Consider the following 139,375-nt stretch of genomic DNA (forward strand, 5'->3'; position numbering starts at 1 on the left):
TTTTATAAAATGTGCGACCACACTCATTGCTCGTCACGTGCAGTTCAGGCCCCACCCTCATCTTTTCCTTCTTATTTGTGGCAAGGGAGACCCGCTGTGCGACTTGCAGCTCTGTCTCTCTTTCTCTCTCTTTCCACCACTTTTCATCTTCTCCAACAAATCCCACATTGTAAGTGTATTGAAATATTAACAGCACTTGTCGTCTATAACCTTTGGCTTTCTATCTTTCCATAGCTTCTGCATCGTTTATTCCTCACATATTGTCTTCTTCCTGGGGGCAGGCATCTCGTTTTTCCTGAGAGGCGTTCTGGTTTTCTTCTCCAAAATGGATCGTCTCATTTTTGGGCATTCTTTTGCCGAGGTCGTGGCCTTGATCCTTCTCCCTGGGATCGCGTTCTATTTTCTCAATAAGAAGAAATCTAGCGTGCGTGGAGATGCGGAAGATTTTAATACTGACACATCTGCTTCGTCGACTACCCCGATGGGAACTAATTCCGGTGGATCTAGTTCAACTCCGACAGAAACTGATGATGGTGCATCTAGTTCGTTGACCCCATCGTCTGGAGACTCCTACGAGGTGTTCTTGAGCTTTAGCGGTCGAGATACTCGATATGGCTTCACCGATCACCTATATCATGGGCTTGTCGATGCTAGGATCCATACTTTCAGAGACAATGAGGAGCTCCGCCGAGGCAAGAAGATCGGCGATGATCTTTTTACGGCCATCAAGAACAGTAAGATCCTGATCCCTATTCTCTCCATGAATTATGGTACGAGCAGTTGGTGCTTGAATGAATTAGTTCAAATAATGGAGTGCAAGAAAAATAACGAGGAGACTATAGTGTTGCCTATATTCTACAAAGTGGAACCATCTGACGTGGGACATCTACTTGGGAGTTTTGGAGATGAATTTCGTAAGCGTGAGAAGCGTTTGTGTAAAAGGAAGGGATTCGACTCAACGATATTGACGAAATGGAAGGAAGCACTCGAAGAAGTCAGCTCCTTGAAAGGACACAACGCCGCGGGGTAAAAATTTCTTCTGGTTTGGGTGGATGTTTACTAGTAGTATTCCTGCCTGCTTCATTTTCCTTTTTTTAAGGGTTTTTTTAATAAAGAAAAATCTGTAAAAGATCTTGTTAGCAGTAAAATCATGTGATGCATGAGTTATCTTTTTCAAGAATTACTTTATTGATATTGACCAATCTAATTTTAGATTTTATTGTAAGGACCCAATTCGCTCCAGTAGTATAAAATTTTTCAGATGAATTTTTATTGTTATATCCAAATATTTTGTAACATTGTGCCCCTTTTCTTTTTGTATTGTTTAAAGTATAAACTACGTTTCGACCCAAGAAAAAAGTACAAACAATGTTAATCTTCAAGGCAAACTTTTCTAATTTCAGATTTATTTGAGATCAATAGTGCAACTTATTGGTGGTTCCAATTTGGAGCTCGTAACGTCATATACAAAAGAAATATCTGATTGGTTATATATGATTATTGTAAATATAAAAAAGGAAAAAAATATTAACTTTATTATTTGTTTGTAACTTTTCAATGCATTTTCCTATCTTCAAGATCAACACATAATTTGTATCCCATACATCTACATAAATTGAAGCGTTGTTGTCATTTTGGGGAAAAATTACTCTTCTACTAATTTCCAATAAAATCAATATCAGATTGACTAAAATCATAGAACATAAACAGTCATATGGAAAATAACGTACACATGTTATCTAGAAAAACGCCTAGAATCTTTCAAGCGTGTACAGTTGCGCAAATAAGGAGAAAACCTCTCAATTGAATCCCTCTTGTGTAAAAAATTATGACTTGTTTATTGACTGATGGCTGAACTCTCGTAAGACTCTGGCTTATTGGATTTTTGCTTAGTCAACCGCTCTAGAAAGTTCTCAAAGTCACACCCTCGTCATACGAATATCTTTGGAAGCAACAAGTGTAAAACACAATATCAATCCATGACATGTACAATATTCAGAATTCGTTAGCGATACCTCAAGTTTCTTCCTGTTCAATACATAATGTTGGCCTAATAATGGTATGAGGCATTCCTAGTTTAGTCTTAGCATATAAGAAAATATATCATTCTTAAGAGTTTTTCAATTTATGCCTAGATTTATGTACTTCTTTATTCTCATTAAATTAGCAATATAGAATTCTTGTTGCAATGTACTTGAACTCTTGTGACATCCGACGTGCCCGAAGGAGAGTTGGTGAAATCGGTTGTTCGAGAAGTGTTGAGCGAGCTGATTAGAAAGTTTGAGTTGGATATTCCCGAGAATTTGGTCGGAATTGGTAGTCAAGTGGAGGAGGTTATGAAATCCGTGCGTAATAATTCTCATGCCACCCTGTTTGTTGGTATCCATGGAATGGGAGGCATTGGTAAGACAACTCTTGCTAAAACCATCTATAACCAGCTCTTGAATCAATTTGAGTATCATAGCTTCATTGCTGATATTAGGGAGAAATATAAGAATGGCGTTGAGTGCTTGCATAATCAGTTGATCCATGATATACTGAAGGAAGAAAATCTAGTTCGTAATAGGGATGAAGGGATTAAGCTCGTCTCATCCCGCTTTAAAGATAAGAAAGTGCTGATTCTCCTCGATGACGTGGATGCTGATTCTCACTTGGAGGATTTGGCCGGAAATCGTGATTGGTTTTCTTCGGGAAGTGTGATCCTTATTACCACAAGAGACAAGAGTATTCTTGACAATGCTGAGGTGGATTGTGACTATGAACTTGAGGAGATGGATATGGATACATCTTTGATCCCGTTTAGTAGACATGCGTTCGGAAAGGATGCTCCTCCTAGTGAATTTGAGGTCCTCACTCGTGATGTTGTATCCTCCACCGGAGGGCTTCCCTTATCTCTGGAGGTTTTGGGTTCATTTTTGCGCAATAAAGAACCCGAAGTATGGGAAGATACGATAAAACAGTTAAGAAATGTCCCGGATAAGGAAGTGCAAAAAACGCTAAGGATAACGTATGATGCATTGGAGGATGAACAACAGCAGATATTTTTGGATATCGCTTGTTTTTTTATTGGCACCGATTTGAGAATGGCATCCTACATGTGGGACGCTTGTGGCTTTTACCCAAAGAAGGGGATTGTAGTATTGAGATTAATGTCGTTAATCAAAGTTGGAGAGAATCATGAGCTCGGAATGCATGATCAATTACGAGATCTTGGTCGGGAAATCGTCCGCCAGGAAGACAAGAAGAAGCCTGGGAATCGCAGCCGGTTATGGGACTCCAAGGAAGTCATGGAAGGGCTAGAGGAAGATGAGGTACCCGTTTCCTTTCTTTTGCTCTCTTAGTCCATGTTCTACTGTCAAAGTGACGTTGGTCCTCAACTAAGTGTTTGCTCTAGTGACCAGAGAACGTTCTAATGTTATTGTCCTCGTGCCTTTTTATTGAAGTGATTAGAAAGTAGGAGGTCGCTCTTTCTTAATAAGTATTGCAGCTTATTTGAGACTTTTCTTACACAAGTGTACAATATGAAGTTTTTTCCAAGAACGAGGTACTTTAAGATTTATTAGATTCTTGATAGGGTATTTTACATTGCGAAAATTTGACTTTATATAATTCATCTTTGACACGTGCAACAAATTACTTGACTATGCCACTGTAAACAATAACCGCCTTGGATACATAAATCATAGAATTCTAACCTCCAGGTGTTAGAATTAACACAATTGGAATGTTTGTGGACACATTTTTCATGAAATTTCAATCATTATACCATAATTGAGAATGGAAGGGTAGTTTATTTTATGTTATATTTATTTCATGCAATGACCATTAAAGAGAGAAATGTCTTTACTTTTTTCCACATAAAAAGTCCCAGAGATTAGAATTCTAAAATTCTAGTTTGTAATATATGTGATTGTATTGTATTTGTGAAATTAACCATAGTCCGTATAAAAAGTTATCTTCACGTGTTATCTAAAAGTACAATTAGCTTTTATAATAAAAAAAATGTCGCCTAGACTGGATCGATTATTTTTTACTTGTTCTTATTTCTTAAATGTAAACATAGCAATTCACTGGTTATTTTTTTATTTCTTATATGTAAACCTAATTTCTAATTAATATATTAAAACTAAAGTTCATGTTTCTCACCCCTATTAATAATTCACCTTTGGACCACACGAAAACCGAACCGAAACGGTCGGTCCTATCCCAGAGCCAATCACCCCTAATTACTTTTGCACCCAGTACAAAAGGTCGGGCTTGTTTTTGAGATTTGGCCATGAGTATTCCGAAACTCTGTCGGTCGACCGAATACGGAAGATTAAGAAATTACACATTTGAAGACAAAGAATCTTAATGGCAGATAGGATTTCTTTATATTTTAAGAGAGAAGTTTATCAGGGAAATGACTAATTTGAGCATGATTACTTCTCTTGGAAGTTGCTTCCTTTTGTTATAGCTCCTCTTCTCTTGGATTCCTTTCCGGTGTTGAGATCTAATTCCTTCTCCACTAATCATGTCATTCTCCATGAAATCTTGCACAACATTGTGGATTACAATAAACAGATTACTAGTTCCGAGAAATCGACATGGATTTAGAAATCCGTGAAATTTCATGTACTACTTCTTAATTTCCCATGCATGAGTGATTTTGCTTGGTGAAAGCTTTCTACACATTTGGATTAAAAATATTTCTAATCTATTCTGATCAAGAAATTATTCGTTCCATAGATTTAAAAATGGATGAGAAATAGCTGTTCTCCCAAAATCAGGAACAGGGCCCAAGGAACTCATAGCTATTCCATGAAGCCTAGACTAGCTTCAAATTTCATAATCCTAAATAACTTTGCATGTTTCATAATAAATTATTTTAAATTAAAGCAAAGTTATTCAATAACGATTGTTTATCATACTTGAAAATTTAAATTAACTTTTGATGCTAAAAATGGTAGAGAGCATAAACATAATTTATATTTCAAGTTACTATTAATAAAATCAAAATCACATCGAAAATATAAATATAACTTCTATGACAATTGCTCATATTTAGTTATGAATCCAATGGCAAGACAAAAACGAGTACATATTATCTTAACTGTAAGCAGCAAAGTCAAGTACTATACTCGAAAAGTATACATAAGAAAAAGGGAAAAGAAACTGACTTTATAATTGTTTTTCGCAATTGTCATAATTGTTACAATAACCATGTCTTTTATGCATTTATAGTTCATTTGGATATCTAATGTGAAAATTATAGAGAGAGAAAATATATTTCTATTAGAATTGATCAAATCAACTTTCGATTTTGCAGTGTAATTTACTTAAATCCTGTGTATTGCTAACAAGTATAGTAATGAAACTACATTACAAGAAAGAAGAGCGTTAACAAGTTGGTAAGTTTTACATATGAGCCATTGGACCAAAGTGTAAAAATATGTTTATGATATGCATAAGAAACTATAAACTATTATTCAGAACAAAATAAAACACGAAATAAGAGAACATCATAATTTTCTTTAAGATCCTAGTACTTATGGCCAATTTCAAAATCTATGTAGACATCCTTCACTTTGTTAGCCTATACAGATTATTGGTCAAGGGAAGGAATCGTATATTCCCTTTGCTAGTCTCTAAAGACACCGATGGATGTTAATAGAGATATGAACAATGACATCAGATTTTCTTCAATTGTATATAAATAGTGTTGATGAATGTTGATTCTTACTTATAGGGAACAAGAAAGATTGAGGCCATTTCTTGCTCAAAATCCCGTTCTTGTCGAGATGGAGATGACGATATCGGGATCGGGCAACATTTTGACAATATCCTCAAAGGCGAGCAATTCAAGAAATTAAAGAACCTGAGGTTCCTTGATGCGAGGGGGGCACATCTTACTGGACATTTTAAGAACCCAACTAAGAATTTAAAATGGCTTCAATGGCATGGTTCTCCCTCAACTTTTGAAGCAAACAATTTTGATGCAAAGGAATTAGTTGTACTCCATTTGTCCTCTAGAAAGTTATCAGATACATGGCCAAGATGGAGTTCCATCAAGGTAAGGTAGAAGAACAAGTCTATTTTTCCGTTTCCTTTTCCTTTCGGTTGAATCATATTCACTCTAGGCTAAACTCTTCACGATTATAATATTTCTTACCAGGTGGCAAAGAAGCTGAAATATCTTAACCTTATAGGCTGTGAATCTTTAGAAAAAACTTCCTTCCTCTCATATTTTGAGAATTTAGAGGTTCCGATTCTCAGATATTGTCGGAAGCTAAAGCAAATTGACTCTTCGATTGGAAAAATGAAGAGTATGGTACGCTTGGACTTGACGGTATGCGTGGAGCTCAAGAGGCTTCCAAGAGAAGTGAGTAAATTAGAAGCACTGGAGCAACTCCTTCTACGGGAATCTGGAATAGAAGAATTACCAGAGAGCATAGGGGATCTGCAGAATCTAGAAATTCTGGATATTGCTCACACTGGGATAAAAGAATTACCCGATGGCATTGGAAGGCTGAGAAAGCTCCGAAATTTAAATGCTTCATGTTGCGGTCAGCCGGGAGGGGTAATTCCAAAAGGCATCTGTAATATTTCTTCCTTGCAACGCCTTGATTTTTGGCTTTGCTGGAACCTCCAATCGCTGCCGGCGCTTCCTTCCAGCCTAACATATTTGGTTGTCACCCGTCAAAGTCGCACATTGCCTTCACTTTCCAACCCGACCCATCTCAAGGAGGTACGACTTGATAGTTGCGAATTTCTAGAGTGCATCCGGGAGCAACCATCAACAGTACTAGAAAGATGCCCACACGCTCCCTTTGAATTGGAAATCTTGGCAATTTCCAGATGTCTATCGATGAAAACACTGGATGTTTTACAATTTAACCATCCGAGGACATTAAGTGTCGAGTGTTGCAAAAGTATACTTGAAATTCGAGGTCTTGACGAATTGGTTTATTTGGAAAGCTTGGAAATCGACTATTGTCCTTCAATTAAAAGGCTTGACCTTCCAAAATCCAAGAGTCTAAAGAAATTAATGGTTGGCGAATGCGAAAACTTGGTTGAAATTCAAGGCCTCGATGCGTTGGAATCCTTGGAAGAGATAAAAATCTCTGGGTGCCCTTCAATTGAGAGGCTGAACTTTCCAAAATCCAAGGGTCCGAAGATATTCAAACCTATGAGATGCAAAAGCTTGGTTGAAATTTAAGGCCTCAATACGTTGGAGTCCTTGGAAGAGATAAATATCTGGGAGTGCGCTTCAATTAAGAGGCTGAACCTTCCAAAATCCAAGGGTCTGAAGATATTCCACACTACATACTGCAAAAGCTTGGTTGAAATTCAAGGCCTCGATACGTTGGAGTCCTTGGAAAAGATAGATATCTCTTGGTGCGCTTCAATTGAGAGGCTGAACCTTTCAAAATCCAAGGGTCTGAAAATATTCAAAGCTACAAACTGCGAAAGGTTGGTTGAAATTCAAGGCCTCGATACGTCGAAGTCCTTGAAAGAGATAGATATCTTTGGATGCGCTTCAATTGAGAGGCTGAACCTTCCAAAATCCAAGGTTTTGAAGTTGTATGCTGGATCTTGCAAAAAATTATTCGAAATTCAAGGTCTCGACGGGTTGAAGTTCTTGAAAGTGCTAAATCTGTCCGGGTGCACTTCCTTTGGAAGGTTACCAAATATATGTTGCTTTGATACCTTGCAGAAGTTGGCAATCAACAGTTGCGACAACCTTCATGATATTCAGGGCCTAGTGAGATTCCCATCCTGCACAAGTTTATGGATTGAGGATTGCAATTCCTTAGCAAACTTCCCAAACTTGTCAAATTTTCCTAATTTGTGGAAATTGTACCTATCAAATTGCCATGGATTTCGGGAGATCCCGTGGCTTGTGGAGTCAACGTCTCTATTTTATATTGCCATCTCAGGATTTTCCTCGGTCGAGATCTTACCTGATTTGTCATCATGTACCAACTTGTTCTTTCTGGATGTGCGAAATTGTGAGAAACTAACTGAGCTTCAGGGGCTTGAGAAATTGGAGCACCTAAGGAAGTTGAACATTTATGGCTGCAAGTCACTCAAGATAATACCAGAGTTACCTGGAATTCAGGTTTGTCGAAAGTATGAAGAAAATACATCTGACTCATATCAATTGAGGAGAGAATTTGGAGAAGACCGACAGTGTTGAGTCAGAATGTTCAGATGATCCACATATGCTTAGCAGGTAAGTTACCTTTTCTCTTTCGAGATCTATTGTCCAATTTTCCGATATATTTCCTGTTTGCTGTTTCTATTAGCAATGATGACCTTGTTATTAGTACTTCCTGGTTGAAAGCGTTAGTGTTCTTAATTGAATTCAGGGAATCCGAAGGAGATGTTCATGGAAGTTAATGTGTGTACTTTGGCAAAATGTTTCTGCTCATCATGCCAGTAAATGATATTGATCAAAAGGCCTTCTAAGTGCATCGTTTGTCATTAGTCTTCAGGTAAGATTCTTCATCCTATGCAGAAAAAAAAATGATTCTCCGCATTTGATTGATTCTGGAATGCCAGAATCGTTGAATAAAAACTGATGCATACAGGAATATGATAGCATGCCAAAGGTAATCGCATAAGTCGAGAATTGCTAAATGAAGGACACTATGTGGAGCCCTTCTGATGCGAGGTTTTAGTTTGCTCTGTGCACACCTCGCAGTTCATGGCTGCATGTTTAAGGTACGCCTAAGAATGAATTAATGGGGTTGAGAAAAGGATAACAGAAGAAGGAGAATCTGAAAATGGATTCGAAGCGTCGAGACAAGGCACAGAAATTACAAGCCAATTTGTGCCTCAAGCAAGTGCACAACTCAAAAATTGTCCATTGAAACAAAAGAAAACGGTAAGTTTCTTTTCATTCTGTGTTTCTAGTCTCTGTTTGTGTCATTATTTTCTTAGTTTACTTTCTTAAGTGGACATGATTAACAGATAGTCAGACAAAGGGAAACCAATCCACTTGTCACAGAGAGGCATCCTAATAATGCCACCACTCAAAAGGTACTTTTAACCTTACTTTTTAGTAACTGACTATCCATTTGAACGATTATAAGAGCCATTTTAACCTGGGCATTGTTTGGTTATTAATGGCATGGATGGGAAGGCAGTCGAGTCATTCCTCTACTAAAAAATACCGACAATGTTGTGGTCAATGCTAAGAAGGTAGAAAGGGCATCTCGCATATTTATCGCTACAGTGGGATTGGAGGTACAACTTTTCGGCAGTAAACAAATTTGTTATGTAACGATTCGAGATTTGAATTGAACCCATGCATCTCTTTCGTTCAGCAGCAAAAGGAAGACAGTATGAACAAGGAGCCAGAGAAATGGAAACGAGCAGTGGAGCATTTGAAGGACACTAGAAGTGTTGGATCAATAAGATCTCCAAGAAAGAGGAAAATCGATAATTCCTTTTGTTGTAGTACCTTTTGTTTGTAAGATCAAGAGACGGAGTGTGTTGTTTACATTTTCTGCCAGTGTTTTAAGATGTGGGAATGATGCTGTTAAGACCACAAGCATTCTGTGCAACAGTTTTTTTGAGTTTGGGAGTACGTCTGATAGTTGGAAAGTAAGTGCAGTTGGCCTCATTTTTGCCTAATCAGTTGGTGTTAGAAGCTGGACATTAATTTTCTTACCTGACAATTTCTACAAATTTTCATTCTGAAAAACAGCAATTTTCTTGACAGAATGAAAGAATCTAACACTTCCATTCTAAAAGTTTAATTTTTTTTTTTTTTGAAAAATTTCCAACCATTGAGCATACCAATTCCTTTACAACAATTACGAGCTTCGTGAAACAAGCGAGCTCGTCACCTCACCTCCAATTTGGTCGAGAAGTCTTCACCTACACGGGCATTCTTTAGGTGGCGTGCCCTTTGAGACCCCAAGATCCGCATCATCGCCGGCTAGACCTCGACCCATCAAACCATCTTAGCCCGTGAGGCTCAAGGTAGTTCGCATGAGAAGTTCGAAGTGTGACTTGGTGTCGAGGAAGAGGTTTATTTGAAGCCCAAATATTTTCTAACTAGAGAATAAGAATAGATGGATCAAATAACGCACACGTGTTGACTCACTATATTTAAAAAAAAAATCCGACTTAAAATAGGAGATTTCAGCTCCATTTGTTTCGTGAAAAATGAAGGTGCTGAAAAATATTTTCCTAAAAACAGTCGCTTGCATTCCTTGGGAAAATGAATGAATGAAAAATATTTCCATCCTCCATGAAAATCTTCATACATAAGTTTCTGGCAATAATGAAAAAAAAAATTCATTAACTAATCATTTCAAGAGATGCAAATGATCATTTTTAGAGAAATGGATTTATCATCCATTTTCTCAGGTTTAGTGATTAGCTACATAGAGTGCATTATTCCATAATATCCACATGGTTTATCGAAATTGCATGCCCGGTCCCCAATCGATGGGATGCTCTTCGTTGCTCTTCGATGCGCCCAACAATTTAAATGAGAAACAAAAGGCAAAAAGACTTTCTAAGAAGGTTAGAGATGTAATTACATGTACATAGCCCATGCTCGCAAAAGCAAAGATGTAGGGCCAGCAAAATAGTACAAGGTTACTAGGTAAGATGATTGGGTGAGCGTAGCTTTCACAAAGAAAGCAATACCTCTTTGTATTATGTGTTTCGGACCAAAAATAATAGTTCTTCGATTGCTCATTCTTGGTAAAAGGGACGCATGAGCCAAAACTTCAATAATGGTCTGCCTGCTAAGTTTCTAGTCGTTTAGCAATCAAATATCAGAAAAAAAAAAATCGCACGCACTGGATGGATTTCAGTCTAAAATTGTCCACTAATACATCGGTGAAAGCCGAGTTATTCAGCTCATACAGAGAGAGAGAGAGAGAGAGAGAGAGAGAGGCTATCCCTGAAGTATCAGACCTGTAGTAAAAGTCATGATCCAGGGAGGCCAACTTACTCGTGTCCTTGTCTGGCTCTTCATTCAAATAGATAGGTAGGATAGGACTTCCATTCCACTCCAGTATGCTTGTAAGACGAGGCTGTTTTGTGAAAAAGAACTTGAAAATCACAATTGAGGCTGTATTGACTTGAGGACCATCTTACAGTCTGAACCGCCCCGCCGATGATACCGGAGCTTTGTCAAGTTCCACGTTTCATCGCTTCGCACGCGTTATATGCAGTCTAAAAGGGAATAACTCGGTTCTCTACTTGCGCTCGAAGATGATGAACGGCATAAGCTTGAATGCATAACCCAAAAGCTACAGATCGGATGCAGAAATTGCTCAAGGGGTTAAAAAGAGGGCATAAGCTTCAGAGACGCATTGCCTATGAAAAAGCCAGAAGATAAAAGCTATCACATGATGATTGCTCGTTCTGCTGTTCAAAACCGCAGATGATGACAAGGATATCTGAGGAGAACAGAAACTAGGGCATCAACCAGATTCCTACCAAAGCCAATTTAGTTTGGTCAATCTCTCTTCATTTCCTTTTTCCTTTCTTATTTGATAGAGGGGGGTGGGGTGACTGTACAGAGAATGGAAGCAAAAGATTCTATACAATGCTCTTGCAAAATAAACACGACGAGCAGCACTAATGAGGCATACACTTGCTGCTGGTGTAAAGACTACTGGAATCACTAAGGTATTGCAAGGATGGACTAGAAAACTGCCAAAATATCGACACTTAAATGTGACAACCAAATATTTCTCTATTAATTCCCTCTCCGCAAACTTTTCCTTCAAAAACTCTGCCTGGTGAAAGGCACACCAGCATCAACAAATCTCGGACCAGCTCCCGCTTCAGAGAAACATTTTCATGCCATCTGCACATTCTTCAGGGTCAAATTGAGAACTATACCAATTCTGTTCGCTGATAATCACTGATAATCTTCATAAAACCTACCCATCATCCCTATCCTCCGAAGGCGCTTTCATCGCTTCGGCAGTCATGAGAGCAACCACAGCTCTGTGAACTGCTACATCTGCTTTGCAAAGAAGTCTCTGCGCCCTCTCTCTCTTAAGCTTAGCTAAATTAGATGCATACCGCGCTGCACCAGATGCATCCAACAATTTATATTCCTCCATATCCACCTGGTCCCACTGCTCACCAGATGGTCTATGAGAGCCTTCAGATGAAAAATGTTGATGAGAATTCCAGTGAAGGGTATCCTTTTTACTGCCTGTGGTTCCCCTACCGTAGGCAGTGACCATCTGTAAAGGTCGAGGAGATGCAACGGCACCAGATTTCTTTGACTTATATCTGTGTTGTCTCGGAGGATAATTTCGATTGAATCCATCATTGCCGACTGGGAAATATCCCTGCCCAGGGACATCTCGTGGTGAATATCCCAATGGAGATGTTTGTGCCAATTGAGAATTGTCCACATGCCCATAGTTATGTCCCAAATAGAGGGCCCTATCATCTCCAAAACTAGGTCCGTTCAATCTTCTCCCTGACAGGAACACAAACAAAATGACATCAAAATTCTGGATCCAAGTAAAAATAGCCCAAAAAGGTTTTACACTTGGTGAAATTCACACGACATTACCAAAAGCATGGAAACTGTCATGATCTCCATGATAACCATTGCTTTGCCCTGTGACTGAGAATCGTTTTTGAGACCTTTGCTTTGAGCCTTTATTAGGAACTTCTAAACCCCTAGGTTTCATACAGAAAGCAAACATGGGAGGTCTTTCAGCAGCTGAGGTCTTCTGACACCCATCAGAAGGAGCAGAGTTCCCTTTATTCAAAGCTAGCTCCCACTCTCTCAACTGCTGCTGGTACTTTTCCCATGATGGTGGCTGCAAAGCATGAGCATGAATTAAATAGAGATACCATGACATAGAATCACAAGATCGAAAAAGCGCACGCTTAAGCAATGTTCACAAAAAGGTAACACACAGGATTAATGAAGACAGGAAGATCTAATTAACATAAAAAGCAAGCAGTCCATGAGAGTTAATTTCAAAGGCTATTTGTTTCTTTATCTGTGGCCCCACAGCCAGTGGTTGGATCAGGTAAAAATCTAATGAATCCATGTGATTCATGGAATCATCAACGTCAGTTTTCTCCAGTTTTCCTTGATTGGACATAAACTCAAAACATAAGCACGTAATCTACTGCAATGTGTTGTTAATGCTCTATGCTGTGGACCAAATCCCTCCCTCTCTACTACACCAATTACGCAAGAATGAAAAAGAACGATCACAAAACCAGATATTTCCAAACAGACGAAATTCCATAGCACAATTCTGAAACAGGCATGGAAGAGAGGAACAAAGCAATCGCATACCAACAGGTCCCCCAACAATCCTTGCAATTCCAAACCCCAAATTAAAACAAAAACTAGCATCTCAACATGGAAACGTTTATCTGGAAAAACCGAGTGACAGAAATCGTTCCTGATGGTGGATTAACAGAAATTGCAGAAAGCCATATTAAGTGCAGCACCTCACATAAATGTGTATCTACACAAAATCAATGAACGACAAGAAAAAGGATTTTAAAAGGCACCTGAAGATGTCGAATCAATGGCATTCCTTTCTTTTGCCTCTTCTGCTGCCAATGTTCATAAATAGCTCTCACCACTGGTCCTGCGCCTAACTTCAAGTCGTCTATTTCTTCGGATGTGAAATGGTCACGCTGTAGAGCATGAGCTTTCTTCTCGAACATGTCCATTGTCCACTCAAATATCTCCACAGATATGTGCCCGGAGCCACTCTCATGAACATTTGTAGAACCCTGACAAGATGAAATCCACTGCTCATCATCACTGTCCATGTCATAAAGGACACGAGATGGATTCAAGGCCATTTCAATATCTGTTTCAACTTGCTGGAAGTAGATAGCAGGACTGCGAAACGATAGCTCCATTCCATTATCATCGTAATCTTCTACCACCCGGACGCCAGGAATTGGAATGTTTTTTACTGATGCAGCACGGAAGTTCCGGTTGTAACACTCTTCATGCATCTCCTTGAAAAGAGCCCATTGGCTTCTGTCTGAAAATTCGAGTGTCCACTCTTTCCCTCCTCGCCACATCATAGCATGTGTATACCTGTTAGTGGACCCAGGCTGCAGAAACTGATGTGCTTTATGAGAATATTTTGTGGTCCCTGAAACTTTTACAGCAAGGTTCCACTCATTCTCCACAAGTTCAAGTACCACCTCTGCCCCACTCTCTCTCCACCCCCTGTCCCCCACTGTAATTAACAAGTTCGCATGACAAGATAACAACTCCCAGTTTCTTTGAGAAACTCGGGCGACATCTGAGGCCCTCTTTTCATTGGGTCTCCTGATTCTTTTGTGAGGAATTGTTCTCTGCTGCGGCTTTGAACTCGAACCTGAAACCCCAGAAGGATACGAGTAAGTAACATGTGTTCGCGGCTTCTTTGGTCCATTGCCAAAACTATTTAGGGAACCATCAGATTTAGCATCTGACCAACCACGTGAGAAGTGTCCATAAAATGAACTACTTCTACTCCGATGCCATACACTTCTTGGTGCGGTGGGATTTGGACTCGGGACGAGGATCCCATTCATATCGCAAGGCATATCAGTAGGCAGCAAACTGCGCAGGGATCCATCATCAACAGGCTTTTCCCTCTCATTATAATGTGGAATATCTATCTTAATACCATTCAAAGAAGGACAAGCACCATTTGTGATCCTCTGCAAAGGACTTGACTTTTTTTCTGATGCTGCGTAATTTCCTTGCCCTTCCTGCATCTGCCCAACCTCATCACCATCTACAGCAGTAGCAATGCGAATCCTGCCAGTGTGAAGATTACCACTTTGGTTATCCTGAGGGGTCCTCATATCTGCACCCTTGCAAACAACCATCTCAACAGCCTGATCATCTTTAGCACAACGCAAGTAGTGACTCTCTCTTGATGGAGCTTCTTGGCTAGTGTGGAATCCCATATCATTCTTTGAGCAGTTATCTATGGCGGTGTTAGGTTGAGCCAAAATGCTTGCATTTTCTGCACTTTTCTCCTGATTAAGCTCGACGAAACTAATTTTGGACACACTATGATTCATAAGAAGCTTCAGGTGCAAGCTCAGAAAGAAAGTAGGAGCAGCGGTAAAGGGGAGAGCAAACGGAGGAAGCTTCATGTACTCTGCATCAGAACCTGAAGAATTTTCCCCATTATCATCACCATTACCTCTAGATTCACCTGAGGGCCAAATTGCTTCACTGGTCATCTTCTGTAGACCCTGATCAGTTAACCCTAGGACAATTAATATTGGTTTTGCACAAGTAACAACCACAATACTGAGAAACAAACTGTGTGTGTGTCTTGACAGAGAAAAGAAGAGGGGGAGGAAGAGATTGGGTCACAGGAAAACTGTAAATATCGTGATACCAAAAACAACAGAAGATCATGCACGTATTGCTTCACAACCCTGATTCATGAACAGAGAAATTGCCCATTCTGAGAAGAAAATGGTAAAGAGAACAATACCTCTAATGAAGAGTCCAAAGCAGCTGATGCCAGTAACGGGATGTCTCCATTTTGAAGCGCGTTGTAAGTGCATTCAGAAGGAGAAAGTTTCTCAACTAGCAAACAATTCTCCCTCAGTATCGATTCTAAACACAACCTCTTAGAACGTTTTAATCTCAAAAAGTTGTAATATCCAAACACAAGTTGGTTTTCACAACCCTGAACACAAGAGAATTTAAATCTAACAGAAGTTATTGGAGATCGCAAGCTTACAAATTTCACCTCTCCATTAGACTCACTCAGTAGATTTAAAATTGAAATTGCGAAAGCTACAGCCTTCCCCAAGCATCCTTCAAACAAGAGAAGCCTCAAACCAACCATGCTGTCGACAAAAAGCATCTCCAACTTCACCACAGGCCACACGGTCATCAGTCTTCCATAATAAAGCAGAACGAGATCATAGACTAACTGGGACTCCTCTACTCTAAAAGGGCGGAGAAGAGAACTGACCATGATATCGTTTGATTCTCTTCTCACTAGATATATTAACTTCAAGCAGCCCGTCTCTTGAATGGTCAACAAAGACCCCCGAGAATCTGATTTTCCCAATGAGAGGGAATCATCCTCTGTTCTCTGGTACAAGGCTCCACCTGCCCGGCGAAACCGCTTCCTGTAGTAAACAACAGGAGCTTTGCCACCTTTCATAGATCTGGAGCTCTTTGCAACTTTCTCAACCTTTCCAGCACGAAAAGGTCCACCTGTTGTGGCACAATCTCCATGAAACGCCATGTGACTTCCTTTCGGGAAAGAACCAGCAGTAGTGGCCCCACATGTATCCACAGCACCAACAGCAGATGATGAAGGCTTCATTTTCAGAGATGGACCAAGAATTCGTTTCTTCACAGAACGGGAAGAAGAAGATTTGACCCCACGACTTGATCGAGCCAACCATGAAATGATTGGTTCAGTGTCCATGTAATTGCTGATACAGCCATCATTGGCTGAAGTTAAAGGTCTCTCTTCCTCTTCATTGGTACGCTCCACACTTCTCTTCTTGCCGCCAACTGCAAACTTAGTCTGAGCTTCACCGGGAAGTAGCAAGAGTTTAATACGTTCCTTTTGAAGGTCGATCCATTCTTCATCGCGGTCATCATACTTGACGTGATGGAGCTTTGTTTCTCCATCGTAGTCATTTACGAGGCCATGATACCAGCACTGATCTAGTGGCCAGAAGACCTTGATTCTTTTATTCATAACCCAATATGCATCCACCTGATCCGAAGGAATTTCATAGAAATGCCTCCTTTTCCGGGAACGTAGTTTTTCTCCATGCTGATTTCTTGGCCTTAAGGCTCTATTAGCTGCTTTAACAGATGGGGAGTTTGGTGAAGCACGAGATGCAGATCCCTGATCTAAAAATTTTCCATTAGAAGATAATAGAAAATACAAGCTGTTTGATGATGGTGATGGTGATGGTGATGGCAATGGCGATGCTCTACTCCTTGAAGAAAACCCAGTACAGCTTGGGTCAAACCGTGAGGATAGCATCCTAGCAGCATTTTCCTCCAGATTCTCCTCGTCATCTTCCTGCCGATCATCACAGTTTTTAATAAGTATAGTAAAAAGCACCAAGGGGTTGCCTCCCATTTACAACCAAGAAGCTATAAAATATCAAAGAGAAAACAACCTGATCATCACATCTCTTGGCAGAGACATCGACTGCAGAACCTGCCTCCACCACAGCAGTTTGAACCCCTCCCGGCTTCACCTCTCTCTGCTTTCGACGATTCTTGACTGACTTTTTCGATTTGCCATTGTTTGTTGTTGAACTCCTTACAAGGTAATCCTGCTCCTGCAAAGGTCCGCCAACACTGTGCCCGTTCTCCTTCAGATCATCAAAAGCATCCTCTCTTTTAATGTTTTCATCGCCGCTTCCTCTTTCAGGATCACCATCTGTGAGCTTCCCAGACGGATCAGCAAAATCCAATCTGCTGATGGAGGGCTCAGCTGGATTCGACTCTTGAGTATGCTCAAGCCTTTTCCGTCCCGAAGTTCCTCGTTTACGCTTTGGAATTTTAACGACATTGTCATCTAGACTAAGTCCAATGCCATTCAGATTTCCATTCGAGCTTGGCCTCTCATCCACCTCGGGCTTCGACTCTGACGAGTCATGAGAACCAAAATGAGCGCCGGCATTAGTTACATCACTTAGTCTCTTCTCCTTTCTCTTCTTCAAGCTACTCAGAGATACTTCTTTTCTACTCTTCCTCTTCTTATTTTCATCCCCACCATCATCAGAGCTGATTTTCCTCTTCAAGTTCTTACTTTGCAACCTCTTGGGATCCTCCTTCGATGACCCAGATTTATACAAGCTCTTAACCGCCAGACATCTGGCTTTCTTAGGAGCTTGAGTTCCATTTGAGCTCTCGACTTTATGCTCCATCAACCAAACTTCAATCCCAACAACCCCACGCGACTATCACATTCCATCACAGAATCCCGCCCTCATATTTCAGATCTGAAAATAGCGAAAATGCCAAAAATCACACAAAAAGCACAAAAATGAATCCTAAAACCAGGGGATTTCCTGGGATCAGCCAACAATTCCCAAACAATCAAATCATGCGACGCGAAAACCAACAGCCACAGATCAACAGCAGATAATGACACTCACCTCAGGCCACGAAGCTCGAGACATCGGCTTTTCCCGGGGCATATGGTGAAGATCACGAGCGAGAAGCACGAGCAGGACCTGAATCTGGCGCTTCGGGGTCGAAACCCCAAAAAATCTGGCGAATTCGGAGAGAAATTCCCCCACAATTTCTCTGCAATTTTCACCGCGAGAGAGACGGACCAATTTAGGGTTTCGTTCAGTTAAACGACAGAGCGAGGGTTTAGATCAGAAATCAGAAAATAACTCCGCAAAAACAAAAGGTAAAATGGAAAATTTTCTGCAATGTGGAGGGCTCGGATGTACCTACGTGGCGCGCTGTGAACCCCTTGATCGGAAGCTTGAGGACGAGATTTTTCAGGGGATTCCTCCTTTTTTTCTTCTTGGGCTCTTTGTATTTTCGAATTTCGATATGGAATTTTTCGGAGAATACGAGGAAGATGATGAATTGTGGAAAATATAGAGCTTGCTCTTGGTGGGGCAAATGACAAGGAGAACCTTTGGATCATGACCCCAATTTATAGAGGCGAGGAGGGGAAGATGATAGGAGCAAACAAAATATCTTACCATAACGATCGTCCCGAGCTTTGATCCGGCCTCGCCGATCGCTGATCGTCAATGGCGTATGCGTAATTTAGGCATGAAGGATCGAGACGCATAATGCTGCCTAAAAACTCCCCCAAAAGAAAATACGACATGGTAAGTTTCAGAGAGAAATTTCGGCGAACATTTAACGACAATCGGGCCGGAATCGGACGGGGATATGAAGGGGAGGCGGCTGGCCACCACCAACCCCTCGAATCCGTCGATCATTGTCGCACGGCTCGTTTATTTATATCACCTTTCGGATTGCCGCAATGTGGTAATTATGCTTTTAAGGAAGTTTAATCTCCTTCGGAATGCAATTATCAAAATGTTCATACTAACAGGTTCTTATGATGGATAAAAAAAATTTTCGATGTTCATGATGAAATCCTTTCGCCATAGTGAAAAAAAAAAAAAAAAAAAATTGGGTTGATATGTTGGACCTAGGGTTTTACACTTTGGGCAACCCTATACCGCCTCCTTTTTCGATTTAATTTGATTAGGCATTTTATGCATTTATGGCAAGTTTATCCTAATTCTCTAAATGGAAAAATCATTTGGGCATGTTAATAACGAAATTGCCTTCATGCTAGAAGAGAATTCAAATTTGAATTAGTCTTTTAGACATATAGCTTTTTTTGCAACAAGCAATTCCATTTGCTGCCTTGTTTGTTTAATTCGAAATAAAAGTAGGAAAAAAAATGAGCTTTTTAAGTAACGTTAAAGATGGCAAGAGTTAGTCCAAAACGAGGCAGAATGGCCCAATCGCTTTAGTGAGGAATTAAATGGTTTTGGACAAAATAGGTTAAACCATCCAATTAGAGCCAATAAATCACCCCCTCCCTACTCCTTCACCATTTAGTCCTCTTCTTTTTATGATAAGAAATCTCATCTTAATTCCGTCAAAAATTTGAAAATACGACTGTTTGAGTATGTGAAATCTAAATATCGTGAAAAATATGCGGTAAGTACATAAAGCTAGCCTCAGTCGGAAATCTATTTTGTCACTTTTTTGAATTTGCTTAAAAATTAAGGAACCAATTTTGTCATTTTTTTTTAATTTACTTAAAACTTGATGGTCATTTTGGGTTTTGAAGTAAATCGTGTCCCTTTTATTCCTCTTTTGCTTATGATAAGAAATCTTATCTGAATCTATCAAAAATTGAAAATACCACTATTTGAGTATGTGAAATCCAGATATTGTGAAAATTTTATGGTAAGTACGTAAAGTTTTCCTTAGTTGTTAAGAAACCTATTTTGTCATACTTTGTAATTTGCTTAAAACTAGAAGGCCGCCGTAGGTTCCAAAGTAAATCATGTCCATTTATTTCTCATGTTTTTATTATAAGAAATATCATCTGGATCTATTAAAAATTTAAAATTTGAGGATTTTGAGTATGTAAGATCCAAATATTGTGAAAAATTTGTGGTAAGTGTGTATAGTAATCCTTAGCTGTTAAGGAACCTATTTTTTTTCATTTTTTTTTAATTTGCTTAAAACTCAAGGGTCATTTCGGGTTTTGAAGTAAACCGCGTCCTTTTAATCCTCTTTTGTTTATGATAAGAAATCTCATCTGAATCTATCAAAAATTGAAAATACCACTATTTGAGTATGTAAAATCCACATATTGTGAAAATGTTGTGGTAAGTACGTAAAGTTATCCTTAGTTGTTAAGAAATCTATTTTGTCATATTTTGTAATTTGGTTAAAACCATGGGGTCGCGGGTTCCAAAATAAATTGTGTCCATTTATTTCTCATATTTTTATTATAAGAAATATCATATAAATCTATCAAAAATTGAAAATATGACCATTTTGAGCATGTAAAATCCAGATTTTGTTAAAAAATTGTCGTAAGTGTGTATAGTTATCCTTAGGTGTTAACAAACATATTTAGTCAAATTATTTTTAATTTGTTTAAAACTGGAGAGTTATTTCGGGTTTTGAAGTAAATTGTGTCCGTTTTATTCCTCTTTTTTTTTTATGATAAGTAATCCCATCCGAATCTATCAAAAATTGAAAATACCCCTATTTGAGTATGCAAAATTCAGATTTTGTGAAAAATTTGTGGTAAGTACGTAAAGTTATTTTTAATTGTTAAGAAACCTATTTTGTCATTTTTTGTAATTTGCTTAAAACTAGAAGGTCGTCGTTGTCAATTTTTTTAATTTGCTTAAAACTTGAGGGTCATTTCGGGTTTTGAAGTAAACTGTGTCCTTTTATTCCTCTTTTTGTTTGTGATAAGAAGTCTCATTTGAATCTATGAATTGGAAATACCACTATTTGAGCATGTAAAATCTAATTATTGTCAAAATTTTCTGGTAATTATGTGAGTTGTTAAGAAACCTATTTCGGTCATACTTTGTAATTTGCTTAAAACTAGAAGGTCGTCACGGGTTCGGAAGTAAATCGTGTCCATTTGTTTCTCTTCTTTTATGATACGTAATCTCATCTTAATCTATCAAAAATTGAAAATATGACTATTCGAGTATGTAAAAAATCAAACATGGTAAAAACAACTATGCTAAGTATGTATAGTTATCCTTAGCTGTTTTTTTTTGTTTTTGGTCGGAAGTTATCCTTGGCTGCTAACCAACCTATTTTGTCATTTTTTAATTTGCTTAGAACTTGAGAGTCATCATGGGTTCCGAAGTAAATCGTGTCCATTTATTCGTCTTCTTTTTATGATAAGAATTCTCATCTCAATCTGTAAAAAATTAGAAATATTGCCATTTGAGTATGTACAGTCCAAATATTGTGAAAAGCATGGGGTAAGTACGTGTAAAGTTATCATTAGCTGTTAAGGAGCCCATATTTGCAATTTTTAAACTTTTTTAAACTTAATGGAATAAGAACATCACAAGTGTCATAATTTTTGTACCATACTTACTTACTTAAGTGTCGTAACTTTTTTTCAACAACTTGAGTGCTATAACTTATATATATAAAACGTTAACTCGAGTGCTATAACTCTCAATTGATTGGCCATAACATTTTCAAAAAGTTCCCCTAAGTATCGAAAATCTAACGTTACATAACACATGCGGCGAATGTTTATAAAAAGCTGGGGCACATAAGTGATTGTTTCAAAAGTTATATAGTACTCTATTGATCGCAAAAATAGTTTTGGCACTCAAGTGAGTTCTATACATGAAATATGGCACTCAAGTAATTGAATAAAAGTTATGGAATTCAAATGAGTGGCTCTTGTGGTCTACTTTATACAAACTCGAGGGTTACCACAAGTTCCGAAGGCAATCATATATATAAAGATAAAAAAAAAATGGATAGTATAAGTGCCATAACTTTCTTGCAACACTCACTTAAGTGTTGTAAATTATTTTTTTGGTCACTCGAGTATTATAACTTATGTATAGCCTTTATTAAAGTGTCATAACTTTCTTTTGTGGCCACTTGACTATCATACAACTTTTGAATGATCACTTGAGTATCACAACTATTTAAAGTTCACCACAAATGTCATGCCACTTTGGATTTTCGACACTTGTTTGAACATTTTATGAAAAATTATGGCACTTAGGTTATCAATTCAAAGTTATAGCACTCAAATGAATCATTTTTTAGAAGTTATGGCATTTCGGTGGTCGAAAAAAAAAGTTATGCTACTTAATTGAGTACAAAAGTTATATCATTTTTGGTGTATTTATCCCTAGATAAACGAAATTTTTGTTGATCATATACAAAAAATGACAAGTAAATCCAACATGAGAACGGCAATCTATGGGCTTGTTTAGCTACAATTCTGATCCAAAAAAGAAATTTTGATTAGAATCATATTTTATGATTCCGTTCCCTAGACGATTTTTAGAGAATTATAACGCGTTTGATAACCGTACAAAATTTATGTTCTTGGAATAGAAACGCATTTAGTAACTCCATAAAATTTCTGTTCCCGATAACAATCATGTTGCAAGAATATTTTTTTAAAAAATTTCAACTTTTTTTTAAAAAATTAAAATGTTTTTTTAAATTTTCTAATTTTTTTTAAATTTCCTCTAATTTGTTATTTTTTTTTCAATTTTTAAAAAAAATTTAACCCCCCTTTTTAAAATTTTTCTTGTTAAATTTTAAAGCTTATTTTTCAATTGAATTTTAAAAGGATGTATTTAAAAAAATTAGCTATTAGTAAATTTACAAATCTAATTTTAATTTTTTTTTAAAGTTCAGAAGTCCATGTGGAAGCCCATGTGGATTTAATCTTTTTAAAAGAACTGAGGCTTTGTTCTTTTTTATGATTTTCAGAAGTAATTTGTTTTTCCAAAATCAACTTTCTTTTTATTTTTGTTTTTGCTCCAAAATTGTTCTCAAAAAAGAATCATAATCATAATCATTTACGTTATTAAACATGTTTCTCATCCTTTTTTATTCTGGAAAACAGAATAAGAGAATTAAAATCATTGCCAAACGTTGCCTATTAATTTGCGGTAAATGAACACACCAATAATACAAAAGATAACCAATGAGGTGTCGGACAAGTTGGAGAGACGCCTAGGCCTTAGACAATTAAACCGATGAGGTCTCGGGTTTGACTCACGTCTTGGGGGACTTACCTAGTGATAATAGCAAAAACTTCCATCATCCCGAGGAATAATTCATTGCATGTGGGAAACCCCAAATAATAGTTCATTACACGTGGGAAACTTCGGTTACAAAAAAAAAAACACACACACACACACACAAAAGATAATGAAATAGGATTCGTAGGACTCTCGCAGCAGTTCGTCAAATCCTTGTCGCACGATGGTCCTTCCATCTGGAAACGAGTGGCGCCACTTATTGTCTACTGTCCATTTTATCACGAAACAACTTTTTTCTTTTATTTCCCGATATCATCTAAAAATGTTTATTTAAATCTAAAGCAACTATACGAAAAAAGTTACTTTAATATGCGTATCAACATATGTATATTTCTAAAGTTTCTAGGTGTTTCACGTCAAATGGACGTCAAAGTGCACGAGCCAGAGTCAGTCAAAAGTTACTTTAGAGTATTATTTTATAAAGTATGCCCAAGAACTATACTTAAATGTCGTGCACAGAGCATCAATCAATAGAAAACTACCAACCGCTTTTTAATTTAAAAGAATACTCACTGCCCAAAAAAAAAAAAAAAACCTTTCAAATTCATTTACGAAACACGTGCGGCGCACGTTGGTTCTAGTATTTATACAGAGCAAAAACCGGGTTCGGAATCGAACGGAATCACCGTATTCGGTTCGAACCGGTCTCGATAGTTCTCAAAATCAGAGCGGTTAGTTCGGTCCCGCATTCAAACCGGAACGAGGCTCCAGCGGTCTACGGAGATCGTTATCCGTGTCCCGGGATAGCGTATCCCGATCCCCAAACGGAACCTTTAACAGCTCTTCGTTCAAGTAAACCGTCGAAGTGACACTTCCTATTTCATTTTCTACTCTCTCTCTCGCTCTCTCTCTCTCTCTCTCTCTCTCTTTTCAATCATTTCTCTGCTCCGTTTCTTCACTTTTGCAGAGCTATCCAAGAAATTAGGGTTTTCAATCCTGCTCCCACTGACGTTGAAGATCGCTTTCCGAGGTAAAGTTGACTTTTTAGATCCACATACCCATGCGGGTGTGTGGAGGTTTTGTGCGCGAGGATCGAAATGGCGTCAACCGAATCGATCGCGACCGCGGTCGCGATCGTCCCAGTTCTTGATTTCCTCTTCTTTGCGATTTTCTGGGTTGTTGTTTTCCCAGGACTGTTGATTGTGTTGGCTCTTTAGCTTCGTTGTTAACTTCCTGTTGGATCGGCGATGGCAGTTTTAATCATGCAGAATCGCGAATTTGATGCGCGGATCAGAATGGGGTGCTTGATTGCTTCGAGTAAAGGATCAGGCTAAAGTGGTAAAAAAGATGGATTGAAATGTATCGACATGCTTGGGATATGATTGTCTTGTGATTTGATTTTTTCCGTGTATCATGTGGAGCAAGGACTGTTTGTACTCTCTGCCGCAGTATCAAATTCTGAAATCTATGGATTTTTTGTTTAAAGTTTGTGCTTTTCAGGTATTTCCAGTGAGACTTGGCTGGATCTCAATTTTTTTTTTTTTTTCTCTTTCTTCTTTCGTTTTGGTTTTCAATCTTTCTGATAAAATACTTTCAGCTTATGGTTTGCTGAGGCATGGAGCACTATTACTGGAGGTAGCCATACAGCTCTTAGTTTGTCCATTAGTGATTCGAAGTTGCATATGTATTGAGATAATAGTTCTCTAAAGGGTGGACGTTGAACATATCATCTTCTTAATTATCAGCCACAAAATTCATTAATTTCACGAAACTATGTGTTTACATTGAGTTTTTAGTGAGTCATAAACCTTGTTTAGAACTAAATTTCATAGAGGAGAATGTTGTTCAGGATATTTTCTTCGGTGGGTCTATTTCCACATTTTTTTTTTTAGCTAAAGCACACAATTTTTTATGTTAAATGATCCTAAACGTAAGATTCGTGCCAACATTTATTAATCTCTCTCTCTCTCTCTCTTCTTCAACTCCACTTCTTGTCCGTCTTCACCTTACTACAGCCAAACTTAAAAAAAAAAAAGCATAAAAGGAAAACCTTTGGGCTGTCAATGATGTCATCTTATTCATTTTTTAATCAATTCATTTTCTGTAACTCTTCTGTGATTTCCACATCTCTCAAGGCGTTGCTTAAAATTTACATTTCTCCTATGTTTGCAAAAGAATTGCTCAGCGTGCCTCCTGTGTCCTTTTGAATCATGTTAATGGTTGAAAATAAGTAGTTTCTATTCATGAATTCAAGTTGCGATTCACTATTATTGAAATGTTCAGGTGAGAAGATTCGAGCAAAACCATGTTTCAAAGGAGATTCTGAATGGGGTCGTTGTTGGTGTAATATTGTGGGTTTGTTGTTAGAAAACCGCTCTTTGGATTAAGATTTATAGTATTTTATGAAGGCTTAAACCAGAGTTACGACTTCTTCACAGTCAAACTATATTTCCCTTGTAAAGAAAAAAATTGAGTTTATGGTTTGCTTGATGGACCTTTATGTGCTTGTTGTTAGATATGGGACAATCAGCATCATTTAATTACTTTCTCCGTGTTAGAAAATCAAAAAATTTAGTTCTGGTCTTTCCCTTTTAGTTCTTTTTGTTTTGTCTTTATTTAGTCTTTATATTGTTAAGATTGGAAGGAACAACCAAATCAGATCATGAAATGAGTTCATAGCTAAAAACGCTTTTTGCCCTCTTCAGTGAAGGAATAAATGCTCTGTCTGTGCTTAGTGGGAGAAAGGATACAGAAGGAAAACCTTTAAAATAAACTGTGATAGGAAATTGGCCACCTATAGATCAGAAATTGCCTGAAAATGGAACTATTCATATGAATACATGCTTGACAGAATCTAGGGTTTGGAGGGTAGTTAGGTCAGTTAATTGAACAGGGCATGTTTTAGGCCAAAAAATGAGACTACATTGATTGAAGATCCCTATGACAGTTTTGCTCATGGTATTTTCTGGCTAGTTTTATTGTCTCATTTCACTTTTGTGCTCTCTTGGCCTCCTTAGAGTAGAACTTTTTGGTTCACCGTCTTTTCTACCTCTGTGCTGATAATGAACTGAGCAAAGGAGGACAGAGTGACCATCCATTATTTTGCTTCTGTGCTACTGCTCTTTATATTGATTTTTGGTCAATTTCAATTTCATCTCATTTGTTGGAGTAAATGGTTTGTTACTTCAGATTTTTTGTGGGGGTATTAATTTCAAGTGCTTTGTCAATTACCAAGCAGCAAATTAAGCTAATGAAGTCGGGATCTTCCTCTTTAAATCCGTATGCGGCATCATATGTACCACTTTCTAAAAGAGTAGCGGATCATAGAGGCGGTGCTTTTGAAGGAACGTTGGGAGACTTTAAGACCCCCAATGTGACTGTCTTCTCTGAACCTCTTGTGCAATTTGATCAAGGTCAGGACAGAGGGAGAGCAGCTATCCACCCAAATTTCCATGAGACTACAAATCTTCCAGCCGTAGAGTCTTTCTCTTCAAAGAGCCACTCTGCGCATGGTTCAACTTCAAGGCAACCAATTAATTTTCCAGACAAGCAGGTGCCTGATGAGGAATTGGAAATGGACCTAGAGTATCTTCAGATGCAATTTCCTGGACTATCTGATCAATCCATTGCTGACGTCTATCTGGCAAATAAGGGAGATCTAGATGCAACTATTGACATGCTGAGCCAGCTTGAGGTGACTTTTGTCAGCTCTTTCTAGCATACTTATGAGGAAGATTCCAATTTCTTTTTTGGAGTTGAACATGATTATATGTCTGCTATGCCTTTTGTGAGGAATAGGGGTGGCGTGTTTGGCCTGTCCAGCTACCTGTTTGACTCTGAAATGAGATGAGTAAATATTATTGACTAGCACGAATGGACTATCTGAAGATGATTTTTAATGTGCTTGCATTAGAATCTTTTAGTTGAATTATTCATAGTACACAATTTTTTTGTGGCAAGAGTTCTTGTATGTGTAAATCTCTACATAACCTTCTCTATATTATGATTCCATCTGGATAATCAAGGAAAATGCTTTCGTCCTTACGGTGCAATGTCATTCTGATAACAGTTTTAAAGATATGCCATTCCGACAATTATTCCAAATAAGATGACGTCTACTAGTTGTAAATAGTATATTGATATTGCAGTCCTACTTGACCTGGTCAAATGTTGCATTTCTGTGTGGATTTAATCAAAATATGGATTTCTAAATGTTGTTCATAATCCTCAGAGCTGGATCATTTCTTTATGCAGTTCAACCCTGATGACTTTCCTGAAAATCTACCAGAAACTCTTGACATTGGTGATGTCGCAGTACCTAGTTCTGTTGCGGAGTCTGGATATGTGAAATTGAAGAGTGTGAAGAGTGAGGCAACTGCTTCATCATCTGGCTGATCTGAACCAACCTACTACTCTACATGATTGAGTCGGAAAAATTAACTGTGCTTTCTCCCCTTCTACATATTTGTTGTTCTAGAAGGGGTCAACCCTAAAGCAGGGTAAGGTGCAGCATTGTATAGTTGTCGACGGTCTGTTCATAGGCAATGTTCTCCATGCTCACCGCATTTGTTTGTTTCGAGTTTCAAGAGCCATCGTTGCTCGGATCTGCAAAATCTTTAGCTCTTTAAAACCGAATTGGTGTTTGCAATGACGATTATGAGTTTGTGATCAGATTCTGAAAGTGACGCGCAAGTCGTCTAGAGAGAGCTGCTGGTTTTTGTACATGATGTCGCTGGCGTGCCCAGGAGTTAAGATCAGCGTGTGGCCGAATTCTCATGGAGGAAATGTTCAAATTTCCCGTCTCGGTGGGACTCTGTGATCGTCCTGTTGTGCCTTTTCTTGATTTCGCTGAAACAGTGTACATTGAGTGCTGTTTCCACTGAGACTCAGTTTTCCCGGTACTATGTAACTAACCAAGCCAAAAATGAGAAGAGAGAAGCTGTCTGTTGAAAAAGCTTCTCCTGTTTAACGCTGCCACATTTCGACCAAAAAAAAACTGCCACAGATAATGCCCACTAAACGGGCAATGGCTCTCATTGTTTTCTGAGAACGACCAACCTAATCTCACGCTTTCGTTCTATGCATAAATCCGTCAACTGTACACGCATGCACGTAGCGCGTGCCTGTATCTTACTGAAGGAAATATATTTACGGAACCAAATTTAGTTCTTGAACAGAAAGGCGGTCCATTACCCGTCGATACGATCTTAAATGTAGCGCGAAAGAGGAGTAAAGGGGTAATGACCCACATTTGTGCGTGGACAAACTTGATTTTGAGACTTACTAGTGATCTGTACGACATGGAGGAGGAAAAACGATGAGAAAAAACGACGGCTTGATGCTGAAAAGTCATTGCATCTCTATAGATTATGTTGACAAATATCTTCTCAACTATCAATTGTATGGGTCCTTTCGTGGAGCTCACAGAAGCAATGAATCAAATGGACTTGGTCCGGAGCTTGGAGGCACAATGGGCAAATCGGATCAGGTAAAATGTTGCGCTTGTACAGATTTTCTTTCGTGAGTAGTGCATTTCGACACGCACTGCACGTAAAGAAACGGACTTTAGGATAAATATCTAGTTGCCAGGTAATAGTCCATAGCGCACGGGGAGGCTGGTAGGACGACGATGCTTAGTTTGTGCTTGAAACTCTGGTCGCTGGTCGAAGGGAGTTGTGCCCAAACAAGCTTATCCTTAGTTGAAATTAGAACAAAGGGGATGGTGAATTGATGCTTTCAATTCCTGGACATTCCATTCCCCTGCTTCGTTATCGATTAAGTCCGCAACCTGTTTCGGGGTCTTCTCGGTTTGCTCGGCCACCTACCAAACCAGCCGACAGCCGGTCTATCCTCGCGAATATTGATGCTTTTCCACAACGTGTTGTGTAGTCGTTGTACTAATTAAATGAACACCCACAATATTCGCACATTGATTTTGAACCTTTGGCTCTTACAATTGGTGTTCGACTACTGCAATTGTCTTCTTCTTGGGTCAAGAATTTTCTGCCGTTATAATCTTGAACATGCAAACAACGTAAATTAAAAGTTTTAAAGCCAGTTCTTCATAAATTCTTCAGCCGGCGAGACACTAGTGCGAATTTTTTTTCGTATTCCAATGCAACTCCCTACATTTTTTTTCCAAAGAAATTAAGCAGAGGGCAGGAAAAATAAAGGTAGGTGGTCTTTGCAATACATTTAAAATAATGGGAAAAAAAACGTTAAAAAAAAAAAAAAACTCCATACTATGCCCATTATGACATATTTACCCTAAACTTTTTATGTGACACTAGAAATCCTGAACTATACACTCTGTAATATATTTACCCAAAACTTCTTCTTGCAACATGAAAAACCTCAAACTTACACATATGTAACACATTTACCCTCCTCTGTCAAGGATCCATAAGAGGATTTTTCGGTTAAAACAACGTTATTTTTATTTTACTTAAACCACATGCACGCCATGTCAATACCGTTTGCTTCTCGGCGTCCATGTAAGCAGAGTTTTAATGGTTTTCATTTATGGAACTTTGACAGAGGTAAATTTATCACACGGGTATAAGCTTGGAATTTTTGGTGTCACGAAAAAAAAATTAGGATAAATGTGTCACAATATGCATAATTCAGGGTTCTGACATGAAAAATAAAATTCACGCCGAACCTATAGAAGAAAAAAAAAGGTTTAAAAAATAAAGTAGGTTAAAAAATGTTTTAGTTTGTTTGGGTTTACGTGACTGCATGACTTTGATTGCATGGACAACCTCAGACTCTCTAGAGAGAGAGAGAGAGAGAGAGAGAGATATATATATATATACGACTCCACGTGGATGCTTTCGGAGCTCCCATGAATTTCTGCCTGTTAGAAGTCTTTGATCGTCAGAGGATGCAAGTTAGTTAGAGAGAGAGAGAGAGAGAGAGAGAGAGAGGAGAGAGAGTTTAGCCCAAACACCAAAGGCTGTTGTGTTTCTTGTTTTGATCATTTTAGATGCAGAAGCAGAGCAAAACGAGCCAGGCGGAGGAGACGTACGATTCCCATATTCTTGGACCATCTCCGATCAGTCAGTTTGATTCTTTGTAGGATCTAAACTTCGTCGGCCGATCGAATTTGCGATTTTCTCTTCTGGGTTCGGCTCAGAATCCCAAGAAATCTTAGAGAGAGAGAGAAAAGCCATGGGGGTAGATTATTACGAGGTATTGAAGGTGGACAAGAACGCGACCGACGATGATCTGAAGAAGGCGTACAGGAAATTGGCAATGAAGTGGCATCCTGACAAGAACCCCAACAACAAAAAGGAAGCCGAGGCCCAATTCAAGCAGATCTCTGAAGCCTATGAGGCAACTCTCGATTCACTCTCGTTTTTCCTCTGTAATTTCATGTTCTCTCTTTGAAATCTCGGAAACGTGACTCTTCGGGTCCGCCGAGCGGTCGAGGATGCATCAGGTTTCGTGTCAGTCTCGCACTAATCTTAAAGGCCGCGCTCACACCGGACCGGACCGAACGAGTGCATTGTCGAAATTAGTTGAGTCAAAGATATACAAAAGAAGAGGTTCTTGGAAAATGTAGGCCGATGAGAGAAAGATCAACTGCTCATTGCTTTGTATAGAACGGGTCCCAATTCCATTATTCTGAATTTGTCTTTGGTAGCATCTGTGTTGCTGCATGAAAATCTGTTGAATGAAGCATCTGCTGCTGCCGGTTTATCGCGACATTGAATGCGCTTCCACGCTTTGATGCAGGTTCTGAATGACCCTCAGAAACGGGTGATCTACGATCAATACGGCGAGGAAGGCTTGAAGGACATGCCGCCCCCAGGTAGCAGCGGCAACTCGAGCGGTTTCAACCCCAGAAACGCGGAGGACATATTTGCGGAGTTTTTCGGCAGCAGCCCTTTCGGGTTCGGGTCGTCCGGACCCGGTAGGTCGATGAGATTCCAGTCGGACGGGGGCGGAGGAGTGTTCGGGGGATTCGGCGGAGGCGAGAACATTTTCAGAACGTACAGCGAGGGGAACGGCGCCATGCCCCAGAAGCCGCCGCCAATTGAGAGCAAACTGCCTTGCAGTCTCAAGGAGCTATACTCGGGATCGACAAGGAAGATGAAGATATCAAGAACAGTGATGGATGCCAATGGGTATGCACTCCTATTATCCTTGTGTAAGCTTCCATTTTTGTCCTGCAAACTTAGTAAATATGGCAAGAAATTGGAGCAAACTCACAACTTTGTGACTCTCTTAAGAACATGGTCATATCTGTTAATGTAGCAATCTGTTAAGCTTGCCATAGCTTAGTTTCGAGTCAGATACGATCCGTAAAGCTAAAGCCGAACGCGAATTCGGAACTAGCGATCCACTGCCATATCCCTGAATTGGTGAATTTGTTCAATGGCCATCTCCAACTCTGGTTGCATTCTGTTTTTCAATCTTGTCTGAGAATGTGTTTGGACTCACGTAATGTTCATCAAATTCAGCATGCCATGAGCTCTTTGGTAATCCTAGGCGACGCTATGCCAATCCTAGAAAAGATCATTACAACATTTTCCCGCTTCTTTTTGCTAACCGTAAGATCTAATGGGCGCAGCCGGCAAACCGTGGAGACGGAGATACTGACGATCGAGGTGAAACCCGGGTGGAAGAAAGGAACGAAGATCACTTTCCCCGACAAAGGGAACGAGCAGCCGAACCAACTCCCCGCCGACCTCGTGTTCGTGATAGACGAGAAGGCCCACGACTTCTACAAAAGGGACGGCAACGACCTCATTGTGAACCACAGGGTGACGCTGGCGGAGGCGATCGGCGGCACGACCGTGAGCCTCACCATGCTGGATGGCCGGGATCTGTCGATCCCAGTGGCGGACATCGTGAGCCCCGGCTACGAGCTGATAGTTGCGAGGGAAGGGATGCCCATAGTGAAGGAGCCTGGGAACAGGGGAGATCTCAGGATCAAGTTCGAGGTGAAGTTCCCGACCAAATTGACGGAGGAGCAACGGGAGGGGCTCAAGCGCGCCCTCGGGGGTTGAGACAAACGTTACGTACATACATGTATACATACACACAGCTACATAGAGGAAAGCATGAATTCGCTTCGGCCACCGGATGCCGTCCGAACTGAACACTGATCATAGATGCTTTACATGAGACGTTTCCCATTTGCTGTGTTTTCCCCATGTTTTCTTGTATCCAGTCCGATCGTACACGCACATCCTGAGGAACCACTCTCTCGGAAAACACATTAATCAACATTGCAAGAAGAAAGCATGATGAATAGATTGGATCGAACGAATCACACCCACTTCCTAAAACTTACATCCCTCCTAGGAGGAAGCACAAACAGATCTGTAACTTTATGAACCTGCAAACTCAATTCTTGAATCAACTGGAAAACGAAACTGAGAAGAAGATCTACGTCGATTTTTCGTTTTTCTTTTAAATGAAAAGAAACGAGGATGAATCTTTTAATCAGCTTCAGGAAAAGTAGTAGACGTATTTCCTGATTACTGTGGGTTTATCTTGCGAGACACGAATGAAATAAATAAAGAATGCTAAAGTAATGTCACGGCAATCATCAGGACCAATTAATAAAAACGAAGCTCAAAAGGTGACAATAATCTACGGAATACGACCTTACAGAACTGCCCAAATCTCCAAAAAGAAAGCAAAGAAAGGTGATTACAGCGAAATTTACATCCAACCAAAAGAAAAAGATCAAAACCCTCTATCCCTACGAGCATCTTGCCGCCGCCCCGGCGGCCTAGCTTGGGGCGCGACATAGACATGGCCTCCATGTAGCCCTGAAGCTGGCCGTTGTGCATTCCTAGCTAACGGTTCCCGCGTTAAATAGGCACTGGGGCTTTGTGATTGCTGGGCAGATGCCAGGCGTACATCTGGCCTACCCCGCGACGTCTGTTGTAAGTTATATAAGCCCTGCGGATTCCACTCCGGAATGTCATCATCGTCGTCGTTCCACGGCTGAACCGGAACACCATAGTTTTCTGAAGGAACACCCACTCCTGTATGTCCATACTTATGTATGAGTTCTCTTATGTGGTCTACCGGCGGCGCTCGGGAATGCCCATAAGAAGGAGCCAGTCCCAAACCCGCAGACACGTTCTGGGTTGGGTTCAATCCCATAGACCTCGACCCGCCAGAAAAATTAAACTCTGGCAGGTCATCTTCGTCCCGGGCAGCTCTCCCCACGCCAGGGCCAAACCCAGGGGGAACATCATCGTCGTCATCCCTATCGACACTGGGTTGTGGTTGCATGCTACTAGGATGGGCGAGATGCCCTTGATGCAAATTCGAATTAAAGTTTACATCCTTTTCTTGATGCCTCCTAGAGGAGAAATGCTGCTTTTTGCCAGTAAATTTAGCAGTGTGGGATGGGATTGCGGAAGTTAAATGACTTCTTCTCCATACAACAACACCAATTAGGCCGTTTTCTACATCGCTAAGCACGTTAAGCTGGTCTTCCGGTAGGATCTTGCTGAGCATTTCGCGGATTTTGGCATGAGGTGGGCAAAGGTAGAGTTCCACTCCTTGGGAAGGCTCAGCAAAACCCACTCTCTCATCTAAGACATACGAATCTGCGACCTGGAGAGAGGTAACATATTAGAAGAGGACGGGAATATGACGCACAATGAGAATAAATTGATGAAGTATTGTTACCTCACAAAGGCTTGCACGCTCGCTCTCAGATGATTCTTCCTTACAAATGAAATGCACCACCTGCAAAAGTTGAACCAATGAATGGGTCAGTAGTTTTCATCGACACCCCTTAATTTTCTTGGATACTGAACCATTGTGTTTCTACTTCTCACAGAGAATCATATAAGGCGGCTATGAGCCATCAAATTTATTCACGTCCGACTGGCAAAGAGTCCCTTCAAATAATCAGTGAACAGTGATTTCCAACTCTCACTTTGCATTTGCACTCTAATTTATGAATTTCGACAATATTTGAAGTGATTAATACAAGTTCCACCTGGTTCTTCACAGTTTTCCAATACATCTACTTTTTTTTCTCAGTCGAATTCCATACATCTACTTGAAATGAAAATTTCATTCCCTCTCTTTGCTAAAATATATATTATCAAGCTAAAGAGCTCCTCAAAGTTAACAAGAGCAACAACAGGAACCTTGAAATGTGAACTTCTAGCAGTTCAGATCAGGCATGCACAGTAAAAAGGAAAATCCTTCAAGTATGCTTGGGTTTAATTTCAAACCTCACTCAGTATCTCTCCGATCTCTAACCATACAACCACATGTCTAATAAATTTACCTAGCACGCATCACAAAGAACTGATATCATCAGACTATATTGAAGAAGATTAAGAAATATATCAAAAGATGTATTAGCACCATTTCCCCTTCAAATTAATTAGTACCCAACAGAAATTCCGAGTACATAAAGGTTTCAACGGAAAAGAAAGATCTTGACATACCATGATTGCACGACTACGGGACATGCGAAGATCTTGAAGGAACTTCTCAAATGCATCAAGCCTGACCCTCCCCTTGATTTCTAAAGAGCTGCTCCAATCCTTCGAGGGCGTCTTCTCACCGCTGGTAGAAAATCGATACCCAAAAGGACATCATAGTAGAAAAAGAGATCACTAACCAAAAAGACATCACTAAGATACCCAGAACACAACATCATGTAGGTTTCAGTAGGTAGTAATGATGCCAAATGTTTCCATTCAACCTACCTCTTCTGCCGTGAGGCAAATAGCACAAATGTCAATATATAGATGATTCCGTTAACAAGTGCCCCAACACCTAAATAAAGAAAGCTTTCCATTGCCAATGCACGTCTCTCTCAAGTTAATATGAAATTAGTGCCTTCGAAATGATAATGTTTCTTCATTAAATATCGGCAATGAGTGCCCTAGGGACACTCGTTAACAAGATCAATTTATATATATATATATATGCACCTCATTACATGGAAAAAGGAGACTAAAAAGAACAAGACATCAAATGCCAGTTTACATCTCATTAAACGAATGCGCGTTAACTTCACAATCTAAGTTAAAAGCCTAATTGATAAAGCAACCTCATCAATGAGGTCTTGCAAATAGCAGCCTTCTGAGCCCACAGATCTGGACATATAACAACTGAGAACATCCTTATTAACAACTACGCAGAATGCCTATTTCCAACAACATACTAGCAGCCAACAGGAGGCGCAGGTCTACCTTATTTTACTAGGTATAGCAAATCTTCTAACCAAGATCACTGGTCTGTATGTCCAAACTTTTCTTTACTTACTTTTCACTTTCCATTTGGAAATTGGAAAAATACTATCATCTTTTAAATATTATGAAAAAATATCTAATGACTTTAGAAATCAATATATGCAGGAAAAGCTTTCAGGTGTTCTCTATGAACTAAAAGTCAAATTCAAATGTTATACGTAAATGGAAAGGTAAAAAACCATCAAGTAAAAATTCCCTCCAAGCAGACCTCACTTGAATAGAAAAAGAGAACCAAAACCACAAAATTAATTACCTCTTGAAAAATCCAATAACTGAGATCATGGTCGTTATAAGTAGAAGGGAGCCTTCCCAAATTGGCTCCCCCTTCGATGCTACTGTAGGATCTTTGCTATCATATTTTCCATGGTGATCACTAGATCCAATGTCAACGTCAGCTGGGGACAATGTTTCATCAACTTTACTAGACTTCTCTTCAGTCATATCAGTGGTGTTATTCAGACTTCTCTCAGGAGATTTAGCCTTCAAATCCTTTTCAGAGGCAGGCTGGAATATTTCAACAGACTTCTTTTCAGCCATATCAGCTGAGTCATTGAGACTTTCCTCAGGCGATCTAATCTTCAAATCCTTTTCAGATGCAGGCTCAGACTTTCCAGCACCCTCGTGTAAATCTTTAAATGGAGGCTCCGATTCCAGGCATTCCATAAATTCATCTAGGGACACAATTGGAGGGAGATCCTTTGTCACATTTTCTTCCATAATATCTACATCTGAGGCATCGTCTTCAGTTGGAATTGTAAGAGTGTATGCAGCACCCTGGACCGCTAAATCACTCTTTCTATCTCCAGCCTTCATGTTCTCATCCCTTTCTCCAGGTTTCTTCACAGGGAATTCCTGATCATCAGCTTTTTTCCGATCACGAGTACCAGAACTTACCCCACTTGAAACCTCCACTGAGACATCATACTGCTCCACTTCCACTTGAAACTCCCCCTTATGTGTTTTCTTCACCAGACGCTTCATATCAACCTCAGAGTCCGGTAAAACTACCATTTGAGCAAGCTCTTCAGCCTTTGCCATTCGCCACTCGGAAAGCTCCTTCGAAGCAAGTTCTTCAGCAGTCATAGAGCAAAGTCTTTCTGGAGGAATTTCTCCAGAAACAACTCTTTCTCTCAGTTCAGGGTTACTACGATCCTTCAAATTGAACAACAAAGACCTACCCTTCTCTTTATATTTCTTATTAACACCTCCAAATAATTTGAAAAGCTCAGCTTCAATACTGGATGCTAAAACTTCCGGGGACTGGAATGCCATTGCACTTCGTCCATTCAATTCATCATGCACTTTCTCTTTCATTTCGCCATCTTGATTACCCCTTCTTTCCCCCACATTTGTGTCTGAATCCAGTACCCAAGATAGTCCATTCCCTTGCAAAAGCTCATCTTTCACAAAGAAGTTGTCACCAAAAGGAAGATCCTCTTGAATCAGAACGCTACCAGATTGCAAGTCCTGGACGTTAGATATTGAGTGCATGTTGGAATCACCGCTATGTTTGGTAGCAAAAGCCTCCTGCGACACAATAGGGCTATTGTGGTGGATACCAAATCCATCGCAAGAAGTGCGTTTCCTCTCCTGAACTTCATGTACATTATCAACAGCATCACCAGGAATGGGTGCAGGCTGAGCGTCCACTCTTGAACTTGGTGCACTTAAATCCCTGTTTTCAGAATCTTTTCCAGTTGGAGATCTACCTTCCTCATGACTGACCAAAGCTAATGCTGCAGCTAGCGATTCCCTCATCTTGGATCTCACTGACCCAAATGAATCAGATTGAACCTTTGGAGATGGTTGCACATTAGACATCTGATTCTTTGGAACTGATAGGCGCTGTGGCACTGATCTTGGAGAAATGGATTCCACTGGTCCCAGCTTCTTGTTTGCAGCCGGCAAGTGTTTTACTCCTGATGTTGGAATGGACTGGCCAGGCATACCTTTTCTATTTGGTGCTGATTGTTGCAACCACGGCCTATGATCTACTTGGGCTGCCCGCTTATTAGGCGCCATGATTGATCGAGGCGAAGGGCTGCTAGGCATAGGTGCCATCGGAGCCTTCCTCTTGTTCAGCATCGGAAGCTGCTGCACTGCCTGATTGCTGAGCTTGCTACCCATATCTTCCATTGGCATTGAACTTCGTTGTGGCACCAAAAAATTTTCCCTGCCCTCTAGATATCCAGTATCATTCTCAAACAGTGACATAGCGCCAGCGTTTCTGCTTTGTTGTCTTAATAGTGAAGGCTGTGAGGCAGATTCATCAGGAACAATTCCAGGGAAACCCATTTGGACATCTCGCATTGATGATTCCACCCTATTTGGAATGGCTTCCAATGTAGCCATTTGCGTACTTGGTATTGACAAAGGCTGTGATACCAGGTTGTTTGACATGCTACACAAAAAGTAAATAGAGAGAAACACCACCTGGTTAACAAATAGATTCCTTGGATGGGTTACAATCAGGTCACATCCATCAAGAGTCCAGCACTACATTCACAACAAATAAATCAAATTAAGCATTTCCAAGCGAACTTGAGATGTTGCATGTGATGCAAAATACATGAACTGCCTAAATAGTTAGTAACAAAGGCAACCGGATTAGTCCATTCATCGACACAAACAATTTCACACAAAATAAGAAACTGAGAGGACTATTTCAGCACTCTAGTAGAATCAAAACCTCTAAAAATATGGGACAGAAAGTTCTAGATACAACAAGTCAAGGATTTTAGAACACAAGACTGGAGCTGATGCAAGAATTCTACACATGGCAACCTAAATATGAAAAACAAGCGAGAATTTTCCCAAATCTTACATCAAAATGAAGTACACAGATTTCTCTAATAGTTAGGCTCATGTCTTTTTAGGTCTCCCTCTTCTCTTCACCCTTTCTACTCGGCCCACCCCCCAACAAACAAATCAATAAAAACAAAACACAATGGCAAGTCGCACTTTCCCTGCTGGATCATTTGCAGACCATCATTATACACATGAAAGCCATCTCATACCCATTTATCTAATCTTCTCTTTTAGCACTCCAACTTTTTCTCAAACGCATCCATCCTTAATTTTGTCAAATCAACCATTGTCATTATCATCTACACAATACTTGCCCCATGATACTTTACCAAATGAAGTAAACTAACTGAAAATCCGACAAGACTATTGCAATCAAAATAGCTTGCTGCTTGATAACAGTGGCTTCTGATCAACTATGAAATACCAGCTCTCATAAAAAGAATATACACAGGCAGAGATACCCTTTATAGCAAAAAGAGGACTGGAAAAATAAACTTCATAAAGCAAACAAAGCAGCTCATATAGAAAGCCTTCACATTTTAAAGCCACTCAAATTATACCCGGTGAGTGCTCATGCCAACATGCATCCCTTGGCACCAAAAAACCCAGTCCTTACACTCGAAAACAGAACAAGGACCATGACCATGCATCCACCATAACTCTTGGTGAATGAAACCAGTTCCAACCAACAGGAGAAAGAATATTAAAACTATGCAACCCAAAAAGACCTTCTGTAACTAATGCAACATCAAAGATTTGAACGGTCGAACAATAACTTTTTGGTTAATAACCAAACTGGATTGAATACAGTTTTGTAATAGTGCTTCTAGACTGCGAAACCTGCATTCAATAGATGAAAGACAGTAACTTTGACAAACTTGCAATTTCAAGGATTACATATATGCCCCTCCATGTCATTTACCCACATAAAATGAGGAGAACCGTATCAACACCAAACGAAAACAAGACAAAAATTCCACTTTAATCAAATAGCATCGTAACCCTTCAAAAACTCAGCGACTGCCTATCCGTCTACTGTCAAAAGCTCCGAAATGCAAAGTCTTTCGCAGCTAGCGCAACACGAATACAGCAGAACTGATCCAAACTCGATCGACATACACTAAATGTAAACATCACAAAAAGAATCCATATCACCGAATTGCACACGAAACAAAGCCGATTCGACATGCCGCAGGCTGAAAATTCCGGCGGAGATGTTCATTCGGCGACGTACCTGAGTGAAGATACAGTCGAGAAACGTCGAGAGGGAACCTCGAGCAGAGAGAGACAGAGAGGGGAGGAGAGCGAGAATGTAAACCCTAGAAAGGTTTGGGCTGATCCGATTCTGAGCTCAATTTGTGCGTCGTGTCAAAGATGTTCGCGGATAGATAGAGGTACAAATCGACACGTGGCAATAAGGGGACCGTCGATCGTGTTTCCCTTGGCGGTCGGCCGCCGTCGATTTTCGTTTTTCCATTTTGCCTTTCGTGTCTTGTTTCGCCGTAGTGAAGTTACGGCACCGAGATATCTTCCGAATCTTCAAAAAACTAAAAACCAACGAAATAGAATACTTTGACCAGAAAAAAAAAAACGAAATAGAATACGCAAATAGAAAAAAAAAAGAGTAGAAAATTACCTAAGAGAAAATAAGATGACGCTTGGCATCATTTATTTCGATTTTCGTCTTAAAGGCATATTTGATAAGGTTTCTAATTCTCTATTTTTCCATTCTTTTGCTCCTTGAAACAGAAAAAGAACAGAAATATCTTTGCTAATATCGGTTAATTTTTCTGTTCTCTAGTACATAAACTGTTCCCGAAATTAGATTTGGAACATAAACACGAAGTAAAAAAATAATAATTTCTTAAAGGGAAATAATGTCATTGTAAAAAAAAAAAATCAATGTAACGTAATGCTGATATTTACAATCATGAGTCCACCGCCATTATCACTAGTCACTACCAGTCACCTGTCCCCACAACCTCCACCGACATTTTTATACTTAAATAAAAAAAATTGTGTAATTACAAACATATTCTTCTACTCAGAAACTATTCCTAGGAATATAATATCAAAAAAATAATTTCTGCCCAAAAATTATTCGCGAGAACAAAATTGTTATCAAATAGGCCCTAAACTTATTTTATTTTAGATTTATTTAAAGATTTCTCAATAAAAAATGATTTTGGGTGGTCTAAATAATAAATGCTTATTTCGCATCATTTCCACTAACCAACAATTGACATATAATACACTTGTTATACTTTTGGTTTATTAGCAGATAGGATCTAACAAAAGTAACACATTTTTCATGACGACACTCAAAAAATGTTCCATTCCTTAATTGAAGACTACATTGATTCCTAGTTATTGTATGTAATAATATGACTGCACATGTGATACGGATGTGAAATATGATCATTCTTTCATGGTTAATTCAATTTTTTCTTAGTCATTAATAAACACGATATGCATTCTTCTTCGACATTGAATATTTACTTTGTATATACGTGTTAAGAAGTTTGCCATCTTTTTTTAATTGCTGATCAATAAATATTTTTGAGATAATTACAACAGAAGTTGTAAAACTTGTCACGATAATGCGCTCGAGTCGCGAAACTCTTATTTTAATCTCATTATATGTAATTGAAGCCAAAACTAAGGGAATATTCGCTACCATACTCCTTCACTTTGCCGCTGGTATTACCACGTGAGGCTTGCAATCTCGGCAGACCTGCCCTCCTCTTGATTGTGTTATATAGAAGAAAACGTGGGCAAATACCTTTGGTAGGCTGGAATGCCCATCATTTTCCACATCCATTTTCATGTTGCCAATTGAAGTGTGTATCTCTTCATCTTCTTCACTCTGCTTTTCATTTTCCCCCCTCACGAGGCAATCGCCTGACCTAAGAAAGAATAATTGAAGTGCCATTTTACGTCGATAATGAACTTTTTTTTGTCCATATTGTATTCTGTTGTATCTAGCAATACCACATAGAGGGAAGTGAATAAGTGATTCTGAACAATTTTGAAATTAAATGTGGAATTTAAGCAAGTTAAAGCAAGATCTGAATAGATTCAATATCAAATTAGGAACAAAGATGTGCAATGGTCTAAACAACTAAATCCTCGGTTTTCATAAGCATAGTTATTCAAATATGAAGCTTTCTTGTCTCATGAAAGGTAATTTCCAATCGAGGATATTCTACCAATCTGTTTGTAAAATAATCTTGTTAATCAAAAATTACAAACTTTCATAAATAACACAGCAAAATCAAAAACCCGCCAAACACGAGTCTTCAGAATACGGACAGAAATTATTGTAGAATCCGAATATAATTCAGAAGCAATCTTCAAAAGTAGAAGAATCTCTTTGAATCTAATCGGACTAGAATCGTGACTATGAGTTTACATAGAGTCATTGCTGATGTTTCACATAAGTCTTCTCCAATAATAAAGATTGAATCTTCAGAAGGGATATCTCACTCCATCCGAATAATAAGATTCAACTCATTCACAAGCAAAAATGTGACGACTTCGTCTCGAGTCTAAACAACGGGTTTAGAATAATATAAGCTTTTTCATTCACGTGTTATATTTGCAATAAAGTGTTTGAAAGCATTAACTAGATTCTTTTTTAAGAATGATAATTTTGCCGTAATCAAAATATTCGGATGAAGGTTTTCTCAACATATTCTGCCATTTCACGTGGAAATTGACTTTTTTTCTACTTTTAAATCGAGATACCTATTTTTTTTAAGCTTTCTAAGGTAATATATGAATTTTACAATTTATTTCTCAGTCCATTCCTCAATTTATATACTCGAATCAAACTAAACAACGTGAATTCCTTCAAATTCCATGATTGCAACCCAATAAAAGATTGGAATGCTCACTCCTTTACTTACTTAGTCCCATCTCATTCCATACAGTACTCCTTTCCACTATGTAAGCTCCCTTCTTCATGTTTTCAGATCATGTTTCAAATGATTTTATATACTTATATTGGACACTCCATTTCATTCTCATCATCGAAAGGTCTTTTTTTTTTTTTTGCATAGATTAATGAAATATTTCTCTAAATGTGGTAAAGTGAGTAATGACAAGTCTTAGACTTAAACTAATTACTTGGTTTGTGCCTCGCTCGAGCATATCTTTATTCACACGTTTCAATTATCAATGATATCTTTCACGTATGATGGAATGAATGGAAAGGAATAAAAAGATATTCTACTGTATCGAGATCATATATTTGTTACACAATAACTATATCTGAATTTTTATAATTTATGAGATATATATATTTATATATATATATATATATATATATATATAAACCGTAGGTAATAAAAATATTCATATATGTCATAAATGATTCTGTACTTTTAAATATGAGTTCCTCTTTATATAACATTTATAGAAAGAAGCGGAGGACAATTATAATATATTGTTAGCTTAATAAAAGAATTACTTAGGTTAACATTAAAAAAAATCATCTGCATATTTGATATCACAATTAATTCAATAAGTTACTAATCTACTAATTTAGAATACTAATGAACTTAAACAACGTCCATTATTTAATCATAAAATACCATTAAACCACACCCAATATAATACAACACATCTTATGTAATAATAAACAAGACATTATAAACTAGATCGTAATGTTAGATCTTGAAAAATGCTATTCCACGATACGGCTTTGCAGTAAATACTGTTATGCACGTCATTAGTTGAGAGAGAGAGAGAGAGAGAGAGAGAGAGAGAGAGAGACGCCTAATACCCAAAAAAACTCTAATTTTAGTATTTGTGACAATTATATCCAATTTTTTTATCTTATAAAAAAACCTCCCAATTTTTACTTTTGTCTCAATTCTACTGGTCTAATACCCAAAAGAATCCTCAACTTCAACATCTGTCCTACGTATATCCGAAACTTTTTTTGTCTCATGAAAAATTCTCAACTTTTACTTTTATCCAAATTCTAACATTGTCGGTCTTCCGTCTATTATCACTATTAGTTAAGCTCGAATTTTCTCGCTGAACTTACCAACGACTCTTCGAAATTTAAAAACAGTAGATTTCAAAGACAACGAGATTTTAGATTGTTCGTTCAAATATTTCCATATCTAACCGTCTTTGGGTTGCGGAATGCCGAAGAAAATACGAAACATGCAATCTTAAGTGACTTTGTATCTCCCAACAATATGTAAGGGAAGCAAACAGTAGAAGTTCGGAGGGATTTTTTCAAGTCGGCTTTGCTAAAGCATAGTTTATTAATGATGTGAAAATGTCACGTATGATTAACTAATGGTGATTATGGACGAAAAGTTAACGATGGTAAAATTGAAACAAAAATAAAAATTGAAGTTTTTTTATAAAACAAAAAAAATTGGATATAATTAAAATATATGCTTAAGTGTGCTGATTTTTTTGGTACTAGACCAGTAATATTGGGACCAAAGTAAAAGTTAGACAAAAAAAAATTTGAATATAATTGTGACAAATGCTATAGGCCGAAAGAGAGAGAGAGAGAGAGTATTGTTGAGATCCTTCCATTGCGTGATTTACAGGTCTTGGTCTAGCAACCCATGTCTGCAACAATCGATATTCATCCAAGTGATGGTCACTAACAAGTACCAAATCTCATAAGAGGCACAATACAGTGTGTCTAAAATCATCCCACTGTCTATCTATATCACATAAGCAACACAGCCGCGGCTGCATCTAACAAAGCTTACAGCCACCAACTCTTCCCAGTCGCCCAGTGACCAGGAAACCAAGAAAGAGGTAGATTTCGAACCATTACAATCATCGATCATCATGGAAGATCCTGTGGTTCACAGCTACAGCCATAGTTATGCCCCAAAAAGCAGCGTGCCCTGGGGCGCGTCATCTTCGGTGAAGCCCTTTGCTAGGCGGCACCAGCACCAGATTCTGACACCGTCGTGATTATTCCCACCTCACTCTTGCACAGAGGACACAACGCGTTGATCTTGAGCCACTTATCCACGCACTCCTTGTGGAAGAAATGGCTACATGGAAGCTCCCTCAGCTCGTCATTGTTCGCATATTTTGCCAAGCATATGCAACAGACCTGCATATAAATTACAGCAACAGAATAATCAGGAAGCTTCCAGACCAATCCAGACCAACTAAATATTGAGGGAGGAAAAAGCCTGAATCCTATTAAAGCGTCCATGCTTAAGAAAACCATCAAAAAGAGCTAGAGCCATGGTCTTCTCCAGCTTAAATAACAGGCACAAAAATACCAGTAAAGACTGTGATAGTCAACCAAAGGTGTATCAAGAATATCGACCACAAGCCTTCGTCACACTGATAACTAGTTCATAATCATGGGAATGAGTTTGTAGTGATGTGTCTAGTAGAACAAGACCCACCTCATACGGTATTAGAATTTAACTTTGAAGATCTACTGCTTTAATAAGCAGGGTTCATAAATTTGATGCAATCTCTGGCTCCGGTTCTACACTATGCTTAAACTTCGCCTCTTAAATCTCATTATCAGGAAACTACAACTACATCTCAGGCACAATCATTCTTGATCTCCTCCTGAAAAGGGAATATAAATATGAAGGTCTTTCCATGATGTTTATTACCCCAAGTTCATTGAAGAAGCTGCATTTAACAGAGTTACGATACAAAAACTGTCTTGTCTCATCAACAGGACTAACTGCATGGATTTTGATTTGGTTGGTTTACCATTTACTCAGAATTCGAATGTAGAATGGATAGAAGATTTGTGAAGCATGCAACCAAAAACATATCGGGCTATATTTGACTAGTAAGAGATGATCACTATCCGAGACCTCCAATTCTGTTACTAAGAAGCTACTAAATAGGAAAATGAGGGAACACTTACAGCATCGTCCCCAGAAATCGTACGCTCCCTCTCTGTTCCAGCAGCTATTACTCCTTCGCCAGAAGCTGAGTTTTCTGTATCACTGCCACTTCTGGTCTTCTTTAACTTAAACTTGTAGGTTGGCAGTGCATGAATTGCTTCATCTGTGGCTCCTCTTGTCCTCGACAAATCTTCTCTAAATCCAAGGATTGAGATAATACAGGGTAGGCAGCAGCAAATTGTTGCACATAGAATAAAGGGCATTGCATATCCGATGCAACTGAAGGTAAGAAACACTATACATAGTCTGCACGTAGAAAGCACATGGAGATAAGTGAACAGTAATAACAAGAATAAAGGACATGCTAAACATAATTACCGGGATTCTTTTCAATGAACTTTCATTTCTGAAAAAGGAAAAAGAAAGATTATATGCATTACCTATACATATTGGGAGCCTCGCTAGCAGATGAGTGGCCTCCAAAGATCCACACATTCCCCACCACAAACCAAACTGCAAAGAAGCAGTCCAAACCCATTTTGAAATATTCCATCAGCGCCTTCAGTCTGCCTCATATCAACAAAACATGACTGTCAAATGCCACCTAAGCAACCCTATTGGAAATATGCAGCACTCTGTTTATGCCAAAGTACAGAAGAAAAGGTCCTCTAGACGAGAAACATAATAAATAGTTGGTAGGAATCATCTGCTGGTTGTCCACATGAACAAATGTCGCGTTATTAGGATTTGGAGAGTCAACGCAATTGGCCAGGGGAAAGCCATTCCCTGCCGTGATTATTTAGACAGTAGAATCCTCCTGACCACATTCTCCACCCGCCCCCGCCTTTTTCCCTCCACACTCAAAAAAAAAAAAAAAAAAAAAACTATGAAAAGGAGGAGAAAAGGCCAGAAAAGAAGAGAACTAAGATAAATTTGGAATAACAGTTATGGTATTCGCTAACCAAGGGACAAGCAAAACTAAAAAAATGATGCTCAAAATGTCTTTACAATGAGCAGTGGCCACTTATGAATCGAACTTTGACAATACCAGTCCAGACTCCTTACTTCTAAACCAGCATAGACACCAGGTCTCAACCACAAGGCTTTTTTAATTGGAGGATATCACAAGACATATACGACCTATTTTTTACCTGGGGAAAAGGCCACAGAAATGGAAACGTGGTATCTTGAAGAAATTTCATTTTAGCAAAGTATAGGGTCACGAGATTAATCAAAACCAACTCTGAAGTAGCTAGGCCTTCGAGCTCAATCAAAAAAAGAGAGTTAAAAGAAGCATGAACTCCACATACAAATAAGCGCAGGCTCAGATTTCAGGAAAGCAGGGATATTAGCAGATCCACTCTATCACTTCATCGGCTGATATGTGTGAGTTATTACCTATTCCACCAATGGGGTCATATGACTTCAACAACAGATTGATACTCTTCACAAGAGCAGCCAATGTGTTTGTGCATGTCAATCTATAGTGCTTTTGGATAATTACAGTTACATGGGTTAAAAGGTAGTACAGATTCAAAAATTTAAACGGGAAATTTATACGGGAAGCTTTACACAGGCAAAACGTAAGCAACCCAACATTACACCAGGATGAATCTTTTTAGTGAGTAAGGCACAACATTTCATTTTTTTTCCCCTAAAGACACATGAGACTACGCAACGAGTCGCTTATAAGAAAATCAGAGGGCGTGAGGAAAGCTAGATTAGAAGTGCTGAACAGAGAATACTCATGCATAAAAGCTAAATGGAGTTTCTCAAAACCAACTTCATCTTTCCAATTTCTCATTTGGGAACCTTATGTCTGTCGTGGCCAGAATAACATTAAATACGCAACCAAGCTTCTTTCTGTCTATTAAAGGGAAATGAATGGAACTTCATCAGGTTGACAAATATGTTCTTGTAGGAAACAAACTTTGCCTGATGACAAAAAATTACCCGAACTGAAAGCTATTACTAAGGTTTAAATCACACATATAAAGAAAAACATATCCCCACTGGAAAACCATAAAGCAATAAGCTGTACAAATTAACGACTTCTGCAACATCCACAAATAAAGCAAACTGAATACCTCGCATTCAGTACTCCTGCTCTTTGACTGCTCCTAGGGGATGGAATCGTAGTATGGCGGTCATCCGCATCTGAAGTTCTTGTTACTGAAAGAGAAAATGGCCCTGCAGGCACGCTTATCTGGGCCGAACCTTGGCGGGGTTGAGTTGACTCTTGCTCTGAGACCTGATTACGATTGCGATAACGCCAATACAGAAGAGGCAACGTAGCCACACATCCAGCTGCATAACCCACAATCCACAAGAACAACGGAGCACGTGGATGCTCATTTTTGGACACAGACAAAACAACAATAGATGCAACAATCTGGCTCACTGTGAGACCTAGTTCAATAGATATCCACATCCCTGAATTCAGTGGACTCCGGCGACGACGGGCATCACCTCTTCTTCCAAACGAGGAACTTCTAGCGTTTGAATTATTGCTAGAAGGGATTGATGTATGAGAAGTTGGTGCTCTTGGCGTAGTCCCATGTCTGTCTTGATTTTGCAATGTATCCAAGCCATTAGAAGACCTATCGTGATGCAAACTAGATGAAGAAGCATCACTGCTCCTTATGTTAATGACATGCTCATTTCTGTTACCGTTCTCTGCCCTCTCCATCAACAATGGGTAATTGTCCGGCAGGCTATCAGAATATAGTTCCACAGAGGGAACATCCATCTAAGTGCAACGACCAAATAGAAAATAACGTCAGCATAGAACTGCTACACAAGAACACGGCCCTTATGTCCTGACTCCTCAACACTAGTAGAAATTAAACCCGTTCAGAGCAGCCCAATCAGCCTGCAAAGATTCAAGGCCCATGTCAGATTCATAAAGACTTTAATTGAAGCACTGCATAAGATCACAAGCTTGAACGAGCTTGAACTTAAACAGCTACTATATTATCTCAACTTCAAATTTAAAGATCGTGAGCGGACAATTTTTATGCGGTAGAGAAGAAAATCTCAATACAACAACCTGAAATGCATCCTCAACAACCAACCACTCGCTTTCTTTCACTAATTCTGACCATTTTTCTGACCATCTAAAAGAATCTAACACAAGAAAGAACAAGATGCGATGCAAGAGGCTACATCATTCAACCAAAGAAAACCAAGTGCTGATAAATATTCTTCAATAGCTCTCACAATAGAAGAAGATTTCAGGCCACGCGAGCAAAATGATGGCTCATTGCCAGAAACTTGAACCGTCCCAATGCTCTCATAGCCAAAAATTCAAAACCATTCAACAAGTAAACTGTACAACTTAAGCAGATAAAGGAAATGCTCCCAATCACATCTTAACTATGAAAATAGAAAAGGGAAACAGTCCTTTTGCCAGCAAAATAATTCAAGATCAGTCCTGCTACTGGGAAAAACACTTCAATTGTCTAATTCTTTCGACAAGCAACGAATCTCTCAACTCCTCTCCATGTAAAATCGCAAAAACAGCTGAACCTAAGCTAGCAGCGAAAGCGCGATCAGCATTTACTCCAGCATTTACCCCGATCATAAAAATTCAGCTCTGAATGCGCACAAGACGATCACAAAACCTTCCCGGAATTCACCCAGTTGACTAAACCCCCATCGTCCAAGAAAAATCCCTCAAGAACGCTCCAAGAAAGCACAATCCATTCCCCCCAAAACCCCGAAACCTAGCAAGAAGCTCGACCCGATGAGACACCGACCTTGACCCCCTCGAAAACCTCGCACAACACGAGCGCCCGAACCCAATTTGGCACGATCGGCATCAATTTAAAAGCCTCGAGCGAGGAAGCGAGGGAGAGAGAAGGAAAGAATCGGCACCTGTGACAGGGTTGCGAGGGGGAAAGAGCAGAGAAGACGCGGGGAGAGGGAGAGAGAGGGGCCGATTCGAGAGCTCGAGGTAAGGAACGACGTCGTGTCGGGGTTGGGATTTCGCGGATGGTCGCTTTCGCTTTCCCGGGAGCTCGTTTTCTATCGGTGGGAGAGACGAAACGTCGGGGTAGGGGTCTCCATTGATTCGGTGCTTCGTCACCGAATATAAGTGTATGGGAGAAGGTGCGACGATGATGACGCCTAGATAACTATTTTATTTTTGAAATTAATTTTCATTTAAAAATATTTTTTTTAAATTTCTAATTCCTAAATGAGTTTTTGAGGAAAAAAACGCATTTTATAACAATATAAAATTTATATTACTGAAATAGAAGTTCATTTGACAACGGTTGGAAATTTATACTTCTGAAATATTATTGACACAAAATCTTCTATAAAAAATTTCTACTTCAATTTTTTATTTTTATTTTAATTTCCATAAAAATTAATTTTTATTATTAGTAAATATTATTTAACATTTAAAAATAAAGAATTATTATTGATTTTTTACTCCTGCGGTGGTAGGCGGCGACCGGTGGGGGGTGGCGATGGGTGGCAAAGGTTGGCACTGGTCGGCGGTGGGTGGGAGCGATAGGCAATGGGTGGTGGCGCCCGAGGGGCGATGGGCGGCGAAGGCGGCCAGCGGCGGGCAGTGGGCGGCGATAGCTAGCGAAGGTCGGTGGTGGGCAACGCCAAGGTTGGTGGTGGCCGGCATTGGTCACGGCGATGGGCGGCGGCAACCAACGATGGTGGCGACGGTGATGGCTACGGCAGTGACCGGTGGTGGTTGCTATGATGGTCGATAATGGGGGTCGGCGAAGACCGGCGATGGGCAAGGATGGTTGGCGAAGGTCGGCAGCGGTGAGTAGCGACCAGCAAAGGAAGGCAACATAAAAAGTGCAAGGAGGACTTGAGAAAAAATAAAGGGCTTTAATAAGTTATTTCTCATTTTTATTCGTAAAATAGAGAAGCTAAATTTTTAGCTTCTCATTTCTCTTTTAAATCTATTTCTAAAACAAAAATTTGTTTCAGAAACAAAAAAAATAAAATTATATTACCAAACAAATTTATGTTTCAAACTTGTTCCGTAAACAGGTTTGGAACAAAAATAGAGAAATATAATGGTTATCATGCATAAAGCTCCGGTGTTAAAAAAAAATCATTTTTTTTTCCATAACAAGATAAAAAAGAAGAAGAAAAAAAATTAATTGTTTATTATCGGGCTGGTAAAAAAGCCAAAATGAAATTGGAATAAGCAACACCACCAACAAGTTGAAAGAGTACGTAAAACGCATCGTAGATTCCGGATCTATTTCTAGATCGGAATATAATAGCATCCAAATCTAAATTTAGATCGGTAGAGAAAACCCGCAAAAGAGATACCGATTAATTACAAAATTACTTTTAGATAAGCCGACTACCGAAATGAGCCACGGTCGACCATATGGAGCAAGCGCTGAAGCCGAAACGAGCAAGCGAATCTGGAATGGCCGATTCTTCCAAGACGCTCAGGCTTCGTACTTCTAAGCTCACTGGACAAAATTCTTCATGAGAAAGAAGTCGATGGGATCGTCCGAAATCAATGAAAAAATCTTCAAAAAGAAGTTGCGGCCTCGAAAAATTTTTAAAAAATAAATAAAAGGGAAAAGAAGAGGATGAGGGGTGAGGGAGAGAGAGAATGATCCCTTCCTCTCCCTCGGAAATTTGCCGCATGAGAGGCTTGGCCGTGGGTCTTATTTAGTCCATTGGCTTATAGAACTTTCATAATCATGTTGCCAATCACACGGGATTGTAAACACAACACAAAAGTGCCATGCAGCGTAAATCGTAAACAAATTCTGGGGCTTAAATGAAATGTACAAATGAAACTGAATTTTAGCATTTGCACTTGCATTATCCTATTTCTGATAATTGATAGAGCTTGTCTGGTTCGGAAATCGCATCGAAACTATCTTCTATGGCCACCCATGGTCTATAACGTGCCTTAAAAACATTCAAGTATGAATGGAATCGGACTTTTGAGCAAAAGCCGAGCACGCCATGAGCGTTTCAGCGTAAGATACATTGTCCAATTCCGTCCATCCGCCGTTCCGGATCCCCGGCGAGCCGACACACGTCGGTGGGGGCGGTGGCTTTACTTTGTTCCGCTCTCACCTTCTTGGCACCTTCTTTTTCTCCTCTCCCCCTTCACCCTTTTTTCCTGTTTGATTGCAAACATGAGGAAAAGATGATTCAGCACTTTCGCAAAAGGAAGTGCCGCGTATGACTACGACACCGTTTTGGCATCTCTCCGAAAGAGAAATCAGCACTTTCCCAGAAGGGGGAGCCGCGTGGGACCACACGACGGCGTTTCGGCTTCAGTGAAAGAGCAAGCGCGTTTCGGCATTTCTTGCATTTACAACCAAAATTTAGGACCCGTAATTAAAAAGAAAAAATTACCATTAAATTACGCCAATGTAACCACGAGTAAAAAATTATTTTCAGAGCGAGGCTATTATTACCACAGCCTAAAATGACTCGGGTCACGACATGTTGGTTTTTAGCAATTTTTTCAGTAAGGGCAGTTGGTCCCATAAATTTTCGAAAAAAGCCGGTGAATTCAATTTATTTTGGCCAACTGATTTTCTTTTTGTTCAGGGCTTTTACCAACTAATTTGACCAGCCAATTTTATGATTAGAGAAAAGAAATTGGAGACAAATAAATTTCAGTAAAATGAGTAAGATATTATAGCCTTTTGAGGCCCGCAAAAAGAAAAATGACATAAACCATCCCTAAATTTCGGTCTAATATGTAATATTGTCTCCAGACTTTTTAATCTGTTCAATGCGTTCCCTAAATTCCGGTCCAATGTGTAACGTCGGCTCTCAACTTTTAATTTGTTCAATTTGATCCTTGAATTTTAATTTTAACAATTAATATGATCCATGAACTATTGAACATTTTCCGTACAAATCTAAGGACTATATTAAATATTTTTCAATAATTTAGGAACTATCTTGAACAAATTAATAGTTTTTGAATTTCATTATACGTTGAGCCAAAATTTAAAAATCATGTTGTATAAATTAAAAGTTTAGGTACGATATTGCATACCGAATAAAAAATTAAAAATCTTTTGTACTATTATTCTCTGCGAAGCTCCTCGATATTTGCATTTTTCACGACCACGAGGCAAATATCTGACAGAGGATAGAAGTAAACACGGTGGGTCACCCGGCAAGGGTGTTTTAGTCATTATGCATAAAGAGGTGGCGTGGCTGTTTATCATGGATGCTTCACTTTTAAGTTAGAATGTGTTTGATTCATAGAAAATTTCGTGATAAAAATATATTTTTTAAAAAAATTATTTTTATAGAAAAACACTTTACCCTTTTCAAGTGAGGAAATTCATTTTTCTAATTTTAAGTATGCATATTTTCTTTAATCATGAATGATTTTTCGGTAGCCGATCATTTCGATAAATCAAACGAGTAAAAGTCTAGAAAATTAATTCGTGAAATATTTTTTTCGCGTAAACAAACACACCCCTTAGTCTGTGAACCAATCCCATCTATCGACCGTTCCAAAAAAAAAAAGAAGAAGAAGAAGAAGAAGAAGAAGCTAGTCTCACTTATTTTGTGGGTATCTTTTTTTTTTTGGTGATTGGCGAGGTGACCTTAATTCGTAATCTTGATCTACTTTTTTTCTTACTTTAGCCATTGGGCTTCGCCACTTGTTTCTTGTGGTGCGTTAGTCAATCAATCATGTCTACAGAAGTATATAATAACAAGCCATTTCTTAAGGATAGCCTCTAAGAGAGACGCATCGGACACTAAATTGTAAGATAATCATTGTCCATATCTTGAATGCTTTTCTTACATTCTCCACTCATTTTGTTTTTAGTTAGAATTCGTGCTCGCCTCGTTTAATAACACGAGTTCCATTCAATAAAAAAAAATAATGCTAATTCTAATGAGTTTTGAAGCTACAAATTAGGAATTACCGAAATTTTTGACATTATGGTAACTCTTCCAATCAAGTATTTCCATGGAAATTGTTTCATCATTTATCTTTCGATATTACGATGATGCAAGTGATTACATATAAAATGTCGCTATATCCTATAACTACGACGATCGTCAATTTTTTAATTGTTATCGAGTCCCTATATTTTTCATTGATATGTAATTTGAATTAACAATTCCACCTTTACTTGTTCAAAAGGGGAACATTAATATGAAATGAGATACAATTTAACGAATAACTTTTAAGATGGATATTCCAATTTCAACCCAAAAATTATGAAAATGGCGCACAAAAAAGATCTGTCTGAATTTAAAATGAATTGTATGCACACATAATGATGGATGTGCAGAATCATAAACTATATCATTGTCAAATATTTGATAAAGTAATTTAAATTTTGTTTCCAAAACGGTCCCTTAGTACTTTTTTTTTTAATCATCATTTGCTGACTTAATTTCTTTTCTAGACACGATATCAACATGTGCGCTATCTTCAGCCAAAAAGGACGTGTATGCCATTTTTTAGTAAATAATAAAGGAAAAGAAATGCTAATGTTGAGCTTGGTACGGTAGAATGGAAAGAATTGAAGTGGAATAGAACGTGGAAAATTATCTTAATCAATCTTAAATCATGTTGTGCGGATTTCGGTTCTGTTTTACAAATTTCAATTTTATCAATTTAGTCATAAATCTTTGCGCGAGATTTAAATATAGGAAATCACCGATGTGGTGATCTACTCATCGTTAGCCGTTGCTAGCCGTCCTATGTGGCATACTGCCACATCATTAATTTCCGACGAAAGTTGACTAGAGAGGAATACATTGGAATTTCGCGCAAAAGTATGAAAATTTTAGGATGGAATTAATATTATTACGAAAGGTCTAGTACTTATGGCATAACTTCCACAATTGATTGGTTCAATTGAATTTGAAACTAAATTCGTGAAGGGATTTCGGTTAAACATTCCTAGCCAAGTCACACCCTTGACCAACCATGGGCGTGACCACAGTAGCCCAATCCCCGGGTCTTCAACATTTCAAACAACCCCTTCGCTTTGCTCTCGTTGCTGCAATCGCCGCTCCTCACAATCTCGCCGCCGTAGTCGCACGATCCCCTCTTCCCGACATTGCCGCTCCGCCTTGTCCTCATCTCTCTCAATTCATTTATGTCGGGAAAGTTGCCAATCCGAACACCGTCCAGTAACACCGACACTCCCCTCTCCGGATCGTCGGCGATCGGGCCCTCCTGCTCGTGCTCTTTTCGGCTTCAGCGGCCAGTCTGGAGCGGTGATCTCTTGTTCTCCGGAGTAGCAGGGGAAGGAGGATTTGGAGGCGATTCTCGATAAGGGATGAGCTTCCAGCAGAAGATGATGCGGCGATCGTCAAAACGGAGGTCAGAGTAGGGAAGTGAGGTTGTTTTCTGGTTGGAGAGAGAGAGAGAGAGTGAGAGTGAAGGGATTTTGGAGAGAGAGTGGAAGGAGCTAGAGAAGGTGGGAGAGGGATTTCGGTGTCGAGGAAGAGGATAGGAGGACGCGTGAGATAGGAAAATGGTTCTAAGGAACGGAAATCATTTTTCTCAATTTTAAACGGATATTTCCCATTGATCGGAAAATATTTTCTTTGACCACTCATTTTTCATGCCCCAAACGTAGGAAATTGAGAAAAATGTTTTCCCGGAAGATTTTGTTCGTAAAACAAACAGAGCTATAATAACTAGTGATTTGTCCGGGATAACCTTTTAAGAGACGACGCGTAGGACTCTAAATTGCAAGACATAAACATTCTTCATATCATGAATGCTTTTCTTACATTTTCCACTAATTGTGTTTTTAGTTAGAATTCGTGCTCGCCTCGTCTAATAGAAAAATAATGCTAATTCTAACGAGTTTGGATATTCCAAATTAGGAATTATCGAAAATTTTGACATTATGGTAACTCTTCCTATCGAGTACTTTCGTGGAAGTTTTTTCATTATTTATCTCTCATTATTATGATGATATAAGTGATTACATATAAAATGCCGATATATCCTAAAACTACGACAATCTTCAATTTTTTAATTGTTATCGAGTCCCAAGATTTTGCATCGATATGTAATTTGAATTAAGAATGGCACCTTTACTTGTTCAAAAGAACAACATTAATATGAAATGAGATACAGTTTTAACGAATAATTTTTAAGATGCATATTCCAATTTCAATCTAAAAGATTAAAAAAAAAAACCTGTCTGAATTTAAAATAAATTATATGCACACATGATTATGGATGTGCGTAATCATAATTCATATCGGTCAAGATTATTGGCACATATCTGTGGGTTTCTCGCATTCCAGCTCTAAATTCAACATCATTGTCACTAGGGGTGTGCAACCGGACCGGGTTTACCCGGAACCTAGATCGGCCCACCCGAAAAATAGGGTCGGGAATCGGTTCTTGCTCAAACCGGTCCGGGTTTTGGTTCCAATTTTTGGGAGCCGCTTGAAACCGGTCCGGTTCCCGGTTCTAGGTGAAGACCCACCCGGTCCGATTTTAGAACCGGTTTTTAGTTACTTTAAAAAAAAAAAACCCTAATGTAGTGTCCAAATAACTATGATTTTGGTTTTATGCTCGTGGTGTTTGAGTTTTTATGGTGCTGGTTCATGCATGCTTAATGTGGTGTCTTTTAGTATGTTATTTGGATCCTACAATTTCAGTTTTTTTTTTAATGGGTACAACGAAAATTAAAGTGTGATAGAAAGACTTGCACTATGTTAATTCAACGTTACGGAGGATCATTGTTGCTTTTAGTGGATTGTAACTTTTATTTTTTATACAGGCCAAACACCGGGCGAAGCCCAATGGGGCCGGTTGATCCCGCATTATAAAAAAAAACTTTTATTTTTTATATCGGGGTTTGTTGCTTTTGGTGGATCATACTATTATTTATTATTATTTTTTGGATTGTTGCTTTCGGTGTATTATAATTTTTTTTACTTATTTCATCGATGCTCATATTATTTTGATGAAAAAAAAAAGGAAAATAGGTTCTCGGGTAGACCCCGAAACCGGATCGAAAAACATAGTCGATTCCAAAACAGGTTCCAAGACAAACAAGGTCGGTTCTCGATTCCAAAAATTGGAAACTGGTTATAACATGGTCGGTTTTAAGGTCTAGGTCCGGACCCGGCCCACTCGGCCCATGCTCACCCCTAATTGTCACATACTTGATAAAGCAATTGAGATTTATATTTCCAAAATGGTCCCTTAGTACTTCTTATTATTATTATTATTATTATTATTATTATTTGTTAACTTAATTTCTTTTCTACGCACGATATCAACATGTGCGCTCTTTCCAGCCAAAAAGGACGTGTTGACCTTGGTACGGTGGAATGGAATGGGACAGAATTGAGGTGGAATAAAACTATAGTCTTAAACATTTTGTACGGATTTCAATTCAGTTTTAAAATTTTCAATTTTACTAATTTAGTTCTAAAATCTTAATTTTATCAATATAGTTATTCTGGTCAATTTTCGTTGAAAATCGCTGACATGGTGTTTAGGACTAATTTGATAAAATTGAAGATTTTAGGACTGAATTGACATTCTTACGAAAGGTTGAGGACTGATGGGATAATTTCTTTATTTGATTGGTTCAATTGAAATTGAAATCACCATAGATGTTGTGTAAGGTGGCTGAATTTGGGGTGCTCCGGCACCGATGTCCTACTTTTCAGCATTTGAAATTTTGGCCCCATTTTCTGTGTTTGGTCAGGAAGTAAACTTTATTCTTTCTTTTTTTTCTTTAAATATAATATATGTTAATCTCACAAATCAGGTTAGGCCTAAGCTTAAACTTGAATTTGGAGACTTTAAAATGAGATTGCTTGCACATGATGGTGAGTCGGACCAAATAAGTACAGTAAATTCACACACATAAATTTATTCGCTAATCATAAAGTTAATACCATATTATGACTTTCCTTTACTTTGCTGGCAAGAAGAACATGGGTGCGCATGAAAACATTTCTCCACGAGAAATCAATTTCTAATCAGAAGTTGATTTCTCTACTTCTCCTCAAAAGTAGAAGTTGATTTTTCTACTTCGCTCCCGGATTGACTTCTAATTAGAAAAATTCGTTTGACAACGGTTGAAAATTTCTACTTTTGAAACATTATTAATAAAATCTTCGGCGGCGATGGTTGACGGTGGCCGTGAACGGCGGTGGTTGGCGGCGGTCGCTGCGATCGGCGGCGGCGGCGGCCGTGGTCGGCGGCCGGCGGTCACAACAACGGTGGTTGGCGGAGGCGAGTGTGGTCCAAGAAGTGATTTTGGAGCCAAGAAGTTACAATTTTTTACTTCTCAAAATTGGCCAAAAATCCTATCAGAAGTGAAAAATCTTACCAGAAGTGAAAAATCCTACCATAAGTCAATTCTTTTACCAAACGGATTTCTACTTTGATCGGGTTTTTATCAAACACATTTCTCTACCAGATGGGCTTCCGGCAAAGAAATACAATTTCTGATATAAAACCATCCAAACTTTGAGTTTGTGGATGGAATCACCCTAGAAGGGTTAGAATGGCAGTTCTTGATCCTTGGGAGGTACCGCCATGCATAAAAAACCAACAATTAAGATAAGCACATCGATGTAATGGAAGTGAGGGTCCTAAGACAATGACAGAACGACTTGGAAAAATATGTGGCCATGAAATAGGGATTAAGTGGAACAGAATAGTTTTTCACCACGGCGCACATTTCTTGTCATTGCTCGTCGCCCTGCTTCTATTTGTCTAGATGTGATCCTTGGAATAAAGGGGATTGATATTGGTGTGATCTGACACATTATCTGAATTTGAGATCCATCTTAGAAGATTTTACAAAACCTTTATCACGTAGTTTTTGACTAAAACCCAATTGGTAACATATTTATGATTCAAAATTTTGTTCCAAAAATAGAAAAATAAAATTATGTTACCAAAATAATTTCTATTCCAAATATGTTTCCCGGAACAGAAAAATAAAAAACAGGAAAGTATAACCATTATCATGAGCGCCCTCAGTCTCACATTTATCCGAAATGTCGCCGATAACAAAAATTGTTGCGAATCAATTTCAATAGCTCGCATGAATTAGGGTCGGTTCCGATTAATTTTCGTTGGAAATCGCCGATGTGGCTATCTACTCATCTTCTACCGTCCTACATGGCACAACTCTACATTAGCGATTTCTGACGAAATGAGCCGGAATGACTAATTGGAATTTCGTGCAAAAATTGAGGACTAAATTGGTAAAATTAAAATATATGTGACTAAATTAGCATCCTTACAATATGTTCACGACTCATTGGAAAATTTCTTTGAATAGAATGACTAATTGAATGCATATTCCAATTTCAATCTAAAAGATTAAAAGAAAAAGAAACCCGTCCGAAATTAAAATAATTATATGCACACATAATTATGGATGTGCGTAATCATAATTCATATCAGTCAAGATTATTGGCACATATATGTGGGTTTCTCGCATTCCAGCTCTAAATTCAACATCATTGTCACATACTTGATAAAGCAATTTAGATTTAGATTTCCAAATCGATCCCTTAGTACTTTTTTTTTGTTATTATTATCATTTGTTAACTTAATTTCTTTTCTACGCACGATATCAACAGTTGCGCTCTTTTCAGCCAAAAAGGACGTGTTGACCATGGTACGGTGGAATGGAATGGGACAGAATTGAGGTGGAATAAAACGATAGTCTTAAATATTTTGCACGGATTTCAATTCAGTTTTAAAATTTTTAATTTTACTAATTTAGTTCTAAAATTTCAATTTTATCAATATAGTTATTCTGATCAATTTTCGTTGAAAATCGCTGACATGGTGTTTAGGACTAATTTGATAAAATTAAAAATTTTATGACTGAATTGACATTCTTATGAAAGGTTGAGGACTGATGGGATAATTTCCTTATTTGATTGGTTCAATTGAAATTGAAATCATCATAGATGTTGTGTAAGGGGGCTGAATTTGGGCACAATGCGCGAGCACCAGCACCGGTGTTCTACTTATGAGCATGGCCCCATTTTCTGTGTGTGGTTCGGAATTAACGTTTATTCTTTCTCTTTTTCTTTAAATATATGTTAATCTCACAAATCAGGTTAGGCGTAAGCTTAAACTTGAATTTGGAGACTTTGAGATTGCTTGCACATGATGGTGAGTCGAACCAAATAAGTACCGTAAATTCACACACATAAATTTATTCGCTAATCATGAAGTTAATACCATATTATGACTTTCCCTTACTTTGCTAGCAAGAAGAACATTCGCAACGAAACTAAGTGATCTCTCATAGTGGAATACAATTAGGTAAATGTATGATAATTAGTCGTAATTTCTCGTGACAAGTTGATGTCAAAAGGTCGAGAGGGAGTAGGTTTAACTGGACCAATCCTGTCTTCTTCCTTTTTTTTTTTTTTTTTAAGTAAGTTTTAAAGTTGGTTCATTCTTGATGACATGAGGCCACCATTATTAGCCTGTGTCCTTGTTACATATGGAGAAATGTAGTTGGTTAATGCAAGGCCTATGATTTTGCCATATGGCCACATTTCTTGATCCACCTTTGCACAGGCTTGGCTATAAATATGTCAGTTTTATTCAACTATGATCTTGTAAGTATGTCAGTTTAGATCATGCCATAAGATCATCGGCTATCGAATCACCCTTGCTTTCTTTCGAAAGAGATGATGTTGATATAACATTCAATTGGTTTGACTCATTTTTGTTGATTTTGATTTCTGGTCCTTATCCAAAATGACATTTTTGCCCCTATGGGCAATTTGTCCCAAACTTTCCAAAATCACCCCCGAATTTTAATTGCATATTCTCTAAGTCTTTAGGGTACCAGTTGAATGTGGTCATTTTGATAAAGAAAATTTTAGAGTCTAAGAGTTCATGCTAGGTGACTCCTATTTTGTTATGCCAATGTTCCCATCGAAGTCAAACAGCTCCGCCTCTCCTCCGCCGCCCTACGAGTGTGCCCTCCGGGGATTCCGCGCCATTGACCTCCCAGTGGAGGTGGTCTTCAGAGTTGATCCTTGGCCGGTGCTGCCCCTTCCGCCGATGGCCCTGTACAAGATGCTCACGAGGATCAGCGAAACTAGAGACGACGCCCGTGGCTTTGCTTTCTCCGGAGCCAATCCTCCGTCGGTACCGCCCCTTCCGCCGGTGCCCCCCTTCCGCCGACATCTCCGTATGTGAGGAGGCTCATAAGGATCAGCGAAACCGGAGACAACGCCATGGCTTTGCTTTCTCCGAAGCCGATCCTCTGGAGAAAGCAAAATCTCTCTCCAAAATGTCATTTTGTATAAGGATTGGGAACCAAAATCTCTATCTAGCTAAGCCACGGTGGGGCCATTTCACCTTTACCCTCTCCCTTCCGTTACTAATTTCCCTTTGTTGGGTTATGATCTTAATTGGGTTCGCATGGAAGGATAGAAGCAGTTGATTTCCTTACAAGTTAGGATGTTTTATTTAGTGAATAAGTTTTTGGTATTATTACTTGTTCTTACCTTAATTTAGCAAGGTGACTATTAAAAATGGATAGTATCAAATATCCGATTGACATTGAGTAAAAGTGTAAATATGCACTTCTTTGATCAAAAAGTTGGTACACTCACCATAGTAAATGGGCAACGGCTTCCCAAGCAAAGCTCTTTGTATCGCAATGCCTAACACATAATTCCACGTGTCCCATGCTACTCAGGTTAGAGTTAGTTCAATTTCTTGATGGGAACAGGGAAGGGATATGACATCTCTTATGTCATTGACACTAAACGATATGCCTCCTTTCATAGAAAACCTCAAAGTGACTCTATTTCATTATATTCCATCCAATGCTACTAACCACAATGAATCAAACAACAACGCTTAGTTTCCTCATTTTCTTTTTTCTCCTTTTCATCGTGAGTAGTCGCTGCAGAAATTATAGGACATATAACACAAAGAGAAAAACGCAACCATGAGAAACACGTTCTATCACTGTAAAATTGCTAAACTCGGTACTTAAATGATGTCAGAACTTAGTCTTAATTTTGAATCAACATTATTATGCTTCAATGCAGGCAATAAATTTGAATAAGTATGGCATTTTCTTTATTTTGGGCTGTCCTCAAAGCTTAAGAAGAAATATGGCGAATGAACTACGTGCTCCTGAAATTGAGAAGTCAGGATAATATCTGAGTATTCCTTCGGATAGGTGTGTACAAAAAAAAAAAAAAAAACTGATGTTTCACTGGAGTTTAGCAAGAGTAAACATGAAGTTAGAGAGGTGGAAAGAAAACTTGATGTCAAAGGCGGGAAAAGAAATTCTGATTAAAACAGTGGTCTATGTTAGAATGCACGTGTGAGTTGTATTAGAGAAATCCTATATTAGATAATTAATATGGTGTGAAGCAGTTAATATATCCGTATCAAAGTTGATGGTTAATTCTTTAATGTGAGACTTCTTTAACACAATTCATATATACATCCTGACAAATATTAACATTCGTGAAGATAGGTGGCCTAGGAGAGCCCCTAGGGACCAACAAAAGTCGTTGATTTGATCACAAAAGATTAGGATGCATGGGATACACAGACTTTGAGTAGACTTTTTGACAAGCAAATAGTAAATAAGATGCAGTTGCACAGACTTTGAACAGACCTTTTTGTCGAGCAAATAGTAAGGGAGGTTCTTATTGTCCCTCTGTCGACTAGAACCGCACGAGATGACTGGTCTGGGTAAGTTCTAAATCATGACGTTTTTCAGTGAAAAGTGCCTGTAATATGGTGCGTGCCAAAGAGGAACAATATCAACTCAATCAAGCATCATCATCTTTCCAGCCGCCCCGAGATCTGGCGCATGTATACCCCCAAAAATCAAGATTTTCTAACGGAGTGTGTGTGCCAGAATGCGATTTCAACCAAAGAAAACCTGTTTAAATGGAAAATTTTTAAAAAGCCAAGCTGTCCGTCAAAATTTTGCAAAACCCCTGGACACACCGTTCGAGTCAAATCCTGATCTCACGCAATGGTCTCTGACGAATTGAGGTGTGGCTGCAAAACTTAAAAGGAAAATACAACAAAGCTCACCTTCCTTCGACTTGGTAGCAGGAGCTCTCTGGGCAATTTGGAAAGCACGGAACAACTTTTTATTCAGACGACTTCAAACCCCCGACCATTCGAACCAAAAAAAAAAAAAACGCCGACCCAGTTGCCTTGGTGCATGAAGCCCACGTAACACTTGGGAGTAAGAGCAAAATGAAAAGAAAAAGACTCAAAGACGCGAATGACATCCATTCTCTTTCTGAGCTCTATTTATAATCAGAAATAATTTTTTTTATTTATATTCATTGGACGTGTTTCTACGCAAAAACACATATTTGATAACGACAAGAAATTTCTATTCCCGGAACAGAAGTTCGTTTGATAACATCATAAAATTTCTACGGTTGGGCGGCTGGTGGCTGGCGGCTGGCGGCCAGCGATGGGCGGAGATCAGCCGAAGATTGGTGAACGGCAATTGGCAACTAGCGAAAGGTGGCTGCCGAATAGCAAATGGCGGGGATGCGAGAAAGGCGATCGACGGCCGGAGATGGGCAGAGGGTGGCCGGCCGAGGGCGATAGCGGAGGACAGCTGGCGACTAACGGACGATTAGGAGATTGAAGGAAGGCGATGGGTGGAGGGCGTACTGTGACGGGCCACCGGCGGACGGCGACAAGCGAATGAAGACCTACGGCCTGTAAACGACGGATGACAAACGGCGATTGGCGATTGCTGGCTTCAAATGGCGATGCCACGGATGGCAAATGACTACAAGGACTAGAGAGGCGACCGACAGACGATGATAAGTGGCCGACGGTAGGGACATGAGAGAGGAAAACCGCACCCGAGAGAGAGGAAGTGAGCAATGAGAATAGTTTTTATTTTTGTTTTTGTTCTAGAAATAGAAAAATAGAGATTTTCTACTTCTCATTTCTATTCCAAATCTATTTTTGAGCTTTTTTTTCCAATGCAATAAAGTTATATAGTGTTTATTTCATTGATAGAGGGGTGCCATTTATCGAATCGTTGCAATTGATGTTCGATCTGGCGGAAAAGGAAGGGATCTTCATTGATTACTAGCAATTCCGGCTTCATGCGGGCGAGTTGCGACCTGCAATCACTCTGTTTGACCAAATTGGTTATTGGGCAATCAAAATTTATAACAGGTGTACAGGAAGCTATTCTTGTAATAGGATCTTAGTTCGGGAGGAAGAACAGGTAATAGACATAAAACCATCCTAACTTTGAGTTTGTGGATGGAATCACCCTAGAAGGGTTAGAATGACAGTTTCTGATCCTTGGGAGGTACCGCCATGCATAAACTAAATCAACAATTAGGATAAGCATATTGATGTAATGGAAGTGAGGGTCCTACGACAATGACACAACGACCCGGAAAAATATGTGGCCATGAAATAGGGATTAAGTGGAACAAAATAGTTTTCCACCACGGCGCACATTTCTTGTCATTGCTTGTCGCCCTGCTTCTATTTGTCTAGATGTTATCCTTGGAATAAAAAGGATTGCTATTGATGTGATCTGATATATTATCCGAATCTGAGATCCATCTTAGAAGATTTCACAAAACCTTTATCATGTAGTTTTTGAGTAAAACACAATTGGTAACATATTTATGATTCAAAAATTTGTTCCAAAAATAGAAAAATGAAATTATGTTACCAAAAGGATTTCTGTTCCAAATATGTTCCTCGGAACAGAAAAATAGAAAACAGGAAAGTATAACCATTATCATGGGCACTCTCAATCTCACATTGATATGTCGCCTATAAGAAAAGTGCTGCGAATCAATTTCGATAACTCGTATGAACCAGGGTCGGTTCCTATTAATTTTATTTGGAAATCGCTAATGTGGCTGTCTAGTCATCTTCGACCGTCCTACATGGCACAACTCTATATTAGCCATTTCTGACGAAATGAGCCAGAAGGACTAATTAGAATTTCGTGTAAAAGTTTAGGACTAAATTGACAAAATTAAAAAATATATGACTAAATTAGCATCCTTACAATATGTTCACGATTGATTGGAAAATTTCTTTGAATGGAATGAGAAATTTGAATATCTTCATTTGATAAACTATAAGGATAATATGAAATGGAAATGTGTTTCGTTGTGACAAAAGATGTTATGAAAGTGGAATTGAATGATAATTTGCAGTACTTAGTTCCATTAATGATAACTCAGCTACATCAACGTATGTACTATAAGGATAATATTACTTATAAGCAAAATCAAATAATACTTTTTTGTCATTTAAAAATAGTAATTGATATATTCAAATATAACTTGGAAGTATTGATTATTCAACATTAATTTTATTATTCATCAATTGTAATTCACTAACTACGATTATTGAAATATTGTTTAAAACAGATTATTAGCTATAACGGATAATAATTTAATAATACATAACTATATAATCTGTTTAAAAAAATAATTTTTTTAATTGAAATTTTAATAGTACAGTGTAATAATTTTCTTAGCCAGTGCAACATCATTAATTATCTAATATAATCAGGAATAATATACAATATTTAATTATTTATACATAAATCGAATTCCTTAAATTTTATATTTTTAAATTAGTTAAATAATTATATATGTTTTTTATTTAGAAATATGGAAAGGAATCTAGCGGAGGAATGAAGGTTCAATTCCCATTCCAACTCTTGAAGACCGACCAAACATGAGTCAAAGAGATTCAATTCCGTCCAAACTAAACGTGCAATAAACTCCTTTGGACACCTTGTTTTCAATATCACAGGATTAATCAGCCAAAATATCCAATTCGAAAGCAAATGACAGCGTAGAGTAGAGACGCCTTGGATCAAACGTTTCACTTGGGTCAATTTAGACTTGTTTCGGTTCTATTGATCTTAAAATGAGATTTTGAAAAAGCCATACCGATAAATATCAATTCAGTCTATCGGGTTAATTTTAGTTGGAAATCGCTGAAGTGGATGCGGGCAATCATCGATGGCGCTGATGTGTATATATATATTTTAATATTTTTAGAAAAATAAATTTTTATTTTTTTTAAAAAACCTATTTTAAATTGTTATTTTTCTTTTTCTTTCTTTTCAGTTTCGAAATTGGAATCATCCCACTGAAGGACGACCGGCTCGGGATCCTGCTCTCGCTTGAGCTTTGCCCTTCAAGAACCAGTCGCATGCCCTCCCAGCATTGAGCTCCTCGATCGAGCACCCTTCTTGCTCTGCTACCCACTCTCAGCAGATTCAACGACGATATCTACGTTTTGAAAATCGCCACTTCCACAACGAGTTCTCGAGCAACCCATGAAGTAAATTTCTCAAAACCAAGCTGTCTTCATATGGTGATGAAAGGGAGAAAATTTGGCGAAATGTTACGCACCGTCAAGCGACAGGGAAAGCGCTCGTGAGTGCTCAAACCAGAGACTTCGACGAGGCTGCTTCCTCGAGCGTCAAGAAGCTCGCCTCTTGGCCGCCGTCGTCTTCGTCAACCTCTCGGCCTTGCCCTCTCCTGGGTCATTGCCGCTGCAACCTCCCACCACGAGCCTCCTCGTTCCGCAGACTGACCAGCGTGGACCAAAATGGGTCCTCAGCGACTGACGGTGGAGCTGGAGATGAGCGGCAAGCGATGACAACGGGTCTTGCAGGATAGTACAGTCGAGATCAAGATCATGCTGGTGTAATCTTGGGAACGCGAAGGAAGGAGGAGAGGCGAAAGCAAGAGCAAGTTCACAAAGAAAAGAAAAAGAATGAAAAATTGATTAAAAATATTTTTTTTAAAAAATTAAAAAAGAATTCTAAAAATATATTTAAAAATATACACGTCATTATCAACCGCGCCACGTAGGACGACCGATATCTACATCAGCGATTTTCGGCTAAAATTAGCTAGATGGACTGAATTGATATCAATGCAAAAAGGTTCAAAACTAAATTGGTTCAACTGAAATATTTATGACCGAATTGGTACCAATGCAATAGGTTTGTGACTTTTTTTATCCTTTTTCCCAAGTTTTTATGTGCATCTAATTTGGTTCGTGACATCATTTTAATACGTTATGAGTCTAGGATTTATCTACTTCGAGCGAGCTTTCTTTATATTTCAAGGGGCTCAATATTTTAAGCCTTTGACTTTGTTTATCTCACGAAAAATCAACCATCAAGAATATTTTTTTCATTTTCCAAGTCAAATGAGCGAATTTTTTTTTCATGATTAATAGATTGTACTTGAAATTTGCAAGATATATGTCTCACAAAAATCGAAATTAAGTTACCATAATTCAATTGGGAAAATTACCAAAAAAAAGTCCTAAACATGTTATATTTGTGTCAATTCAGATCTGAACTTTTGAATCTGGCAAATTTAGTCGTAAGTCTTTCGACAATTTGTTAATTTTTGCTGGAAATTGCTAACTTGAACGACAATCGTCCTAACTTGAACGACAATCGTCCTAAGTGAATAGAAGAATTTTGGATAGAAGCAAAGCGTTGTGGAAGCGCCTCTACCAACGGAAGTGAAGAAGCCCTGACGAAGCGCGGGAAAGTAGGGCTCGGACGACGACATAAGCCAAGGTGATGGGGGCCGGAGGGAAGGAAGTTGCAGTTCCCTCTTCCAAATCTTGGCAAAGTGGCCTCGCTTGCGGTAGCGATAGTCCGGGCTAGGCAGCCTTCGCCGGCAACCGTGATGCCCTCGCTAGCTACAATGAAAGGAAAAAAAATTATTCTCATCAACGCCGACGTGCCACATAGGATGGCTGGTGTCAACATCAGTAATTTCTAATCAAAATTGGCCGGAAGGACTACATTAGCAAATTATCAAAAGGTTCAAGACTAAATTAACCAAATTGAAAGGTTTAGGACTGAATTAGTATAAATGCAATATATTTATGTTTTTTTTTTGTAATTATTCCAATGCAACTTCACCTCAACCATTGCCGTGATGAGGATGACCATCTTGTTACCATCGCCATGGTTGAATTTTTTTTTTTTTTTTTTTGTGTAATTTGGAAACATTTAGACGTGACCTCCTTCCTATGAAGGCGATGGACAATAGTAGCTTTGCCCATTATAAATGGGGCAATAAATATTACTGATGATCATCTCGTGCCCGTATGAGTAGGTTTTTTTTAATTTTTTTTTTTTTTTTTTTTTTCACTTAAAACAAATCTTGGAGGGGATGCACTTCGACTTTTCATACTTCGTAACACATAAGTTCCCGCATAGTTCTATCATTAGTTTTTGTAATTTTGGATAATACTTTAAACTGTTCGAGATATTTTTGCTTTCGTCGAAATATAAACAAGCATGACCCCAGAACTGTCGATTTGCATGATCATCTAAGAGTTTCACAAAAGTTGCTGGTTTAATTACGTGCACGAGTTATTTCATTCCTTTTGCAAGGTTATAACGAATCAATAATAAAACTAGTCACTTTAATTGGATGGCAAAATAAAATACTTGACATTACTTTCTTTTTGTCATTTCTAAACGATTTTTCTTTTCTAGACAACAGACACCTTGAAAAAAAAACATTCCACTATTCTTATAAATAGTTTATTTGGAATTTAGCAAAAGAAAATGAGAGAACACGAGGTTAGTATCAATTAAAATAGTAGTTAACTTCTTTTTAAACTTTACCATTTTATCATTTCTGTTTAGCCAATTTTACATTTTTTTTATGCTAAATCGTATTGCAATATAAAAGTAAAATGCAGATGATAGTAAAACTTAAAAGTGAGGTGTTTTTGCTTATAATATAATTGATCTCGAGCGCTTGTGCATAGTTGCTTTTGCGCTTTTTAAAATTCGATGCATATTGACGTCCATAAAAATTGAGCAATACAAGATTCATAAAACCTTTTTACATAGTAAATGTTAATTCCAAGTTCACAAAAAAAAGGGAGCGCATCAAATTCAAAATTCAAAATGTTTGCTACATAATAAGTAGGCGTAATACCCTAAGAAACCTCTACTTTTAGTTCTTGTCTCAATTATACCCTCTATCCCATAAAAAACCTTAAACTTTAGGTTACATCCCAAATTCTATCATAAACTTTTTTTTGGTCCTATAAAAAACGGTCAACTTTAGCTCATGTACTGCTTTCATATTAAACATTCTTTTGTCCTATGAAAAACTCCCAACTTTAGATCTTATTCCAATTTTACTTTCCATTCCCAATTTTATTTTTTGTCTCATAAAAAAATCATAAACTCTTACTTGAGTCACAAATTTGCCCCCATTAATCCATGCAAAAATTCTCATTAACAACCGAAAAATGAAAAACTCCCAAGTAATAGCTATTTGAGCATTTCGAGCGCGAGCTCTCTAACCATGAGAGATGAAACATTCCCAAACACTAGATATTGAGGATTGAGTGCAAAATCACTAATGTCAATTGTGATGGAGGGTTAACAGAGACAGATTTGGGATTCAAGTAATGTTGGTGATATTTTAATTGCAATTGCAATTTAAAGTGATAGGCCCTACACTAAAAAGAAAAAAAGGCCCTCAATCATGCAATTGCAATTTAAAGCGAAAGACCCTTACTCTTTGCTGTTTCTTTTTGTCTTTTTCTATCTAGGATAGTCACCATAATTTTAAGCATTTTACATGCTTTGTTTTTTGGTATATGAAAGAAAAATACATTCTCAGATATTCTATAATGATTTACATGCTCCATATAAAATTATCTTGTTGATATTGAGGAAAAAAGACATTCTTTGATATAGTATAAAACTGAAAAGTCTCTTCTTCATCATTAATCTTCCAACAACTTCTCTATTTTTTGTTCCTCTTATTTCAAAAGCTTACTTTCTTAGGGAACTTTTATTTTTTAATTTACTAGTCTACAATATATATCGAGTCTCTTTATTTACCATATCAAAGAACTTATCTTTACTATATCAAAGAATTTATATTTTCTCCATATTATATTGACGAGATATTTTTATATAGAGCAGGTAAGACGTTAGAGAAATATCTATTAATACACTAAATATATTATGTACAATGAGGTACACTGTTATTTCTTCATAAACAGTTGATAGGTGATATTAATTTTTATCAACGAAAAGTAGTGACATTTCACTGGCATTTAAAAAAAAAATCTTACTATATGCAATGTTTTAATTTTATTAAGTTTTATCTACTTAGCAATTTACCCATAAATTCGAGGGATAACGCAGAAAAGAACTAGATTTCTTGAAAATTTCCCTTTCCAACAAAATAAATTTTTATGAAAGTACCATATAACAATAAAATAACATACTGCTTTTAATATACATGAAAATTCTACAAAAAATAAAACTAAAAATAAGAAATTCTCAATTATGGTAAGTAGATCTTATATGGATATAGAAAAAAAAAAAGGAAAGTAAATAAATTTGTGACTTCCAATTTAAATTTCAATTGACTAATATAGGGCAATTTTATCTTTTTCGTGAAAATTGGGTGGATTTAGCTATATAGGAGGTGGAAATAGCAACCTCCTTTATCATTTGTGTTTAGTCAATTTTACATTTTTTTAAGCTAAATTGTATTGCAATATAAAAGTAAAATGCAGATGATGGTAAAACTTAAAAGTGAGGTTTTTTTGCTCATAATATAATCGATCTCGAGTACTTGTGCATGGTTGCTTTTGTGCTTTTTAAAATTCGATGCATATTGACGTCCATAAAAATTGAGCAATAGAAGATTCATAAAACCTTTTTAAATAGTAAATTGTTGATTCCAAATTCACAAAAAAACAAAGGGCGAGCATCAAATTCAAAATTCAAAATGTTTGCTGCATAATAAGTAGGCCTAATACCCTAAAAAACCTCCAATTTTAGCTCTTATCTCAATTCTACCATTTGTCCCATAAAAAAACCCCAAATGTTAGGTCAAATGCTAATTCTATCATCATTTTTTTTGTCCCATAAAAAACCGTTAACTAGCTCATGTACCGCTTTCATCTTAAACTTTTTTTTGTCTTATGAAAAACTCCCAACTTTGGATCTTATTCCAATTTGACCTTGTAGTCCTAAATTTATTTTTTATCTCATAAAAAACCACAAACTCTTACTTAAGTCACAAATTTGCCCCCATCAACGCTCCATCCGAAAATTCTCTTTGACAATCAAAAAATGAAAAATTTACGAGCATGGGCTATTCAAGCATCTCAAGGGCGAGCTCTCCGACCATGAGAGTTGAAACATTCCCAAACACTAGATATTGAGGATTGAGTGCAAAATCACTAAGGACGATTTTGATGAAGGGTTAATAGAGATAGATTTAGGATTTAAGTAAAAGTTGATGATATTTTACGAGGTAAAAAAAAATTGAGTATAATTGAAACTGAACCTAAAGCTGGGTTTTTTTATGAAATAAAAAAAAGTTTTTGAGAGAATTAAATCTTGGATTTAAAGTTGAGTGTTTTTTATGATGAAAATAAGTTTAGGATAAAATTGAAACTGAAACTAAAGTTGGGGTTTTTTTATTGGACAAAAAAAAGTTTATGGCAGAATTGTAACTGCACCTCAAATTGAAGGTTTTTTCAGACTAAAGATAGAACTAGGACAAGATTTTTTTTTTGGTTGAAGAATTGAGACAAGAGTTAAAAGTTGCATGTTTTTTCAGGGTATCATGCATAATTTAATAAGCATATATCTGTATATATGTAATAAAACCTTGAGAATAAAATGATAAAATCAAACCGCGAAAATGAAGAGAAAACAAACCGAGATGAAAGAACAGAACAAAGCAAACCGCATTGCATGTCTTCATTAATTTTAGCAATTTCTTTGTGTTCTGTCTGACAAAACCTGCAATTTTTCTTCAGGAGGCAAGACATTAACCTTTTTCTCTCCAATCCTGCGCTCTTTCTTGCTTTTCCTGTTCCATACCATTCGGATCTCGAAGAACTACAGTAGAACGAGCGTGTAAGATTCAAATCGAAGATCTCCCATATGAACTAGAAATTCATAGTTTTTTCGAGTGACCCAAATCTCGTGATAGCATCCTTGTCATTTCGGACAACGATTCTTCGTTCTCTTTCGCAGTTCGCGAGCTTATGTCTCTCTCTCTCTCTCTCTCTCTTGCCGGAATGATGATGAGATCCTGATTCAACCATGCACGAGGATGAGGCTTTCATCGCCTGAATAGCCTCTGTTTTGTTCATCTCTCTCTCACCAAATATAGGTACCCGCTTTTTCTTTCGGTCAGTTTGATGCCCTAGTGAGATTTTTTAGCTGCCAATTTCTTCTCTTTCGAAGAAGGAAAGTGCTTGATTTTGATCCACCACAATCCCACTCTCACCTGTTTCAGACATTGGAAACTTCCCACGATTCCCCAATGCCGCTCCCAACGGATCCTCGTTGGAGTAGATAGGGTTTTGTGCCGCTTCTTTTAGGCGTCAGTGCTCTTTATTTAACTTAAAGGAACGATCTTTAAGGCTTTTGATTCGAACCCTCTTTCTCCATTGATCTCCACTTTGTACTTTTTGAGTTGCCCTCCACAATGCTCAAGCAATTTCTGAGTAAAATCTCCAGGAGAACGCCCAGGTTGGACCCGGGCGGGTTGATTCAGTCCGCTTCAGGCTCTCCCGATGGAGCTCAGAAATCAGGTGGTGGCAATTCGTCTTCTGCTCGATCCAGCGCACCGAGGCGCGCCTCCTCTGTGGTGTTCCCCGCCAGCGTGATAGCCGGGATCGAGCCCTTGGTGCCCTTCAAAGATGTCCCGGCGTCGGAAAAGATGAATCTCTTGGTGAGTAAACTGAGCCTTTGCTGTGTAACATTCGATTTCACGGACCCAGCGAAGAATACCATGGAGAAAGATGTTAAGAGGCAAATCCTGATCGAGATTTTGGAATTCGTAGAATCTGGATCTGTCAGGTTTGCCGAACCCGCAGTTCTAGCGATGTGCAGGATGTGTGCTATTAATTTGTTCCGGGTGTTTCCACCTAGTTATCAGTCCAATTCGACTGGTAGTGGCAGCGAGAACGACAACGATGATCCGCAGTTCGATCCTGCTTGGTCACATTTGCAGGTGGTGTACGACATACTGCTTAAGTTCGTTACCTCGTCTTGTCTGGATATAAAAGTCGCTAAGAAGTATATCGACCATGCTTTCATTTTGAGATTGCTCGATTTATTTGATTCTGAGGATCCTAGAGAAAGGGAGTTTTTGAAGACTGTGTTGCATAGAATTTATGGGAAATTTATGGTTCATAGGCCTTTCATAAGGAAGTCCATAAGCAGTATATTCTACCGGTTTGTGTTTGAGACTGAGAAGCATAATGGGATTGCTGAATTATTGGAGATTTTCGGAAGTGTGATCAGCGGGTTTGCGTTGCCTCTAAAAGAGGAACACAAGATCTTCTTTTCGAGGGTTGTAATTCCTCTGCACAAGCCTAAGTCTTTGGCCGTGTACTTTCAACAGCTATCGTATTGTATAATGCAATTTATAGAGAAGGAGCCTAGGTTAGCCAGTATTGTTATAAAGGGGTTATTGAAGTATTGGCCAATAACAAACAGCCAGAAGGAAGTGATGTTCTTGGGTGAGATAGAAGAGATCCTGGAAACGATTAACACGGTAGACTTTGAAAAGGTCATGGTCCCACTTTTCTTGCGGATCAGTTATTGCATCAACAGCTTCCACTTCCAGGTAATCGATTTGGCCTTTCGAATTTCCTTCCTTTTTTTTTTCTTCTATGTTAGCTTATGTGAAGTGCAGAGTTTGAAACAGAGAAATAGGGGTGGAGGACAGGTAGACATTCATAACTTCCGTTAATATTTGCTCATGTAGTAGCGTTCAGAATCTTCTGCTGTGAAGGCTCTTTAAATTAAATGGTTTGATGAAGTATCACATTTGGCTATCGTTTCGACAAGGGGATTTGTGAGGTCAGGAACAGAAGTTAAACGATAATTAGATGATCAGCTGCACAGCAGAGATGTGAGTGAGAGAAGTGTTTGTGAGTGGAATTGCATATGTTGCTCTGTCCTAATAGCTCTGTCTTCACAACTCTTGCTTGAAATGATGCGGCGAGATGCCTCATGCCTTGTGCCTAGCGAATACAAAGAATTTGTCGATATTTAATATATATCATCTAATGAAACATCAAGATGTTTCAAAGAAATTATTCATGGTTTGTCATGATCCTCAAGTTAGTGGAAGCCATTGGAATGAGAGCAGAGGAACAAAATAAGGACAGGATTAGTAGCTGAAAACAGAAACCAGAAAAATAGAGAAGAATTTGTGGAAGGATTTGCTTCCACCAATAGTTTGATTGTATCCTTTCTCCAGTGAGCATATAAACTCTTAAATTAGGCTAAAATTGGTTAAACTCATGAAATTTGCCTACAAACTCATGTAATGCCATAAAGCAGAGATTGCATATTGTTGCTAGCTTCTATCGCAGCCAAGTTCATGAGCCAGCTTCATTTGTCTGGCTAGTCAGCATATATATCATCTTTTACCTGCAAGTTCACTCACGAGCAGCACAAGGCTCTATTTGGTGATAGATTTGTGTTACTATGCGTTGTGCTATCTATTGAGATAAGTGTTCCAATTTCCAAGATGGGGGTTGCCATGTTAGCATGGGACTTTCTTAAAATCCTTTGCAGTTCACTTCCTCTTCTCTAATAGTTGCGTAGTGTTTTTTTTTTTCTTTTCCTTCCTTTGAGCAGCATTCAATCTAGGAAGCCTTAGTGTGCTGGTATTTACCATTAAGTCTGTTTTTTGTTTCGTGTGTCATCACATTACCGAAAACTTTTGGCTGTGGCAATTCATCGCGGAATTGATGAAACAGAAGGACCTTATGGACTTGGCTCGCTAGCTCTATAGAGGAATTGAAGTGTTTAACACTCTCGACTGGCAGATGATTGGTTATTTTCCCTTTTATTTTTACTTTTGTGGAGGAAGGGTCGGTGAATGGTGTGCAGTGGTTACATTTGTCCCCATTCTGTCCCAGGGTATGCTCAATAGCTCTTGGATATTTGTTTATTTGTCGTATATAAAAGTAGGACTTCCATTGACTTGTCGATTAATTCGGGGATGACACTTCGGTCACAACTGCTGCTTTCTGAATCACTCGCTTAAAACATAGGTGAGCTGCTTTCCTTCCTGCAGTTCATCACACATTAAAAGGCCAAGTGATTTCTTCTTTTTGTGGGTGTGATCCTTTGTTCTTGGGATAGCTCGCCTAATTGATGTAAAGCAATGTAATCAATGTGGCGCCTTTTTTTTTTTTTTTTTTGGGGGGGGAATATTCACATGGTTATAAGTGGTTAGTTCAAGTCTCGGCATGTAAAAGCTTCGTTACTTTTGCAATTTGTGCTTCTTGTAACTATCCACGTGGTATCCTATCTCGTTGTAAATTTTCCTCTCAATTCAGATTGTGGATACACATCGTTTAAACTTAAAGATGAGGTCAAGAATTGCTTCAGCTTGTGGATTATGATTAAGGCTTCGTTTTCTTCTTTGTGGTTGCGAATTTCTTTTTCAGGTGGCTGAGAGGGCCCTTTTCTTATGGAACAATGAGCAAATTGTCGGGTTGATAGCGCACAACAGGCAGGTGATCATGCCCATCGTGTTCCCGGCCCTAGAGAAGAATGCTCGGGGCCACTGGAATCACGCGGTGCTCAATCTGACCCTCAGCGTGAAGAGGATGTTCGCGGAGATGGACGAGGAAATGTTCTTGTCCTGCCTAGCTCAGTCTCAGGAAGACGAGGAAAGGCTAAGGCTAGCGGTGGAGAAGCGGAATGCGGCATGGGAGAGATTAGAAACCGCGGCCAGTCTCCAGCCAGTAGGTCGAAATAGCGCCATCCTCGTTTCTCCCTTAGCAACCTCAATTGCTTGCTAAACTGCGTCTCCAGACCTTTTCCATTTTTGTCGCTCCCTGGTTTCTATGTACCCAGTGTATCGAAAAGGGGAGGTTTTAACTGGGAAAAGGCTGTTCTTTCTTGTGCTCCTGCTTTTCTCCTTTTTTCTCGGGTAGGATCTTCCGACAGGCGACGCGGTAATCTGTCCCGTGTAAGGCATTCCGAGTGCCCGGCTGTTCGTTTCTCCTAAGAATCGAATATGGACGCATGGTGCTGCTGCGGCTTGTTCCTCTGTATGCTGATGGCTTCACAGCTCATTTGCTTGTGGTGGGCAGATGTGCGCGAGCAGCCACTGGGATAGGTTCTTGAGTTTTTATCTATGGAGAGAGCCCGGCTCACGGTTGGTCGGTTTTCATGATGGATTCGCGTCGGCTCGAGTCGAACTTCGTTTGATCTTAACAGTTTGAAGGTAGCCGCATGTTTCCGAAATTGCATGGTGAAGCCTGATTTCGGCTAGGGTCGTGATGTCGGATGCACCGTCGTATGAACTCAGGCGCATACGGATAGTGCACGAGCGCTTCCATCGTCTTTAAGGTTCAAAAAGTTGCATCCGATATCAGGTTTGGAAACGCCGCGATCCTTAGTGATAAGCGATCTTGACGTGTATGTCGGCGCTACTCTTGACGACGAACTCGAAGGAAAGCCACGGCCCGCGGAAAGCGAAACGACGACGGAATTACCGTCGCAAAGTTATCAACTTGCGTCGGAGAAAACTAATTTTATTTAATTAAAGATTACTTGAGCATAAGTGCCAACATTCTGCTGCTTGGTTGCCATTTTAGTATTAAAATCAGATCAATCAAGTCTCATACATTTTTTTATGATTTATTTCGAGATTGAATATTCGACTCTGAATTATGAATTCTTACCCGACTTTGCATTAAAGTTTGAGTTTAAATTCTCAAATATATTATCACAGCGAATGTCGTTTTCGATCGTTTTCTTATTCAATAATGATTCAGATTTGATCGAAATTTCGGCAATGTCGCAAAAAATGAGGTAGGATTTAGTTGCACGGATTGGTATATGGTTTAATACTTGATTTTACTTTATATTTAAAGATTAATGTCTGATTAGGGATTTTATTTCGAATTTATGGATATTCGGTGATATAAAAATGTATTTTTCTTTTGTAAATCTTATGATATAAGCAGTACCGGAAGAGGGACCATGGCGCAATCCCCAGGGAGCAGCGACGCCGCGAGAAATGGCCGCCCTCCGCTACTCCGCCGCTCGACACTCTCTTCGCTCCCGAGCTTGCCTCTTCTCCGCCGCCGGAAACACCCGCGGAATGCATTCCCGATCGCGCTCCTCCTCCTCCTCCGGCGGCGAATCACGGCCGGACCCCTCCATCGAACGGCCCGCGCCGCCGCACCTAATCCCTCTTCCACCTCCGCCTGCTAGCCCTGACCCTGACCGGGCTCGCTACTTCGACTTCTCGCAGGACGCCTTCAACGCCATCTCCGACCTGTTCGCGAACCCCAGCCTCGCCGCCGGTCCTGCTCTCGACTCCGCGCTCGATGAAGCCGGTATCCAACCTCGGAGCGAGCTCATGGAGGCGATATTCGCTCGTTTCGATTCGTCTCCGAAGTTGCTGTTCGGTCTGTTTCGCAGGGCGGAGAAGAAGCCGGAGTTTCGGCCGTCCGCCGCGCTGTTCAACTCGATGATCAACGCGCTAGGAAAGGCGAGGGACTTCGATTCCGCCTGGGAGCTGATCAACGGTCGTCTCCAGGGCAATGGGCAGTCTATGCTGGTTTCGGTGGATACTTTCGCGATAATGATCAGACGATATACTCGAGCAGGTACGGAGTCCCTGTCTGAGATGGAGGTGTCACCTTGCTGTATTTTGCTATAGATGAATTTCAGATGAGAAGCACTCCGCATCTTCAATTATAAGTTCCCGAAAATGTAAACTTGCGTATAGTTTTGAAATTTGGGTAGTTTTAGAAGTTAGGCAATGTGACAATGAGTGCTTTTGCATGTAGAAGATTTGTGATTTTTTTCCTCTCTTCCCAGTTTGCGGAGTTTACTTCGACACTTTATTGGAGTCTGACTTTGTGCTAAACACGCGTGTGAAAGAAGGAGAATTTAGTTCTTGTTGTGAACTTTGACCTAACATTTCATCATCTCAACTGTTGTATTCTTATCAAGGGTACTGTTTTGCAGGTAGGACTCAACCTGCTATTCGAACGTTTGAATTTGCCAGTGGGTTGGATTTCATTCAAAATGCTGATTCAGAAATGAAATTGCTTGAGATTCTGTTGGACTCCCTTTGTAAAGAAGGGCATGTTGGGGTAGGTTCAGAATACTTTTCCTATACAAGAGGATTGAAATCCAATTGGATTCCGTCAGTTCGTGTTTATAATATATTGATGAATGGATGGCTTAGATCTAAGAATCTGGAGTGTGCAGAAGCACTTTGGGCAGAGATGAAGAAGGAGAATGTGAAGCCTACTGTTGTAACTTATGGTACCCTTGTGGAAGGATATTGCAGGATGCAGCAGGTTGAGAGGGCAATGGAGTTGATTGACGAGATGAAGGGAGAAGGGATCGAGTCAAATGCGGTTGCGTTTAATCCGATAATTGATGCGTTGGCCGAAGCAGGTAGATTTGAGGAGGCTTTAGGGATGCTGGAACGGTTTTTGGTCGGTGAATGTGGGCCCACTATCTCCACTTATAATTCCTTGATAAAAGGGTTTTGCAAGGCAGGAGATCTTGTTGGTGCGAGTAGGATCATCAAAATGATGATAAGCAGGGGTATTGTCCCAACCCCTACAACTTATAACTACTTCTTCTGGTACTTCTCCAAATCTGGTAAAATTGAGGAGGGCATGAACCTCTATACCAAGATGATAGAATCTGGCTACACCCCAGATCGTCTCACTTACCATCTTCTGCTAAAATTGTTGTGTGAGGAGGAGAGACTTGAATTGGCAGTGCAGGTTAGCAAGGAAATGAAATCGAGAGGCCTTGACATGGATCTAGCGACTAGCACGATGTTAATTCATCTGCTTTGTAGAATGTACAAATTTGAGGAGGCTGTTCTAGAGTTTGAGGACATGATAAGGAGGGGTGTAGTTCCGCAGTACCTTACCTTTCAGAGATTAAAGGATGAGTTGCACAAGCGCAGCATGACTGAACTGGCGTGCAAAATACGGGATTTGATGTCCTCTGTGCCTCATTCTACAAATCTGCCGAGCAAATACAGCAGGCAAGGGGGTTTGCCACGTGCCAGGAAAATGTCGATCATGCAAAAAGCTGAAGCTATGTCAGATATCCTAAAGGATTGTAACAATCCAAGAAAACTTGTTAAGCGCAGAAGTTCTTTACGCAGTGTGTCAAATCAAACAAATTGAGAGCTAGAGGATAAGTGCTAAAATGAGTTTACAGTTGCAAAATAAATGGGTGCTGCGGTGAAGTGATCTTGTTCTTGACTTTGTTTACAGTCCAGTGACTGAAGATGTCTTCATCAACCTTTTTCTACGAAGTCATTCTCAAGCAGTTCTGATAATGAGCCTGTCTCTCCTACTTTTGTAGCTTATAAGTTAGTGGCACAGTTTCTCAAAATTTGATAGTGCGTATAAAGGCACGTCGGTCGCACATAAGTCTGTATGTTGTTGAAAGTGGGAGTGAAGAGTCAAAGTGGCAGGTGGAGGTTAAGCGAGAATGATGGTGAGCTTTTGGCAGAACTTGTGAGCTTTTGAGCTGTCAGAATTCCATCAGAGTTTTATGCTTGCGCAAAAGCAAAGAACTTGTGGCAGCTGTATTATTCCTCTTAATTAGTAAAGCATGGACAGGCGGCATTTTGACATGGTTAATAAACTGGGATTACCTTATTACTATGTAAGTTGTTTTCTCCTGCTGCTTGAATTATATGTGTGTGGTTGCACATTATGATTTTTCTGAGGTTGCCATTTTCTCTCCTCTCCCCACCCCCCTTCATTTCATTCCTTATATATCTGTCGACTAGGATATTGAGTCATTGTGTCAGTGAGTTATAATTTTGTAATATGTTATATAGCATTAGAATTTCCTCGTCTGTTGAGTGTATTCCTGAGATTATTCGTTTACATTTTTCAGTTGGATATCTTCATGTTGACGATTGGTGCTGTATCATTGTGTTCCCTCGGTAGATGGTGTCAAATGTGTCATTGATTTTCTCAACATATGGCCCAATGTTGATAAAATACACCCAGATTTGTTCAATAAATAATTAAAACTTTGGGAGTATGAGTTGACAATGTTAGTGGTTATGTTATTGGATGGTCAAATGTGGTGTGTGCTCCTAGGTTCTTCGGTCCATCTCAACAAATATTCTTGCCTTCTCGTATTCAAGTTGTATTTTCATGATGCCTCTGAAACTACTAGCTCTATGAAGTTTCATCTACTGGGTATTCAGAATTTGGTGTGAGAGCTGTCTTGTTTGTTGAAATCTCATATTTTTTTCTAAGAATTTCTCTTCTGTTTTGGAGTAGGAACTGATGCATGAATTTTCATCGTGTTTTCTTTCTTAATGGTCCTGATATGGTTCTTGTTCCTTTCATTTTCTTCTTTATTTTTGCTAGATTGGTGTGGCAAGTGTACCTCCATCTTCCCCATCCAATTTTCATTATGAAATATTTATATGCAGGACTTTCCAAAATTATGTCCAAAGTAGGTAGTCCTGGAATTATGTCCAGAGTGGGGTTAGATAATTTGTCAAAAGGTTAGATTCCTTGATGTACCAATTGGAAAAATCTTAAACTCACATTGTCTTTGTTGAGCTGATACTATTTCTGCTGAATTTTCTCGACAGGTGGAATAGCTACAATTTTTCCTGTAGTTTTCCTTTTTGGCTGAAAGATTTCCCTTTATGCTCCCTCTGTGTACACTTTCTTGTTCCTTCAATAAAGTTTTTCGGCTATAGAAAAAATACATCAGTGGGCATGTTGCTGGTAGGCCATGCATCATTGCTCAGCCTTGAGCCGAGCCCGAATCAAGCATCTAGTTCTAGGTGATATCTGCACCGTATAGTATTTGTAGTGGTCCAAGTGGGGAACTTTTTATCTCTCCAGGTTTGGTGCTATTTGTCTCCTTTGAGGTAGCTACTGGCACTGATTTTTTTTTTTTCCTTTTCTTTGGGCTCTCAAACTCATACCAGGAGCACCCACCGGTTGGACCAGGACAAATTGCATCGCAGTCACGCACATCTTCCACTCCACTCAACTTTCAAGATTTTCTCTCTTGGTAGCTCAAGCTTGGTGGGTTGCTGCGTGATTTGCGATGGAGATGTCCAAAGGCGGAGGTACTCTCAGCAGTACACGTGCACGGGGACTCCAAAAAACGATCGAAGCAGGTTACGGAAAAATTTCGTTTATGTGCACTCCCAGTCCAGGACAACTATCCTGAAGGTTTCAGATACCTAATAGCCTTGTGATGAACCGAACTGCTGCATCTCTTAATCGGTTGAGTGTGCAGTCACTGTCATATATCATCTTGAATGACTTGGGTCGTTTTGTCCTTGTGTTTGATGTTTGCTTTCGGATATACTTAAATCGCATCCCATTTTTGAACCGTCAACTCGGGTCTCCTTACGCCCCGAGCCTCCTTTTTGATAAAGCGAAATCTCGTCGTTCCTTCTCCAATATAGTATTCACCACGATCCATGTCAAGTTGCTAGTGAAGCATCACGCGTCTGATGTTAACACGAGAACCGGATGGTGAATCTGATCCCACACGACTTGTTTCCACGACACGGGTTTGAGATGGTCCACACAGGAATTGGAATTAGTTTGTGGACGCGTAAGGAATCCAGTTGTTGCTTAGACGCTTCTGAATCTTGTTCTCTCCCTTTCAATGGCGTTGGCGGCTCTAATTACTGGCGGGACCTACTTTGTTTATCCTTGATAATCATCTCGCTCGCGACCCTTATTCTATTGGAACCCGACATCAGCGAAAGGGATGCTCGATGTCGCTCGGCGCCCGCGACATAAGCCAACGAGATTGGCGGGTCGAGATGTGCGATCGCGGACGTTATGTTATTGCGGAAATTTCTTGATATGGTCCTTGTCGAATGGGATCATGGGGGTGTGGAATCCGATTGTAACTCCTGCTAAGGTTTTTTACGCAGTGGAAGCTGGGGATGCTGACATTGACTTGCGTTGTTGGTGTTGATCTTGGAGCAGAGATAATCAATTTTTTATATCTCGAGTGACGCTGGTGCTGGTGACAGGATTGTCGATTTGTTGACAAAAGAATTCCGGGGTTATCTCTCGTGCTTCTGTGCATAATTGGTGTCGCAAAGTGGGCTTGCTTTTCCTCATTGTTTCTAGAAGTCGGGGACTAATTTTTCTGGAGTCTTTAAGACAATCATATGCTCTTCCTTAATCGGGGTTCCGCAATGTCAAAAGTCTTAAAAGATATTTTATGCTATTCGACCACTTGTCGAGGTCGCGTGATCCCAAGCGAGATATGGTGTTGCCAAGGATGCACGACCACGACGCCTCCTCACGCGAGTCGTGCGACCCTGACGGGGCATCGCTGTAGTTCTTTTGACAACCATCTCCCTTTCTGTTTGTGTTTTGGTGAAATTTCATAAGTCAGCTTTACGAAATAGTTTCAAAAATATCAATGATTAAGCGCAATTTACTTTAGTTGAAAATATCTTGAGTGAAGGAACTTCACCTATACTCAAAGTCGAAGTATCGCCAAACTCGCCTCCAGTCCCACATCGCTAGGTTGTGCACAAGTGGTGTGGTACATATGCCTCGGTCCCGCATAAGATTAGAACATCTAAAGACGGCAGACCTCCCCGTTTGACCGGCCTCGAGTAGCTTAGTGTCGACGATATCTCTATCTCTAGTTTTATGGTTAAATTCGAAAAGGAAAGTCGAAAATACAAGTGATGATTGTAACATGTCAATGACAATGATTGATGTGCAAGATAACGCCAAATCCACGGCCAAATCTTTAGGAAGACTTTACTCGTTATGTGACAAAATGCCCTATGGATGGACGATTCCTTTTGCTCCTTTTTCTAAGAGTGTAATTAATTAACTTGCGTGGACGCGGTTTGATAGTCCATTACGTGCGGCTCATTACTTCGATCTGAGCATCATTTCTCATGCTACAGCTCCCCTTAGTTAGGTTTTCAATATGAAATTATATGGAACCACGGCCAATTATTCTAAAAATTTAAATTACTAAATGAAGACGTGATTTAATATTTAAATTATTCTATCACTAAGCAAATCGAGCGCAACATATTTGAATTAATCCATCTATCAAATTTAAATAGCTAACAAGTAGCTCGACTTGTTCATCTCTCTAGTTTGGGCGGCCACATCCGAGTGAGCAACTCAAGAAATTTTCAGGCCGGTGAAAAGAAATAAATAAAATTTCAAAGATGGACGAAATGAGACTTTGGGAGGAGTGTGTCAATTTCTCTCTACTTAACAAAAGAAAATGGCGAGGATTGCTCGGTTCTTTTGGGTCGGTTCTCACCCTAGAGCTGGACACTGGATCGGATATGGTCGATTTTCGGTCTACGGAACCGAGCACCAACCTTGTCCACCCCGAAATCGATCCGGACCGGACCCAATAAATCGACGGTGTTATTTATGTTATTTAATGGGTTCCGCTATACAAAAAATGGAAAAACAAATACACTCACAAGGAATCAAGAATATATTGCTTGGTCAATATTTTGTCATCAAATTTTTGTATGGTACCGCTACTATATATATTTGGGACCGGTTAAGTAAACTGGTCCGGTCCGGTCCGATAGTAAGGTCTCTTCTCAAGAACCAAGTACTGGACCGATTATTCTCGATTCTACAAATTTGAAATAGAAAAATTAGGCCGATTTGAAACACCTAAAACTAGACATGGCCACGGGCCGTGAACCGGTGGTTTCGGTTCGTGGCCATGATGGAACTGGAATCGGCCCTTGAAGGGGCGGTTACGGTTTCGGGCCGGTTCAAGGCCTGGTTCCGGTTCCAAATTTAAAATTTAATTTTAAATAACAAATTATGAAATAATAATAATAATAAATTATCAATTATAAATTGTAATCAAATTGTACATTGTAATCAAATTTGGGGGGGAAAAAAGAGAGAGGGAATGGGTTTGAACTTAATGAATTATCATTAAGCGCCTACATATCTTCTTGGGGATAAAAGAATAAAAGCCCATGTAGTTCTTTTACCTTTGATAACCCCAACTTATCTCATTGTCAATCGTTGCTACTTGTTGTGGTACCCGTGGCGGTGATATCTTCACTATCATCATTGAAGAATTCGTTGTCTCGATCCAGCTCTTGTTTTCGAAATTTAGCCTTTGTCCAATCATAGATACAAGCTTGAGCCTCCATAGCATCTGGATTTAATCTTGAACGGCAGTCGTTCAAAATTAATCCTCCAGCGCTAAATGTTTGTTCAATCGCAACTGTTGAAGAAGGGGTTGCTAACATCCGTCTTGCGATGAGAGCGAACACTGGGAATTGGGTTGAATGAATCTTCCATCACTCCTGAATTTTGAAATCTGTGATGTGTTCGGAACCACGGAACTTAAAGGTAATGGTTAAATAATTTTCTAATTCGAAAATATTACTTGTTGCTCCCTTTTGTCTTTTTTGTCTATTAATGAGTAGATTGTACATTCTACTAAGTCTATAACTCTCGTCCTTTTGTGAGGCACTAGGTTGAGAAGATTCACTATTACATAAATCATATTTACAACAAAATTCATTATATAATGCTACTATAATGTTTTTAACCTCTATTTGTATAGTTTTAATAACTACTATTCCATTCAAATGTAAATAATTATAATAATAATTATTCAGATAATCATACAAACCATCTAATTTAGTACGTGGATCGAAAATAATAGCAATCAAATAAATAAGAGGAATGTAGGTATAATAATGCAGTCATTTTGCTTTCATTACTATAATAGTCGGAACTAATTGAACATATTGCTCATATTCACAAAAAATGCCAGCAATATTAACACACTCTATTAAAAATAAATGCGTAGTAGGATAATAAATACCATATAAAGTACAAGTTATATCATTAAAAACTTTCAAAAAATCTAATTTTTTTTTTCAAACAACCTAATCTTGCGGGAGTAAAGTAATTTTGGAAACATTATTTGAAACAAACGTACATAATAAATCTTTATAAGCAAAAGATTAATGAAGTAATTCGTACGTAGAATTCCAACGAGTCGGAACATTTTTCGAAAATCTTTTTTATTTTTGTCCATGTGATTTACAAAATCTCATCCATTCTTTCATAACTTGAGGACGACTTCATAAAAATTTAATTGCTCTTTTTATTGGGGTGAGAAAAGCTTCAAGAGTTCGTAAACCATCTTGTACACATAAATTTAAAACATTGCAAGCACATCTAATGTGAAAAAATTGTCCGCCAAAAGAGGGTTTACAAATATTTTCTAAATCGAGAATGGAAGCGGTATTTGATGTGGCATTATCAAAACCAATTGAAAAAAAATTATTAATTAAATTATATTCTTCTAAAACTTGCTTGATTATTCTATAAATATTATTGGCGGTATGCCTTTCATCAAACACTCGAAATGCAAGTACTCTTTTTTGAATGTTCCAATCGTCACATATCCAATGAAAAGTGATACCCATATAAGAATGAATTTGCCAAAGATCACTCCAAATGTCGCTACCTATTTGCACACGTCCATTGAAATCAGTAAAAAAGTTTTGCAAAGCCTTTTTTTATTTTTTATAAACTCTAAAAAATTCGCGTTTAAGAGTAGTTTTCGGAACAAGTTTTGCTTGCGGAGTACATGCAGTGTTGATAAAAAAATTCAAACCAAAACTTTCACAAGTAGTAAAGATAAATATTCAATGACAACATATTCAGCTAATGTTTCTTTATAAAATTCATCACTATAATGAAATAAAAGAGAAGTGTTAGAATTGGCGTACCCGAAAATTTATTGTTGCCTAGTGTCGATCCCCGCTTGCGTTGTATGTTTTTGCGTCGGATGCCAATAGTATGTTCCATAGCCGTCTTTTTTTTATTTATTAAAATTGTATGATTTCATACAATATTTACAGTTTATATTGTACTTGTCTCCACTTACATGTATCTTGTCGAAGTGTTGCCATAAGTTGGATGTATTCTCTCGAGCTTGCAGTTCCAACTCCTTTGCTGTCGACGTTTCTTTGACGCCGGTAGGATGAAAACTCTCTTGCGTTGGGACGTGCTCGACGTTGGGAACATAGTTGATATTATCATCATCGTCTACCCAACATGTAAACTCACGAGGATTATATTGATCATGAGGTTAAGGATAATCGGATTTCCCCATCGCCATTGGCATCGGGCTCTTTCTCTTATCACCGGCTCCGCTTCCACTTGCCATTTTTGTAAGAAAATTGAGCGGAAAACTGATTCAGAAAATTGACAAAATTGAACCAGGATTGAGCGAATTAAGAGAATTTGTGAGAAAAAATGAAAGGAGATGAATGGTATTTATAGGAAATTTAGTAGGAAAAAAAAGTTAGGGGGTTGATTATTGCAACAGTCATATGGACCCCCTCTTTTTTTTTGGCAGGTTCCTAATTTTTTAAAATTGGAACCGGCCGTGAGGAGTTGGGCCGGTTCCGATTCGGAACCGTCGATCTTGGTCAACGGGCCGGTTCCGGTTATTCCACGGGCCGGTTCTCGGGCCGTTCCGGGCTCAAACCGGCCCGTGACTATGTCTACCCGGAACCGATCGATCCGGTTTGGTTCTGGGGTTGCATCGGAACCGATACAGACCCCTACTTCAAACAAAAAGGAGAGTCTATAATGACTATGATGAGTGGCTATTCTCTCTTTATTATTGCTTAGTTAATGTAATCTCTTTTGACACGCTCATCATGAAACACGAATCATACGACGTTAGAGTGGGAGCGAGATTGGGCGAAAGTCTCGTGCACGTGATGCGGTGGGGCCCCACTTTTGATCTTCATTTCGTCTCATTATTATTGTTAATAATATGATCACATTTCCTTTTTTTTTTTTTTTTTTTTTTGCCAATTCCCATATTTCATATCATGGTTCTCATTGCTTTAATACCTAACATTACCACCTTTTGAACATAACCCATGATTCCACCTTTACAATTGTTTATTATGGTTGACCAATCATGGCTACATAAAAGTAACATGTCTCTTGGAAATAATAAGGATACAAACATATTTTATTGAGCCAGAAAAATAGTCGAATCAAAAGATTGTGTATTTCCCGAAAAATGAACATTTAAAAAATTTTTTTTTTTCCTAATGATTGCTTGTATCACATGCATAAATGAATGAACGGAAAATATTGTAACTCTTCATGAAAATATCTAAATGAAACTTACTATCAATAATTAAAATAAGTTTATATTAATTATTTATTTCAGAAGATAAGTTTTTTTAAAATTACTTTGCAAATCATTCAAAGATTTTTCTCTATTTTTTTTTTTAAATCTTGATCCATATCTATTTTTACCCAAGATATAAACAGTATTTTGGAAAATAAGACGAAAAGGGGTGCGGAAAATATCTTCATCGGGTGTCGACAAAAGGGGAATGTCCGTATTGTCAATATCACATCCTGTCCCGTTTAAAGTTGTTTCGCCTTCTTTTGGCATTTTTTAATATAAGAACCAAAGGACACGTCATAATTTAAAAACATAGGCTCGAAAAGTAGAGCACGCCAATTTCGAAATGCTAAGGATTTGTTTGTACAACCACGAAAGTCAGTGTTCATCGGTTCATCCTAAATATTAATTACTCTTTATTGCCCAGGAAATCTACAATTTTACACGAGTTTCTATTTTCTAAAAAAAAAAAATTCCCTTGCTCAAAATAACAAGAAAAGAATTTCAAATAAAGATTTGAAGTGCCGTCATTTTCTTAAGTAAGGATTTAAGTAAATCTTATTCCAAATATGATCTTGAATTGGTCATGTCAATCTAAAAAAAAAGCATGACTTCACCGACCGGTTAAGGGCATTTTTGTCATTTAATTTTTATTCTTTTTTATTTCCTTTTCGTGGTGGCCGTTCTCGGACGATGACCGGTCATCGGCGATGCCGGGAGAGGGCTAGGCGAGGCCACCCTCGAAAGCCACAAGCCCTACTTTGTGTTTTACACAAAATCTTAATTAAATTAGGTTGAAAAATCTAAAAAAAATTCCGGAAAAAAGACAAATTAAAAAAAGGCTAAAACTTTCGAAAAAAACACACACAAAAAGAGAAGAAAAGAAAAAACGGAGGCCCTTTGCTGGTAGCTGCCACACATTGCCCAACCCTCCCGCGTTATATATAATTTAACTAAAATTTAGGTTAAAATTTTCTTTGGCCAAAAATACCATTGACTGGTTAGAATATATAGCCATTTGGCGAGGTCAAGCCCTTATTTTAAACAGTCATGACTATCGCAAGCCTTCATTTGAGAAAATGATGGTATTTCAAACCCTTATTCGATGTTTTCCCAAATAACAATTTGATGATCAACATATCATGGCCAGAGCCAAATTTGGAATCTTCATCTTTCCTATTCATTGAAAGATGTCTTAATCTTCCTTACACCATAATAGTGACGATATCAGCATACATTTGGACGACATGGTCATATAAAAAATTTGTTCAAACTTATTATTTCATGATTGCCTCACCAACTTTGGTTTATTCCTAATTAAAGAACCTTTTTTGTGCTTATTTGATTGTCTAGTCTCCTTGATCATCAATGGAGTATGAACCAGACTAAAAAAAAATCAATGCGTTATGAAGAACAATATTAATTCGTTGCATGGTTGCGGCTCGCTATAGCACCTAACCGATCTTGTCGGATTAACACCGCCGCTTGTCAATTGCAGCCGAGTTATTAATCGATGTGAGAGATGCTTTCCTTTACACATAATTGGAGAAAGATAATTGCGAGATATTTCGAGTGTTTCAGTCTCAATTGACTACGCAATGATATAAATTCCATTCATCGTGTTGAGATATCCATGTGAGTTATGTTACAAGAAGTCTCACATCAAAGAATTTATATGGTGTGGAGCAGTTAATAATTCAAGTTAATTTAAGCTTTTGAGTGAATATAGATCTAATCGTATATGTTGATGAGCTCCGATTTGGGCTCATTTTTCGTGATCTCCCTGATAAAAGTATTAGGTTTTACTGCGCGCTTCCAACAAATCTTATTAGAGCTCATGTTTGAATGGTGCTCCACTCTCAAGGAAAGTATCTTGTGACCAATGCGGTCCCGATAACAGACTTCATGGTTTCGTCTAAGGAAAGATATCGAGAATAAAGTTGGGCATTAATGGAGATTCAAGTTAAGATATGCCAGTACAAAATGATATCTAAATTAAGGAGGAATAAATCTAACATTGGGCTTACACATTGGAATGATATTGTTGAAATACACATAAATTGTGATAAGAAAAGTCGCATATTGGAGAATTGGTGTGCTATGGAGCAATTAATATATTCACATATGATCATAACTTGTTGGCTTGAACTTTTGAGTAAATGTAAATGAATCCAACTGAATATATAGATGGAGTCAATTTTAGGTTCCCTTTTGGCAATTTTTATTAATGAAGATATCGGGCTTCTATTGCATATTCCTAACACATCAGGTATACAATGAAGATCAATATGCATAGGAAGAAATGCAATTGGAAGCCTAAAGATAGTCAAGCCTAAACATAGAGAGAGGCACATTTAAAAGAAAGACATCAACCCAATATTCGGATCCTCTAAATTTAAGGGTTGAATGTATAACTTAAAATTTCCCATTCAAATATATTTCAACAATTCTTGACATTTGATGATTGTGAGTGGCGCAGCTAAATCACTTAGGGCACGCATGATAACACTTCTGCTTCACAAATCAACTTCTAGTCGGAAGTTGGTTTTTCTACTTCTACTTATAAGTAGAAGTTGATTTTTCTATTTCTATTTCAGAAGTTAATTTCTGATTATAGAAATTCGTTTGGTAACGGTTGAAAATTTTTATTATTAACAGAAAATCTACTATGAAGAATTATTGTTGATGGTCGAAAAATTTCTACTTCATTTTTAAAAATTTCAAATTTCTTTAAAAAATAGTTTTTATTATTGAAAAATATTATTTACCTCTTAAAAAAAATTATTGTTTCTTTTTTATTCTGGTGGCCGGAGATGGCGACTTGGCGACGGCTGCGGCGGCCGGTGGCGGTGGTGGTCGGTGATCATAGCTAGCGGCGGCAGTGGGCGGTGGTGGGCGGCCGCGGGCGGTGGCAAGCGGCAAGCGGCGATGGTCGGCGATTAGCGATGATCGCGGGCGATGATGGACGGTGGCTAGCGGTGGTTGGCGATGGTGGTGGTCGGCGGTTGTTGGCAGCGATGGTGGGTGTCGGTGGTTAGCGGTGGGGGGCGACTGAAGTCGACAGAGGCGGGCCGATCGAAAAGAGGGTGAGGGCGTAATAAAAAGAAAATGAGATGATGAGTACTTTGTGAGCTTTTTTTTTTTAATCCAAAAAGTACCTCTTGAGTCGAGAGGCTACATTTTTTAACTTCTCAAATTGAAGGAAAAACAACTTCAAAAGTGAAAATTCACTTCAGAAGTAAAAATTTCTTTTAGAAGTAAAAGTTTTGACCCAACGAATTTCTGCTTCGGAAGTTATATTACCAAAGGGATTTCTACTTTAAAAGCACTTACGGAGTAGAAATCTACTTTTAGAAATGTTACTATATGCGCCCTTAAAGTGTTCGACGAGAGAGAGGGACCGCACATGCCTTCGAGGTATGCAACTTTTACACCATGTATCCAAATGCATCCGTAGCGAGAGGGTCCTCGTGAAAAATATTAGTATCTGCGAGATCAATGTGAATGACATCAAGCAAAAGGCAGTGAACAATATGGACGAGCAGAGCACTCCAAAAATGAAATTAATTTTACTTAGCTGTTTCAATCTACCTTAGAGACGTAGGTATTACCCTCGAAAGATATTGAACATTTCAAAGATCTGCGTTTGTTTATAGCATTACCCTTGAAAAGATATTGAACATAGTTTTGATTCCTTGCTCATTGCTCACGTTTAAATGGTTTTCTGGAGGAAATCGACTTGATTTTGTCTCTTTGGCCGTTTCATCGATCTTTGAAATATTCATGACTATGTTAACAAGTCCATGATCAATGGGGGATAAGCAAAACCTTAACAAAACGAGGCCAGAAGAAGCTTAACGGCGAAAATTTAAACACGGTCTCTTTTGATGGCGGCCAAACGCTTAATTACTAAGCCAGTAGCGCAACGGTAGTTTATAGAATGACACAAGCACGAGATGTAAGTTGTATGACTATGCGCCATTGTTCACTTTATACAGCTTCATCAGAGATGTGGATCCTCTGCAATCGGTGTAGTTGCGATAAAATACTAAACACAACTCTAGGAAAAATTGTCTAAGAAGCCCTAAACCTAGCACACTTTGATCGGTTCGATCACAAACCTTTCAATTTAGCTAATTAAGTCCTAAATCTTTTCATGTATTGTCAATAGAATCCATCCAATCAATTTTAGCTAGAAAGCATTGATATAGATGTTAGCCATCCTACGTGGCACAACCAACGCTAACGTGAACAACTTTTATAATTTTGTTTGAAATTTTTTATTTTTTAAATTATTTTCTTTTTTCTTTTCTGTTTTCCTTCCTCGGAGCTCGACTTTGACTACCAACGGTCGGCCAATGACCCTCATTGGATTCGGTAGAAAAAGAAAACGAAAAGAAAAATTATAAAAAATTATCCCCGTGAACTCCGGCTGTTTTACGTGGCACTACCGACATCTACGTTAGCGATTTTTGGCATAATGTGAAAAGGTTTACGACTCAATTGGCAAAATTAAAATGTGTAGGACTAAATTGATTAAAATACAATAGGTTTAGGACTTTTTGGACAATTTTCCCCTCATCTCTAATATCCTATCTCCTCTCTGTCCCCTTCCCCTCCGCATCCTTGTGCCCGCCTCGCCCCTCCCCTCGCCGTTGCATCTTCATTGCCGCTTCCTCCCTACCTCCATTTCGAAGTCGCCAATGCAAATGCCAATGGTAGCCGAGGTTTTGTCAACGGTGAAACGTTGTTGGCGTCCTTGGTTGGGGTGTTGTTAATACTGAAGCAAATTCGGTATGCTTGGGTACATGTGACAAAGCTGTGGGGGAGAGTGCCAAAGCTGCTTCCATGGTGGAATTGCCGAAGTCGAGCGTCCCTTTAGCAATAATTTCGAAATTTAGACCCGACCTTTTAAATCTATAATTTTTTCAAAGCCCGCCTATTTACCCTTTAGGCCTAAGTTGAGTCTAAACTCGTCGTCAGATTCATAATCAGGTCTATATAAAAGTGGTTGACGAATGCACTTACCCGAAATAGACTACTATTTACATTTCCCTCTCCACTATGTTTTCTCAGCCTTTATTTCTCGATTTAGTTATGTTTCATCAAGAATGCCCATTTCGGCATAATGTGATGTAAGATGTCATGAAGTGAAAATGATGCTGGCAAGAGGACAATGAATCTGGTTTAACCATCTCTCTTCCTAATTAATTACGCTTACATGAAGAAAATATTTTATAATCCTCTCTCTCTCTCTCTCTCTCTCTCTCTCGATGAAAGTAGTATTTAACTTTTGTCTTGTTGTCCTACTTGAATTAACTCTAATTACACTTTACCAATATGACATAAGTAGCTATATTAGCCGGCTAGTTTGTGAAGTTCGCTGCCTCTTTGTTCTCACCAAATTTCTCCAGCCCAAGAATGAAACGAAAAGCAATCAATTGGCGCCTTCTTCCTCGCCTTAGAGTGGTCTCTCTATAGCCATTTCCATTTGGGACTAAGTTTTCACTCCTTTGCTTTTGGTATCAAACTTTTTATTTACCAACCTCGCAGAGTTAGCAATCTAGAAGCAAGTTTAACATGTAATCAAAGCAAGATAATTGATGAAGACAATCTAATTTTATTTGGAAGTTGAACTTTAGAAAGATTGTGTAACTCGAACATACATTTTGTTTGAAGTACAACGGCCTTTATGAATAGGGATAACACTTGGCCATGCCGGTGCCTATTTCTCGGCGCATTGCGTTTGATGAAACTCTCCATGTACGGAGCCTCACCAGCTTCACGCCTCTACGTGTTTGGAGTCTTTCTACAGGTGTTTATGCATGCATGTATGTTCCACCACGTACATTCGTGCGAGTGCCTTCGAATTCAAAAGGGGAATCTTTTCATGTTTCGAAGAGTGATTCTCGTGACGGATTCTTTTCATATCTTCATTTATGAAAAATTTCAATAAATTTCTTGATGCCAAACCCTGAAGTGTGCTTGTCTTAATTCTTCATCCTCATCTGTGGCAAACAAATAGAGAGAATGAACTAGGGAACTCGCAATAAATTTCAAACTTTCAAGAGAATAGCCCTGCAAAACATTGTATTTGGAAAATGCAATGCCACAGAGAACATTGCATCGACGACACTATATATATGCACAGAGTTTCACAAGCGTTACGCCTCTACGTGTACGTAATCTTTCTACATGTGTTTACAATGCGGGTATGTTTCACCCACGCAATGCACTTGATTTTGAATTCAAAAAGCAAATCTTTTTCAACTTTTGAAGAGCGATTTCTCATGACGGATCCTTTTCATCTCCTTTATTAATGCGAATTGCCATCATTTCAATGGTTTTGTCGATGCCAAAACCCTTGAAGGGTGTTTCATCTTCATTCTCGATCAAAACCGGAATTAATGAGAACAAGAGGGACCTCAAAGTAAATAGCACATTTTGAAGGGATGGCCCCCTGCAAAACATTGTGTTTAGAAAGGAAGAGCATAAATTCTCCTCGTACTCTTGTCTCTCTCATTTCCCCCTAATCTCTCACCTCCCGAGTCAAAGAGCTGAAGAGAAAAATTATCTACCGAGAAAGGAAAAAAACATTCAGTCACAGACCCCCCCACCCAACACACACTCCCAGAAGCAACAGTCATACTCGCTCTTCGCTCAAGAACCGAGGCCAAAGACAGTAGACGGCCCCAAAAAAAACGAAGGTCGCATCGATGAGAGAGAAAAACTGGGGACTGGGACAAGAGACCCAATAACATCGAACACAACACCTGTGAACTACCTTTTGCTTTTCAATGCTCTCTCTCTCTCTCTCTCCCTCTTGAAAAAAAGGAAAGTGCCCTGATTCTCTCTCTCTTTCTTGTTTGTCTTTCCTTTAGAAATCGTGCCCTCTCTCTCTCTGGTTCTTCCTTCCTCTCCCGTGATATGGAGGTGTGAATGGCCGTATCGGTGAAAATGGCACATACCAACAAACCCCACATTGCCGGCAACGGCAACGGCAACGGCAGCGGCAGTGGCATCACCAACAGCGAAGCCCCACTGCAGCAGCAGCAGCAGGAGGTGAAGCCCATGTTCCATGACTTCCTCGGCATGAAGATACCCGATTCTCAGGCCGCCGCCGCCGCCGCCGCCGGACGCGGTGGAGAGGCCCGCCTTTCGGAGGCGGCGTCGCCGGCCGCCTCCTTGTCAGCCGGGGCCTCCTCCGGTGGCGGGCGAGGGCCTATCTCCACCACCTCCGATCTGGGGTCCGGTGAGTTTTCAGTATTTTGCTCAAGATCGATTTTTTTTTTCCGGTTCTGTTTCTGATTTACTTTTCTTCGGAGATTGTGTTGGGTTTGTTTGATTGGCATTTGGGTGATGAAGATTAAAACTTCGGATTTGCTGTCCTGTTCAACGGATACTTTCTTGCTTTCTGTTTTTTTCCCCTTTGCTTTTCAAGGCATATTGTTTTCTCCGGTGTGATGAGTGCTGGTGTGAATTTCTTCTTCTTTTTTTCCCCTCACTCCCTTTCCGTTTTCTTTTTCCTTTTCTCTTTGGCTTTGCTGGGTGATTTTCTTTTGTAGATATAGACATGATGCTCCTTTTTTCCTCTACCCTTTACCTAATGCTATCAAGTGTGGATGCAACATTAAATAGCTTTTAATTTCTTGGTGCATGTCTACTTGTTCTTTGGCTACATGCTCACTGGGGGAGTTCACTTTTGAACGGTGACTCAGTATTTCTCTCGCTCTCCGGGTGGAGTGGTTGCACTATTTGGGTTGTGGAGTAGTTTCGGGGGAGATCATTAATGGTTTTGTTAGATTTTTCAAGGTTCTCTTTTCTTCCAAAATAAGAGAATTTTCTAAGCCTTTGATTGACAACCTTTTCTTTTCACAGAAGTATGCTTGATTTGCTTATACTTTTACTCACTAGTAGGCTCACTCAAATCTCTAGGACTTTGTTTCCTCTTGAAACACTCATGCTTGCTCACAATCACTTATAGATAAAAATGGATGCACTTTTTTTTTTTCTTGCTTTTGGCTGTTGAATGGAGAGACCTTTGTAAAGTGAAATAGCTGCAATATCATTTACCTTCTGTGGCCTAAAGGCAAGTTTTGATCAGTTTCTCATCAATTATGATAGAAAGACAGGTTAGTAATCATTTTGAGGGTGTTCCCTACTATGTTCCGAGGAGTGACGGCGAAATAAGTCGCAGATTAGCAGGGAGTAAACGAAGCACGTCGGACTCTGCCTTCATCGGTTCAACCAGAGAAGCAATGACTCAGCTAGGACCCGATTCGAATGAGAACTTACATTTAATGAAGGTTTGAATCTTCTTATGTTAGTGTTTTCCTTTGAATAGAGGATTGATGAGAAACTATCTAATTGTTAGCAGGGTGGAGATATTGGAGTTCAAGTTTCTACTTCATTGTATTCCCTGATGTGTCTTGTCTCGCTACATTTCCAGATTCTTCGAAATGGGGCAGGAGGAGAGAGGCCTAGAAGGTCGAATGAAGAGGAGGTTTTTCTGGGTGTGCAGCCGCTAAGGCAATCTTCTGGCTCGCTCATATTGCACCCGGGTTCTAGCAGTAGAAATGAGGCGACTGTTTCCAAATGGGAGCGGCCCATGCCCATGAATTTGGGCCCTGCTGTTCAGTTTCCTCCAAGAGGAGGTCAATACGTTCCTTTTGTTCACAATGTGCCTCCAAACAGATTCAGGGAAGTCCACCCAAGCCCTCCAGTTCTCTCGCAATCGGCTGCTGATGAAGGGTCTAGAACTGGGATCAAAGGCCCTGGAATTTTGAGCTCAATGAATGCCAGTACCAGCACCGAGAAGAACTTGTCTGCGATGCTTCCCAGTGGCATCAGGGCAAAGACTGCAACACTAAGTACAGAGCCAGAGTCTTTCAATCCCCCGAGGTGAATTGCGTGTTTTGTGGAAATGTTAATCCTCTTAATTAGATATGTTCGAAGTCCAATGTTTCCTGATCCATTCGGTGCTTCTTTTGGCAGTCAACCTGGATTGACATCAGAAAATCGGCAAATGACTATATTCTATTGTGGCCAAGCTCATGTTTTTGATGATGTCCACCCAAACAAGGTATTACTAGCTTTCATGTTGTTTATCACGTTGACTAATATAGCTTGCTTGATGTTACATTGGATTTCATGATGTGAAGGATGAGTTACCTATTCTAGTTCGCAGTGCTGAAGCTTCGTAACATTTGCAAAGTTGAGCGAATGGGGTGATTCTATGTCAAGTTCTTGTTAAGAACTTTTTCACCTCTAGTGTCTCTTGTACCTGTCCTTGAACTTTTTCACCTCTGATGCGGGAATCTTCTGCTTCCAATGCACGAGCTAGTCATTTAGCACTTAACAGGCCTTATACCAATAAGCGGGGATCTCATGCTTCTTGTGCACTTAGTTGGCAATGAGATGAATCTTGAAATCTATACATCTGCCACCCAATCTTTTGGCCATTGGAAGCGATGTGTTTTCACCTACGGGACAATGAACAATCAAGACCATATTTCGAGGCACCCCAAATGTCCAGCTTCAGGGATTCGCGAGATTCTGCAAGTTGAATTGAATATTGCAGCTAAATAAACAGTCATCTCCCATAACTTAGTAATCTTAGGGGTTCTTTCCTTTGCAGTTTTCTAGGCATCAAGGCTATGCCATTTGAATTTTTTGTGCTTAGATGTTCAATACTAGCTTTCTAGAAGACAATGCTGAAATCCCTCTTGCAATTTTTGGGTTGTTAGAGATTGGAAGAAGGGGGAGGGCAGCTGCTTTGTGATTGCCACCGTCTTTTCTGTAAGAAAAATTGGATTGCTTGATACAATTCACATCACTTTAAGGTGTGGCTGAAGTCACTTTGCATGCATGCTATGTGCCTTCCATGGTATTATGTTATGGATAATGTTGCCGATACTTGACAAAATCTAGTTTTATGTGTCCCTTATTTCCACTCTTTAGGAGAATGTTAGACTATCCTTATGTGCTAGTGCTACCTCTGCATTCCTCTAAGCTGGGATAAGATTACTCTATCACCTTCAATCTGTTCGTGTTAATTTCTATCAAGATAGGTATTCTTCTTGAGAAGGAGAATGTCAAAACCAAAGTTTCGTTGTCATGGATAAATTAGAGACATGACTGACTTGAGAGGAGCATTTTTTTGGGGTGGCAGACATGTTCTATTTGAAGCAAGACTGGTAACTATTGCTTATATTTCAGTAAATTGTTTATCAGAAAGCTAAATGAGAACAACTGTTGCTTCTCTGATAAAATTGTAATAATTGCACCCCCTGAATTTCTGGAGGACGGACAGGCTCCTCTTAGTACCAATGGACGTTCCATACTTACTCTCTCTCTCTCTCTCTCTCTCTCTCTCTCAAAACCAACATCATCAATTACTTTCTGTTTTTATTGTTGCCGAGAAATGACCTATTTTATGGCACAGTGATGGTTTTATCGTGAATATGCTTCCGTAGTAGGGTAGGAAATCATATTAGCTTGTCCAGGTGAGGCAGGAAAAGTGACAGGATGCAGGTCATACAAGTTGTTGTATTTGGACTAAAATAGAGCAGTGTTAGCTGTTATTTGAACATGACAACACTTCACATGCCTCTGTATCTTTCAATTAGGGGGATATGTTGTTGAAATGTCGTGGACTTCAGGGTTTTCAATTGTAGAATCGCAATGTCTGTTGTTTCAACATTGATCTCTTTTCTGTGGGTAAAATCATCTCTTCGTTTCTGAAGCGTAGATGTTGTGAAAACTCTGCCTGGGACTTGAGGAACCTTTCTGATAATGCAGCTGAATGTTGGAAAATCGCTGTTTTGAGTCCAGTTATGCAGTAACTTGGATGATGATTTGCTAGATACACTTCCCTGTATCTAAATCCTGTATGATTGAACTATTCGGCACTTCATCTTAGGGAAGTAAAATTTCCTGTCATATTTGGGTATTATTTTGTCTATTTTCGTGATAAGAATTGATACTTTAGGACTAGTTCATTTTCTCTGCTAATTTAGTGGAGACACCTTCCTGGCCTCATACCGTGGTACTTTTAGGGTAGCCATAATCTGTTACCTTTAAGTTGTTTCTTTCACCCTAAAAGGAGTAAACAGAATCCAGGCAGTGGCTTTTTCTAAGGGAGTGACCCAGGTTGCGTTACTTAGTTATTTGTTGCAAAGTCATTGCTTGGGGTTGACTTACTCACTCGAAAGTGGGAGTACCCTGTGTCATGCCTATATATGTCACTTTTGAGGTTGTTTTTGGATGTTGGCAAATGCTAATATTTTGAAAGGCCTGTTCCTTCCTCTGCACTTTCTCTTTTGAAGTTTAGTAATTCTCTATCATGGCTGGATCAAATCAAAGCAATACCAATCGAAAGTGTCGAAGTTAGAGAGAAATCAGCTAAGAGGTCACGGCAGAGATACAGGTGTAGTGGATAGTTTTTCTTGGTCGATGTGGACGTGTTTGTTCTTGAGGATTCTCATGTTTAATTTTCAATGCTTGGAAAACATACTGTCAACACTCCATTTTGATTCCTTGTAGTGTCCATTTCTCTAAGGGGATGATTAAACAATGGGAATCTCCATGATTTGTAATGTCCACTTTGCAGGCAGATGTCATAATGGCTTTGGCCGGATCAAATGGAGGATCATGGTCAACAACGTACTCGCCAAAATCCGGCACAAGGCCAACTAATGAAAGCAATGTTCTCACTGGAGAAAATAAAGCAAGCGTGGCATTTTCGCGCGACCTTCACGGGAAGTTGCCTGCCACTGCCGACTCTAGTCACGGCAGTGGATCAGGCAACCGGATCTTAAACCCTTCAGGTGATCCTTTTAAGAATCTCATGTTCCTTGCTTTTTTGGCTGTTGATTGCGTGTGATCTGTGAGGACAATAATTAGGCATGCCTGCACTAGAGCTCTCGAAAGGATGAGTGTCAACTATCTGCCTAAGCAGTTAGTGGTTGCTGCCTTCTGAATTTGCAGGTGGCCCTAGAGGACACCTGATAGTTAAGGACACGAGAAAACCGCTTCAAGTGGCAGAACGCATCCCCGAAGAGAAAGTCGATCCATGATGTAAAGTTTTGTCCGATGAATCAGAGTTTTAAGTAGAAAGTTCTGTTAACCGGAGTTTTAGTGACGAGCCTCCCTGTTGTTCTCCAATCTTTTTTGTGGCTTCATTGATTTCCTATTTGTCCTTCCCCATTCTTCTGTTGGATTGTCAATGAGGAATCTGGTGATCTGTGGAAAGAATCTGAAGGAAATCTTTGCTTGTAGAAAAGAGACCCAGTTAAAATCGTTGCACTGCAATTTGCTTCATTCTCACTCAATGAACTAGAAAAAAGGGGTAAAAAATTGAGGAATGCTTGGGATGTGTCCCCCATTATGAGTTCAATGTCATGAGCTTGAGAAATGGAAGTGGTTCAGTTGAACTTCTGGCCTTCGCGAATGGTCTGTTTCTCGACAAGGCGTGCAGTCCTGTTACCGAACTCCGGCGCTACCTAATTACATTCAACGGGTCATTTCAAATTCAAGGTTTTGTGACGACTCTCGCTCTCTGTCTCTCTCTGGGTTTTATTTATGCTTGCAATGTTCACTTCTTTGTTATGTACAAATCCTACCACTCATACAACTGTGAAAATCCTGCAACTTCAAGCTCCCGGCCCAGTAGATAAGATAGTAATCGAAATCTAGCTTTTGGGTGGGCTTATCTGAAGTATGGATGGTATTAATCCCTACTCTAACTTGCTTTAGAAATTGGGGACTGAGACAGCCTAGGAAACATCTGCATTGTTGTTGTAACTGGGTCATGAACTGAGTAGATGGTACTCCACCTGAGTAGGAATAATGTCTTCCCGTGCGTCACTCTGCGCTCGAGCGCGCTTCCGAGGTGCTACTGCATCCGAAAGAACCCGCCAACTTTCGACTGCGAAATCGACTTATGTTAGAACCTTTACTCGACAATCTCAACTGGTGACCTGATGCCAAGCACCGGCACATAGTAATGTTCGAGAATGATCGCCACCATCTTCATGGTGGTGCAAGTCGCATCTCCGAGAGGTTCTAACCGATGCCTGCAGCGAGGCGGCTAAACATTTTGCGATGCCCTAGTCACGGCTTCCACGTACGGGCACCGCATCAGGCCGGGCTGGCGACTCTGCATTCCGTAATCATCTCGAGTTCTGTCTTCAAATTAGATTTTCTTGGACCCAGATCAAGATGGCAGCAGATCATGTTGTTCTTGAGAGACAAACTTGAGTGCCGAGTTGGGCCCGTTAGATAGCTCCTTGTCCTTAATGGACCTAATCCAATGACATCAAGATGGGCCCCAAAGCAAGAATTTTTTTTTTTTTTGCAACTTTAATCTATCAACTTCAATTATTCGTTGCACTCGATTTTTATGAGGATGTCTTGTTATCAAAAGTTCCTTATTGTCTTCAATTGGGGTACGTGCACTTTCCACAATAACTAAACTCTACGATGCGAATTGCAATTAAAGATTTTATGGTACATAGAATATCTTTTTTGATGATATGTACAGTTAGGAATTTGAGAAATGATCATTTTATTGTCAAGCGCTTTCGAGTTTAAACTCTTTACATGCAGATATCATACATTTTCATTTTTTTTTTACCTATTCATCTAAGTTTTTAAATTTAAACAAGAATGATAAATATCGACAGGAAGCGAAGTTATATCATGTACATCGTGCCCCAAGACAATTCTATGGTCTACCGAGAGATAGATTGTGGAATCATTAATCCTCCCAATATTTCTTTTCCGTAACTGCCGTCAAAAAGTGTATTTTTAATCAATGGGCGAGATTTTTTTTTAATTCTATATGATGCTTAGAAATAGACACGTGTCCCAGCCCAAGAGTTGGTGCCAATCCTATCACTTTTAAAAGGAAAATTTTTAAATAAGAGCCCACAGCGTTATCATTTTCTCAAATAAGGACATGATGTGAATTTTGTTTCAAATAATTACTTGAAGTGGCATAGTAGTTTCAAATAAAGATATAAAGTGGCCATGGAGACTCCAAAAAGGGTCTAGCCTAAAGGGCATTTTCGTCATTTCCTCTTTTTGATTTTTCTTTGTTTTTTTCCTTTTTCTATTTTTTTTAAATTGAAAAAAATAGAACATCCACAAGCGGGAGGGGTGGCCACCACCCCACCGCTGGTGGGGCATGGGTGAAGGCCGACGACCCCGCCGACCACAGGCGAGGGCCAATAAATAGGCCCTTGCCGGAATTTGGGATAGGGGCCTAGGCGGGGTCACCGGCTCTCGCCGAGGCATCAATGATCCTGCCGGCCTTTGCCAACCCCACATCGATGGTGGGGCAGTGGCTAGTGGTAGCCCTCCCTCCTCTCTATGCAGAAAAATGAAAAACCAAAGAAAAAAAAATCAAATAAAGGGAAATGACAAAATGCCCTTGAGATTAGGCCCTTTTTTTAGACTTCATGATCACTTGAGGCTCTTATTTGAAATAATGTTCACTTCATGTTCTTTCTTGAAAAAATGACGGCATGTCAAACTTTTATTTGAAATAATTTTCACTTCACGGTCTTATTTAAAATAAGGTTTACTTCGGGTCATTTTTTAAAAAATGACGGCACTTCATATCTTTATTTGAAATAAGATTCACTTCATGCCTTTATTTGAGAAAACGAAAATACTTCAGGTCTTTATTTGGAATTTTTCTTTTTCGAATGAAAGCAACGTAAAATAAGCGCTAAAACGAGGGTCGCGGTGAAGCAGTGACAAAATCTTCAGGTGGCAAGTCTCGAAAAAGCCCAAAAAAGGGGAAAAAAGGAAAAAAGAAGAAGCTAACTGGCTTCTTAATCTTGAATAAATATAATAATAAAAAAATATCTATTAAAAAGGTCTACTAGAGGATTTCAATCATATCCATGTGTTTCCGATCTTCCGTTGAATTTGAACCCTTATAAAACAGAATTGTTCGGTGAATGAATTCTTTCGAATTTGCGGGCTACCCTTCCCCCACAAGTTTCTTTAATCACTAATCCACGTTTGACGATGTACCAATTCGTATTTCGCGCCACTCTCAATCGAATTTCAAGACCCGACTGATCGTGCGGTCGTCCTCAATATGGAATTGGAGCCGAGATGCTTCGACTTATGTTCCTCGCGTTTCCTAAATTAAACTTCTTCGCTCCCTATACTCCGTTTGCTACAAATTTACAAGAATTAGAGATAAGGCGGGCATTGAGAAGTCCCCCCCCCCCTCTTCCTCGCATGACGCACGTATTTGCCTCCGCTGACGTCAGCGAGTCTGCTGCAAAACCAACGTTCCCCTGAGTAAAAAATCTGGGGGCCGGCGACTCCTCATGCATCCAATTCATCGATCCCGACATAACATTTCTAGAGAGAGAGAGAGAGAGAGAGAAAGACAGAGAATGAATTTTGAGTTTCGAGGATTCAATGGCCGGACCAGCGTACGGCGTCGATCCAATTTCGATCCTCCGTCCAAATCGTTGGCATGCATGGCACTACTCTCGGTGATTCAGTACGTTCGCATGCCAAGTCGATTTACATGACAACCTCCTCACATCTTGTCATGTTTCCTCGCGTTACGGAAGTACTACGATGTTCCCCTACATGCACCGAGATCAAGCGATGATGGCCGGCTTGTATAGATTCGCTTTTGGATGCATGTGTCACGGATCGAATTCTCCCGTGTTCTAACATCCTTATGAGTGGAGCTTTGTGTCATCGAGGAGAAGAATGAGTGATACAAAAGTTATCATATAACTGGTTCGCAAAAGTGGCATTATGGCGTTTGTGCCGGGGTTTCTAAGATAGAACTATTAAAACTCCGAGGAGCTTTGGAGGCGGCATTGGCCTCCTCTGCACAAACTAATCAAGAGTTGGTGTCGCTCTCCTAATAAGGTTATGATAGGTCGAAATCCATTGTTATTCTGAAGTGTTTATTTATGCCTCCCTTGGGGGACTAAATGCCAACGCCTTAGGAACAACTATAGAAGAAAAGCTAGCTTGGTGTTCTATACTCACATTGTCACAAGACGCCGCATAGGTTATTCCAAGGCCAAAGATTTGTCTGTTAGTGACAAATAGTATTAGAGCAAGATCTCTCCAATAGGTGGGTGATTCGAGGAAAGCCTGTGGTCTACCCGCTCTTATGAGGTCAAGGAGTGATCTTCGAGGCTAAGAGGGCTCAGACAAAGTAGTTTCTAGGATGGCAAAGGGGGTGACAAGCATGAACTGAGTTACTCATTGAATAGAGAAAACATTCCCCACTCAACGTGTGAAACTTAGAGGGGGTCTACCACCATGTTTCCAACAAAGAGATTAATCTCCATTGGTCTTATGAGATCAATAGAAGTTTAGTAGACGAAAGAAGGTGTTGCCAAAATAACGTTGCTAGCTCAGGATGCCACACTTGTAAGGAAGAGCACAAGTGACCTAAGATGCGCAAACCGATTTAATCAACGGAAGCCACCAATGAAGCGCCGTGGCCTGTTCTAATGGGCAAGCGTTGCCATTTATATAAGTCTCGAAGGAGCGGCATTGATGGTTGAGGGATACAAGGAAGCGAAGAGCAACACGCAATGAGGCGTTGCGAAATTGAGTAGGGAAGAATGTCACGGACTACTTTTCACGTACTCTAGTACACTTATGAATGAAGTTTTATGTAAGGATGAGCATGGTTCCAGGGTATAATTGGGAATTGAAGTGGAAACAAGGTAGGTTTTAGGTTTTATGGCATGCGGGGTAGGTTTTAATTTCTAAAAATTGAGTAACTAGTTTCAACGGGTAGGTTTCGAGTTCTAGAAACAAGTCTTTGATTTTTTTCTTATTCCGTGTTTTCGCACTATCTCTTTGTATTCCATGGCGCACTATCTCGTTGTATTCCATGGTGTCCGATGATAAGCATATAATCTGGAACCATTAGTCCGAGTTTTTATTTCCGGTGATACATGATCGAGACTTTTATGTTGTTAATATTTCATATTCTTCGATTGTCTAAATATGAGTTATCATTAGTGGGTTGTTGCAACAAATGGTAGTTATTAGAGGTGATAAATCATTGCAATCGGATAATTAGAAATACATGTGGAACATGAATAAATCCTGAAATCGACCCAATAGCTTTTGACAAGATAGGTTCTAGGTTCTAGAGTATGCATGGCATGTTACAAGTTGAAAAAACTGGGGAACATGTTCTAATGAGTAGGTTCCAAGTGGAACCTAGAAGGAACTTGAAACAACTCACTTTTAGCTCTGTGGTATCGGGGCGAAAAGTGAGTGAAGTAGAAGTGATGATAGAATTGGTTTGTAAGAGGGACATCAAGACGTTTGTGCTAGAAGTTCTATGATAAAACGGTTAAAACTCTCGGGAGCTTTGAAGGCGGGTAGTCTCCCTCGCACAAATTGGTTGAGAACCGATACCGCTCTCCCGATGAGACCATGACAAGTCGAAATCAGTTATTTTACTAAAGTGTTCTCTATGTCTCCCTCAAGGGACTAAATACCCAAACTAAATTGGACATGGTACGGTCCAACATAAGGTGTGCAGTCCTGTTACCGAACTCCGGTGCCACCTAATTACACTTAACGGGTCATTTCAAATTCAAGGTGGTGTGACTCTCTCTCTCTCTCTCTCTCTCTCTCTCTCTCTCTCTCTCTCTCTCTCTCTCTCTCTCTCTCTCTCTCTCTCTCTCTCTCTCACAATGTTCACTTTTGTGTTATGTCCAAATCCTACCACTCATACAATTGTAAATTTCCTGCAACTTCAAGCTCCCTGCCCACTAGATAAGATAGTAATCGAATTCTAGCTTTTGGGTGGGCTTGTCTGAAGTATGGATGGTATTAATCCCTACTCCAACTTGCTTTAGATATGGTGGACTGAGACAGCCTAGGAAACATCTGCATTGTTGTTGTAACTGGGTCAAGAGCTGAGTAGATTGTTCTCACTAGAGTAAGAAAAATGTCTTGCCATGCGTCATTCTGCGCTTGAGCGCGCTTCATAGGTGCTACACCGACAACTTTCGACTGCGGATCGACTTAAGTTCAAACCTTTACTCGAAAATCTCAACTGGTAATACATCCAGGATTATCAGAAATGCTGTGCAAGTCGCATCCTTGAGAGGTTCTAACCCATGCCCGGAGAGGCGGCTACAACATTTCGTGACGCCCTAGCCGCAGCGTCCACGTAATGTACACCGCATCAGGCAGGGCCGGCAACTCTTCATTCCATAATGATCTCGAGTTCTGTCTTCAAAATTAGACGGCTGCACCCAGATCAAGATGGCAGCAGATCACGGTGTTCTTGAGAGACAATCTTGAGCGTTAAGTTGGGCCCGTTAGCATAGCTTCTGTTCCTTATTGGACCTAATCCAATGGGATCCAGATGGTTCCCAAAGCAAGAATTTTTTTCGCAACTTTAATCTATCGACGCTAAATTTCTAGTCTACGATATGTTCCACCCCAGTTATGTCTACTACAAAATATTTATCAACAAATATTTGGCTTACTACGCTATGCAAGCTCAGTAGGGATATCACGCTTTGAGCCGATACCCTTACTCCTTTCAGGGCCTATTCAAAAGAGAATACGGTATTTCTTGGTCTACCCCATCTCATATTGTACCGAAATGGTATTTCCAACCGATATATGCCATTTTTCGTAGTATACCTAGAACTTCACTTATTCGTAGCACTTGATCTTTGTGGGGATTTCCTTTTATCAAAAGTTCCTTATTGTCTTAATTGTGGTACGTGCATTTTCCATAATAACTATTGTCCATGATGCGAATAGCAATTAAAGATTTTATGGTACATAAAATATTTTTATTTCATGATATTGTTTGAGAAATGATCGTTTTATCGTTAAGCGCTTTCGAGTTTAAACTATTTACATGCTATTCATCCAAGCTTTCTAAATGTAAACAAGAATGAAAAATATTGATAGGATGCGTGCGCTAAGACAATTCTATGGTCCATGGAGTTATAGATTATGGAATCATTAGTCGTCGCAATTTTTTTTTTCCCGTAACTGCCTTACAAAATGTATTTCTAATCGATGGGCGAGATTTTCTTTTTTCTTTTTGGGTTAATTCTACGGAGAAATAGACAGTGTCCCAGCCCAAGAATTGGTGTCATTCCCATCACTTTCAGGACCCGACGGTTGGGCAGTCGCTCTCGATATGAAATCGGAGCCGATATGCATCAACTTAAGTTCATTGCGTATCCTAAATTAAACTTCTTCGCTCTCTATGCCCCGTTTGCTACAATTTTACAATGAATTTAGAGATGAGGCGGGCATTGAGAAGTCCTCTCTTCTCACGACGCTCGTATTTGCCCCCACCCCGCTGACGTCGGCGAGTTCTTGACATCTACTGCAGCAAAAAAGCAACGTTCCCCTGAGTAAAAAATCTGGGGGCCGACGACTCCTCATCGATCCAATTCATCGATCCCGACATAACATTTCTAGAGAGAGAGAGAGAGCGAATGCCGAATTTCGAGAATTCAATGGCCGGACCAGCGTGGGGCATCGATCCAATTTCGATCCTCCATGCAGATCGTTGGCATGCATGGCACCACTCTCGGTGATTCAGTACGTTCGCATGCCAAGTCGATTTACATGACAACCTCCTCACATCAAGTTATGTTTACCCGCGTCACGAAAGTAACAAGACGTTCCGTCCCATGCACCGGGATCATGTGATAATGGTCGGCTTGCATAGATTCGCTTTTGGATGCATATGCCATGGACCGAATTCTCTCGTACTCTAATTTCCTTACGAATTTTCTTGTACTCTGAGGAATTTTAAAGGCAAGGTTGGCCTCCCGTGCACAAATTAGTTAGGAGTTGATGTCGCTCTCTTGATGAGGTCATGATAGGTCAAAATCAATTGTTGTGCCGAAGTGTTTATTTATATCTTCCTTGCGGGATTGAATGCTCAAGTTTAGGCTTGGTACATTCTGGTATGAGGATGCAATTGACCACACCATTCTCAGAAACAACTATAGAAGGAAAGCTAGCTTGGTGTTCTCGACTTACCAAATGCCACATAGGTTATTCTGTGGCCAAGGATTTATTGACCTGTGACAAATGGTACTAGAGCAAGATCTCTCCAATGGGTGGGTGATTCAGGGAAGGCTTGTGATATACCCGATCTTATGAGGGTAGGGAGTGAGCGTCATGGCTAAGAAGGCTTAGACAAAGTAGCTTCTAAAATGGCAGGGGGCGCACAATCAACTAAATTACTCATCGAGTAGGAAAAACATTCCCGGATCAATGGACAAATATCATAAGGGGTCTACTACCACATTTCCAATAAGGAGAGAAACCTCCATTGGTCTGCTAAGATAAAGAGAAGCTTACTAGGCAAAAGATGGTGTTGCCAAAGGAGCGCAATTAGCTCGGCAAGCCACACAATGAACTGAATTACTCATCGAGTAGGGAAGACGTTTCCAGAGCAATTGACAAATATCATAAGGGGTCTACTACCACATTTCCAACAAGGAGAGAAACATCCATTGTTCTGCTGAGATAAAGAGAAGCTTGCTAGGCAAAAGATGGTGTTGCCAAGGGAGCGCATTTAGCTCGGGATGCGACACTTGTAAGGGAGAGCACAAGTGACCGGAGATGCGTGAACAACTTCAATCAAGGAAAGCCACCAATGGAGTGTAGCAGCCTGTTTTGTTGGGCGAGCGTTGCCATTCACGTAAGTCCCGAAGGAGAGGCGTTGATGGTTGAGGAACGAAAGGAAATGACAGAGCAACCAGCAACGAGGGTGTCACGGAATTGAGGGTGTTGTGAGTGGAGCTTTGTGGTATCTGGGTGAATAGTGAGTGATGATAGAACTGGTTCTTCGGAGTGACATCAAGACGTTTGAGCTAGAAGTTCTATCATAGAATGGTTATAGCTTCGAAGAGCTCTAAAGGTGGGATTAGCCTCTTGTGCACAAACTGATCATAAGCTGATGCTGCTCTCCCGATGAGACCATGGTAAGTCGAAATCAGTTGTTTTATTGAAGTGTTATCTATGTCTCCCTCGAGGAACTAAATGCCCAACTAAATCGAGCGCGAAACGATCCGATATAAGAATTTAATTTGCCATACGATTCTTAGAAACAAGCGTAGAAGGAAGACTAGCATGGTATTCTCGGCTCACCAAGCACTGCACGAGCGATTTTGCAGCCAAAGATGTGTCGGTCCATGACACATGCACATCAAAGCATAAGTCAAAAAAACATGTCCTTTGGTACTTTGAATCATCGGTATAGGTTCGAATCCTATTCAACTCGCGCAATTTTTTTCCATCTGTTTTTGGATATTTTAGTCTCGAGAAGGACATTGATATTTTCATGTCCATCAAAGCATAAGTCAAAAAAACATGTCCGTTGGTACTTTGAATCATCGGTATAGGTTCAAATCCTATTCAACTCGCGCAATTTTTTTCCGTCTATTTTTTGGATATTTTAGTCTCAAGAAGGACATTGATATTTTCATGTGATCTCATTAAGAAACGCTTGCGATACGATGTTTAGCTTAGCTTATTTATATTATATTTTATGTTCTATTACATATTAATTTTTTCATGTTGTGAATCAAATCATTATAGATGATGAAAATAGAACGAATAGAGAATTAGCAAGAGAATATGATTATGATTTAGGTTTCATTTGTTTCACAAAAAATGAATGATTTGTAAAATGTTTTCCTAAAATTATTCACTCGGATCCCTTAGAAAAATGAACAAACGAAAAATATTCTCACTATCAATAACAATAATTAGACATACGTGATTGTTGCTGATGAAATTTTTTCACGTTAATAAGTTATTTTAGACTATACCAAAAATCATTTTAAAAAAAATATTTCTCAAATCATTTAATTTATTACGAGACAAACAGAGCAAATACGAGGTGGGTGTAGAGTAGAAGGACCCGACTTTGCCGATGCTACGTTTCCCTTCATTCCTAATTGGAGTAATTTTTTTTTAAACTAACAAGTCACATAATTGGCCGGTTATAAATATAAACATCAGACACACATGTAACATTAAACTAATTATAAATATGGGTAATGTCCTTAGCGAATGTTTCTTCATAATAATCGTAACACTCGGTAGATTAAGCTCTCTTTTGACAGCCTTTTTCCCTCTAGAAGTCCACTGTATCCTATTTAGTTCACCTTCAATTTCTTTTGTCCCTCTTAAATTACAACTTTAGAACTATTATGACGAGAAATTCTACATTATGTCCACTGTGATATTAATAATAATAAAAAATTTCCTATCACAAAAAATCTATAAAAAAAAACTTATAATTAGTCTGACAAAAATATCATTCGTCTACCACAAAAAATCTCAAACTTATATTAATTGAAAAAAAAATTGAGACATTGGAGTAACAATTGGTATGGTACTCTTGTGGCGATGTACATAATTTAAGATTTTTGGTGTTGTTAATAACAAATTATAATAGTAATTGGGCATTAATTTTTCAAAATCGTTTGCAAAAAGGGCAGAGAAAGAGGAGAGAGCAGTCACTTTTTGTTTTTTTTCTGAGAGAGAGAGAGAGAGAGAGAGAGGAGGAGGAGGAGGAGGAGGAGGAGGAGGAACTGATGACATCAGAATGGGGAAGAAGATAGGTCAAAGAGATGGACCCTTTCACTACCAGAGCCAAATTCAAACGGCGAGCAAATCAATCAACTCAATCCAATCGAAACCCCCCATGTCATCATCTGACGGACGATGATGATCTGACGCTCTTCTCCTCTCTCTCTCTCTCTCTCTCTCTCTCCCTCCCTCTCTCTGCGCGCAGATTTCAAAATGTGTCGGTGTAGATTCAGAGCGAGATAGAGAGGAGTGACGCAAGGTCTGACCGGGAAGGCATGCAGTTGGAAGCGTGTGGTGACTGATTTTTCCCGGCTCATTCATTGCATAGCAGGGTAGAGAGAGATAGAGAAGATGGTGACGACGATCACCTCCGCCTCCCAGTGGCGGCAGAGAGAGAGAGAGAGGGAGGACAGCAACCCAACAGAGCACACATCAACACACGAACAGGACCACACGTACGCATGTTAAAACGTATCGTGTCATCTGGGTTCAGTTCAGACAGCAGAGAGAACAGAAGGAGCGGAGAGAGAGATGACGAAGAAGAAGACGAAGGTGGTGAATATGAGCTTCGTACGTCTTGTCAGGAATTCACCCAGTGGAAGCCCCGCCAGATCATGTATTGTTGCATAATGACGTATTTTGCTCGTTTCCTCTTTCCAAAACACCACACAAAACCCGATGCAGGTAATTTTTCTGTACATGCATGGATACGCAAGTGCTTTTTTTTTTTTTTCTTTCATCTTCTTGTGTTGTTAATGTTAATGAGTTCTTGGATTTCTCCAATGTTTGGCTCTGGTGGTATTGTAGGAAAAATCATGTCTCGCCCCTAAAATTTCCCTTTTGCGAATTGAAAAGTTGATTATTGCTTCTGCCTTAATTCCTCTCGTTAATCATACACCACTTCCATTTGTATTTATCATATGTTAGAGATATTTAGATACCATATTTGGAATACCTCCTTTGGTTTTTCATATCCATTTTATTTATTCATATCTGACTTGATTTCTTTATACGGTGATCTCATAAAGCTTCCTTAGACAATGATCATATAAAACCTCTAAATGTGATAATGTATTTTTCCATTGTGATACATCGAAATCCGCATGAATTTATCAATCATGTCTTCCGCATCATTATTCTCAACTTGGTATCAGAGCCTCTTTTTCTGAGGCAACCGTAGTGCCCCATGCATCTTGTAACAAAATAAATACATCTCTCCACTTGACAGTGTTCACCCTGAGTGCCTTATGTTGGGGCTATTGTTATTTTCTAGAGGGGGGTGAATAGATTGTTGGATAAACATCTCATAAAATATTTTAATGGTTTCCAAATTATCCTTTAGTATTTAATTTACCTTTGGCATGCAGATGTTTGTTATCTATGGCTAAGGATTACGTGATGACCATCGGGTAAAAATCACGTGCAATATGAAGCGTTTTCATGAAAACATCCGTTGAGAATCACAAAAGATCCGGTCATCTATAGTTTAATATCGGAGCTTGACAGGTCAGGTCAGCATCGATGTTTAAAGTCCATACGAGTTGATTTTTGAGATAGACCGGCTGAAGTGACCAATGCTTGATGAGAAAGGTCAATGGGAAGATTTCTATCTTCTCGGGAATAGTCCTTTGCTATGTCAGAGTCCAGTAATAAGCTATTAGCGTGAAATAGGAGCTCAACACCTATTTTGAGAAAGTCAAGTCTGACTTGGAAAAAGCTGCTCCAGCGTGAGGATAAAATGTCCTATCAATCTCCAATGGCTCTTTTGCTTCTTTAAGGATGCTCAAATAGCTAGAATGATGTTGCTTAGAAAAGGAGAAGATCGTGAAGGCCAAGGAGAACCGAACAGACTAAATATCCAAGTGTTGCTCTAGAAATTGCTCTAGTTGAAAAGCTTGTGTTGATTGAAAGATCTTGACATCTATTGTTGCCTCGTAATTGTGAAAAATCAAGTGTACATTTTTAAGTAGTGAAGTTGTATCAAGAAAGTATGATCTATCACGTGAAATATTAGCTCACATACTGGTTGTAATTTGTGAGGCGGTTTCTAGTGCATTCTAGCCCGTGTTATAGCCGTTAGATGTGTGGAATGGACGTATGCTTGGTATATAAGTTGAACCAATATATATCTGGTGTGCCAATCTTTTCTAAATTATTACTCTGCTTGTACATACTCAAATATCGTCTCGTGAAACATTTGCTCACCCGATTTTTTTATATTAACTTTTGTTACGCTAATCGGTTGAAAAAGTTTCGATACAACCTATTCACCCCCCCCATTCTATGTTGCATTATTAACCTCAACAATTTGTATCAAAGCCTTGTTGCTTGTTATTTGAAGTGTATTTCTTCATAGCATAAAGATCCATATTATGACTGGCTTTGGTAGCTTTTTGAACAATGAATCCGCAGCACCTAACAAGCTAAGTACTTTGATGGAAGCAATTACAATTACTGAAAAAACAAGATGTTCGCCTACCTTGATGCTTGTGATCAAGACATGTGAAGTGTGATTGAAGATGGCGTAGAAGTTCCAGATGCACCTGCTCCTGCTCCTACCGCCACAAATGTCGCTAGAGAACAAGCTATTGAAAATGCTGATCCAGTTGTTGATGCAACAGCTCGTCTTGAAGCAACTCAAAAAATAGCCGCTCTCAACTTTAAAGTGAGACATCTTCTCTGCCGTGCTTTATCTCCATATGTGTTTAACCGCATATCTTCTTGTGTTTTAGCTAAAAAAATTTGAGATTGTTTCCAAGTAATCTATGCAAGTACCGATCGTGTGAAGGAAACCAATATGAATATTCTACTTGGCGATTACGAGATATTTATGATGAAATCAGATGAAATAGCAAGAGAAATGTATACAAAATTCACCGAGATAGTGAATGGTCCGGCTAGTCAAGGAAAGGTCTTCATAGAAGTTGAAAAAGTAAACATGCTACTTAGAGCACTTCCAAAAGAATGGATCATTGTGAAGACCTTAATCCGAGAAACTATGAGAATCCAACTCATTTCCTTAGACAAACTCATTGGCACTTTGATGTCTTATGAAGCTGAAGGTGTAAACAAGCAAGACCTCTGCAAAGGTAAGAAAGTAATTGCCTTTAATGCTAACAATGAAATTGCAAGAGGTGAGACATCTGCTAAAGAAGATGGCGATAATGAAATGGCTTTGTTCACTAAAAGATTCAAGACTCTTATGAAGAAATGAGGAAATTTCAGAGGAAAAAAGAATCCAAGATTCTTAGAACAAAGGCGATCTTTCAAAGGAAAAGAAGAAAGCAAAGGTGAAGATATTATTTGTTTTGAGTGTAGAAAATCGGGGCACATCAAGCCCGATTGCCCGCTCCTAAAGAAAAGAGGAAGAAGGTTCAAAAAGAAAAAAAAAGCACTCAAAGCCGAAATATGAAGTGACACCGAATGCGAGTCAAGCAACGACGACAAAACAAATCTTTGTCTTATGGCAGAATTTGAAAGAGAACAAAAAGATGATGTAAATGATTCTGAACTTTCATATGAAAAAATGCAAATTTTTTTGAAAGAAATGTTGTCGGAACACAAAAAGACCTCAAGAAGAATTTCGGAACTGAAAACGAAAGTTTCAAAATTCACTAACCAAAACCTTTCTAAAAAAGATGAGCTTGAGAAATTGCAGAAAGATCCGATCACTACTCGGAATGAATGCCATCTTTCTCAAGAAGAAAGAAAATCTTTAAAAGAAAATTTTTCAAAAATCAGCACAAATTTCTCTTTTAGTGTAAAAACTCTGCAGTACATTTTATCTATCAAGTTCCTCATTACGACAAGTCTGAGAAATGAAACGTGAGGAGAAGAATTCTTTTCCAAATGTCAAAACCAGATTGAAAGAAACACCTCCTCCTTAGTCTTTCAAAGATCACTTTGCGTAGCAATTCACATGATCTATTGGCAAGCAATACAATTACTAAGTTTGCGATGAACCTGGTCATAACAAGCAAACATATTCAGTTGAGCAAATGAAGCCCAAAAAGATCTATTGGCGATATGACACCGGACCCAAGACTAATACCAAAGGACCCAAGTTTGTGTAAGCACCAAAGAAAATGTGAAAATCTTCTCGATTATAGGTAATACTGAAGGAGAACAAGTGGTACTTGGACAGCGGGTGTTTGAGACACATGATAGGTGAAAGGAACATACTCATAAATCTCAAACAGGTGGATGGTGAAATGTCACCTTCGGAGGAAAAGGAAAATGGAAGATTATTGGTATAAGAAACATCAGGTTGGAAAACCTAGTCATTGAAGATGTTTTATTAGTCCAAGGACTTGTATACGATTTCTTATCATAAGCCAACTATGCGATAAAGGTACAAGATCAACTCCGAAGAAAACATGAGCACTGGAACTAGCCAGGATCTTACCCAATCTTTCATAGGTAAACGACATGGTAACATATATCTGTTGGATGTTGAACTTGATGAAATGTGATGCTTAATATCAATCAAAGAAGGGTGCGATCAATCTCATAAGAAGCTATGCTATATCAATGTGAAGTACATCTCCAAGATTGCATCAAAAGATCTGGTATGTGGTCTACCAAAGATCAACTACGGTAAATGCGACACTTGTAACGCATGCTCTTTGGGAAAGTAGGTCAGATCCTCCTTCAAGTCTATCAATAACATTGCTACCGAAAGACCTCTGCAATTGTTTCATATGGATTTATTTGCTCCTACTAGAATTGCAAGTCTAGGTGGTAGAAATATTGCCTAGTAATTGTTAATGATTACTCATGTTTCTCATTGGTAATCTTTCTAACCCATAAGCATGAAGAATTTTGTTCCTTTGAGAAACTTGCTAAAAAAGTGTAGAACGAAAAGGGTTACGGGATCATAGCAATTAGAACTGATCATGGTGGAGAATTTCAAAACCATAGCTTTGCGGATCTTTATGACGAGAACGAAATAGAGCACAACTTTTTCACTCATTATATTCCTCAACAGAATGGAGTTTTAGAAAGAAGGAATTGACCTCTCCAAGAGATGGCCAGAACCATAATGATTGAAAGTGGGGTTCATACCTAATTTTGGGCTGAAACTGTTGCTCTCGCATCTTATGTCATGAATAGAGCCCTTCTCGGATCAATGATGGAAAAGACACCTTACGAAATCTTTAAAGAAAGAAAGCCCATCCTATCATACTTTCAAGTTTTCGGATGCAAATGCGACATTCTCAAAAACGTGAATGATGACATTGGAAAATTCGATTCCAAATCAAGTGAAGGTATCTTTCTTAGTTGCTCTAAAAGTAGCAAAGCTTATCATGTTTTCAATAAAGATTCGTAGATTATTGAAAAAATCATCAATGTCAAATTCAAAGATGAGCTGAAAGGTGTTCAAAGAGACAAATAGAAAGTGGATTTCCAAACATCTATTCCAGTGAATGACCAATAGCCAATGCCTTAGAAGGCTGCCAATCCTTCAAGCTCAAGTTAGAATCCTAAGGATTGGAAATTCAAAACCGATCATTCTAAAGATTAGATCGTTGGGAAAATTGATGAAGGAATCAAGACAAGATCTTCAATCAAAGATATGATGAATTTCTTAGCCTTGATCTCTCAAATTGAGTCCAAAGTAGTTGATGAAGCAATCGTTGATGAAAACTGGATAGAAGCCATGCAATTTGAGCTACGAAAATTCAAAATCAATAATATATGGGATTTAGTTCCATGACCTAAAGATCAGCAGATCATTGGCATGAAATGGATTTTTTGCCACAAAATGGACGACCAAGATAATGTGGTAAGAAACAAAGCCAAGTTAGTAGCTAAAGGTTATTCATAACAAGAAAGCATAGATTATGATGAAAATGTATGCTTCAGTTGCTAGATTAGAAGCTATTCGATTCCTACTTGCTTATGCTTGTTATTATGATTTTACCTTGTACCAAATGGATGTTAAAAGTGCCTTTCTTAATGGCTATATCAAAGAAAGAGTGTTTGTTGAGTAACCACCAAGTTTTGAAGATCCTTCACGATCGGACGATATCTATTAATTGAAGAAGGTTCTCTATGGTCTCAAGCAAGCCCCTAGAACTTAGTACGAAAGATTAAGTTCTTTCCTTTTGGAACACAATTTCAAAAAAGATAAAGTTGACACTATATATATTTTTTTTTTGGTAAGGAAATTGACACTATATTGTTTATCATGAAGAAAGGTAAAATAATCATGTTGGTACAGATTTATGTTCATGACATAGTCTTTGGCTCTACTAATGAAAATCCTTGTAAGGATAATTCGAGATGAGCATGATGGGAGAGATGAATTTCTTCCTTGGACTTCAAATAAAGAAAACAAGAGCTGGCACTTTCATTCACCAGAAAAGTATGCTAAACATCTGGTGAAGAGATTTGGTTTGGAAGGATACAAATTCACTGAAACACCTATGGTTGTTTCCGTTGATTCCAAACTCTATAGAAGCATGATAGGATCACTACTATACTTATGCGCTTCTTGATCGAATATCTTGTTTATCATATGCTTATGTGCATAATTCCAATCTAATCCAAAGGAGTGACATATAACGGCTGTGAAAAGGATCATAAGGAACGTTGGTTCATCACCCAAAATAGGGTTATGGTATCCTAAACCTAAAACTTCAAGTTTTGATTTATTGAGATATTCGGATGCCGACTATGCATGTTGCAAAATCGATCAAAAGAGTACATCTGGTACATGTCAATTGACGGGAAACATGGTTTTTTTTTTTTTTTGGTAAAGAAGATGGGAAATATGTTGATATCTTGGTTTTCAAAGAAACAAAACACGGTCACTCTTTCAACCACCGAAGCTGAGTACATCGCGTTAAGGAGCTTTTGTGCTCAACTTCTTTGGATGAAACAGTAACTTAGTAATTTTGAGGAATAGAACTCGAATATTCCTATCTGTTGTGACAATACAAGTGTTATAAACGTAATCGGGAGTCCTATACTGCATTTGAGAGCAAAGCATATCGAGGTAAAGCATAATTTTATTAGAGATCATGTGAGCAACGGTGATGTGTGCATACACTTTGTTGATTCAAAATATCAACTGGCTAACATATTCACAAAGCCTTTTGACAAGCAAGCATTCGAATTTATTAAGGGAGAATTGAGAATATCTAATCCTCATAAGTGACAAAGTTCAAATGGCAAAAGATCCTCAAGTATCGTAAAAGATTAGGTGGCCGGATCTCTGCACCGCTCAAAAGATCGAGTACGCCTAACCCCTTGAAAAAGTTACTATTATAGTGTATCGAGAAACGAGAAATCTATCCGTTCTGACGAAATATCTGCTACAATAACTGTTGACTTAATTTTTTGATTATTACAATTATCTTATTTAATTTTATTAATTATTTTTGAATAATTACCGTTATTTGCTTTGAAAGACCATGTGTGCCTGTGTACCTATTTATATGGAACACGTTCACTCTTCGTTTTTCACTCATTTCTCAACCGCTCCTCTGACTTTCTTTTTAAACCGCACACATAAAATTGGATTGATTATTTTAGTAGATCAGCCCTATCCCATATAAAAGGGGCTATATCATTTCATGGTGTGGTGGATCAGCAAAGAATTTTCCTCTTCCCATGGAACTCCCTATTGAAACAAACTCGACCCAATCTTTTACTAAAAGGATTGAGCCTTATCCATCTTTCTTGCTATATTTGAAACTTTTTGGAAAATGGCCCTTTTTTGCTCTACGTCTCTAAGCTACATATCCTCGTCTTCACCTGTGTCGGTTTGGGGAATGGTCGGTTCATTGGGAGGATCGCCCTCCCAATTCGAAGTTTTTTCCTAGAAAACCCTTTTTTTATTTGGTGTAACTACTTGAGCCGGATGAAAGTAAACTTTCACATCCGATTTTGTTAAGACTCATTAAAAAATGGAGAATCATTCACTCATGGAAAGCTCTTCCCATGTATATATATATATATATATATATATATATATAAAAACACCATGAGCTCTTGTAAATATGCTCGTATTAGCAAGACCAAATCCCAAGCCTCCGGTCCTTCGAACATAGACCTCACGAATGTCCTAAGGAATCTACTCCAAGCACCCAAACAGGTGGTGAACTAGGTGGCTCTGTCTTTGGCGGTACATCGTCTCAAACAGTCCTCACCTCTTCAAGTGCAAGTACCCCATACTCTCTTAGCAATCAAAACCAAGAATGAAGCATCATTGGCTCCTTCTCTAGAGTTCACTATACCTTCTGAAGGAATTGCTATTCCACCTATGTTGATGAAATCACGGGACGAGTTTGATGCTGATATGGAAATATTATGGAAAAAGTGAAACCATAGAAAAATTCGGGGAAAGAAGGATAGACATCTTCTCCTCTCGCTTTACCCGCTCCTAAAACGATGGCTGATGCATCATCCGTTGATGCACCAGTCTCTCCAACAGAAAGATCCCTTCTCAAGTCCTCAATTGCAAAAGTAGCAGATCTTCCTAAGGAGATTGAAGACAACAGCGTGCCCAAGGAAACATCTCGCGATGCTTCTTCTCCTCCTCTTACTCCAGAAGTAAGTGGTTCAATTCCCGATGTTCAAGAATCTCAGGACCTATTAAAGTTGATGAGGGAGCAAGTGACAAACGTCAAGAGGACAATGATGAGGGGTTATTCCAAAACTTTGAGCCTACTAATGGTTTTGAACTCGATTCCCCTTTTGAAAACCCATTGTTTTTTAGTAAAGAACATGAAAAAGCTTAGCCTTCCGTTTCCCCTAGAACTTTTATTTTTCCACGTGTTGTGGACTTCAAATACCTTGATTCCCATGGAATCTTTCTATCTGAAGTTCTTGAAAAAATACAAGCTTTTAAAGATGTGCACACTGGATGATAACTCTTTTCCAAATCTCACGATCTTGTTTTACTCAAACATGCATTTTCTTGATCCTCACTCTTTTGTGTTTACCTTTGAGAAGAAAAATTACATTGTGACGATCGAGGAGTTAGCTAAGATTCTCCAAACCAATTTTCATCCCTACCAAAAGTTGGAAATCTTATCTGATGAAGCTTACAGTTTTATCTTGGAAACTCCCAATTTTACTCATGATTTTTGAAAGATCATCCCAGTAAATGTTTTACTCCTCAAAGTGAATTTCTTGCAAAAGATCGTCACCCCGATTCTTCATCCCAAGACCTCCTCCTCGAATGATGTGTCCAGGTATGAGGCTAAGGTGTTGTGGGCTCTGCTCACCGATTTCCGTATTTTCATTCCGCACCTGATCATTCCGCATATGTATCGGACGGTTAAAAGAAGAACATGAGGTTTACCGTATAGGTCGTATATCCGTCGAATTTTCAAGAGAAAGGGTCTTAACTTCTCACGCATTGCCAAGGAACAGTTCTCCCTGACTATGATAGGCAAGAAGAACCTAGAAAAGATGATGATGATGAGAATCTCTCCCGATGGATGGCTGAACACCAAATATGAGGTAGTTGTTATTGGACGTGGAGATGATGAGAAAGCAAAAGAGCTGCTCAAGGAAAGATTCGTTGAATAGTCTATACCAAGGACAAGGCAGAAAGGCAAGGCTTCGCCATCCAATAAGTTTTCGCGTCTTCCTCAACCCGAGAAAGCTGCATCCTCGGTGGGACCCTATGCTTCTCCTTCCTTGGATGTTCTATTTGGCATACAATTAGATATTCGGGATCCGAAAGTGTACATGGTCAACATGTCTAAGTATTCAGTCAAGCTTGAAAAGATGATGATGAGAATCTCTCCTAATGGATGGCTGAACACCAAATATGAGGTGGTTGTTATTGGATGTGGAGATGATGAGAAAGCAAAAGAGCTACACAAGGAAAGATTTGATGAACAGACTGTACCAATGACAAGGCTAAAAGGCAAGGCTTCGGCATCCGATAAGTTTTCGCATCCTCCTCGACCCGAGAAAGCTTCATCCTCAGCGGGACCATCTACTCCTCCTTCCTTGGATGTTCTGTTTAGCATCCAATTAGATGTTCGGGATCTAAAAGTGTACATGGTCAACATGTCTAAGTATCCAATCGAGCTTGAGAGGGCCATCATCAACCTGGACTGCTACAATCCTCTCTAATCTTTTCTTGAGCCTATCTCCTCCCTCATAGAAATGCAGGCGCATTACTCCCAAATGATCACACTTCCTATTTGTGCACATAAACTTCCTATTTTTGTTTGTTCTACACATGTCTTTTGATGTACCGTCCTGCTGCAAGTTTGAATGAATGAATGAAGATGTTGTTATTCCAATCTTTCCCTTATTCATCTACTTACTCATTTGTTTATGCTTTTTGTGATGACGAAAATGGGGAAAATATTTATAGATCACGCAAAAATATGCTAAGTGCTAATATGAGCTTAATTCAAAGGGAAGCATAGAAACAGGGAGAGCCCGAGGGCAAGAGAACTAAAGATTCACTCTGCAGATGTTTATCTCAAAATACTTATCTCAAAAACATCTTGAATTATGACTAAAGATTTTGATCAAAATACTTTCAAAATCAAAAGATCAACTTAGCCAGTTCTTCTCTAGATTCATGTACAAAATCTTTCGTAGAACTTCACTCGTCTGCGATTATGCCTTATAATTGAAAAAATCTGCTATGCAGATCTTTACATTATTGCACTCTATAAACTTCGTCTCACTTCACATATATGAGATAGTTTTGTCATCATCAAAAAGGGGGAGATTGTAGGAGAAATATCTCATAAAATATTTGATGATTTCCAAACTATCCTTTAGTATTTATTTTACTTTTGGTGTGCAGATGTTTATTATCTATGGCTAAGGATCACCCGATTACCATCGGGTAAAGATCGCATGCAATCTGAAGCGTTTTCATGAAAACATCTACCGAGAACCACAAAAATCTAATCATCAATTGTTTGACATTGGAGCTTAAAAAATTAGGTTAGCATTGATGTTTAAAGTCCATACAAGTTGATGTTTGAGAAAGATTGGCTGAAGTGATCAACGCTTGATGGGAAAGGCCAATAAGAAGATTTCTATCTTCTCGAGAACAGCTCTCCGCTCTATCACGGTCCAACCGAAAGTTGTCGGCGTGAAATAGCAGCTCAACACCTATTTTGGAAAAGTAGAATCTGACTTAGAAAAAGTTGGTCTAGCGTGAGGACAAGATGTCCTATCAATCTCCAATGACTTTTTTACTTCTCCAAGGATGCTCAAACAACTAGAATGTTGTTCTAGAAATTGCTCTAGTTGAAAAACTTGTGATGATTGAAAGATCTTCTTATCTATTGTTGTCTCGTAATCATGCAAAATCAAGTGTACATTTTTTAGTAATGAGGCTGTATCAAGATAGTGTGATCTATCACATGAAAAATCAGCTCATGTACTAGTTGTAACTTTTGGGGTAGTTTACTAGTGCATTCCAACTCGTGTTGTGGCTTTAGTTGTATAGAGTGGACGTAAGCTTGGTATATAATCCGAACCACTATATATCCGGTGTGCCGATCTTTTCTAAATACTCTACTTGTACGCACTCAAATATTGTCTCTTGAAACATTTGTTCATCCGATCCTTTTTATATTAACCTTTGGTCTACGAATTAGTTGAAAAAGTTTCGATACAACCTATTCACTCCCTCTAGGTTGCATTGTTAGCCCCAACATAGTTGATTTCATTGAGGTTTAAAACTTAATGCGGAATTTTAAACAAATCAGCTCAAAGTTTAGTTCAGAGTCTAAGTGAGAGAATGATTTGAGATGTCCTCAGAAGCAGTAACGTGCGCAATTTAACTATCAAATGAAAATGACAAGGAGTTTAAGGGATAGAGAATTTGCACATAGAGTTTATAGTGGTTTGGCTTTGTTCAAGCCTACGCCTATTTCTTCACGAGAACAGTCAATCAGCTGGATTCCACTAGTAAATAGCTTAGAGGTTACAACTTTGTGATGATTCTCAAGTCAATAGGCTTCCCGTCCATCACTCACACACTTGAATGAAATCTTCCAAGTATTACATTTTTCACTTCAAGAAAATATGAAGGATGTGAAGCTCTCTTGAACTTTGAAATTTTAGATTCTACACTCTCGTATTTCCTTTAATCTTGAGGTATTCTTTTATACTCATTCACCTTCAAACTAGCCATTGCAAAGTCTCCAGATGATCACTCTCCAAACTTCCCATTTGAAAAAGATTGAATACAAAGGATTTTGCAGCTGATGAGAATATCACAAGAAAGAATCCCCCATTTGATCAGATCACCCATACAATCGTGATTAGGGTTTCTAAAGATGGAGTTCTTCGTATGATAAGCCATCCTCGTCTCCCTTAGTCCACCCTCTTGAATGATCTTCGTGATTGATAATCTTCAAGAATGAATCTAGCTTGATTTACTAGCTATTGTTATAATATAATATCTCAATTATATCATCTCGAAAGTATCTCATGATAATCTGATTGTTGCATATGAAATACTTCCTTAGGGCTTGAGCTTTGCGACAACATTTGAGCTCCTTAAAATAGCGTCTCAACTCATCCCGCATCAGCATCTAAGCTTCCATCTTCTAATCCCTCCAAGTGTGTTAGCAATCACGGCTCTACCTCGTTGTTCACCTATCCAAGGTCCTTCTAAGTTCTACAAAATTTTCTATTCTAGGCTTGTTCACCTTCTAATCAGGTACCTCCATCTTGTAGACACCTCCACACCCAATGCCTTGTTCACCATTGATAGAAAACTCATAATTTTTAGACGTTCTATCAAGATAACATCTCATAATAGCTTGTGCATCTTTCACTTGGTTATACTCAACCAATAAATGCATTAATAGCTTTTGATTATTTTGTCACTTTCAAAATATCATAAGTGATTTTTCCTAACACCTTATTCACATCTACCCAATATCACTGTGATCATGTCACAACATCGGTGACGACAAAGGTATTTTTCGAAGATGTGATGTAGGTAACATTCGCTCAAAAGTGCTTGCTTTATTCCGGTTACTGTAGCCACGCCGGTTACTTTTTTGACGGCAAAGCTGACCCACAAATGATGCGTGTTGTTGTTTGCCTTCGATTCTCGATTTTTCACTTTTTGTTTCGAAATGCTATCGGACTACCGCCGTTAGATGATCAACGTATTGAAATCAAATCATGCCATCAATGGAATCCCAGAGCCAACACATGCACCCCACACATAGCCGCGCCATGGATCCACTGTCAAATGATCAACATATTGTAATCTTGTCGTCAACGGAAGCCCAAAGCCAACACACACCCATGTAGCCGTGCCACGGATCCGGCATGCCCAACGTTGTGCAATGCTAGTTTCAATCATTTTCGTGGTCCAATTTCATGGCAATAGAGGATTTTGGGACATTGTTCGGACTATTTTTCAAACTCCAAATTGATTTGTTTCAACTTACCTTGCAATATTTAGATATCTTCTACGGATATTTAGAATATTTTCTTAGATTTTCCATATCTGTTTTGATAATGAATATTTGATTTGATTTCCTTATACATTGATATCATAAAGTTTATATATAGCCTGCTGTAATGATACATTAAAATATACACAAGTTTCTCATTCTTCTCTTCCATGTCATTATTCTCAACTTTATAATTACTTGTGAGTGATACCTAGTAATTCATTAATTATGAGCTTTTCCACCAATAAGGAATAGAGAAAAACCGTCTTTTACAAGTTGATTATTCCTTCAACCTTAATTATTCTTGATCCATCCTTTGATTGATAGATCACAAATATGGATATCACTCGTATATATTTTTATTTAAATCGCATGTCTTCCCACCATTCAGGCAAAAGAGGAAAGCGTTCCTTAAATACGGTTGTCATATTCAAAGTGGTTTTCTCATTAGTTTATTTTTTTTTTTGGTTAGAGGTTTGCTTATTAGTTATAATGAACGTTTGCTCGTTAGTTTTTCGAGAAATTGTGTGAATCCGTATCTTAAACCCTCTACTAAAAATCCCATAAGCAGTCTTGCCTAAGTTTTATGATCATGAATTCATGAATTTAGGGTGTGTGTCGTAACTTGGATTTGAGTCTCATTGAACATAAGTTATCTTATTTGATGTTTGGTAATGTCCTCTGGGTGAAATAAATCCAGAAATATTTAATTATGTACTGGAACCTAGGGGTTGGATAGACCCCTAAATTTTTACGAGTTGAGCAATCTCGCCTAACATGATTTTTCATTATGTTACTGTTGTTGTTTCTTGCCCGCTCTCATTCTCTTTGATTGATAGAGGCGCCACCACAACGGCGTTGGTCGCCATCTTCAATGGCAGCCATCATGGTTGCTGTGGCGGTTCATAAATCTAGGTTTTCTTCTTATTTTCCCTCTTTTTCCATTGATTTAATTTTGATTTTTAAGCCAAGCACTTAAGAGGACATGATATGACTACGCTCGACATTATATCCTATGTTTTTTCAAGCGCGATGTGATATGAGAAATTTGGGGGATTTCTTACACCGTACTTTATTTATCCTATCTCGATCTTGCTCCGCACGTAAAATGCATATCTTTATTTGGGAAATGAAGGGAAGAAGAGGGAATGAAAAAGGGTGGGGAATCTGAACCACCCCCAACCCCCCCGGCCAAAAAAAGGAAAGTGGGTGTGGAAAGTAATGATTTTAAATTTCTTGGAAGGCTTAGAAGGTTGAGCCACATCTTTCTTGGAGGATGCGCCTTCAAAAGCTATTCAAATTAAGAGCCGTCCTCTAAAAAAAAAATTATCAAAAAAATTCTAAATATATTTTAATTATGTCAATTTAGTATCAATTTTTTTTTTTTACCAATTCAATTCTAAGCCTCTCAATTTGACCTATTTAGTTAGTTGGTGCTGATGTGATAATTTTTAAATATTTTCTTTTCTCTTTTTTGAGGGTTTGGCCGGCAACCCCGGGCGCCCGGCCGCGATGAGGGTTTGCGGCCCTTGCCGGCCGTGAGTCCTTGTCCATCGTAAGGCAACCTCCACCATCCCTCGATCGATGGCCAACAAAAGGCTGTCGGCTTTAACCCCGAAAGAGAAAAAAGAAAGATAGAAAAATTCAAAAAAAATATTAAAAAGTTGTCGCGTTAGTAACGATCGATCAAATGGATTAAATTGGCATGATTACAAAAGATTGAGGATTGAATTGATAAAAAAAAAAATCAGGACTAAATTGGTATAATTACAATAGGCTTAGGACTTTTTTTGTAATTCTCCCTATCCTCCATGGTGTAAATCACTCCTTTACTATCTTAGCAATGAATTTTCCCAAGGCTACTACCGTTGGATTTGGCATATTCTATTTTAGCTCATTATATTTACATTCTCGAGATCATGAACATCCCTTTACAATCTCTAAAAGTCGAGTCGATTCATCGCAATCAGTATCGTCAGAACGGTTTTACTCAAAGAAACACCGTTGTGGGAGGATAATCACGAACAAAAATGTAGCAGATCAGAAGAAACTGCTTCAAAGTTTCCCAATAAAAGTATACCATCTTTTCCCAATAGACCTTGGTCGAAAACTTGCAAACTTCCGACGGCATCCGACCGGCCATGCTTTCCCTCAGACTTTAGCCGGCAGAAAACTTACTTCGAATCCTTAAATCGACAGATCATACGAATTATGTCCCCGGCATATTCGAACCTAACATGGCCGCGGCACGTACATCCCCGTCCCCTCTCTCTTCTCTTCTCTTTCCCCGTCACTGTGGACGTGGTACAGTTGGGAACAGGTCGGATGAGGAGTCCCTTTCGGCGAGGGGGTGGGTTTCCGTCTTGGTGATGATTCACGGTTCGAAGTGACGAGGCGGGGATCCTTCACTGCATGGCTTTTCCCCACACACCTTTAAGGGGAAATCTGTGCTTGCATGAGGAGCAAGGCAACAAATCTCCACAGTTTCCTTTCTCGTGTACTAAGAGCGCTCGTACATCAGGGATCCACGGACGTTGGGGAGAATTCATATTGTCCCCCAAATGCGGATTTAGGAAGATGATAGAGAGTCTTTTACGTTGTGCTTTGAAGTATAGAGAGATATTGGGTTGGCACTCGAATGTGAAAGGCATCCAGCCCCGACAGTGTTACGGACCACGAGCCTGCCGACGGATCGGAGCTGGTGTCGTCTTGGGAATAGACCGCGCTGATCATCATGCTCATCTGGGCTGTTGATCATGCCGGTCCCATTGCGAGATTGCACATGATCGGATGTCCGGGTAGTCGTGGTTCACATGATCTATAGATTGCGATAGTGTTTCTGCTACATGCCCTTACATTCTGTAATCACTTTGGTCGCAAGTAATGAGTTATCAACGATTAAGATTGAATAGAGGCGAATCAACGACTGCAACATGCAAAGGGCACGATGCCCATCTCTCCCTATGTATTGCAAACCATATGAAGTATCCCACATCATGAATGGTGATACTTCAGTAGGTCTTTAATGATGTAATTAATTATGATAGTCTAACACTACGTCATGATGTTGTATTCAACAACGCCATCATAATAGGACTGTCGATACAATAGTATACAAAGTTACATAGTTCATGAAGTAACGGCCCTATATACAAAAGCGGTTGTTGGGAACGCACAACTGAAGCTCAATACCTTCACGTCAGAAATCGTCAAGAGAAAATTCAAGTCCAAATCTATTAACATATCCAATTGAACTCACATTAACTCAAAAATTTAAGCAAATGAGTTATTGACCAATTAGGATGCATATTAACCGCTTTATACCATACTAACTTTCTGACGTGAGACTTTCTATCACAACTTACACGCGCAAATCAACGAATATCATTTTGATTAGCTAATCACTCAAACATGCAATTAATTGCAAGCAGTCCATGGTAGCATTATCCTACTAAGAATTTGGTCACAAAAGCCCTAGTAATGGCAAAGATCTTGAACTTAATATCTGATTTATTTCGACGGGCCCACAATCTCGTTAGGAGGGCCCTTTCGGTCGTCATTGCACGTAAAGGCTTGCTCTATTCAAAAAGGCACGTACAGCCCCGGTAATTAATGAATGTGATGGAAACCTTTGCATGCCTCCTTTCTTGAATTCGGACCAAACCCTATTCCTCGAGAAGAGAGAGAGAGAGAGCGAAAGAGAAAGAGAGAGACTTTGCTGCAAGACTACTCTTTTTTGGGATCACATAAAAAGAGAGTTAGCAAAATTGGAGCATTTACAACAAGAACCGAACGTCAGCAAGAAAAGAGACCGCGGAAAAAGGGCAACAAAAGAAGAAAAGAAGAGATTTCCTCAAACCTAGAGTGAAGAACAAATACAAACTTGCCAAACCCTAGCTTGACTCCGGCGTTGACCCATATGATTTAGCTTCTTCCTCTTCCTCTTTTTTTGTCTTTTTTCTTTTGTCTTTTTTCAGGAAGGTCGAGTCATTTTCTTCTGTTTTTGTTTTTTTTTTTCCTTCTTTCGAATTTTTGTGGGTTGGGTCGATCATGAATTTTGAAGGAGGATAACGTGAGAAGGATGAAGATCTTGGTTGCTGATCAGCGATGTCTCTGGCGATCTTGATCGCATCGCAGCCGGTCCCGAGGATGCCCCTCCTCGTGAATCCGACGGTGTACAAACCCTTATCCCCTCTCCAACCATTAGGAAATGGTGTCTTTGGCATGCCTTCTTCGGTGAAGAAATCAACCCCCTGGGCAAAAAAAATATATATATATATTAAATACATTAATTTGACCCGAACATTAAATAATCACGTAATTAAAAAAATCTCAAAGACAACATGACATTACACATTCGTTTTTATGCCAAATGATGAGGACAGAATAGTCCATTCGGTTATCTAATTTTTCATACGTTTTTTTTCCAATTTGCTGGTCAAGGTCAAGGTCAAGTAATTTTGACATAATTAATCACCCCAAAGTTGGTCAATTAGCGCATCAACTACATTTTGCTTAAACCCAACAAGCAAAATTACAAGTCAAAAAGGACCTCCTGCCGGACTCCGCGAATGCGACGGGATCGAACTCGAGACCCTCCACATGGACATGGTGCTATATAGATTCACTTAGATACCAATAAGTGCAAAATGTTGAAAAAGAATTCTAGGTCACCTACAACAGCAAAAAATGACATTCGTGCAGAAGCAAGGAAGGCCCACTTTGAAGTCAAAAGTTGAGAGATGCCATGCCAGAGATGTGCTCACAATTTTTTTTTTTTTGGTCATAATGTGCTCACAATTGGTGAAGCAAAGATTTTTGGGTCAATCCCTGCTTGTTAGACATAAGAAGCAACCCTAATCGCCGACCCACTAATTATAAGTTAACCGACATGGAGCAAGATCCTTGGTCAATCTTGCTTGTTAGCCCTAAGTAGCAACACTAATTACCGTGCCTAATTATAGGTTAATCGATGTAGAGCACGATCTTCGGTCAATCTTGCTTGTTAGCCTCAAGAAGCTAACACTAATTACCATCCCAAGTTAAATTTCAATCAGCATTAAGCATGATACAAGAACCATCACCAAATCACAATGTGTTTCTTTGTTATTATTATTTGTTAGCCACAAGTAGCAACCTCACCTACCACCCACAATTAAACGGTTAAATCATCAACATGCAAGATTAGAAGAAACGTCACAAATTCACAATCCCAGAACATTTCTGGCTTGAACTAGAAAAAAAAATTGATGTCAAGAGTAGAAAAGTGGAATTAAAATTCTACAAATTTGAAGGGGGGGGACCCCTTCTAAGGCCATGTCATGATAGTGACGGATCACGGAGGGAGGGCACAGAGAATACAATTTTGTCATCATCTTACAGAAATGATACTCAACAAAGGGAATTTTAACCCCCAAGCAGAAGTCCCCAAACCCTAAATTTTTTTTTTGTCTTTCTTTTCCCCCCATCTTTTGTTTTTTCGCATGGAGAAAAGGAGAGATCTGAAGGTCTCTCCTTCCCGCTTTGCTTGTGTCCCAAGCAAAAGAAAGTGACATGAGATGCATAATGAGATAGAACTAGTGAAATCTGGTTCACCTTGAGCCAACTGGTGACATTGCTCTTGTACCCGGTTGCGAAGATTATGGAATCAAACTCCTCCTCTTGTCCATCCAGAAACTTAGCGCCATTCTTGGTTATCTCCTTCACTCCTGCCACCACCTAAGAAAGAAACACGAACCCAAGATTGAATTAGCACTCTAAACTCATGCTATATTAGTGTAAATTAGTACATGGAAAGGGTTGGTTAATAGCTTTGTGCGCCTTAATTACCTTGATTTTGCCGGACTTTATCTGCGAGAGGGTGCCGACATCGAGGACGGGGGTCTTTCCGGTGGCGGTCTTGAGCTCTAGCGGCCCGGTCTTGGGCCGCCGGAGGCCCAGTTGGTCGGTGTTGCCTAAAGTGATGTTGGCGATTAGGAGGAGGATTTTGTCCACTAATCTTAGAGGGAGCCATTTGAGTAGTACCATGGCCACGCCAAATGTTGAGAAACCAAGCATTTCTCTGGGCAGAACATGTACCTAATTTAGTGGCAGGAACAAGCACGGTCAATACCGTCGAACCAAAATCAAATCGGTCATGAGAAAGATTAGGCCACAAGAAAAAATGAAAAATAAAATTTACACTTTGAATCAGGAGAAAAAAGAAGAAAAATCCATGTGGGTCAGCGGTCAAGGGACTTTACCGTGTTGCGAACCACCATGTGAGGAGTGGCGTTGTGCCTGCAAAGGTCCAAGCTGACCTCCATGCCCGAATTGCCGCAGCCCACTACCAAGACCCGCTGGCCCCTGAACTCCGACGCGGACTTGTACCCGCTCGTGTGGAGGCGCCGCCCCTGGAACCTCTCGAGCCCGGCGACGTCCGGCGTCGCCGGCTCGGCATTCTCTCCCGTGGCCACCACGAGCCACCTCGAGAGGCACTCGAGCCCCTCGCGAGTCCGGACCCTCCACAGCCCGCAAGACTCGTCGAACTCGGCCCTCTGGACCGTCTGATGGAAGAAAGGTTTGATGTCGAAGTGGGAAGCGTAGGACTCGAGGTAGGAGATGAACTGGTCCTTCGTCGGGTACTTGGGGAAGTGCTGAGGGAAGGGGAGCAGGGGAAGCTCGCAGAACTGCTTGGGCAGGTGGAGCTTGAGGCGATCGTAGGCCTTGTCTTGCCAGAGGGAGGCGATGCAGTGGCTTCTCTCCAGGACGAGGGAAGGGACTCCCAGCTCGGAGAGGCAGGCCGAGACGGCGAGGCCGGAGGGGCCTGCGCCGACAATGATGGGCCCGTTCACGCGCAGGGGCTGGCCCGTTCTTTGCTTGTCTTCCAGTTCTTGGTCTCCGCAAGAACCCGAATCCATGTCTGGTTTTGTTCACAAGAAAACCAAGAAATGAAGGAGGAAGGTGAAGTGACAGAGAGAGAGAGAGAGAGAGAGAGAGAAAGGACTCTATTCAATGGCTTTCTTTTATGGTTCCCCTGTTTCTTGGTTCTGCAGTGCTCTGTTTCTTTGAAGGGGGAAAATCTAGGAGTGGGATGAAGTGGGTATTCAAAAGAGGAGACGAGAGATGCTAGTGGGGTCGCGGACTCGCGGTAGTGTTAACCTCTGACTCTGGGTAAGGAAGCGCATATAAATGCAGAGAGAAAACAGAGGAGAGATGAGGGAAAAACACAGAGTGCGTTTATGAGAAGTGAGAGGTGGGTGAGAGAAAGAGCGCTCTCTCTCTCTGTTTTTTCTTCTCTATTTTCGAAATGGCTGTTAATTTACCAGATGAGAGAGAACGAGAGGGCGGCGTAAATGGAGGCGACGAGGCGTGAAGTTAAGGAAAGGATTTGGTTCTCCTTCTCAAGGCTCTTCTCTCTCTACAGGGTGTTTGATAGACCGTAGAAGTAGACAATGGGCAAAAGGAGGAGATATAAATACATTTCATTGTGATTTTCTTTTCACTTTTTTTAATATACTTTTTTGAGAAAATTTCGAAAAAGGGCCCCAAGTCCTCTCTATTTCTCAAAAAAGAGCCTGAAGTGGAATCTGTTTCAAATAAGGGCCCGAAGTGCCCTATTTGTTTTAAAAAAGGGCCTAATCGGGGGTATTTTGGTCTTTTGAAATTTTCTAATTTTTTCTCATTTTCCTTTCCTTTTTCTCCTCTCTCTCTACGCTCTCCCCTCCTCCTTCTTCGCCTTCCTCCTCCACCACCAACCTCGCCTCCTCCTCTCTCAGCAAATCTACGTCAACAAGTAGCTCGCCCGCAACGACACCACCAACGACAACTTCATCGAGGACTTCGCCTACAATGGCCTCCGCAACTCTTGCCGCTCTTATGTCACCTTTCGATCCACCCCTTCTACGCCTCCTTCGTCTCCATCTCCTACCTCCTCAACTCCCGGCCGATTACAACCTCCATGACGAGAATAAGATGGCCTCCGGTTCATCGAGGACATCACAGCTGTCGACGAGGTCCAGAGGCGGGTCCTCATCGAGATCCTCCGCCACAATGCTCACGTCGTGTACGTGCACCGCCATGGCCTTGACGGCCAGACCGATTGGGAGTCCTTCAAGAAGACCATGCTCGTAATCACCTACGAGGACCTCTAGCCGACCGTCGCTCGTATCGCCCGGGCGATAAGTCTCCGATCCTCTACTCTCACCCCATTTCGGAGTTCCTCACCAAGTATAGAACATGCCGGTTTTCCCGGTTCTTGATTTTTCCGGCGGGTATGGGTCGCTTTTTCGGGTGAAATGGGCAAAAATGGGTGATTCTTGCTTCTTGTCAAGCGTTTGCCGGGTCTTTGGTAAGTTGGGTGGATTCTTGATTTGGTGCAATTCGGGGATGTCCAGAGGAGAGAGCAAGCCGATGCCCACCATTGAAGAGAAGCTGAGGCCAGCGATGAGTGAGAGAGGGGAGAGGAAAAAGTAAAGGAATAGGAAAAAGAAAAGAAAAGGAAAACTGAAAAATAAAAAAAATAAATTTTAAAAAGTAAAAGACCAAAATATCCCTAATTAGGCCCTTTTTTGAAACAAATAGGGCACTTCGGACCATTGTTTGAAACAGATTCCACTTCAGGCCCTTTTTTGAGAAATAGAGAGGACTTGGGGCCCTTTTTTGAAATTTTCCCTACTTTTTTTTTCCTGGATTTGGGATAATGAATTAAATCACAGAAAAATCGATCGACCTTTTTGATGCACGACAAGAGAATTATCCGAGAATATAGTTTGAATCACTAGCTCAAAATAGGAGTATCTACAACTCGGCAATGATCCAAATATAATCACAAAAAAGATATTCTTATTCCAGGATGTTGATGCCGATTGCTTTCTTAAAATAACGATGAAAACGCTTTTTGTGTGTGTGTGTGTGTGTGTTTTTTCATATTAAGAGAGAGAAGGAGAGAATTATGTAGCCTATGTTTTTTTGTACATTTCTATTTATATGGAGACGGTAGAAGTCATCAAAAGATAATAGCTTCCACCTATCAAATGGTGCCTCTCAAACTCACTTCGACGAACTGCCAAAACAAAACAGTTTCCCCTCGAAAATAAAAGATGGGGGTCTTGCATGTACTCCTTGAAGTTGTAATCATCAAGCTCAAATTGGGAAAGATACTGCCTTTAGGTCTATGAAATAAATTTCCATGATTACTAGATAGACTTAGAACTTCAATCATCTGTCACCTTTGCATGGTGAGGCCACAAGCCTCGATCGATTTAGCTTGTCATAAGATTACCCTTGCCTACCCACCCAATCCACATCAAGAAAGAAGACCAAGTGGGAGAACAATAGTCACTCTTAGGTTTGTTAGATTCCATAATGATGAACACCGGATCTTGATTTGAATAGCAATGACTTTATTGTCGGAATTAAATGTCATTTTCAAACGAATATGCATCATATTTCTCTAAAATTATTGGATTTTTCTTTTAATGTTCATTCTCCCCTCCAATAGAGCAGTAAAGTGGATGCTAAGTCTAAAGAACATGTTAAATCCAACACATATGGGTAGAACATTCTAAAATCGACCGGCAACGAAAACTCATATGCAAGGACAAAGCTATTTTTCGGAGATCGGAACAAGGAGATCTTCTAGCTCTAGTATTGTGTAATTTCCGAGTGCGAAGTTGGAAGTAAACAAGGACGTGATCTCGAAAAAAGCAATCCAATCAGTCGAATTGAGGTGCATAAGGTTGTTGGGATCCGAGGAAGTCGAGCTTGCATGCATTTAGAATTGACGGGTTAGGGCTCAAAAAGGAACAACAATGGCACCTAATTGCCTCGCAACTTATTACTTTTGAACTTTTTTTTTTTTTGCCCGGTGATCAATCCAACTCGTGACGTGAAATATATGATATCATAGCCGATTGTTGATTAGTAATTCCTAACCACGTGCATACAACAAAAAGAATTTCCGATGAATAGACAAAAAGAAAAATAAATAAATGCCACCTCGACTAGCAATAACAAAAAGGGTCGGCTTGGAGTCTAGATTACTTCATGCCACCTCTCCCTTCAATGGGAAAAAAAAAACGTAAAAAATATTTTCTATTTCCACGGTGGATTATACATGAGTTTAGTTTAAATCAAAAGGATCTCAATCCAAATCCAAAACACATAAAGAAGAGGCAAGTTGGAGAACCTTTTTTTTTCCCTCTCTCCACGTGAAATTGACGGTAGAAGAAGCAATCATGAGTAACATGTCAAAGGAGCGAAGACACCGTCCCATGTAGGAAAGGAGTCAGCAAACGAAACTTTTTAAGGAGGCCCAAAAAAAAATGATCATTTATTTATTTAATTAGTCATTAGTTTGGCCCATTAGGTTCCCCATACATGCAACCAGAAACCCCCTCCAATATTCTGTCGTGGTGAGTCCAAAGGATCTATACCACAATCATTTCCATTGTTATCCTTATTTCCAAAGTGTTCCCACCTCCATCCACACTTTAGTCTCCATTCCATTAGATTAAGTTTGGGTGCTCCCTCTCACGCTTATCACAATCTCTACTTGATTTTTTGGAATCTAGTTTTGCAGCCAGCAAGAAAGAGGGTGATGGATACTAAATCCGATCTAATACATACTCATAAACAGCGGAAACATGCCCAATAGATCACCGGATTCACCGATCGACGAAGATACATCACGAGGACATACCTTATTAATCACCGATTAGATGCCCTTTGCGATCTCGGAGTTTTTCTCTGTCAAACGACAATCGACGATGGGAGGAGCGTTCTGCATTTTTTTTTTATTTTCTTGAAGTGACAGAATGAAGTTAGTGGTAGAGAACAACGGAGAGCACGTCAGTTATTGACGTAAAAAACCAACCAACGTGATCCTTCACGTTTGAGCAGATAATCGCTCAATGGGGTGTGGTTGCCTGCATGGGCGCACACCGTATCTCCTGTGGACCCCACTTTAATATTTAATCCAATATCTCCCACTCGCCCATGTAGGGCAAACAACTCATATTTGTCCACGGAGGACTAACAACTAAACTTTTTATCTTCGCAAAGTTCATATTGGCAAATAATCCGTGCGACCAGCATATATCGAGAGCTCGTTGTCATATATCCGTTGGGAGTACATGACAGCTCTAAAATTGGACATAAAAAGAAATGAATTGTATGTTGTACCCTAGATCGATCAGTCACATATAAATTTCTCACTAGATCTCATTTTAAAATTGACATATTATATTTACAATTATGATCACACCAAATAATCATAATTGACCGGTCTGTGAATATAATTCATAATGTGACTTAAAACTCCAAATCAATCTTCCTCATTCATTAGATCTCTCAATCTCGGTTCAGCTCGCTTTTCTAGAAATGTCCCTTTAGATCGAATCAATTTCATGACCATATGCAACACCCTAAGATAGCAAACACTAAATAGAGACCTTGAGAATAATGAAGAGTCATGAGGGTACAAAAAAATGAGGAATTTTATCCTCGAGAGTCTCACACGGCATAGAGAAGTTGAGATCAAAACTTTTGCCTACTCTCATTGGTCGATAGTGCATACGTAATATGAAATACGTATTACGGTATGTTCTCCTTCCCTATGGAGCGTATGTCTTTCTATTTTAATACCGTACAGATGCTCATCTTGACACACTCAGTGTCTAACTTGAGTTCACGTAACAACTCCAGCCACAAGTTTTTCATCAGAACTCTCATCCGGCATTTAAGACGGATAAAGCGAAATATGTGGGTTATTTCACTTCCGGACATTGTAAGTAATAAATCCTCATCTTAACATCATGTTAAGGCGGTATTAGTATTTTAAGCTTGAGCTCTCAATTATCACCTAGATAATAAACATAAAATTGCTTCATCTCTATTCATTACATAATAAATAGAGGCGGTTACCCGTGTGAGTGGGTTAACCTCTCATCTGTCCGACATACCTTTTTTTTTAACATATAGTGCACCAAACATTAATATGCATGAATATCAAATAAATTTATAGACTTTAATATTGATAAACAACATCATCAATTATTGATGTTCGGGGAAAAATTACAAATATTCAATACATTAACATTTACGCAGTCCTAGAGTCTTTATATAACCAAAGAAAGCATCTCTAGGAATTGGCTTTGTCATGGGATCTGCTAACATTCTATGCGTAGATATATACCGTAGGTTCACTTCTTTTCGTGCTTCCATGTCCTTGACATAGTTATACTTAATATCTATGTGTTTGGTCTTACTATGAAACTTAGGATCCTTAGTATAAGCCATTGCTGCTTGACTATCACAATAAACCTTCACAGGTTTTGCAGCATCTCCCGTAACACCCAAATGATCCATAAATCTTCTAAGCCAAACACCTTCTTGTGCTGCCGCCGATAATGCCACGAACTCGGCTTCCATGGTGGATAAGGCTATACACTGTTGTTTCTTACTGCTCCACGATATGGCGCCATTATTCGGTAAGAATACATTTCCGTAAGTGGATTTTCTCTCATCCAAATCTCCTCCCCGATCAAGCATCGGTGTAGCCCTCTAGGTGCGGATCACTTCCTTGATAAGTTAGCGAGTAATCGGCGGTTCCTTTCAGATACCTCAAGATTCTCTTAACGGCAATCCAATGTGCTTGACCTGGATTGGATTGGTATCTACCGACCAATCCAACCGCATAACAAATATCAGGTCTTGTACACATCATAGCGTACATGAAACTTCCAATAGCACCGGCATATAGAACATTTTTCATACGTTCTTGCTCTTGTGGAGTCTTAGGACACATTATTCGGCTCAACCCATTACCTTTTGCAATAGGAGTATCAATGGGTTTGCAATCTTGCATACAAAATCGTTCGAGAATTTTATTGACGTACGTCTCTTGGGAAAGAGATAATGACCTTTTCGAACGATCTCTCGAAATCTTAACTCCGAGAATGTATGTAACTTCACCCATATCTTTCATTTCAAAATTAGAAGATAGCCAATTTTTGACTGTCTTCACAAACTCCATATTATTTCCAGCAATCCATATATCATCAACATATAATGATAAAATTACAAAGTGACCTTTGGACCTTTTGATATAGACGCAATTATCTTCATTAATTATTTCAAAATCATATGCCACTATGGCATTATTGAAGCGTATATACCATTGTCTTGAAGATCGCTTAAGGCCATATATCGATCTCAAAAGTCGACATACCTTTTGTTCTTGGCCCTTTTTAACAAACCCAATGGGTTGTTCCATGTAAATCTCTTCATCTAATTCTCCATTGAGAAAAGCAGTCTTTACATCCATCCGATGTAATTCAAGATCCAAACTAGCCACTATTGCTAGAATGAGGCGAATCGAGGTAAATCTTACTACGGGAGAAAAAGTATCTTCATAGTCAATTCCTTCCCGTTGGTTATATTATTTCGCCACAAGGCGTGCCTTATATTTCTCAATTGAGCCATCAGCCTTGCGCTTTATTTTGAGAACCCATTTGTTCTCAATGGCTTTGCGTCCTTTTGGAAGATCAACAAGTTTCCAAACTTGGTTTGATTTCATTGACTCCATCTCTTCTTTCATCGCTTTCATCCATTTTTCCTTATCGGGGCAAGATAGAGCCTCATTCACATTTCTTGGCTCATCTTTATCCAATGGAGCGATCATGAAAGCTTCCCCTTCAATTTCAAAGCGTCGTAGAGGAATGCTTTTGCGACCGGTTCGTCGTGGAGAAGATTGTACCAAGGGTACTTCGTCCTCCAATACGCTCCCACTCGGACCGGATAATGGCATTGATTCATCAAGTGGTTGCAATGGAGATTGATTTGTATTCAACTCCCCACCTCTCACATTGCTTCCACTTGGATCATTATGTCCAACAGTCTCATTATCTTGATCCAATGTCTCAAATAGGGAACAATCTTCACCTATTTCGCCCTTTCTTAGAAATTCATTCTCTAAGAATATGACATCTCGTGATTCAAATTCAGTCACATTTCCACTTTCTTGCTCACCTATGAACACATATCATTTTGAGTGTTCTGAGTATCTTATGAAGATACTCTTTTTGCCTCTTGGTCCTAATTTTCCATATTTATGTGAGGACTCATGAGTATAGGCAGCACAACTCCAAGGTTTGAGAAAGCTTAAATCAGGGTTTCGACCTGCCCACAATTCATATGGGGTAGAAGTGACCGATTTGAAAGGCACTCGGTTAAGTACATAGGCAGCGATTAATAAAGCATCGCCCCAAAAGGCAATCGGTAAATTAGCTTGTGCCATCATGGACCTAACCATTTCAAGTATGGTTCTGTTTCGTCTTTCGGCAACACCATTTTGTTGTGGAATATATGGAATAGATAACTGTCTATCTATTCCCTTTTCATCACATAGATTTCTGAACTCATCGGATAAATATTCTCGACCTCGATCGGATCTCAAAGTTTTTATTTTCTTATCTAACCGATTTTCCACTAAGGTCATAAATTTCTTAAAGCAACTAAATGCTTCTGATTTATGAGATATCGGATAGACATATCCATATCGAATATAATCATCAATAAATGTGATGAAGTAAACAACACCATGCCTTGCCCTAACATTCATTGGGCCACAGATGTTAGTATGAATTAATTGCAATGGAAATTCAGCTCTTGTCCATTTTTCAAATGGCTTTCTAGTTGTTTTTCCCATTAGGCAATGCTCACGGGTAGGCAATTCAACTTTCTCAATATTACCTAATAAGCCACTTTGGCTAATCTATTCATTCTTTGTTGGCTAATATGACCAAGTCTAGCATGCTATGTATTCACATCATTCTCATTAGAACTAGAAGATGCAAACAGGGAATAACATACATTCACACTAGCATGTTCAATATCTAATACAATAAAGCCATCCGTGAAATAACCAGAACCATAAAAAGTTGTTCCTAACAACAAATCCACACCATTATTGTGAAAATTCATACTAAAACCAAGTTTGACTAATACCAACACAGAGACAAGATTTCGACGAATCTCCGGAGCGTACGTAACATCATGTAGAAATAAAGTGCGTCCACCATGCATGATAAGTTGGCAAGTGCCAATTCTTTTCACTTCTACTCTGGAATTGTTTCCTACATAAATCCATCTCGCTCCACTTGGAATTCGTCGAAATTCCACGAACGTATTTCGATCTCTGGCTACATGGTCCGTCGCTCCCGAGTCTACAGTCCACAAAGGATGAGATTCAGTTAAAAATACAGAACTTGATACGTAACAAACACTTTTAAGTGTGTTAAGGGTTTCAACCTTCTTCGGCTCGCCACGATCGCGAGCGAAGTGACCCTTCTTGCCACGGTTGTAACATTTCATCCTCGAAATGTTCTTCTTCATGGGACGTTTCCCTTTTTCCATGCTTCTCAAACTTCGGTTTCTTACCGGATGGTTCGACTCTTTTGCCTGTCCACTTCTTGAACTTTCCGGGATGCTTGCGCTTGAAGCCCGAAGCTCCATGTGAGCTAGATCCAAGAACATATACATCAGATTGTATCTTAGCCGCCGTAAGGCGGTCCTCCTCTAGCTCCAAATGGCGCACAACATCCTCAAAGGTTGTGACGTTCACATTGTGGGTCAAGTTCACCTTCATGTGTTCCCAATTGTGAGGCAAAGAGCGAATTACAGCCTGCACTTGTTGTTCATCGGACAACATATGTCCAGCATCATTTAGCTCACTAATCATGTTCGACATCTTCCTCAAATGTTGCTTTATATTCTGCCCATGTGGCATCTTATAAGTGTCGAACCCGATTGTAAGTCGCCTCGGCTTGGTGACAGAAGTCCGACCAAATCTAGCCTTCAATGCATCCTACATGTCTTTAGCATTTTCATGCTGCCTGAACTCCCTCATGATGTCATTATCCATACTACTCAACAACGTAATGCGAGCAGTTGAGTTCTTTTTCTTCCAGGCAGCGAAGGCTTCTTTGTCTCTTCTGTGGTGCGCAGTATTACCATCCTCCGGCTCGGTCATGGTCGGGTTAAGAGCTTCCAGTGCCTCTAGTTCTTCAAGCACATATTGGATTTTCATATTCTAGATTTCATAATTTTCTCCATTCAATTTCTCACCCTTATTGAGCTCAAGAACAATATTTTTAGGTGCCGTTGCCATAGTATCTGAGTATAACATTTAGCACGTATTTAAAGTCTATTTGTATGCAACAAATGCAATCATATTCATGCATCTCGATTATCTTGGTATATAGTTTCAAAAAAAGAATTCTAAAATCAACAGTTCACTAAGTTCCCCATCATCATCCAGATTTTCTTATCTAAAACCAATACCAATACAATCATCACTTTGTGTTCATCATACGATTACTAAAACTTGTGAACACTCCCACTCGAAATATATACACATAACATAATGCATATACGGAAATCATCAATACAACAATCACAAGTCCCTAAAAGTCTCTTAAAATATACGGGAAAGGAATAAGCTAAAAATAAAAGTCTAAATATAATAACGTGTGATCCTCCTAGTTCCAGTTACAACATGAGCATATGTAATTTCCTTGGTACAAGGAAAAGAAACATTAAGGTCTTGAGGAGGATTATGAATCAAATCAGGAGCCCAAATCAGCTCATTTGAAGAAAACCTTTGCGGACCCTTGCCTTTACGCCAATGCGCATTCTGTCCGCGCCAAGACACATTCATTGCAAGCGATGACATCTTCATCGCTCCGATCCTTATAAAATCGTGTAAGAAATGTAACACGGATTTCTTATATGTGGCAACATCATTCCACCACGCGCTATTCATCAAACCATGCCATTTTACGGGTATAGTGTTCTGTAGTGCATAAAATGCATCTACTGGAGTCATTTCTTGTCCGGCCCATACGATTTCTTAGATCATTTAGTTGACCTTAATAACATGGGTTATAATGTCAGAAGCATTATCCCAT

At 39.3% G+C, this 139,375-nt stretch overlaps 11 protein-coding genes across 22 annotated transcripts; 7 read left to right on the plus strand and 4 right to left on the minus strand.

The window, feature by feature from the left end:
* Positions 1 to 325: 325 nt before the first annotated feature.
* On the plus strand, positions 326 to 1,030 carry LOC125314866 (disease resistance protein L6-like). The gene has a single exon (XM_048278109.1). It carries the CDS (start codon positions 326 to 328, stop codon positions 1,028 to 1,030), a length of 705 nt encoding a protein of 234 aa, XP_048134066.1.
* A 1,192-nt stretch (positions 1,031 to 2,222) lies between these two features.
* Positions 2,223 to 8,179, plus strand: LOC115743461 (disease resistance protein RPV1-like). The gene is made up of 4 exons (XM_048278110.1): positions 2,223 to 3,311; positions 5,729 to 6,052; positions 6,155 to 6,545; positions 7,200 to 8,179. Exons 1-4 carry the CDS (start codon positions 2,337 to 2,339, stop codon positions 8,177 to 8,179), a joined length of 2,670 nt encoding a protein of 889 aa, XP_048134067.1. The 5' UTR covers positions 2,223 to 2,336.
* Positions 8,180 to 11,457: 3,278 nt separating this feature from the next.
* Positions 11,458 to 18,571, minus strand: LOC115743494. 3 transcript variants are annotated; one of them, XM_048277025.1, is made up of 7 exons: positions 18,425 to 18,571; positions 18,118 to 18,268; positions 17,131 to 17,961; positions 15,465 to 17,033; positions 13,513 to 15,216; positions 12,548 to 12,800; positions 11,458 to 12,451 (listed from the first exon to the last, which is right to left on the minus strand). In XM_048277025.1, exons 3-7 carry the CDS (start codon positions 17,884 to 17,886, stop codon positions 11,898 to 11,900), a joined length of 4,836 nt encoding a protein of 1,611 aa, XP_048132982.1. In that variant the 5' UTR covers positions 17,887 to 17,961; positions 18,118 to 18,268; positions 18,425 to 18,571; the 3' UTR covers positions 11,458 to 11,897. The 3 variants fall into 3 exon arrangements, with proteins under 3 accessions (XP_048132982.1, XP_030534159.1, XP_030534160.1); XM_030678299.2 differs by having other exon boundaries at positions 18,421 to 18,566; XM_030678300.2 differs by lacking the exon at positions 18,425 to 18,571 and having other exon boundaries at positions 15,465 to 17,030; positions 18,118 to 18,340.
* A 5,515-nt stretch (positions 18,572 to 24,086) lies between these two features.
* On the plus strand, positions 24,087 to 27,960 carry LOC115743522 (polyadenylate-binding protein-interacting protein 5-like). 8 transcript variants are annotated; one of them, XM_048276986.1, is made up of 4 exons: positions 24,087 to 24,268; positions 26,428 to 26,567; positions 26,652 to 26,932; positions 27,493 to 27,960. In XM_048276986.1, the coding sequence occupies exons 2-4, from the start codon at positions 26,489 to 26,491 to the stop codon at positions 27,631 to 27,633; spliced, it is 501 nt and encodes a 166-aa protein (XP_048132943.1). In that variant the 5' UTR covers positions 24,087 to 24,268; positions 26,428 to 26,488; the 3' UTR covers positions 27,634 to 27,960. The 8 variants fall into 8 exon arrangements, with proteins under 8 accessions (XP_048132943.1, XP_030534206.1, XP_030534201.1 ...); XM_030678346.2 differs by having other exon boundaries at positions 24,095 to 24,268; positions 26,477 to 26,567; XM_030678344.2 differs by lacking the exon at positions 24,087 to 24,268 and adding an exon at positions 24,355 to 24,380 and having other exon boundaries at positions 26,477 to 26,567.
* Positions 27,961 to 30,153: 2,193 nt separating this feature from the next.
* On the plus strand, positions 30,154 to 32,438 carry LOC115743515 (dnaJ homolog subfamily B member 4). Its single transcript, XM_030678328.2, has 3 exons — positions 30,154 to 30,573; positions 30,976 to 31,367; positions 31,814 to 32,438. The coding sequence occupies exons 1-3, from the start codon at positions 30,409 to 30,411 to the stop codon at positions 32,250 to 32,252; spliced, it is 996 nt and encodes a 331-aa protein (XP_030534188.2). The 5' UTR covers positions 30,154 to 30,408; the 3' UTR covers positions 32,253 to 32,438.
* A 347-nt stretch (positions 32,439 to 32,785) lies between these two features.
* Positions 32,786 to 39,636, minus strand: LOC115743459. Its single transcript, XM_030678247.1, has 5 exons — positions 39,529 to 39,636; positions 35,740 to 37,982; positions 34,674 to 34,794; positions 33,898 to 33,957; positions 32,786 to 33,822 (listed from the first exon to the last, which is right to left on the minus strand). Exons 2-5 carry the CDS (start codon positions 37,884 to 37,886, stop codon positions 32,938 to 32,940), a joined length of 3,213 nt encoding a protein of 1,070 aa, XP_030534107.1. The 5' UTR covers positions 37,887 to 37,982; positions 39,529 to 39,636; the 3' UTR covers positions 32,786 to 32,937.
* Positions 39,637 to 43,831: 4,195 nt separating this feature from the next.
* LOC115743509 (E3 ubiquitin-protein ligase At1g63170) lies at positions 43,832 to 48,029 on the minus strand. The gene is made up of 4 exons (XM_030678319.2): positions 47,248 to 48,029; positions 45,601 to 45,726; positions 45,181 to 45,466; positions 43,832 to 44,394 (listed from the first exon to the last, which is right to left on the minus strand). Exons 1-4 carry the CDS (start codon positions 47,907 to 47,909, stop codon positions 44,212 to 44,214), a joined length of 1,257 nt encoding a protein of 418 aa, XP_030534179.1. The 5' UTR covers positions 47,910 to 48,029; the 3' UTR covers positions 43,832 to 44,211.
* A 22,890-nt stretch (positions 48,030 to 70,919) lies between these two features.
* LOC115743443 (serine/threonine protein phosphatase 2A 57 kDa regulatory subunit B' kappa isoform) lies at positions 70,920 to 75,276 on the plus strand. The gene is made up of 2 exons (XM_030678214.2): positions 70,920 to 72,808; positions 74,649 to 75,276. Exons 1-2 carry the CDS (start codon positions 71,663 to 71,665, stop codon positions 75,003 to 75,005), a joined length of 1,503 nt encoding a protein of 500 aa, XP_030534074.2. The 5' UTR covers positions 70,920 to 71,662; the 3' UTR covers positions 75,006 to 75,276.
* Positions 75,277 to 76,168: 892 nt separating this feature from the next.
* On the plus strand, positions 76,169 to 80,337 carry LOC115743442 (pentatricopeptide repeat-containing protein At5g11310, mitochondrial). 2 transcript variants are annotated; one of them, XM_048277109.1, is made up of 4 exons: positions 76,169 to 76,826; positions 77,191 to 78,867; positions 79,655 to 79,729; positions 80,165 to 80,337. In XM_048277109.1, the coding sequence occupies exons 1-2, from the start codon at positions 76,232 to 76,234 to the stop codon at positions 78,378 to 78,380; spliced, it is 1,785 nt and encodes a 594-aa protein (XP_048133066.1). In that variant the 5' UTR covers positions 76,169 to 76,231; the 3' UTR covers positions 78,381 to 78,867; positions 79,655 to 79,729; positions 80,165 to 80,337. The 2 variants fall into 2 exon arrangements, with proteins under 2 accessions (XP_048133066.1, XP_048133065.1); XM_048277108.1 differs by lacking the exon at positions 79,655 to 79,729.
* Positions 80,338 to 91,644: 11,307 nt separating this feature from the next.
* On the plus strand, positions 91,645 to 98,750 carry LOC115743444 (protein TIFY 8). Of its 2 annotated transcripts, XM_048277110.1 has the most exons (7): positions 91,645 to 91,668; positions 93,249 to 93,652; positions 94,525 to 94,706; positions 94,850 to 95,301; positions 95,395 to 95,482; positions 98,012 to 98,228; positions 98,389 to 98,750. In XM_048277110.1, the coding sequence occupies exons 2-7, from the start codon at positions 93,340 to 93,342 to the stop codon at positions 98,475 to 98,477; spliced, it is 1,341 nt and encodes a 446-aa protein (XP_048133067.1). In that variant the 5' UTR covers positions 91,645 to 91,668; positions 93,249 to 93,339; the 3' UTR covers positions 98,478 to 98,750. The 2 variants fall into 2 exon arrangements, with proteins under 2 accessions (XP_048133067.1, XP_030534075.1); XM_030678215.2 differs by lacking the exon at positions 91,645 to 91,668 and having other exon boundaries at positions 92,954 to 93,652.
* Positions 98,751 to 125,571: 26,821 nt separating this feature from the next.
* On the minus strand, positions 125,572 to 129,531 carry LOC115743463 (probable indole-3-pyruvate monooxygenase YUCCA4). Its single transcript, XM_048278111.1, has 5 exons — positions 128,669 to 129,531; positions 128,256 to 128,504; positions 128,022 to 128,144; positions 126,499 to 126,679; positions 125,572 to 125,618 (listed from the first exon to the last, which is right to left on the minus strand). Exons 1-5 carry the CDS (start codon positions 129,323 to 129,325, stop codon positions 125,572 to 125,574), a joined length of 1,257 nt encoding a protein of 418 aa, XP_048134068.1. The 5' UTR covers positions 129,326 to 129,531.
* Positions 129,532 to 139,375: the final 9,844 nt, after the last annotated feature.

The sequence above is a fragment of the Rhodamnia argentea genome, chromosome 4, assembly GCF_020921035.1.
Source record: "Rhodamnia argentea isolate NSW1041297 chromosome 4, ASM2092103v1, whole genome shotgun sequence".
NCBI lineage: Eukaryota > Viridiplantae > Streptophyta > Magnoliopsida > Myrtales > Myrtaceae > Rhodamnia > Rhodamnia argentea.

Bases quoted from the DNA above. Each gene is read 5' to 3' on its own strand.
- LOC115743443 (XM_030678214.2), top strand. From the start codon at position 71,663: ATGCTCAAGCAATTTCTGAGTAAAATCTCCAGGAGAACGCCCAGGTTG. The intron at 72,809-74,648 runs GTAATCGATTTG...TTTCTTTTTCAG, and splicing joins TCAACAGCTTCCACTTCCAG to GTGGCTGAGAGGGCCCTTTT.
- LOC125314866 (XM_048278109.1), top strand. From the start codon at position 326: ATGGATCGTCTCATTTTTGGGCATTCTTTTGCCGAGGTCGTGGCCTTG.
- LOC115743444 (XM_048277110.1), top strand. From the start codon at position 93,340: ATGGCCGTATCGGTGAAAATGGCACATACCAACAAACCCCACATTGCC. The intron at 94,707-94,849 runs GTTTGAATCTTC...CTACATTTCCAG, and splicing joins AGAACTTACATTTAATGAAG to ATTCTTCGAAATGGGGCAGG. The intron at 95,483-98,011 runs GTATTACTAGCT...TCCACTTTGCAG, and splicing joins ATGATGTCCACCCAAACAAG to GCAGATGTCATAATGGCTTT.
- LOC115743494 (XM_048277025.1), bottom strand. From the start codon at position 17,886: ATGGAGCATAAAGTCGAGAGCTCAAATGGAACTCAAGCTCCTAAGAAA. The intron at 17,034-17,130 runs GTTGTTTTCTCT...TGTGATGATCGG, and splicing joins CCAAGAGATGTGATGATCAG to CAGGAAGATGACGAGGAGAA. The intron at 15,217-15,464 runs GTATTGTTCTCT...TTAACTGATCAG, and splicing joins CTTTGGACTCTTCATTAGAG to GGTCTACAGAAGATGACCAG.
- LOC115743461 (XM_048278110.1), top strand. From the start codon at position 2,337: ATGAAATCCGTGCGTAATAATTCTCATGCCACCCTGTTTGTTGGTATC. The intron at 3,312-5,728 runs GTACCCGTTTCC...TCTTACTTATAG, and splicing joins AAGGGCTAGAGGAAGATGAG to GGAACAAGAAAGATTGAGGC. The intron at 6,546-7,199 runs GTCAGCCGGGAG...TTGAAATTTAAG, and splicing joins TTTAAATGCTTCATGTTGCG to GCCTCAATACGTTGGAGTCC.
- LOC115743459 (XM_030678247.1), bottom strand. From the start codon at position 37,886: ATGTCAAACAACCTGGTATCACAGCCTTTGTCAATACCAAGTACGCAA. The intron at 34,795-35,739 runs GTAATTAATTTT...ATTTTCTACCAG, and splicing joins GTTATTGGATTTTTCAAGAG to CGGTGAGAAGACGCCCTCGA. The intron at 33,958-34,673 runs GTATGTCAAGAT...CAACTTTTGCAG, and splicing joins CCCGTAGTCGTGCAATCATG to GTGGTGCATTTCATTTGTAA.
- LOC115743442 (XM_048277109.1), top strand. From the start codon at position 76,232: ATGGCCGCCCTCCGCTACTCCGCCGCTCGACACTCTCTTCGCTCCCGA. The intron at 76,827-77,190 runs GTACGGAGTCCC...ACTGTTTTGCAG, and splicing joins CAGACGATATACTCGAGCAG to GTAGGACTCAACCTGCTATT.
- LOC115743522 (XM_030678341.2), top strand. From the start codon at position 26,489: ATGAAGTCGGGATCTTCCTCTTTAAATCCGTATGCGGCATCATATGTA. The intron at 26,933-27,492 runs GTGACTTTTGTC...TTCTTTATGCAG, and splicing joins ACATGCTGAGCCAGCTTGAG to TTCAACCCTGATGACTTTCC.
- LOC115743463 (XM_048278111.1), bottom strand. From the start codon at position 129,325: ATGGATTCGGGTTCTTGCGGAGACCAAGAACTGGAAGACAAGCAAAGA. The intron at 128,505-128,668 runs GTAAAGTCCCTT...CCACTAAATTAG, and splicing joins ACATGGTGGTTCGCAACACG to GTACATGTTCTGCCCAGAGA. The intron at 125,619-126,498 runs GTTATCCTCCTT...TCTGACGTGAAG, and splicing joins AAGATCTTCATCCTTCTCAC to GTATTGAGCTTCAGTTGTGC.
- LOC115743515 (XM_030678328.2), top strand. From the start codon at position 30,409: ATGGGGGTAGATTATTACGAGGTATTGAAGGTGGACAAGAACGCGACC. The intron at 30,574-30,975 runs GCAACTCTCGAT...GCTTTGATGCAG, and splicing joins AGATCTCTGAAGCCTATGAG to GTTCTGAATGACCCTCAGAA. The intron at 31,368-31,813 runs GTATGCACTCCT...TAATGGGCGCAG, and splicing joins ACAGTGATGGATGCCAATGG to CCGGCAAACCGTGGAGACGG.
- LOC115743509 (XM_030678319.2), bottom strand. From the start codon at position 47,909: ATGGATGTTCCCTCTGTGGAACTATATTCTGATAGCCTGCCGGACAAT. The intron at 45,727-47,247 runs GTATTCAGTTTG...GATATGAGGCAG, and splicing joins GCAGGAGTACTGAATGCGAG to ACTGAAGGCGCTGATGGAAT. The intron at 45,467-45,600 runs GTAATGCATATA...TTCTACGTGCAG, and splicing joins GAGGCTCCCAATATGTATAG to ACTATGTATAGTGTTTCTTA.